The sequence below is a fragment of the Durio zibethinus genome, chromosome 9 (genome assembly GCF_047325235.1).
Source record: "Durio zibethinus cultivar Kanyao isolate XHJ-2024 chromosome 9, ASM4732523v1, whole genome shotgun sequence".
In the NCBI taxonomy this organism is placed as follows: domain Eukaryota; kingdom Viridiplantae; phylum Streptophyta; class Magnoliopsida; order Malvales; family Malvaceae; genus Durio; species Durio zibethinus.
Window position 1 is genome coordinate 27,090,107 of NC_143170.1, and position 142,743 is coordinate 27,232,849.

General features: G+C 32.6%; 13 protein-coding genes and 2 pseudogenes across 30 annotated transcripts; 7 read left to right on the forward strand and 8 right to left on the reverse strand.

The window, feature by feature from the left end:
• Nucleotides 1-3,226: 3,226 nt before the first annotated feature.
• On the reverse strand, nt 3,227-14,429 carry LOC149516920 (CBBY-like protein; annotated as a pseudogene). The gene is made up of 9 exons (XR_016345272.1): nt 14,066-14,429; nt 13,613-13,685; nt 13,363-13,520; nt 12,848-12,914; nt 12,346-12,442; nt 11,797-11,843; nt 11,551-11,631; nt 4,391-4,468; nt 3,227-4,019 (listed from the first exon to the last, which is right to left on the reverse strand). The product of XR_016345272.1 is annotated as a CBBY-like protein (transcript).
• LOC111313522 (pentatricopeptide repeat-containing protein At5g50280, chloroplastic-like) lies at nt 4,481-9,656 on the forward strand (annotated as a pseudogene). The gene is made up of 5 exons (XR_016345369.1): nt 4,481-4,670; nt 4,751-4,923; nt 5,911-6,477; nt 6,736-8,382; nt 9,120-9,656. The product of XR_016345369.1 is annotated as a pentatricopeptide repeat-containing protein At5g50280, chloroplastic-like (transcript).
• A 5,619-nt stretch (nt 14,430-20,048) lies between the features above and the next one.
• On the forward strand, nt 20,049-34,022 carry LOC111313605 (lysine-specific demethylase REF6-like). The gene is made up of 7 exons (XM_022914280.2): nt 20,049-21,161; nt 26,806-26,884; nt 27,204-27,271; nt 27,345-27,495; nt 28,468-29,165; nt 30,057-30,779; nt 31,437-34,022. The coding sequence occupies exons 1-7, from the start codon at nt 20,285-20,287 to the stop codon at nt 33,815-33,817; spliced, it is 4,977 nt and encodes a 1,658-aa protein (XP_022770015.2). The 5' UTR covers nt 20,049-20,284; the 3' UTR covers nt 33,818-34,022.
• Nucleotides 34,023-34,808: 786 nt separating this feature from the next.
• On the reverse strand, nt 34,809-62,948 carry GSL8 (glucan synthase-like 8). 11 transcript variants are annotated; one of them, XR_016345270.1, is made up of 52 exons: nt 62,491-62,948; nt 61,260-61,357; nt 60,310-60,473; nt 59,725-59,836; nt 59,282-59,392; nt 58,917-59,042; nt 57,941-58,030; nt 57,076-57,173; nt 56,854-56,971; nt 56,272-56,397; nt 55,804-55,880; nt 55,615-55,702; nt 54,433-54,525; nt 54,233-54,335; nt 53,952-54,075; nt 53,661-53,847; nt 53,516-53,568; nt 52,994-53,054; nt 52,793-52,874; nt 51,778-51,827; nt 51,389-51,475; nt 51,206-51,291; nt 50,338-50,365; nt 49,514-49,611; nt 49,337-49,418; nt 49,082-49,242; nt 48,846-48,963; nt 48,326-48,420; nt 48,132-48,222; nt 47,878-48,038; nt 47,672-47,781; nt 45,812-45,943; nt 45,602-45,670; nt 45,344-45,515; nt 44,704-44,815; nt 43,598-43,717; nt 42,434-42,549; nt 42,256-42,339; nt 41,194-41,306; nt 40,704-40,756; nt 40,412-40,588; nt 40,269-40,316; nt 39,414-39,572; nt 39,077-39,190; nt 38,890-38,978; nt 38,586-38,744; nt 38,321-38,423; nt 37,755-37,874; nt 37,129-37,170; nt 36,120-36,170; nt 35,805-35,987; nt 34,809-35,172 (listed from the first exon to the last, which is right to left on the reverse strand). XR_016345270.1 is itself a non-coding variant. In XM_022914236.2 (51 exons), exons 1-51 carry the CDS (start codon nt 62,702-62,704, stop codon nt 34,936-34,938), a joined length of 5,703 nt encoding a protein of 1,900 aa, XP_022769971.2. In that variant the 5' UTR covers nt 62,705-62,948; the 3' UTR covers nt 34,809-34,935. The 11 variants fall into 11 exon arrangements, 9 of the variants coding, with proteins under 9 accessions (XP_022769971.2, XP_089622186.1, XP_089622187.1 ...); XR_016345271.1 differs by lacking the exon at nt 37,129-37,170 and having other exon boundaries at nt 38,890-38,973; XM_022914236.2 differs by lacking the exon at nt 37,129-37,170.
• Nucleotides 62,949-66,129: 3,181 nt separating this feature from the next.
• LOC111317853 (E3 ubiquitin-protein ligase AIRP2-like) lies at nt 66,130-69,113 on the reverse strand. 2 transcript variants are annotated; one of them, XM_022920332.2, is made up of 5 exons: nt 68,733-69,113; nt 67,818-67,980; nt 67,572-67,638; nt 66,697-66,931; nt 66,130-66,572 (listed from the first exon to the last, which is right to left on the reverse strand). In XM_022920332.2, the coding sequence occupies exons 1-5, from the start codon at nt 68,816-68,818 to the stop codon at nt 66,362-66,364; spliced, it is 762 nt and encodes a 253-aa protein (XP_022776067.2). In that variant the 5' UTR covers nt 68,819-69,113; the 3' UTR covers nt 66,130-66,361. The 2 variants fall into 2 exon arrangements, with proteins under 2 accessions (XP_022776067.2, XP_022776074.2); XM_022920339.2 differs by having other exon boundaries at nt 68,612-68,745.
• Nucleotides 69,114-73,252: 4,139 nt separating this feature from the next.
• LOC111313646 (elongator complex protein 3) lies at nt 73,253-77,133 on the reverse strand. Its single transcript, XM_022914319.2, has 9 exons — nt 76,589-77,133; nt 75,949-76,018; nt 75,680-75,852; nt 75,120-75,294; nt 74,612-74,778; nt 74,276-74,495; nt 74,076-74,180; nt 73,681-73,833; nt 73,253-73,522 (listed from the first exon to the last, which is right to left on the reverse strand). The coding sequence occupies exons 1-9, from the start codon at nt 77,059-77,061 to the stop codon at nt 73,364-73,366; spliced, it is 1,695 nt and encodes a 564-aa protein (XP_022770054.1). The 5' UTR covers nt 77,062-77,133; the 3' UTR covers nt 73,253-73,363.
• Nucleotides 77,134-77,277: 144 nt separating this feature from the next.
• On the forward strand, nt 77,278-84,190 carry EMB2423 (telomere length regulation TEL2 family protein). Its single transcript, XM_022914303.2, has 13 exons — nt 77,278-77,463; nt 77,638-77,666; nt 77,743-77,845; nt 77,940-78,111; nt 78,365-78,550; nt 78,759-78,898; nt 79,692-79,968; nt 80,520-80,737; nt 81,028-81,126; nt 81,218-81,741; nt 82,134-82,903; nt 83,200-83,398; nt 83,768-84,190. Exons 1-13 carry the CDS (start codon nt 77,298-77,300, stop codon nt 83,924-83,926), a joined length of 3,042 nt encoding a protein of 1,013 aa, XP_022770038.2. The 5' UTR covers nt 77,278-77,297; the 3' UTR covers nt 83,927-84,190.
• A 661-nt stretch (nt 84,191-84,851) lies between these two features.
• LOC111303749 (Cysteine proteinases superfamily protein) lies at nt 84,852-87,379 on the reverse strand. 3 transcript variants are annotated; one of them, XM_089766065.1, is made up of 8 exons: nt 87,184-87,379; nt 86,983-87,086; nt 86,053-86,299; nt 85,805-85,972; nt 85,585-85,716; nt 85,417-85,498; nt 85,235-85,345; nt 84,852-85,143 (listed from the first exon to the last, which is right to left on the reverse strand). In XM_089766065.1, the coding sequence occupies exons 2-8, from the start codon at nt 87,044-87,046 to the stop codon at nt 85,072-85,074; spliced, it is 876 nt and encodes a 291-aa protein (XP_089622191.1). In that variant the 5' UTR covers nt 87,047-87,086; nt 87,184-87,379; the 3' UTR covers nt 84,852-85,071. The 3 variants fall into 3 exon arrangements, with proteins under 3 accessions (XP_089622191.1, XP_089622192.1, XP_089622190.1); XM_089766066.1 differs by lacking the exon at nt 87,184-87,379 and having other exon boundaries at nt 85,805-85,957; nt 86,983-87,176; XM_089766064.1 differs by lacking the exon at nt 87,184-87,379 and having other exon boundaries at nt 86,983-87,176.
• Nucleotides 87,380-88,536: 1,157 nt separating this feature from the next.
• LOC111313657 (26S proteasome non-ATPase regulatory subunit 6 homolog) lies at nt 88,537-91,092 on the forward strand. The gene is made up of 8 exons (XM_022914326.2): nt 88,537-88,756; nt 88,856-88,970; nt 89,340-89,430; nt 89,534-89,679; nt 89,779-89,998; nt 90,091-90,199; nt 90,385-90,553; nt 90,726-91,092. The coding sequence occupies exons 1-8, from the start codon at nt 88,618-88,620 to the stop codon at nt 90,898-90,900; spliced, it is 1,164 nt and encodes a 387-aa protein (XP_022770061.2). The 5' UTR covers nt 88,537-88,617; the 3' UTR covers nt 90,901-91,092.
• A 10,761-nt stretch (nt 91,093-101,853) lies between these two features.
• LOC111313668 (uncharacterized) lies at nt 101,854-113,572 on the forward strand. 3 transcript variants are annotated; one of them, XM_089766067.1, is made up of 14 exons: nt 101,854-102,387; nt 102,466-102,594; nt 103,045-103,239; nt 103,632-103,679; nt 103,750-103,878; nt 107,037-107,120; nt 109,317-109,441; nt 110,427-110,537; nt 110,968-111,076; nt 111,281-111,399; nt 111,683-111,836; nt 112,069-112,213; nt 112,878-112,958; nt 113,116-113,572. In XM_089766067.1, exons 1-13 carry the CDS (start codon nt 102,262-102,264, stop codon nt 112,940-112,942), a joined length of 1,539 nt encoding a protein of 512 aa, XP_089622193.1. In that variant the 5' UTR covers nt 101,854-102,261; the 3' UTR covers nt 112,943-112,958; nt 113,116-113,572. The 3 variants fall into 3 exon arrangements, with proteins under 3 accessions (XP_089622193.1, XP_022770070.1, XP_089622194.1); XM_089766068.1 differs by having other exon boundaries at nt 102,250-102,387; nt 102,466-102,577; XM_022914335.2 differs by lacking the exon at nt 107,037-107,120 and having other exon boundaries at nt 101,866-102,387.
• Nucleotides 113,573-114,233: 661 nt separating this feature from the next.
• LOC111317871 (uncharacterized) lies at nt 114,234-115,453 on the forward strand. Its single transcript, XM_089766069.1, has 3 exons — nt 114,234-114,380; nt 114,506-114,652; nt 114,730-115,453. The coding sequence occupies exons 1-3, from the start codon at nt 114,287-114,289 to the stop codon at nt 115,080-115,082; spliced, it is 594 nt and encodes a 197-aa protein (XP_089622195.1). The 5' UTR covers nt 114,234-114,286; the 3' UTR covers nt 115,083-115,453.
• A 281-nt stretch (nt 115,454-115,734) lies between these two features.
• Nucleotides 115,735-118,132, reverse strand: LOC111317863 (uncharacterized). The gene is made up of 7 exons (XM_022920351.2): nt 117,823-118,132; nt 117,648-117,704; nt 117,336-117,422; nt 116,744-116,824; nt 116,543-116,655; nt 116,402-116,451; nt 115,735-115,992 (listed from the first exon to the last, which is right to left on the reverse strand). The coding sequence occupies exons 1-7, from the start codon at nt 118,078-118,080 to the stop codon at nt 115,925-115,927; spliced, it is 714 nt and encodes a 237-aa protein (XP_022776086.2). The 5' UTR covers nt 118,081-118,132; the 3' UTR covers nt 115,735-115,924.
• A 4,070-nt stretch (nt 118,133-122,202) lies between these two features.
• Nucleotides 122,203-124,017, reverse strand: LOC111317880 (GRAS family protein RAD1-like). The gene has a single exon (XM_022920385.2). The coding sequence runs from the start codon at nt 123,982-123,984 to the stop codon at nt 122,419-122,421; it is 1,566 nt and encodes a 521-aa protein (XP_022776120.2). The 5' UTR covers nt 123,985-124,017; the 3' UTR covers nt 122,203-122,418.
• Nucleotides 124,018-128,725: 4,708 nt separating this feature from the next.
• On the forward strand, nt 128,726-129,381 carry LOC111303755 (limonoid 1-O-acetyltransferse-like). The gene is made up of 2 exons (XM_089765234.1): nt 128,726-128,755; nt 128,842-129,381. Exons 1-2 carry the CDS (start codon nt 128,726-128,728, stop codon nt 129,379-129,381), a joined length of 570 nt encoding a protein of 189 aa, XP_089621360.1.
• Nucleotides 129,382-139,034: 9,653 nt separating this feature from the next.
• Nucleotides 139,035-139,770, reverse strand: LOC111317889 (uncharacterized). Its single transcript, XM_022920397.2, has one exon. The coding sequence runs from the start codon at nt 139,458-139,460 to the stop codon at nt 139,242-139,244; it is 219 nt and encodes a 72-aa protein (XP_022776132.1). The 5' UTR covers nt 139,461-139,770; the 3' UTR covers nt 139,035-139,241.
• Nucleotides 139,771-142,743: the final 2,973 nt, after the last annotated feature.

Sequence of the window (142,743 nt, forward strand, 5' to 3'; positions counted from 1 at the left end):
TATAGGGAGACCTAGCGCCAGCATAAAAAAAAGTAACAAAATAAAAAAAAATTTGGCTGAAACTTTCAGTCTCGATCTACAGTGATTGAAATTGTTTTCCAAGGAAGGGAGGTTAGATCTAAGAAGAGAGGGGTGGAAGGATTTTTTTTTAATGTATTTTGGAAGTTTTTCGGTGCCGATAATGACAGACAGTGACTAACAGCAATGGCAGCACAACAACGATGGTGATTGGCTGGCCCTTGGGATTTTTTTTTAGTTCAGAAAAAAAAAAAGATCTTTTTTTAGGAGAGATTGGAGAAATGAAGTAAAAAAAATTTAGTCTTTTATATAAACTGTCAAAAGCCAAAACGATATCATTTCAATAAGGATTAAAACAATATTGTTTTAAGGAGTGAAACGACGTTGTTTTGACCTTAAAAGGATTTGCGTGTCTGCCTTGACTTGACTCGGGGTCTGTGCATCCGACTTAGTGATTTGCTTTCCTTTTAGCTTAAATCAATCATGTTGAATCTGTCTTGAACTACCAAAAGCTTAGTTTGAACCATTAAACTAACCGGTCGACCAAAATTAGTGTTGATCGAATCATTGATCGGTCCAATTCAAATAAAAAAATTTTTTTTTGAATTATTTTTGTTATGTTAAATTATATTAATTTTATGTATATTAAAATGTTGATATTTGTTATAATAAAATTTTGTTGAAATAACTAAAAATAAATAATAAGTATATAGTTAAAATTTTTGATAATTTTGTTAATTTTAAAATAAATCTTATAAAATAAAAAATAATAATAAAAATGTAAGAGAAGAAAATTTTTATCTGAAGATGATATTTAAAGATATTCTGAGTAGTGATACCTACAAAATTTCTAAATGAGAAGATTTTTTAAAATACTACTAGTATATTAGAGTATTTATAAAAAGTTTTCAATATAATAAAAATTTTATTTTTTTGTTATAAAATAGTAAATAAAAATTAACTAATAAAAAAATAAAGTGATAAAAAATAAGGAAAAAGAAAATTTTATCCGACGACGGGATTCTAAAAGTATTTTGAGTAAAGATGCTCTACAAAATCCTTAGGTGATGAGATTTTTTGAAAATATTATCAGTATATTAGAATATTTATAAAAAATCTTCAATATGATAAAAAAAATTTTCTTAAAATAATAAAAAATAATAATAATAATTTAATAAACAAAGCCAATAAAATTTCTACAAGAAAAAAATTAAAAAATATGCATCAATATATTATCATTTGCATTACATGCGCGATAGTTTTTTTTTACGAAAAGTAAATTCGAGTCTCCGAGAATGAAATTCTAAGATATTCCAAGAAGCGATGTCTAAAGAAATCTCTAAGTGAAAAAAAATTCTTTTAATGTTACCAACTTACTTGAACATTTTAAAAATTATTTCAATAAAAGAGTTCTAATTTATTTTTCTCGAATAAAATAGAATGACACAAAAATGAATAATAAAAGGTAATAAGTAATAATAAAAACACTAAAATTTCAATAAACAAAAGAAGTTAAAGAAATTATTTTTCAAACACTGAACCTAAAATTGTTTTTATTAAAATCAATGAATAACACATAATTAATTAGTATTGTTTTAAATATGCACTATATGGGTGCTAAATCTTTTTCACGCATAACTGATTCTCAGACCCAGACTATTTCATAGATTCTAAAATTATCTTTTCAATAAATTTTAATTAATTTTAAAATTTCATTAAGAAGATATATTTTAATAAGTAATCAATCGTATTTAATTTTTAAAAAAATTAATGGTGACTCCGTTTTTCATTTCCAAATTTGTTGGCCAGCTCCAAAACCATTACAACAATAAGTTCTACAATTTCCTGCTTTTGCAAAGGCCTAACATGGTTTAGTTTTCTGTTAATATTAGTTAAAACAAAGGAAACAATTGCGAATTAGCCTTGAGAAAAGACAATAATTTTAAGAGAATAGTGAATGAAGTAACTATCTACAGTAGAATTTTTTTAGTTTGCCACACTTTTTGAGTTTAAATTATGCAGTGGTCATACAATTTAGGAATGTCAATCTTACCATATCAATTTGATTTTATATCCGAATAGGTCATATATAAAAGGATAGAGAGAAGGATGTCGATGGATGCAATTTTAAATTTTTATTTAATATTGAGATGGAAATGAATAATATAACATCCATCTCGTACTTTACATATATATTTTTATATATTCAATAGATAGATTTTTTATTAAATAATTAAATAATTATTATTATATTTTTTATTTAAAAATATATTAATATATATTAAAAAATTATAAAAATATACGAGATAAAAATTAAATATTTTAATTTTAATTTTTTTAAAAGCTATAAGTGAAAGAATTATTCATATTTATTAAATATATGGGAAAATTGGGATAGATTTGAAATACCTTTGAGTATGGATTAGGGATGAATATAATCCATTGACATCCTTAATACAATTGATTTCATGAGGAGATGCTTTTCTTCACTTGATTAATTATTTGAGACAGCTGAATAATAACCGCAACTTATTGGTTTTCATCGATTCTTACAGCTGATTAAAATGCAGTTTCTTGGAATTAGGTTTTTAACTCAATTAATTTATGCCAATATTTTTTATAGACGGTATCAAGCAGGTTAGAAGGTTAAATTTTTAACACTTGTAATTTTTTTTTTCTATTATCAAGCTGAAGAAGAAACATAAACCACTTGGTGGTAATCAACAATATAAATAAATATATATATATATATATTATATAATTTTGTTGGAGTTATTCCATTATTATCCTTCATTGCTTACATTATTCTGAGATAAAATTATCTTGTTTATCAAGAACACTTTTTCATTAACACAACTACTCCATCTTACTTCATCCCAAATCTCTGTCTTCCACAAATGCCTTCATGGCTCAGATAGTTACTTTCTATAAGTAGTTTTACACTTAGAAGTCACTTCCAATCTGGCTTCTGGATTATGGTTTTTTATCTCTTTAGACCTATATTAAGAAATGCGTTGTTTGCTAGAAGACTGTGGCCTCACTCAAGTGTGGTGGTTATTATCAATAGTCTTACTTTACTTTTAGAGAAAATTTAACTTGACATTCCTTTTACGCTATTTTGCTTTTCATACAAAATTATATTACACATATATACAGTTGAATTTCTTTAATTTTATAAGTCGTATATAGAGATTGTTCGAGTCTAAAATTTTCGTTGTCCAATTAATGTGATAATTTCTCTTATTACTAAATAAAAATTTTCAAACCAATAAATTCAAATTGATTTTAGATTAGAATTTGAAGTGAAATATCTAATGGTTTCAAATCTAAATAGTAATCCACTCATAAAGTATATATTCTCAATATTTCTCCTTTGAAAAACCGCTTCTGTGTTCTCCTTGAGAAGTTGGGAGATGGCAACCTCCAACATCTTCGTTATTGTCGTACTACTTGTTTGGATGACCTGGATCAACACTTGCAGCGCCATCAAGCCACCGCCAAAGTTCCCAGCCATTATCATCTTAGGTGATTCAACTGTGGATACCGGTAATAACAACTATATCAGCACATTGTTTAAAGCCAATGAACCCCCATATGGAAAAAACTATCCAGGCCACATTCCTACAGGGAGGTTTTCAGATGGGAAACTTGTGCCTGACTTTGTGGCCTCTTCTCTGGGAATCAAAGAGGCTGTCCCTCCTTTCCTGAAACCAAATCTGTCAGACAATGAGCTCCGCACTGGTGTGAGCTTTGCCTCTGCTGGATCAGGATACGATGATTTAACCACTGTGTTATCCAATGTCATCCCGGTTTCAAAGCAAGTTGAGCTCTTTAAAAGTTACATGGAGAAGCTGAAGGGAGTTGTAGGAGAAGAGAAGACCAAGAACATCATTGGTGAGGCTCTGGTGATAATCAGTGCAGGAACTAATGACCTTATTTTAAATTTCTTTGATATACCAACAAGACGATTGGAGTTTGACAGCAGCGGGTACCATTGTTTTCTGCTTCAAAGGCTACAAAATTTCGTCAAGGTAGAAACAACTCAAATCTGTTTAATATTTAGTTTCTTGTCAGACTTATATTCAAGTTATTCCATTGCCGATTGATTTTAAGTTAGATGTTTAACAACCAATGTTCTATTCTATTGTTCTTGCCTATTATTCTTGCTTGCTACCCTTCATGTTTATCTCAGCTTCTGTTTTCGTCTACACGTGATGAGAAACTGTATTTTTTTTGGGGGGTTTTATATTGGGTGCTTAAAACTCATAATTCAAATTATTACAAGTTTGCTAATGTCTTGCTTTACTAGCTCTGAGACTCAAAGCAACAAAAAGAAAACAGATTTGAACTGCAGTATTCATATATGCGGTACCTGTGCTTGAGTTTATAGGAATTATATGATCTGGGATGCCGAAAAATGGTTGTAGCTGGCCTACCTCCAATTGGTTGTCTACCAATTCAAATGACAGTCAGATTTGAGATTCCAACAAATCGAAAATGCTTGGAGGATCAGAACTCAGATGCTCAATCTTACAACAAGAAGCTTGTGAAACTGTTGCCTGAAATACAAGCAACGCTGCCATGCAGCAAGATTGTGTATGCAGACGTTTATGAGCCATTGGCTGACATGATAAATCATCCTCAACAATATGGTAATAATCTAACTGTGTTCTTCGAGTCATAATACTTACGTTATTATGCCAAATTTTAACTGTTTTGCATGGCAAAACAGGGTTTGTAGAAACAAAGAAAGGTTGCTGTGGCACTGGACTCCTGGAGGTTTCATTCCTGTGTAATCCATTGACTCCAATATGCAGAAAACCTTCACAGTTTTTGTTTTGGGATAGTGTTCATCCCACCCAAGAAGTCTATCGATACCTTGCCAAACTATTTGTGAAGGAAGTTGTTTCTCAATTTTAATTATGAACATTGTAATTTCGAATTGATTGAAAATATTATTATGTATTTTTAATTTTGTTATTGATTATTTAAATTATAACTTAAGAATTTTTAATTGTTTGTTAAAATGTTGAAATTTTAATTTTAGTAATAAAAATCAAATGGCAAAGTGTGAATTTTTAACTCTTAATACGTAATAATTTAATCCTATAAGAAATATATGAAATTAATGATTATAAGGAGTTGATTCTATTATTTTAGATAATATATAATATTATAAATTTTAAAATTTAATCTGAATTTAAATTGATTTTTTTTTTGAATTTATTTAAATTGACTTTTATTAGTTTTGTTCAATTTATTAAATTTTAAATTAAACTTTTTTATTTTTATATATTATTTTAATTGAACTTTTTTATATATTTTAATAGATTTATAAAAAATAATTAGTTTATTTTATAAAAATTTTAAAAATATATAAAACCTAAAATATATATAATTCGATTTTTTTCGATTTTTTATATTTTAATATGAAATTCAATTTAATATATATTTTAATATTTAAATTTAATCTCAACTAAATAAAAAATTAATTTAAATCAAATCAAATACTATAACTTCAAATCAATTTTAATTTTTTCGATTTTTTTCTCACCTTCCTCGAAATTACAGACTCGTCGCATCACATAAAACGAACGGCTCAATATTGTTTCTTTGTCAACCACCTAAACGCTGCGTTTTGCCAAGCCGGAGCCCGCTGTTTCACTAAGAGCACATCGCTAAGATGAGCAAAGTATAGTGCACTGAACTGAAATATCTATACGTAAAACCTTTAACCATGTCCCTGATTTAGCAAACCTTGTGTGGTTCATTCACCTTCATGTTTCGCACTCACTTCCCAAATAATCCTTCTTCGAAACCTCTTCTCTTTCAGGAACCCCAACAACAAGAACTAGAAACAGATAACCCTAAGTCCCAGAACTTGAAAAAGAGGAAGATGAAGAAGAAGGTGACAGAAAAGAACCATTTATCAGATTATTCAAGTCACGCCTATCAACTCCTGACCCACCACGCCAAGGCAAATTGTCCCTCCAAAAGAACCGCCTCTCTTCTTGGCACTTCGCACCTGATATTCGATCCTTACCTGACCCTGAATTTGACTCCGGAACTGAGCCTGATGGAAAAGATATTTTGTCAGAAGCAAAACAACAAACAGATTCTATGCATGGGGACTTAAACGAACTATCTGAAGGCTTCGTGGGAGAAATTGTACGAATTGCGAAGTTGAGTGAAAAAGAGTGCTTGGAAGTGTTGGTATTGATGGGAAAGGAAGGTGTTCTTTTGGGGTGCTTGTACTTTTTTGAATGGATGGGGTTGCAGGAGCCTTGTCTTGTTTCACCTCGAGCTTGTTCGGTTATGTTTCCGTCGTTGGAGATTTTGTTTAGGAATTTGCCACAGAGTCAGGCGTTTAGCGATGTTCAGGTTTTTAAAGCTGCCATTTCAGGGCTTTGTGCTCTAAAAGGTAAGTTTTTGGGAGGTTCATATAAATGTGGTTGCTTGGTGATAACAGTTTACTATTTATTAAAGGGTTAATGGCATTAATGACTCATGAATTATACAGTTTTTAATGTGATTCATGAATTATGATTTTGTTAATTAATGTTATATTCACTCCTAATATAAATCGTTTCAAATGAGATACGTAATTAATAAATTCAAATAGCACATTAAAAATTTTTAAAATTTTACTATAATTCAGAGACATTCAAGTCATCTCTTTATTAAACTAGTAGGAGTGACATTTTCTTATTTCTTTAGAACTTATATAGGCATGATGACGCTTGGAAAGTCTATGAGGCAATGGAAGCAAACAATGTTCTACCAGATCATGTTACATGCTCCATAATTATTACAATTATGAGGAAAACAAGGCGTTGCAAAAGATTCATGGGAGTTCTTTTGAAAGAATGAACAGAAAAGGAGTAAATGGAGTGCTGAAGTTTTGGGGGTGATAATAACGTCCTTCTGTGATGAAGGGCTGAAGAATGAAGCCTTTATAATCCAATCAGAAATGGAGAAGAAAGGGGTTGCTTCCAATACCGTAGTGTACAACACTTAGATGGACGCTTATAGTAAGTCAAACCAAATTGAGGAAGTGGATGCCTTCTTTGCTGAGATGAAAGCAAAAGGCCTTACACTCACATCTGCTTCCTTTAACATAGTTATGGATACATACAGCCGAATTGTTGAGAAGCTGCTGTCAGACATGTAGGACATGCGCTTGAAGCTGAATGCTAAATCATATACTTGCCTGCTTAGCGCCTATGGGAGACAGAAGAAGATGAGTGACAGGGCTGCAGACGCATACTCGAGGATGAAAAAAGTTGGGCAAAAACCCACTTCACATTCTTATACATCCCTTAACCATGCTTATTCCATCAGTGGTTTGCATGGAAAGGTGCAGCGAGAAGGAACTAAGCCCTCCATCTAAATTGGATGCATTAGGCGTGTAGGTGATACTCAAACATTGATGAAAGTTTTGGAAGTTGATGATCAGTAAAAAAATTGAAGGTACATGAGTTATTTAACAGTCTTCTTGACGGATTTGCTAAACAAGGTCAGTATGCATAAGCAAGGGATTTATTTTCTGAATTGGGGAAGATTGGCTTGCGACCTATTGTAATGACAGATAATATGCTGATGAATGCATATGCAAGTGGAGGGAACACCAAAAATTGCCGCAACTGTTGAAAGAGATGGCAACTCTCAATCCAAAACCCGATTCTTTCACTTATTCAATCATGATCTATGGCTTTGTTCAGGTTCGTGACTTTAGGAGGGCATTCTATTATCGCAAACAGATGGTAAAAAGTGGGCAAGTTCCTGATATAAAGTCCTATGAAAAGCTTAGGACAATATTGGATGTAAAAGCTGCAACACAGAACAAGAGGGACAGGAGTGCTATACTTGGTATAATTAATAGCAAAATGGGCATGGTCAAAGGAAAGAGGAAGACGAAGAAAGATGAATTCTGGAAGTACAAGAAAAAGCATCGTAAAACTCCTGATGTTGCTCATGGTGGTCAGCAATGATGCCTGTTCTGCATTATATGACAGCTCAGTTAGTCACTCTTGATTTTTCTTTGGAGACTTGTCTATCCTGTCTACTAGTGCCCTTTGGTTTGAAAAGTTGAGATTGCATGAGATCTTCATCTATTCCAAGATATGGTGTCAGATGGCAATGATCAAGTGTTAGCACTTGGATGGTTTTGCTTTTGCGGTGGAAGGTGACAAATTTTGCTCTAATCCTTAACCCCACCAAAATATGATCTTAGCATTCTGTGACCAATAAGCCTATCCTTTTGTAATGAAAGCCTTCAAAATATTGCTCTGATCCCTTAACCAGCTAGTAGATCGGCCACAGCTTATCTGTGAATGTGATCTGGCATCAACACAACGCTAGGAGGTAATTGTCTAAATTCAGATTAAATTTGCATGAATATACTTTGGATGTCTGAGTTATCTGCCTTATAGAATCAAATGATTAGTGTTGTTCTTGATAAGCAAGACAGTATAGCTTAGGTCTATTTTAGCTGGTAGGTCAGTGTTTTATGAACTTTCTGGATGCCCATTCCCGCTTTAGGCCTGGTAACCTGCCAAGTATAAATCATTCCTTGACCTTTCTCCATACTAGCCAACCCCATCATAGAGTTGAGAAAACTACTTTATAGATATTAAGGATATCAACCAATCATATCCATGCTGTACAATTCATGGTTATTAACAGGAAAAAAATCATAATATTTTATAAGGAACAGTCAGTGTGATGGCCTGATGGGTAAATAGCATTTGAAGAAAAATAAAGGACAAATGAATGGTCTGTTGAGTCAGAGTTGGATCAATAGATCAGAAAGATATTACTCATGATCAGTAGTTTATAGCAAAGAATGCAAAACATTCCAAGTATATGAAGTTGATTCCAGTTATAGGCAGTACAAAGATGAGAAGATGGCCAAAACTCTGGTTGAATTGATGTTATGGTTCAGGTTCTCATGGTATATCCATTGAAGCAATAATAATTCTTCCCTAGCAAGAGAAAGAATCAAAAACTGAATTCAGGGGAAACAATTTTAACTTAATAAGTATGTTTTATTTTTTTTCTATTTGTTTTTGACTTGCTATGTAATGCTGGTTTCTTTGCAGATGACATTGAAGCATATTCATTTCAGGAATCTTGATGGATGTCACATAGCCAGAATCTAATCGACCAACATCCCAATATAATGTTGGGCTACAAAAATCTGTGGGTAATCTTCTCCTTTTAAACTTCTAGTAAAGGCGGGATATATATACAATAGCCAAAGGAATTTTGGCAGGCACCTACATGAATTATTGAGCATTGAACCATCAACTTACAATCTAAGCCATGCCCCCGTTAGACTAATTGTCATGTAGCAACTGGAATTAGGTATACTGGTCCTTTCAAGAATTTCGGCATCTAGATTATATGGATGATCACTAGGTTCAACTCTGACTATTCTCAATGCCTGTAGCTCTCTAGGCAAGGCTGTGGTGCGTTAATGACTACTTTTTGCTCAGCCTCTAATGTTTTCATCTTTTGCTAGGCTACCTTTTGCAAATCCTCTGTAAAGCAGCATCAGCTGAAGTTGAACATTGGTCACTAGGACTAAAAGCTAACATTCTACCAATAAATCATACCACTGTTAAGATAAGCAATTTACAATCAATCCCTTTATCTGTATCTTATACCCATCATCATATTTTCCTCTGGTTTGTAGCAAATTTCTAATGGCAGTGAGAGCTACCGACGTATCAAGAGAAGAGGAGAGCATAATATATCCTAGACCTGATAATTTTATACACGACATGATGACACAACAAGAAAATGATACGGAAAAAATTGTATGTGAATTTAATGTAATTGTGTTTCGTGTCTTAATTATGTCGACATGATTAAGACACAACATTATTTGTATGGTGTTCGTGTCAAATAGTAATGACACACTTAAAACATGATACTATTCATAACATAAAAAAATTTAAAAAATTATTTTAATTTATTTAAAAAATAAATTAATAATCATATTTATCATATTATTTTAGTGTTTAAATATATTAGATATTTAATTTTTAAAATTTTTTTATTTAAATACTGATTTAAATGATATTTTTTATTTAAATAAATGAATTAGTTGTATATAATCGTGTTATTTGTATATAATCGTGTTAATTATGTTGTGTCGTGTCATATTATTTGAGTAATTAATCGTGTCTAATCTTGTTATTCGTATAGAATTATATTAATCATATTATATCATGTTGTGTTAGTTAGATATAAATTAATTTCAAAAGTATTAATTATATCGTGTTACATGTAACAATATAATAAACGTGTCATGTTTTTATTTAAGTTATTCATGTCATTCATGTATTCATATTATGTTTATTTCAAAATTATTCATATTATATTTAAAATCGTATTTGATATGAAATACAATATGAGGACTCGAATTGTCAAGTTTAATAAATCCTCCCAAGGTTTAGGGTGTGGAAGGAATCACTCATTTTGGAAGCATTAAGGTCCATTCTGATGCAGTTTCGCTCTCATGATATGAACCCATGCTTGTCTTTCATATCAGTACATTGAATTTCCTCTCAAGCTAGTCTTCTTTGGTGCTTTTAAATTGGTTTGGCAGTCTATTTCTAGTATTTATTAACCTTATTCTGATCCTTCCATTATCTTATTTTGTCTTTGTTTGAACTTTGAATAGAATCTTTTATCTTCAAACCGCCCTTTTTTTTTCATTGTTTTGTCTTTTTTCCCATATTGCTTTTCACAAGCAGCTTTTCGGCTTGACTAATCATCAAAAAATGCAAAGAAATCCTTGTAACCATATAATTTGTTTTTATTTGACGAAAACTTATGACAAATTATATATGTTCATAGTAGTTTTTAAAGTATTTGAGATCGTAAGAATTTAAATTTTAATCTAGAATTAATAATTCAGTATTACACGTACAGATCATGTGATTATTAGTATAATTCACATTTAAACGTTTTTATTTGAAACTAAAAGTTAAATATTATATTAATAGATTACATGATTTAGACATAATTCACCTTTAAATGTGTTTATGGGTTAAATATTTATACGAATTTGGATAATTATGGTTAAGTATTTGATTACATTCATATTGGATTTGAGCATATTTTTAAGATTTGAAGGTCTTTGAAATATTATTATCCTAATAAATAATTATTAATTTAGTTCTAAAATTAAAATACATTTTTAAACATTAAAATCTCGATAAAAAGAAAACAAAGAAAGGGAAGTATGGGCAATTCAAGTTGGATTCCCCCAAACCCTAACCCAAATCGGTTGTTGTTGGCCCGCACCGGGTGTAACATGAATTGTTAATGCATGGCATGATTGGAAGATTCAGGACACTTTTCATAGTCTTACTGTCTTATAGGATGATAAAGACCTAGAAATTGGTTTCAAGGAAAAGGATGAAAGGGGGAAAGGGCTGGGATATGGTAAGAGAACTTTTCATGTATGGGCAATAAGCACAGTACTTAAGCAGCTTGAAAGAAGCCTGCAGAAATAGTTACCTGCTCCTTGTCACTATGCAAGTCATTCCAGCAGCTTTGGCAACAGTTAGTCCTATGGCACTGTCTTCTACAACAACACAGCTGAGGAACAAATTGGGAAAAGAAATCAACGTTTATAAACATTTTTTTCTCATAAAACAAATGCATGTTAACAATAGAAAATATAAGCATTTGAATAGGAACTTTCATAAAATTGCCAGCAGGTTGAGGAGTCAGTAATTTGAAAGCATTGGAAGCATTCTATGCCTCGGAGGATCAACACCAAAAGTGTTTGCTGCTAATGTATAGATGGCCTGCCAGAAAGAATATGTAGTCTTTAGCAGCAGATAATACATCTTCATGTAGACAAACATATGAACGCAAATTGTAATGGGTCACTTGTTAACCATATTAATAAACCTGATGATTTAAAATACGATACAGTGATATAATCAAAAAAATATAATATAGTGATAAAATTCAAAAGTTTAGCAAAAAACCGTATATGAGTTGGGTAAAAACCAAATAACTTGTTTGTGTTTGGCATATGAACATAAATTATGACATACTAATTTTCGGGTTTTACATATATTAGACATGAAATAAACTGACAAATACATAAATTGCCACGTCTAAAAATAAAGCATGCTTGATTAAGCATTGAATTTAGAAGCCTCTTCTGTATTTATAATGATTACTCATGACTGAAGTTATATTTCTGTTTTGAAGGTTCTGAGAGCAAAACTAAATGATATTTACATCCATTTGTTTCCATTGCCTTTCTACAATTAACTTTAACAGTAATGAAATACTCACTGGATCAGGTTTTTTACAAGAAACTACATCACCAGCAAATATCTTGATTTTTTTCTGCTCGCTCTGGTCCCAGTAAACATGAAACCACTGCAGAGACCTAAAAGTAGCATATATAGTTCAGCTATTTGATACAATAAAATTCAATAAGAAGATCTCAAAACTCTTTATATCAATCCTAACATACAATAACCAAGCTTCAATGTGTAATGGATTTGACTAAAGCTTCATTAGGGAGCCTGATTGGAGGATTCCCATTGCACCAAAAACACCTATAGTGGGGGGGAAGCAGCCTTCTAATCAGACTCCCAAATGGACTGTAGGAAGATTAGACTTGAGAATTCAATAAGAACCCTCCATATAAGTGCCAGGTTTATTTGAGACTTTAAAAAATGCGTCATGATGGAATTAGCATAACTGCAATTTTCAGATTTACTGCAAATCATCCTTGGCCAAACTAAAGCAATCATACAGTAATCATAGTTGTAGAACCTGATTAGCATACCACCTTCTCATTGGACGTGTTGCACACAGCAACTTTTACTCCTTTCTCCAAAGCTTTATCAATCAACCTGTTTAATATGATATTAATAACTCAAAAGGCTAGAATCTGGGAATCTAAAATATCTCAAAATCAGATTAATTATATTGTATCAAACGACAATCATAAGAACTCGGAACTTAACCCAATTCATGCAGCCACCTTTAAAAGGTGACATCCATACGTTTAGAATTCAAATCCCAACACTTACAACCCTTTCTCCTATCCCCATGCTACAGTTTCTTTTGTGTGAAAAGAGAGACAATCATAAGCAATAAAATGGTTGCATTCAGAGGAAGCTCCAAGCAAACTTTGGAAACACATCTCTTCACTACATATGTGATTGAATTCTTCATTTTTCTTGCTATTCTTCATGAATATGCTAAACAATCACATTTATGATGAACTTGAATCCTCTAAACACAAACATTTGATTAATAAAGAGTGCATAGATTGACAGAAGTAAGAGAGTAACTAACTTTGCTACACCAGGACGAAGAGGGAGCAATCTATTTTCAATAAGGGCCATGAACAACTCAGTTGTTCTCTTATGAAGTGAAGCAATGAATTCATTTCTTTCTTCTTCACTCTTTGGAGCTTTCTCTAGCCACCAGTCTTGTTGAAGTAAGCTGTCATCCTATAAACACAGAATTAACTGAAAACTGCTTCAATTTTTATTAATTTGAAAAGCAAAAAGAAAAAAGAAAGAAAATTACTAAGAGTGATTACCTTTCTTTTCCACCGCCAATTTTGAGTAACTCCCCGTACAAATCCACATCCCATATAACGCCCAATTCTTTCAGTTTGTATCATGTAAATTTCAATGACAATTTAAAACATCACACGAAAATATGATACAAAGGTTACAAATATGTACATGTTAGTAATAACTATATATGAGTTTAATAAAATTATAAAAATATATTTCATATTTTTGTACACATAAAGATTACACGATTCAAAATTTTAATAATAATTTTATATATAAATTTTAACAAAACTAAAAATATATATACTTTTTATGTTTTCGTGTTTATATGGATTGTGAAGATAATAAAAATACATTAATTTTAATATTTTATATGATATAAATACATGAATTATCAAGTCTACCTTCAATCAAACCATTTCCAAAAATTTACAAAAGAGGGAAAAAGGGAAGGGAAGAACTTGGGGTTACATCTTTGAAAGTGTTATTGAAGGAAATCCTGTGACCATCCTTCTCAGTATCAACGAGCACACCATCACAGTCAAAAAGAAGAGCTGATGGAAGAGCAGAAGAAGAAGATGATGATGAAGAAGCTGAGCATTTGATTCTGAAAGAGGTACTAATCATTCTTGTTGCTGTTTTGTTGTAAAAGAATGTTGTTGAATTAAAGAGTGAAGATGGCAAGTTCTTTGTAGCCAGTAGATGGTAGCTGAATATGGAGGGTTTGGTATGACTGTAGCGAGAAGAAGAAGAAGAAGAAGAATAAGATGTTGGCATGGAATGAGAGATGGTGTTGAAGCCATTTCTTGGGCTGTCTTTTGGTTTTACCCCTTACCTCAAAAATATATATATATATATATATATATATATCCCAACAAATAATCATTAATAAAATTTAAATTTAAAATTTTTTAACCGATAAAAAAAATTGATATTAACCGATTAAATCAATTACTTATTTATAAAAATTAATTCCGTTCATTTTACGATTGCTGCCTTTTCAACTGTCTCTTCTCCCAACTTATCCGCCACAATTTCCGCAAATAGCTATGGGTCGGATCCATTTTAGAATCTGGGCCCTGTTAATAAAATATGGACACAATTATCATGCTTAGATCCATCCGCCACATTTATCAAACCCACAAGCTACGTTGTTGCGTTCTTTTTTCTATTTGAAATTGTCATATCTAATCATTAAAATTAAAATTTTATTATTTTATCAACAAGTTACAAAATTATATTATATTTACATATAAATTTAAATTTATGAGATATTTTTTATGAAATAAAATTATAAAATATTTGAATCAAAGTAAATAATATTTTATATATTAAATGTGAGTGATCACCAATTAATGAAAATTAAATATCATATCGTAGGAGTTCTTAAGTAATATACAATGGGGAGTCATTTTCAAAATCTTAACATTTAGTTTGATCTTGATCTTGATCTTGATATTGTTGTTGGATTTGACTTGACAGGATAGTCAAAATTTAAATATGAAGAGATTGTGATGCTTTCAATTTTATATTAAAAAAATATGTGCATATGATATGATTGTATATATATATATATATATATATACACATACGTAAAGATTTAAATTAAAATATGTGAGATACCTTTTGTAAAATAAAATTATAAGATTTTTAGATTAAAATAGACAATACATTATAAATTATGTGCGAATCTCCATACTTACAAAGACAAATGAATTTTTGTAACTTCAATAAGAATAAGGTAGTATTTGATATAAAATAATTATTCAAAAAAAATCATCATAATTTACATATGATGATTAAATCATTGTGTTTGATAAAATGTTTAATGATCTTACATAGCATTAATTTTGAATCATCAAGAATTATCAGGTCATTGTCTTTAAGAGTTATATAATTATCATCCAAAATAATGAGAAACTTTTATTATCGAGGTGAGTATTATGTAAAATTAATAATAATTAATGTTATCTATTTAATATGTGAATTAAAATTTTGATTTTTTTAAATTATAATTATTTTATATTATAAAATTTTTTATATTTTTAAATTAATATTCATTGTAACAAATTCAAAAAATTTTTTTTTTTTTACTTTTTCTAATATTTTATATATAATATAATGTATTTTTTATTGTGATTTAAATAGATTACTTTTGTTTTCTAATTTGAATTTTTTTATATAATTTATTTTATCAAAATTATTTCACTTAATAAATAAATATGTTTAATAATTTGATTGTATTTATTATAAAATAAATAAAATATTTTTATGTTTTATGAATTATTATCTTTAAATAACATTTAAATTATTAATTTGTGTAATTATTATAATAAAAATAATTATTTTCATACTTTTAAATAAAATAATATTTAATTTTTAATAATATCAAATACAATGATGTTTAATTTATATAAATTAATAATTGTTAACTAAATAAAATTATTTCAAATCATAAATAATAAAATTATTTTTGAAATTATATTATTACAATAATTTTGAAAATTATATAAATTATTTATGGTATATAAAATTAATAATAATCAAGAGATGAAGTGCCTTATTTTAATGCGTTTTACTCGTCTGTTTCTGCCATTGACCATGAAATTTTGCAGGTTTTTACCCAGTTTCCCTGCACCTTCCACTTTCAGAAGAATGCAAGGAGGCAAATATAAATGGTGATGATGTGATGGTACTAATTGTCATAGGAAACAATAAACTGATATGTATTCAATTCAATCTATATTTTCATTTGAATTTTAGAATTTTGATAATTAATTTATATAAAAAATATTTTTTTAATGTGAATTTTTTATGATTTAATTAAGATCGTTGAAATTAAAATTTTAATATTTTATTAATAATTTAAGCCACGATAAATAAAATTGGTCACTTTCAGTACTATTATAATTCATAAATTATAAATGAAAAATTGCCCAGTTTATTATATTTGTTTTTGTACATTGCAACTTACAAGTCAAAGCAAATATGGAAAGCACACCAATTTGAGCTCATGGACAATCATTGATAAGGAAATGTTATGGTATTCAACAGTTTCAACCACACGGTGACCTGTTAAATCTTCACCAACGGTCAATCAATGTGATTTTTTTTTTTTTCATTTGCTACACTCAATACAATACTCTCAATGATTTTGTGATTAGTTTTCACTAATAAGGAAACTAATTATTTCTTTTTGTTTTTTTTAATTTGTTGTGTTTTTAATTTGATAAATTTTATAATAAAATGAATTGATTGATAAAAATAATAAAATTTTACCGTAAAACAATTGATTTTCGATGAATTTCTTGCATCTCAATTTGATATGAATATTTTTGTAAAAATTTGATATCAAATCAAGTCAAGATCGCTTTTTATTTAAAAAAGTAAATACAAATAAAAATGGATTTAGAATATTTTTTTCCAATCCACTTATAATATACATATAAATATATTTTTTATTATTTATTTAATTTTATATATTTATATAATAAAATTATTATTTTATATTTTAATTTAAGACATTAACATTTTAAATTCAGTTTAAATGTTCACATAAAAAGTCGATGATCTATCTTTTCCTTTTTTTTTTCTTTGTTTATATTTTCTCTTTTTTTATTTTTTATTAATAAAATTATTATTTAATACTTTAATTTAATATATTAATATTTTAAATTCAATTGAGATTTTATGTTGTACCACAACAGTTTGCTTTTTATTTTTCTATGCTTTTTTAAATTATATTAATTTTGTGAAAAAATAAGATTAATGAAAATGTTCACGTGTCACTCTCATTTGACTTTTTTTTTATATTTTTATTTTTTTAATTAGATAAATTTTATAATAAATGCATCAATTGATAGAGATGTTAAAATAATTTGTGTTAGTTGGATTTTGATCCATTCTAATATAGTAAGTACTAACTTTTTAAAATTGATATCGAATTAAGATGGTTTGAATTTTTTTTTTTTTAATAAATGAGATTAGAACAAAAATATATTTAAAGTGTTTTACTTCAATTCATTTGGAGTATATATAAAATATATATGTTTTATTATTAATTTTATTATATATTATATTAATAAAATTATTATTTGATGTATAAATTTAAAAAATTAATATTTTTAACTTAATGGGGTGTGTACGTCGCACTTTTTATGATTTTTTTTCCTTCTTCCATTTTTGTTCTTTTCACTTTTTTTCTGGTTTTTATTTTTTTATATTTTTTTAATTAGATAAAATTTATAAAAAATGGTCAATTGAAATATTCACATATTATTTTAATTTTACTTTTTAAACCTTTTCACATTTTTTAATTTTTTAATTAAATAAATTTTATGATAAAAAATCTGATATATAAAAATAAAAAAATTTATGACTCACATCAATGCTGGAGTTTTACTCGTCTGTTTCAGCCACCAAGACATCGGCATTGATCATGAAATTTTGCAGGTATTGTACGGGAGCAACCATTGCCCAGTTTCCCTGCACCTCTCACTTTCTGAAGACTACAAATATAAACGGTGATGATACGATCGATAAGTAATTAATTTAATTGATTAAAATTTTATTTTTATTATAATTATTTTAAATATATTATTTATATTTATTTATTTTAAATTATCGAATATGATATATTTAATTTAAAAATTAAATAATTTATTTATTTTTAAATTTTTTGTTAAAAAAAAAAGGTGATGATGTGATAGTATTAATTGTCATATGCAAGAATAATATGTTAGGTATTTAATTAAATCTATACTTTCATTTGCAATTTAGAATTTTGTTAATTAATTTCTGCAAGAGATCAATCACCTTTTTGGTATTTGAATTTTTTATAATTTAAATCAGGATCGTTAAAATTAAATATTTAATATTTTATCGGACCGTTGACAAAATCCATCACGTTTCACTATAATTATGAATCTATAAATTATAAGTAAAAAAATACCCAGCTTGTCATATTTGTTTTTGTACATTGCAACCGACAAGTCAAAGCAAATATAGAAAGCACACCAATTTGAGCTCACGCACGATCATTGATAAGGAAATGTTATGGGATTCAAGAGTTTCAACCACACACTGGCCTGTTAAATCTTCACCAACAGTTAATCAATGAGATTCTTTTTTTTTTTTTTTTCATTTGCCACACTCAAAACAATACCCTTAATGATTTGGTGATTAGTTTCCCCTAATAAGTAAATCAGAGATCTAAAACGAAATATGATCAATTCGTGTCTCGACATATTTTGATACGATTCAATTTTTAAATTTTTTTTTTAAATCAAATTTGGAATTGAATTGAGTTGAATAATTGTAAAATAAAATAAAGATTAAATTTTAAGTAAATTCATTTTAATCATATTATATATATAATTATTTATTTAATTTTATATTTATAAATTTTTTTAGATTTTATATTTATATTAAAAAATAATATTTTATTAATTTCGAGTAAAATCATATGTAATTTTATATAATATCAAATTGAGTATTATGAATATAAAATTAAATCAAATTCGAAGATAAGTAAAAATCTATCTCGTTTCTATCCGTTGCCATCTCTATATATATAGTCTTAAATTTTTGAGATATGTTTAGTGTAAAATATTATAATAGGATAAAATAAAATAATATTATGAATAGAATTATATTAAATAATATTATTTTATTTTGTGTTTGATATATACAAAAATTAAGAGAGTATAATTTATTTATTGATCAAAATTATTCTCTCTCAAAATTTATACAAATAAAATTATTGATATAATTTTTAAAATATAATAAGACATAAATTTAATCTCATAAATTAAAAATAATAATTTACAATGATTAAATTATTTTATACTAAAAAGATAATTAAACTTTCTTATAATTTTATTTATTTTTTAATTACAAATCAAATATAATATAAAATAATTAATATTATATTATTTTTATATCTTATATACTAAATATGACTTTAAGATATAATCCCTTTCCTTTTATTTTTATTTAACGGCAAAGTTTTTGGAGTTTGGTAGTATAATTTTTTTAAATAGATTTAAATAAATTTATTTATATTTATCAAATAAAAACTCATACCTATTTTATAAGGTAAAAAAATGTACTTTTATGATCATTTAGTGTAATTTTTTAAATTTTATAAATAGAGTTAAGACATTGTTACACATATATATTTTTAATTAAATTTAAAAAAAATTTAATATATTTTAAAAAATTTATGTGTCATCTTTTTTTTTAAATCTAAAAATTTTATTTGTAATAAATAAAATAATTTTTTAAAAAATGCTTATTAATAAAAATATTAAAAGGTCACAAGCCCCTTAAAAAAATGAAAAAAAAAAAAGTGGCAAGAAGGTAAATAATAAGAAAGTGACTGTCATTTCCTCGAAACCCAGAATGAAACCCCACTACTCACATGACATGACTACTACTCTTCCCATAGTTTGCCCTGCTCTGCCTCTGCTTATGCATCTGCCTTCATAAAAATTTTCACCATTTCCTCTTTATACTATACAAAAGAAAGAAATAAAGGAAAAAAAAAAGGAAACCCATTTCTCAGATTATGAAAACAAAGAAAATGGAAGCTCAGAAGAATTTGAAAACTTTCTTCTCTGTTTTTTTTCTTTCATAAAATGAGCTTTCAATGATTACCCAAGTCTTACAAAGGAAAATATACTCCTTTTTTCATGGCTGCTTCAAACCTTTCACCGGAGCCAAGTCAAGAGGTGTTTTCGTGGCTGAAATCTCTGCCTTTAGCTCCAGAGTACAGGCCTAGTTTGGCAGAGTTCCAAGATCCAATAGCCTACATTTTCAAGATCGAAAAAGAGGCTTCCCAGTATGGAATCTGCAAAATCATACCACCAGTGCCACCTGCTCCTAAAAGAACAGCTATTGGGAACCTCAATCGCTCCCTTGTGGCTCGTGCCGCTGCTAATGCTAGCTCAGATTCGAAGCCGGCACCCACATTCACTACACGCCAACAGCAGATCGGGTTTTGCCCCAGAAAACAACGGCCCGTTCAGAAACCTGTTTGGCAGAGTGGGGAGTACTACACTTTCCAAGAATTCGAAGCAAAAGCCAAGAGTTTCGAAAGGAATTACTTGAAAAGATACAGCAAAAAGGGTTCCCTTTCAGCTTTAGAAGTCGAAACCCTTTTTTGGAAAGCAACGGTTGATAAGCCCTTTTCCGTTGAGTATGCTAACGACATGCCTGGTTCTGCTTTTGTGCCGTTGGACTCAAAGAAGAGCAGTGTGGGAGGGAGGGAAGCAGGGGAAGGGGTTACAGTGGGGGAGACACCGTGGAATATGAGGGCGGTTTCGAGGGCAAAAGGGTCATTGTTAAGGTTCATGAAAGAGGAGATTCCGGGAGTTACTTCCCCTATGGTGTACATTGCAATGTTGTTCAGTTGGTTCGCTTGGCACGTAGAGGATCATGACTTGCATAGCTTGAACTATTTGCATATGGGGGCAGCAAAGACATGGTACGGTGTTCCCAGGGATGCTGCTGTTGCTTTCGAGGAGGTGGTCAGGGTTGATGGCTATGCAGGAGAGTTCAATCCTCTCGGTGAGTTCACTGAACTATAAATTGTGTCTCCTCTGTTTCACAGTTAGCTACTGGATTACATGTGAAATGCTTTCTGTTGACTTTGCATAAGTAGTAGTTCATATGGGATAGGATTGGTGAGATTGACTGGTTTGAGCTAAAGAAGAACAAACTGCATATACTAGGTGCTCGAATTTGACTTTTTTTAATGGTGTCAATCCAGCTTTTTAAGGGATGTTAGCATTTTCGTTAGTGTGCCTACTCTGTTCGTCATGTATACTATTTTGTTTGGTTGAATTATGTTGGAAGTGGCAACAAGTTAATGTTAATGATATGAAGTTTAATCACAAGTTATCATTTACTCTTCAGTGCTCTGTTGATTTATGTGTTGGGTTTGAAGGATTTTAGATTTTGAGTTTCAAGTGACTGGAGTATTATCTTTCAGTTTCCTCCATCTTCATCTAATCAGACAACTCCATCTTCTATGTTCTTTCTAGGAGCTGTGTGTATGGAGTAGTTATTAGATTTTGTGGTTGCTTGTCTCATGTATATTTGCCATGAAATATTTTCTTAGAAAGTATTTTGGTTGAAATATTTTCTTTGCCACTTATTAAGAATTATACAAGCACCTTAGGTTTATATACAACTAACTAGTGGGTAAACTAGGAAACTAAATCTTCCTAAAACTGATCCTCTAATTGAGGGATTGTCTATCCTAATTTTCTGTCCTTAATTCTAGGGATACAAATACTTAATTCTAGAGATACAAATATAAATATGCGGATTATAATATTACAACCAGTTGTAAATAAGTGTTTTCCCACACTTCCCCTCAAGTTGGTGAATAGGTGTTTTCCATTCCAAGCTTGGAAATAGTTTCTTGAAATGTTGCAGTGTTGAGACCTTTAGTCAACACATCTGCAAGTTGACCATTGGTTGATACATATGGTGTACAAATCAACCCACTGTCTAGTTTCTCCTTTATGAAATGCCGGTGTACTTCAATGTGTTTTATTCTGTCATGTTACATAGGATTGTGTGCAATGCTTATTGCAGACTTATTATCACAGTAGAGTCTCATTGGTCCATCCCACTTGATCTTCAAGTCTTCTAAGATAATCTTTAACCATAGTAGTTCACAAATTCCTTGAGCCATTGCTCTAAACTCTGCTTTAGCACTTGATCTTGCTACCGCATTCTGTTTTTAACTCCTTCAAGTCACAAGATTACCACCTAGGAAAGTGCAGTAGCCTGAGGTGAATCTTCTATTAGTTACTGAACTTGTGTAATCCGCATCTGTATATGCCTTTAGAACCAGCCTCGAATTTCTTTTGAATAAGATACCTCTCATAGGATTGGCTTTTAAATAGTGCAATACACGGTAGATAGCCTGTAGGCACACTTCTTTAGGACTATGCTTAAATTGACTTATCACACTCACAATATATGCTATATCAAGTCTAGTATGTAAAAGATAAATGAGTCTTCCAACTAATCTCTGGTACATCTCTCTATACACAACAACATCTTCATTAGCATCTCCAAGTTTATAATTAGGATCTATAGGGGTATTTGCAGGTTTACATGCGAGCTTCCTAGTTTCCTTCAAAAGATTCATCACATATTTTTGTTGTGAGATGAAAATTCCATGCCGTGAGTGAGCTACTTGGATTTCTAGGAAGTACTTCAATATTCCTAGCTCTTTTATCTCAAATTCTCTAGCCAACCATTATTTTAGAGATTCTCTCTCTTTATCATCATCTCCGGTTACAATTATATCATCAACATACACTAGTAGAACTATGACTCTCCTTGAATCAGAGTGCTTGATAAATAATGTGTGATCCCCTTGACTCTGCTTATATCCCATTGCTAGCATCACTTTGGCAAATCTCCCAAACCAAGCCCTAGGAAACTGTTTAAGGCCATATAAAGCCTTTTTCAGCTTGCATACTTTGTTTGCTTCTAGATGACCTCCAAATCCCGGCGGAAGCTTCATATGTATTTCTTCTTTCAAATCACCATGTAGAAAAGCATTTTTTACATCAAATTGTTGAAGGTGCCAATTGTAATTTGCAGCCAATGATAACAAAATCTTACTGTATTCACCTTGGCAACTGGAGCAAAAGTTTCCTGATAATCCACTCCATAAGTTTGAGTGTAACCCTTAGCCACCAACCTGGCTTTATACCTTTCAACAGTACCATCCGCCTTGTATTTTACAGTGAAAATTCATTTACACCAAACTGGATTTTTTCCTTTAGGCAACTCTACCAGTTCCTATGTGTTATTTTTCTCTAAGGCCTCCATTTCTATTTTCATGGCTTGCCTCCATTTCTCATTGGATAATGCCTTGAATAATGTAGTTGTAATAGAAATAGTGTTTAGGCTCACAAGAAAATTTTTGTGGGATGATGAGAATTTTACGAATGAAACAAAATGAGAGTATAGGTATGGTGGATGCTTAGTACATTCTCTGGTTCTTTTCCTAATGGCAATAAGCAAATCATAATTACTAGTCATAGTTTTAGGAGATTCATGCTCATTTTGAGAGTTAGAGTCAAAGACTGTAGTTACCTCATTTCCAGAGTTAGGATCAGGTTCTTAGACTTGCACTGGTTCAAGATCTGAAACTTTCCTTCTTGAGTACACTTGTAATTCCTTCATAGAATCAAGAACAATATTATCTTTTGTCACATCTTCTGTGTTTGGAATGAGTTCAGACTCAAATTCAGTGTTTGACTTGGACTCAAAAGAAATAGGTTTAGACTCAAAAGAATTAATGGGTAAAAATGTTGAAGAGGACAAATCAAGCAAAAAGAAGTTTTTATCCTTATCTTCCATGAATAAAGTCTCTCTCTGAAGATAAGGTTGAGTAAAAGTGACATTTGCAGACACATAGAATTTTTTGGTAGGAGGATGATAACACTTATACCATTTCTGAGTTGATGAATACCCCACAAAATGCACTTAATTGCTCTAGAATCCAACTTCCCCTTATTATGACTATGAACATGAACAAATGATGTACAACCAAGTATCCTAGATGTGAGGTTGTTTGTGGTATTAAAGTTGGGATAAAATTGTGAGAGTAGTTCCATAGGAGTTTTGAATCCCAAAAACTTCGAAGGTAACCTATTTATGATATGTGTTGCAGTGAGAATAGCTTTCCCCCAGTAGAATTTGGGTACGTTTGATTGAAAAAGTAAAGCTAGGGTTGTGGCTAGTAAATGATTGTTTTTCCTATTTGCCACTTCGTTCTGCTGTGGAGTATTAACACAACATGACTCATAGATAATCCCTTCCTTTTGGAAATTGGTAGATAAACTCTGGTTGAAATAGTCTCTTGCATTATCAAACCTAAATCTCTTGATTTTTACTCCAAATTGATTTTGGATCATGTTTTGGAAGCTTAAAAACACATTATTCACATATGATTTGGATTTGCGTAAAAATATCCACGAGACCCTAGAACAATCATCTATGAAAGAAACAAACTACCTTGCACCAAAAATATTAGGAATTCTAAAGAGACCCAAAATGTCATTATGAATCAAGTAAAAAAGAGTAAAACTTCTCTTATTGCTAACTGGAAAAGACACACATCTATGCTTTGCAAGTTCACAAACATCACAATGAAAATTTTCAGCATTTTATCCTTTGAACAAAGAAGGAAACATGTTTTTCAAAGTTCCAAAAGAATGATGTCCAAGATGAAAATGATAAAGCTAGATTTTGTCTTTATTGAGAGATTTTCAGAAAGGAATGACAAAGGTAAACTATTATTGATATTACTTGTGTTGTTTGATGTGTCAAGATAGTCTAATCCATCCTTCTTCTTAGCAAGTCCAATCCTCTTCTTCGAATTTTGGTCCTAAAATTCACAATAAGAGGGATAAAAAGTCTCTGTGCAATTCATGTCTCTAGTAAGTTTTTGTATAGATATAAGATTGGTAGACAATCCAGGAACATGAAGAACATTTTTAAGAACAAACGAGGGATTAATTTGAACATCTTGTAATTCTGCCATTGTAGTAAGTAAATTATTTGCAATAACAATTTTCTTATTATTAGGACACAGGGCATATGTACTAAATTTCTGTGAGAAATGTGTCATATGGTCTGTGGCTCCCGAGTTAATGAGCCAAGAATTTTTAATAGGCTTAACTGAGATATTTAATCCATGAGAACTAGAAGCTTTACTTAAACTAGAGACCTTAACAGAGAACATATCCCAGTAGGCTTTTCAAAAGCTTTCAATAGGCTTCTTAATTTCTCAATCTCTTCTCTGTCCAACCTTCTTTGTTCCCGAGATTGCTATAGTACTTCGATGGTTTTACCAGTTGACACTTCCTCAAATTGGGTAGTAGTGGCAGATTCTGCAATCTCTGGCATGGTTATCTTTCTCAGAATTGAAACGGGTTTTTATAGTATAAGTTTAACCAAAGACGATTCTACGCAATGAAGGCCAAAGAAGGAAAAAATAAGAATGAAAGATTTAATGAGATTTGGCTATGAATGCCTGAAATAGAATTCAGCAATGAAGGCTGAAAAAATTTTCTTCCCAAGAAAAGCCTAAAGCTCTGATATTATGTGAAAAAAATGAGAAATAAAACTGTATGAAAAACTGAATGTATATTGAAAAAATGCTCATTAAGAATCATACAAGCACCTTAGGTTTATATACAACTAACTAGTGGGTAAATTAAGAAACTAAATCTTCTTAAAACTAATCCTCTAATTGAGGGACTGTCTATCCTAATTTTTTGTCCTTAATTCTAGGGATACAAATACTTAATTCTAGAGATACAAATGTAAATATACAAATTACAATATTACAATCAACTATAAATAAATGTTTTCCCACAGTGAAGAACAAAGGATATGGCACATAGTTCTTTTAGATTTATAAGTAAATTCATATCATTGTGCTTATGCATTTTGTGTATTATAACGTGGCCCTTTGTATGACTTAATACTCAAATATACCCTCAAACTTTAGTAAAAAATGGAATTAAGCCCCTGAACTTTTATTATGTGTATATAAGGCTATAATCTTATTTTTTTCTGTAAGTTAATAATAAACATTTAAAATCAATTGAAAAGTCCAATTAGAATAACTTTTAAGTTATTCTTTAAAAAAACCTAATTGGAATAACTTAAGACTAATTATGACTTGTCATGTTTACCAACAATGCTAGATAACAAATGTTAGTTGTCCGTTTTTCCGATTGGATTTTTTTTTGTTGATTTTAAAAGTTTGTGGTTATAATTACAAACAAATAAAAAATTATAGCGTTATTTACATACAATAAAAGGTTAGGTCCATAATTCCATTTTTTACTAAAGGTTGATGGTATATTTGGGTATTAAGCTCCCCTTGTGCAATGTGTTGTATCCTTTTGAAGCTGTAGCACCTGCAAAGCAATTTAGTTAAAGACTTGAGAGTGTGGCTCATGATTGAAATATTTGACTTTCTAGTGTATCAATGGTTTTTGACTGGCCATTTTGGATCAGGTCAATTTTATTCCATGGAGTTTCTATGCCTTGATTTTATTTTGCTTAACAAGAAAAGCAATTGAATCTCTCATAATTTAAGTGATGGTACTGATATTACACCTTTTCCCAAACATGCTAACTGAGCAAATTTTACTTCGTGTATTAGTTACCTTTTCTACACTTGGTGAGAAGACCACAGTGATGTCCCCTGAAGTATTTATTTGTGCTGGAGTTCCATGCTGCAGGTGATTTTACTCATCTATTATTTTGCACTCTTGAGTGTTCTTTAGCTTTGTAAAAAGTTTCTTAGGTTCTTAAATTATTACTTATGAGCTTTACAGCTTTGTTTTGCATGCATTTCACTTTTCTCTCATTCTGTAAGAAAGCGTTTCAACTCCATTTTTGTTCTTTTAATTAAATTTAGGGCCTGTCCTTTTCTCTTTATCGCAGCAAAGATAATATACTTTTATAATGAATATATTCTCTTAAAGTCTTATAACTTGATTGTCTTGGTGAGGGATGGTTATCTGTCTCTTTCTTACATAATCATTATTCTGAAATCAGGTTAGTGCAAAATGCTGGGGAGTTTGTTGTCACTTTCCCAAGAGCCTATCATTCAGGGTTCAGTCATGGTGAGACCTTTGAATTTCTATTAGTTACTATCAGAGGAGGCAGCTTATTTAAGTCATATGTATTTGTAATTAGGATTTAATTTTGGAGAGGCAGCTAATATTGCAACTCCAGAATGGTTGAGAGTGGCCAGAGATGCTGCTATTCGCAGAGCTTCAATTAATTACCCTCCAATGGTCTCTCATTTCCAGTTACTTTATGATCTTGCACTTGAGTTATGTTCAAGGTATGACTCATGGCTATGCAGCATGATTCCATCCAACACCTCTGTTCCTTAATTTCCTAGTGCATTGTGCCTTCTGTACCAAATATAGCTGAACTCTTGAGTCACTGCAATTTTTTGTTATAGTTTGCTCTTCTTACTGTAAAATATTATTGCAATCCATTTGAATTTGCATATGGAATTTAATTGATTAGTTTCCACACTGCTTGGGAAATTTCTGTTGATAGGTAAATGGCTTAGAAAAAAATTTTACATTTGCTTATCACTTGCTTTTACTTGTGATTGGAATACTTTCTTGCTTTTTCCTGTTCCTTTGTTGCTCTGACTTGGGTTTAATTGCTGGAGATGGGTTGATGTAGAACAAATAACCAGAATATACTCAAGAATTGTCTGAAATCTCAATTGTATAAACTCAGAATTCTCAATATAAAAAATGTCAATAATCAAAACCTAACCTCCAAACATAATAAAACCTATCTATATAAGCTTCATAAATCCAGGTTTTAAGTAAAGCCACCTAAGCCAAATAAAGACTCATAAAATAAACCAAACAAACAAGTCTACTAACAAATTAAATCCTTTTTTCCTAAATTTACGTCTAGAATAGACATTCTTCCAAAACTTAGAAGAATGTTCTCCATCATGGGTATCTTTTTCTTTTTGCAAGTTTTTCCTATTAATATTTAGAGGGCCATATCATCATGCCATTTTTTACTTTGAAATGTCTTATATGTGGTCAACTTTGGTACATTAGAATGTTGAAGAGTCTAAGTAACATTCTTCCCTTAGTTTAGTTTCTCATTATTACTAAGTTAATATCCAGATGATTTGAAGGACAAATATGTGTATTATTTATTGGCATGCTCAAAATGTATGCCTAAAGTTGTTTTATAGGATGCTGAACTACAATTAATTGAAGAGCAGTAACTTATATTATGCATATTTTCCTCATTTTTCTTAGGTTTCTCCTTGCAGGGTACCTATGAGCATCGGTGCTAAACCAAAGAGTTCTCGACTAAAAGACAAGAATAAAAGTGAAGGAGAAACCTTGGTTAAAAAATTGTTTGTGCAGAATCTAATACAGAACAACGACCTACTTCATATTCTTGGAAAAGGATCTTCAGTGGTACTACTCCCCAAATGTTCTTCTGACAGTTCTCTTTGTTCAGAATTACGTGTTGCATCCCAACTAAGAACAAACCCTAGGATATCTCTTGGTTTATGTAACTACAAGGAAGTGAGGGAATCATCTGAAACATTGGCTTCTGATGAGATCATGCTAGGCAGGAGTGAAGAAATCAAGGCAGTAAAAGGTTTCTATTCAGTGAAAGGAAAATTTGTTACTATTTATGAAGGTAACCGAGATTCTTCTTTTAGGGGAACTGATTATACGTGTAGACTGCCAACTCAGACCTTGAACACAAACATTGAAAGAGAGAGTGCTGTTCAAGCTGATGCACTGTCAGATCAGAGACTGTTTTCATGCGTCACATGTGGAATATTGTGCTTTGATTGTATTGCTGTTCTTCAACCCACTGAACAAGCAGCTAGATACCTCATGTCAGCTGATTGTAGCTTTTTTAATGATTGGACTGTTGGTTCTGGATTAACACACGATGGGTTCACTGCTGCTCATGGGGATGCAATCACTTCTGAGCAAAATCCTTGTACAAGTAGGTTATATAGGAAATTTTCTTTTATTAGCTGATCTTCATGTGATTTAAATGCTAGTCAAAGTGAATGTTTTCTTGGTTTCATTACTGTTTAATGTATTCCTTTTGCTTGTGGGGCTATAGCTTTTGTCTTTATGATACATGTAGTGTTTGTAAAGGTCAGTCGACTAAAATAGAAGCAGCCCTATGAATGATACGGTTAAGCGATCCTCTTCGGACACTTCGTCCAACCTAAGGATAGCTATAATGTCCTGAAGTTCTTTGTAACGTTGTAAGGTTTGCTTAACCCTTTGTGCAGTTTCATAATGTTCCTTTCCAACGATTCGAGGTTGGAGCATAGTTGACGTTGAGTCTAAAGGATCTACCGCTGGATAGATACCTTTGGCAGCTAATCCTCTTGATAGGACAGTAGTAGCATCTAAATGCGCAAATGTTGTGGCAGGGGCAGGGTCGGTCAAATCATCCGCGGGTACATAAACTGCTTGAATAGAAGTAGAATAGTCTGGAATTTGGCTGGAGGTCATTCAGTTCCTAGGAATTCATATTTCCAGAGTGTAATAGAGAGAGGATAATTTAAATAAGGTAATGGGTATTGATGCCCCGTTTAATATCAAGTCTCATGGCAATTTGCTTTTGTTTGGGCTCACATACTTGCATCTAAATAGGATGTGATGGTTGTCATGTTTGAGTTAAACTACTTATGCTGCATGATGCCTTCGATAATATGCTTGTCTATAGATCAGCATGCTTATCCGAGCTTCTGTTAGTAATATTTTATCTGAATAGTGTTCTGCTATTTCTTTTGCTGAAGATTTACTCTTTGATCCGGTTTTCCTTCAAATTCCTTTATTTGTTCTGAACCAATCATGAGCTTTTTTCCCCTTGATACAGGGAGGATAAATAGAAGTGCCCCAAATGCTTTATATGATGTCCCTGTTCAGTCTGTTGAGTACAAGTTTCAGATGGTAGATCAAACTAACCAAGTGGTGGAAGATACTAAAGAAGGGGGAGATACTTCTGCTCTTGGTCTATTAGCTTCAGCATATGGAAATTCATCTGATTCTGAAGATCATGTTGAACCAAATGCTACTGTCTTTGGTGATGAGACAAGTTCAGCAAACACTTCACCAGGAAGGAAATTTCAGTATAATGGTTCCGGTTTCTCTCCTGGCAATGCAAATCGGAGTCACACTTCCTCATTATCAAGGCTTGATTCTGAGGAGGAAGCTCCCATCCATGTTACTGATTCCTGTTCAGAACCTGGATCTAGAAGAGTTGACATCAAGTATAGGAGCCCCCAAACAGTTGACAGAGCAGTTGAGTTTGAAACTGATAATCTTGCTTCAGGAAGATCAAATAGTTTGGAGGATAAATTTAGAGATCCAATCACTGTATCACATGCTAATCCAAGTTGCTCCCCAGCCACTCATGGCACAGAGAAAATGAGGTGTAGCAAGGCCATTGCCCCAATGGAGAATGCAGATATTCCATATGCTCCTAGATCTGATGAAGATTCGTCTCGAATGCATGTCTTCTGTCTTGAGCATGCTGTAGAAGCAGAACAGCAACTTCGTCAAATAGGAGGAGTGCATGTATTTCTTCTTTGTCATCCAGGTAGATTTTGGCATACATTATACACAATTGAATATTTTGACATAAATTTACATTCCTCGTCCTCACCCTTTCCCAAAAGAAAAAAATCGGGATATACTGTTTTCTGTAAATTAATGTGCATTCCCTTATGTTTCCATTATTTTATGCAACTTTTTTGGATGACCTCTTCCTCACCCTTCCCCAAAAGAAAAAAAAAATGGGGAGATAGTATTTCTGTAAAGTAATGTGCATTCCCTTATGTTTCCGTTATCTTATGCAACTTTTTTTGGATGATACTGCATGTAAGCATGTGAATAAAAAAGTCAACTAGGGTGAAATGCCCAAGTATTTCCTGTATTTTAACCTTCCTATGCTCTACCTTTTTGTGTTGAGATTATTGATACACATGGAAGGGGAATATTGCCCTGCAGGTGAATTCAGAGAGTAAAGTTTGATCACTATTTTTATAATAAATGACAGGCACCATGCACCAGCGAACTTGTCCCTTGATATGTTTCTTCTAATTGCAACAATTTTTTCTCTGGGAAACGTCTCCAGCTACTTCTTATTATTATTTGCATGTTTTGCATCTTCTAGAAAACTAATCAGTAGTTCTACCAGATAACTGTTTTCAGTTCTTTCTCTCTAGTCGTTAACGATTATCTATAAACAATGCAGAATATCCCAAGATAGAAGCAGAAGCGAAGCTGGTGGCTGAAGAATTAGAAATTGATTATCAGTGGAATGACATCTTGTTTGGGGATGCCACCAAGGATGATGAGGAGAGGATCCATTCAGCTCTTGATAGTGAGGATGCTCTACATGGAAATGGGGACTGGGCAGTAAAGCTGGGTATTAACCTATTTTATAGTGCCAATCTCAGCCGCTCTACACTATACAGTAAACAGATGCCATACAACTGTGTTATATACAGTGCATTTGGCCGTAAATCTCCTGCGAGCTCACCCACAAAGTTGAACAGGTATGGGAGGAGGTCTAGCAAACAGAAAAAAGTAGTGGCTGGAAAATGGTGTGGTAAAGTTTGGATGTCGAATCAGGTTCATCCATTTTTGGCACAAAGGGATCCTGATGAACAAGAACAAGAAAGATGCTTCCATGCTTGGGCAACTTCCGATGAAAATCTTGAGAGAAAACGAGAAAATGTTCAGAAAGCTGAAACAACCAAGGTGGCTAAAGTGTTTAATAGAAAGAGAAAAATGAGGGCTGAGATTGCACCAAGCAAGAAAGTGACATGCATCGAGCCACAGGGTGCAGTTTCAGATGATTCATTGGATGGTAGTTCTCTTAGGCAGCAACAGAGATTTTTTAGAGGCAAGCAGCCTAGACTAATTGAGAAAGAAGAGGCAATTTCATATGATTCGCTTGAGGATGATTCTCTTCTGCTGTGTAGAAATCTCTCTAGACGAAAACAGGCAAAATTTCTTGAAAGAGAAGCTGCTGAATCAGAGGATGAAGAAGAGGATTTTAATGCTCAGCAGCATTGGAGGAATCTCAGAGGCAAGCAAGGGAAATATTTTGAAGAAGATGATGTAGTTTCAGGTGATTCACTTGATGAAAGCTCTCTTAAGCAGTATAGGAGGATTCGTAGAAGCCGGCAGACCAAATTTATGGAGGTAGAAGATGCTGTATCAGACGATGAACAAGAGGAAATTTCTCATCAGCTGCAAAGGAGGATTCCTAGAGGCAGGCAAATCAAGTCATTTGAAAGGAATGATGCTATTTCAGATTATTCACGAGCAGATAATGCCCTTAAACAGTATAGAAGAATTTCTAAAGGCAAGCATCCAAAATTTTTTGAGAGAGATTATGCAATGTCAGATGATGCATCAGATGATGATTCTCAACGTCATCTTAGGAGGATTCCTAGAGGCAAGCACATGAAGCGCATGGAAAGAGATTATGCATTTTCAGATGATTCACTAGAGGATAATCCTCAACAGCAGCATAGGAGGAGAAGCAAAGTGGCCAAATATACCGATAGAGAAGTTGTAGTTTCTTTTGGTCCATTGAAGGGTAATTCTCATCAACAGCATAGGAAGGTTCCTAGAAGTAAGCGAACCAAGTATATTGAGAGGGAAGATGCAGTTTTATCTGATTCTCCAGGTGATAGTTCTCTTCAGCAGCTTAGGAGGATTGCGAGAAGTAAGCATACCAAAATTCTTAAGAGGGAAGATGCAGTTTCAGATGATTCACTGGATGATACTTCTCCAAAGCAGCTCAGAAAGACTCCTAGAAGCAGGCAAGGGAAATTTATTGAAAGGGAGAATGCAGTTTCATATGATTCATTGGAAGAGAATTATCATCAACCAAATAGGAATCTTAGAAGCAGAAAAAAGAAAGCCCAGACACCAAGACAAATCCAACAAGAAACTCCTCAGAATGTGAAACAAGGGAAACGTCGGACAACAAAGCAAGTAGTCTCTCAGCAAATGAAACTAGAGACTCCTCGGAATCGGAACACCAAAATTGAGCAAAGTGCTAGACAGTGCAATTCATATGGTGAAGATGAGATAGAAGGTGGACCCAGCACGCGCCTTAGGAAAAGAGTCCGAAAGCCTTTGAAAGAGTCAGAAGCAAAACCAAAAGAGAAGAAGCAAGCTAGTAAGAAGAAAGTGAAGAATGCTTCAAATGTGAAAACTCTAGCTGGTCACAACACTGCAAAAGTAAAAGATGAGGAAGCAGAATATCAGTGTGACATGGAAGGCTGCACCATGAGTTTTGGCTTGAAACAAGAGCTGGTCCTGCACAAAAGAAACATTTGTCCAGTCAAAGGGTGTGGAAAGAAGTTCTTCTCACACAAATATCTGGTGCAGCATCGTCGAGTTCATATCGATGACCGACCTCTTAAATGCCCTTGGAAGGGCTGCAAGATGACATTCAAGTGGGCATGGGCTCGAACCGAACACATTAGGGTTCACACAGGTGCTCGTCCTTATGTGTGCGCTGAGGAAGGTTGTGGGCAGACATTTCGTTTTGTGTCAGATTTCAGTCGTCACAAACGGAAGACTGGTCATTCAACAAAGAAAGCTAGGGGATGATTTGAAGGACGGTAAATGTAACTTTTAACTTTTCTAATGAACCTGTTGTTCAATTGGTAGGGTAGGCTTTAGGTTCAATGAAAGGGTTAGGATTTCCCCATTATTGTCATTCAGAAAACTGTTGAATTATGTTTTGTCCTGGGGTTTCATTTATGCCCCATTCATTTACTCGCAATCAGAGCTATTGCTTGGATCTTGAACCACATTCCAGCCTTACCATGTTCACCACTAGGGTGTTCTGATGCTTGCTGATTGGACTGCATTTTGGTGGTTAATCTACCTACTTTCATACATGAAAAAGGCAAAATCTGAGACCATCCTACTTTGTCCTTAGAGTTCTTTCCATCAAATTAGCCCTGCTGGCCTGGTATTCCGGGCGGCAGTATCTTGATGTCCTTTTGTCTAAATTATACAGGTAAGCTTAATTTTGAAAAAGTATCATAACTCACTCAAAAGTCTGAAATGTTTAAAATCTTTATCTAAATTTTAGATCACCATTAACCCTTGAGCCGAGTGCCAGTGGCGGTTTTTGCCCACCATTTTCTCTCTTTGAAGTTCTCAATTGTTCCATAAGCTCGCTAATAATGTACACCTTTGGGCCTACCCTGAATTTAAACACTATTCTCTCAAGACTATTACAATCTGAGTAATAACTGTGTTACAAATTTGGATCTTTTCCTAAATTTTCTTCTATGTTGCAACTAGGGCAAACCCAAGTTATTAGGTATGATAAAGTACTGGCAGGTTTCTTAATTTTGTAGATTTTAGCATTGCTTTTCTTTTTTAACATTTGAAATTGTCAAACACTAAACCTTAATTTAGGACGTTAATATATATATATATATATTTTTTGATACACTGGCAAAAATTAAAAACCCATTTTCTATTTCTTTTCTAATTTGTTTTCGTCTTTAACCATATCAGAATGTTCTAGTTTAAATTTGTGATGCTTTGGACATTCCATGGCCGAAGTTAGTGAAACGATTCCTCGTGAAAAAAATTGTGCATACTTTCTACAATTATATGTACATTACAGCAGCAAACCTCAGCAAAGAGACAATAATAAATATAGGTTGTACATAAGCCGTGTATAATTCAAGAGAGATCAGATCGGGCACTCATTTCTCGACATTGGCTTTGTTTCCAGCGAGGATTAGAGAAATCTCCAGCCCACGGCTAAATGCTTGGTTAAAGAGAAGGCGAGACTGGAAGGTTGAAACGAATGGAAACCATGATAATACTGCTACTGGTGCAAATATGATCGCTCCCATTCCAGCATCATACAATCTGGCAATTTCCCGCACTGAATCCCACAAACCCACACTCCTAACTATCTTCTTCCATGTCACAGCCAGCTATATCGACAGAAACAAAAATGGATTAAACAATGTTAGAAATATACAAAATAGAACCACAGACTGGTCTGAACTTAATCCAAAATGAATAGTTAGGCTAATAAAACCAACTTCCTACTGTAATGATACCAAAAAAAAAAAAAAAAAGGAAAGCAACGTTTTAAAATTGACAAAAACCATATATAAATTTAACAAAAAAAAAAAAAACTGTTTCATATTTGACATGTCAGACAAAAATTGTGACAAGATAATTTTTATGTTTTTCACGTGTTTTTGACACATGAAACAGATATGACACAAATGGTCGGGTCATGCATCTAGAGAACTACCACTAAAAATACAGCAGCCCAAGAAATATTAGACTAGCAAGACCAAGGCCTCAACAGTCTGTATCAGAACAAAATAATAACATGATAATAAAAACTACTTTCCGATTAAGGAAAAAGTAGACAACAACTAAACCCGTTAGTGTCTACCGACAAAGATAAATCAAAAGTTCAGTTACGAGGAATGTGTAAATTCCCAACTGAGGTGGCTTTTACACAAGTGCCTTAGTCGACAAGAATTGCTTTCACAAGTTCAATCAAGAGAAAGGTATCCAAAGCGGAAAATAAGAGCGAATTATAACTTACACATAATATGGTCCATCCAGTAGCAATTAAACCAAGGATGCATGCAAATAAGTCTGCAACTGATAATTTAGTAAAGGCAACAACAAGGCAAAGGGCAGCAACAAGGGCTATGGATATAACCCCTTGAATAAATCGCATCACCAATTGGAAGTCATGGGACTTCTTAGGGCTGTAGGTAAATATCTGCGAGCCAATAGACAATCAATCATTAAGACACCTTAACCAAAAATCCGGTACATTGAAGATTATTTTTTTCCAGGGAAAGGGTGTGTTTGGAAAGTGGTGAAGGGTCCTCAAATGATAATCGATACTAACCTTGAACAACACGACAAATCCAACCAGAACAACCCAGGAAAATCCATAAACCTTGACAGCAAAAGAGACCATCAAGATCAAGTGGTAATAAGAGCTTTTAGCCCAATAATGTATCATCTAAATCCGACAGGACATAATTTAAAGTGGCACTAAAATTTCAATAACCAGGATCACTGGCATATGAATGTTCTTGGATAATGGTCCATATATTAATATCCATATACATAAATATATACACACACAATTCATCAACATATTAAACTGTTTCACCATATTTAATTTCTACAAACCGTCAGTAGGCACTCTATCAAATTCCAACAGCATTCATAGATTATAATTTATATCCATTCCATTGGTTGAACAAATATTCACATACAGAAAAGCATAATCTGCAAACAGTCACCTATGCTTTCACTGTGCTAATATACAAAATATCGGTACTGAGAATACCAAAAACATTTAGCTTTCGTTATAGCAGTGCCCCAACAGACACCTTGAAAAAGAGAAACTATGTGAAACAACATACAAGCTATTGATAAACGTACTCAACGTTCCTATGCACTCCATTAAATTTTTATAACTAACGTCATTCTAATGAATGTGTTTAAAATACTTAACACCTTTTCCTCCTTTCAGTCCAAATAAACCTTTTACTTAAAAATGAGGTAGAGACTCTAACATTATAAAGTAGCATCAACATTTACACTAGGAGACCATGTAGCACTAATCAAGAAAGAACATATAATAACCTTAAAAAATCATAATTCTTCCAGCAATATTTTCAAGTGGTTCGAGCTCTAGCCATGCTTATCCCGAGGAGCACAAAGTGAAAACTAAGTTTGAGAAACCATGGCAAAAATGATCTAAGTATTTATTTCAGTAAAAGTCCTAACTTCGCAAATAGGACATCATGGAGAATTGTAGATGATGTGCAGTAAGCCTTCAACTATTAATAGATATGCATGGAAAGATTTTTACGGTTATTCAGCTACCAGTGCAAAGTTCTCACTTTTTAAAAAGTCGGAACCGGAAATGCATTGAAGAATAATATCTGTATGTGAATCCAAAAGAATCCATTAAACCTCTACTTCATAATTGATAATGCAAGTGCATGCAAATGTTCTTTCTAATGGCGTTCAAGAATCGTTAAATCTTTACATAGGCTCTTCTTGATAGAAGAGATGAAAAAATTGGAAGTATAAAAACGTTCATTTCCTAATTGATGTGCATTCTAGGAGAAAAAAAACAAATAGATGTCACTTCTTACATGCCTAACAGGTGATGGAGGCAATTTCGTAGTGTTGGAAACTCAACTCAACATTCTCCCAACATTTTTGCCTCGCTAATTCATCTAGTGTAGCTCAATTATAATTCATGGATGCATGTGAAAAAGTATTCCTAACAACTTCCATCCTCAACTTCTATGCCATGTTACTATCCTTTCCCACCCTACTAAGCACAGTTTTGTATCTTCCAGCATTTGCTAGAAATGGTTTGCTAAATGATGACATGACAAGGAAAATATTCCAAATAGCAGAAAAGCTAAGGAAATGAGTTTCAATAACATGCTTCATTAAATTTGAGAAACAAAGCCAACAAATATGAACCAGAAAATTAGTAGGGCAAGAGGCACACCGCAAGTGATGTATTGTTTCCTGTAAGATGGAGTTTGTACACAATGCCATACTGAAACATTAGGAATCTCAAGCTTAATATTGTCTCCAATATGCGGCCTCTCAGTGTATGGATATGCATCTGCACAAGAAATGTAATACTTTCCACAATAAGAAAAAAAAAAAAAGAAAAGCAGTTATCAGGAAGCAAGCCATCCCTACCAACACATAAAGCTTGTTTCTAAATAACATATTATACCTATTTGATTGGACAATCGCGGAAAAAGGAGACTTGGCCAACAAATGTAAGGCAAGAGAAATGGAATAATTATTTAGAATTGAAAATGAAAATGTAAATATGAAAACAGAGAAAGCAGTGAAGCAACTTTTAAGGTCCCTAATTATATGATTGAGGGCACAAAAGAATCTAGCACAGAAAAGCTCCATCTGAAAATCATTGTTATACACCGTCAAAAGAAAGAAAAAGTAAATTCACATCAGGATTCAGGCGATGAAGAAAAAAATCTCAAATGCATTGACAAAAAATAAATGAGAAATAAAGAACTAATTAGCATCACAACAACAAACCTGTTCTTCATCCCACCAAGACTCCCAGCTATCATCTCCCTTCACCCCAACTCCACCTTTGTAAAGAAGCCAACTGGTCCAATCATCAAAATCTGCCACAGTCCTGTTCATCAAACCAAAAAAGTATAACTACAAGATGGTAACCTATGGAAGCAGTAAAGCTGCAGACTTGCAGTAATTATACTCTAATGGCATCTTAGAATCAATTCCAAAAAGTTTGAAGTTAAAAGCTACAGTAGTAAAATCCAAGTGCTGTGGAACTTACTTTTGCCATTCAAAGCCTGATGGATTAAATATATAAGGGGCAAACAGCCATGAGATGACAAGGAACCAGCTGCTAAGAGTAAGCAAAACAAAAGAAACAGCACCCCCATCCGTGTAACCATATGCAATGTATACAATCAGAAGCAATGCCACTTCAAGCCTGAAAAATATTATGCATGAAAGCTTCAAAACAAAAGCAATTGCACTTTTTCATACAAATAACATCAAGCCAGCTCAGTTCCCTGTGCTTCAGCTTTTCCTTGTAAAAATGAAATTAACTGATTTCAACAGAAAGTATCACTTACGCCTTAACAAAATGGCTTCTTGAATAAAGCCTGTAATTTTCAGCAAACTTGATGTGACGCACTACAAAGCCTCTACCAGTTGCTCTATACTGTCTCAATTGCAAAAGATGAAAGTACATCAATTAAATTGGCAAAGAAGAACTAAAAATCTTAGAATATGTAAGATCAACCAAAAGCAAACCCATACTTTTGCACCACCATGGAGGATAGTACGTCCAAAATAATGAGTTCTAGTTCCTAAGGAGAATGTGAAGAAGACAGAACATAACTGAAGTTGCATTGTAATAAAACTGATTACAGCCTGCATATCAACCAACCAAAAGATGATTAGAATGAAAAAACCTAAAACGTGCCAAGCAATAAGCTTATTAGAACAAAAACAAAAATAAAAACATAAAAAAAAATAGTAAGACTAGAATATGACAAAGTTTTAATGCATAACTTTCCCAAGCTGAGCCAATCAAACTTTGTAATTTACAGAACAAAAGAATATTATGATACTAATGAAAATCAGAATGACAAACCTTCAGCAATCCCAATTCAAGTATAAAACCCATTATCATAGGGACTGCAGTAAATACTCCAATCTGGACCAAGAATTGGGCATTCAGAGCTGCATCCAATGCTGTATTACCAGATATTCTTGCTTGTCTAGCAATTGCCTCGTCAAGTCCAGAGAAAGCCTGATTGAATTCGTAACAAGTTGACAAAATTATTGTTACTCACAGGAAAAGCTGGATCAGTATCATGTAAACAACAAATTAAGCCCAAGTTATAGTTGAAAGACAAACTCACGCCTCTATTGATGTGGCCTTGTACTAAAATACTATGCCCAAATAAAGTTACAAACAAATTTATATGAAGCAGTAGCTGGCAAAATAAAAGGAGATAAAAATGAAGAAAAAAGGTTACATACATGCTTAAACATGTTCAAGTACACTCATTTCAATTCAAAAACATACGTTTCCGCACTTATGGATATTATTTTTTGATCCTGTATGGTGGCTTTCGTTGGATAAAATATTATACAATGTCCCATGGATCTCCAGAAAGTTAAAAATGGATGCAAGAGCACCAAGTAGATGCAATACAACCGAGGTTTTCAAGAAATTGACATAATGCCCTTCAATGGGATAGTTTTTTATGAACCTAGCCAAAATTTCATTTTCAAATAAATGCATTAAAATGGAATTAATTGGCCACCAAGCTTTTATTTATTTTTAAAATTTTCATGACATAGAAGATTAAAAGAAACTCAATGAACAGTCTCATCTTAATTACTAATTAACTAATTTGCTTTCTTTCAGAAGAAAAAGTTAAAAGAGAAATAAATGATATATATTAAAAGAACTGAAAGGGAAAAGAAAAAATTTGTTTACCAGATAAACTCTTCCATATAAGAATATATAAACTGTCAGGACAGTCATCTGCGATAATGAAAATTAATATCAGACAAATCTGAAGACTGGCAACATAATCCAAATTTAGAATGACATGCAGAAAATATCACGAGTAGTCATACCATTGTGCAGACATAATAACCAACGGTTGTGAAGTAGAATGATAGCATTCTAAAGAAATCAAAAAGTTGTCCAAGTCGGTATACATCCCTACTTAGGACTTGCTCTCCATTTCCTCCAGCAACTTTCCCCTCAAACAAAGCAATCTGGTTCAATCCAACATCTCTTCCCTTACCAACCTGCCGTGAAAAGCAGAATCTCAAGAAAATAGATAAAGATGGGTCCAAGAGACAAATATGATGACTAGCCCCCCGGAAAAAAATAAAAGATAAAGAAAAGAAAAGAAAAGCAAACCTGAATGTATTCATGGTGGGTGATGTTACCCTGCCTCAACGTGGAGTTGAACCCTGTGATAAATTTTATCTCATTAAGAATGCAGGTCTAAGAACTTTCATTTCATACTTAATAGTTACAAAAACTAGGTTTTTATTGTATGATTAGCTTGCATGACTCCAGTTACAGTGGTTAATTCTCAAACACCTGAAGAGAAAATTCTGACAGAAATAGAAAGGAAATATAGGGATGGTCTACATCCAGTACCAGTTACTGGCAACAGGGAATGGAATCACATACTTTGATTTCCAATTAATTACAAGAATCTTCTCTAAGTTCCTATAATGCCTTTTTCAGATGGTTTTAGGTGTGTACTTCTATACATACAGAAGTATCAGGTCAGCTTGGCCTTCAAAACTAATTGCAAAAAGAAACCAGCTCATGTAGCTGAGTTGAGAAAAACAATACACTTTAAAAACAGAAACCAAAAATTTCCATCCTCAAAGTTTACCTGCATATATGTCTTCACTAATATTGATAACACGTGATGCCTTACTAATCCCTCCTCTAGTTATATGAAAAATTCGATCAAATACGTCAGGATGCCCATAATGCATACGAACTCTGCATTTTTTTTCCACATGAAAATGTACGTAAGTAAAGCACTACAAAATCCCTTATAAGGACAGCAGATAAGGACAGGCTGGCAAACAAGCTAGATATCATAGCATAATGCTTCATAAGAAAGCTCAATAAATCAACAGAAACTAAAAATTTCTTACAACCACAATAAAACCCTCTGCCCCAGCAATCAACTAAGATATCACACTCAAATTTTGAAGTAATAATATAAACAAATGTAAAAGACACTTTTGCTCGAAGAAGAACAATATGAAGACGGAATAAACCGTGTAAGATACTATTTCCTTGAAGAATATCAAAATAAAGAAGACCAGATTAAAAAAAAAAAAAGCTAAACTCTAGGCGAGACACAAAGACCATATATCTGGGTGACAATGAGTATATTTTCTCAATTCCAAATCAAAAAAGGGGAACAAACAAATAACAAATCGGTAAAAAATCAGTAAAACTAGATATCGCATATTTTAAAAAATTCTAACAGTGAATGTTTACTTCTTCTATTACCAGATAAAAGAAGCAGCATATACCACATATCAGTGCAGAATTTCACTCCTTGGCAGTTATTCTTTTAAGCTCTCCAGTGTCATCTACTCTCTTGATATTAAACACTCTACACTTGCAGCTCATATAAAAATACCGTCTAAAAGTAAAGCCTATAGATAGTGAGAACACAGTGGAGGAAACAAAAAACATTTAAACTAAATTCTAGCTAGCAAAGAGGGTTTCATTGACTATAAAATATAAGAAAAATACTCTTGAGAACTCAAATCCCTGCTAAGCAACAAGACATTTTAACAATAAATTCACTGTTTAGTGTCAACACGATTCTTTTTTATACTTGCAGTGTGTTTTGGTAAATAAATACAATTGACAAGGTCAAGAAAGAAATATAAACATAATCAGGATAGCCTTTTGCAGTAAATACACTCACTTGAGAGGACTTGCTAACACACGCTGGCCCAAAGTGACAAAGCTAGTCTCCTGATTAGACATGAACCATGCTAGAGATGAGACACTGCATGTACACATCCACACCCATGATGCATTAGGATGATAAACAAAGAAATAAAACTACAGGATGATCATTTCAACGAAAAGGCAACACAAACCTTCCGGTAAAAACATGCTCTCTAACGCCAAGAATGGTTGGACGTCGAATGCCATGATTTCCTCGAAATTCCTCAAGAAGATTTCTCATTTTCATTGCCTCCTCAAGGTAGTTGTCCTACAGAACAAGACAAGGGCAGGTCAGCAAAATATTATTTCTAAATCATTCAACATTGCCACAAGATGGATATATAACACTTGCGTAAAAGCAACATGAAAACCAAGTGTTACAAGGTATCCATTAAATGCAACACCTAATAGGAAGGACTGATGCATGCTAGAAACAAGTAATGAAACCATGACATAGATATCTGAAAAGCTAGACATCCAATAAAAATAGAAATCCAGAAGTTGTCTTAACTCAGCCACAGCCTTACATTAATAATAGCCAGTAGCTTATCAGCATAGCTTCCATGTAATATAAACATGTACAAGAATAAAGCATGTTCCTGATGCCACCAGAAAAATTCCAAGATCCTAATTCTACAAGGTAGCCATGGGAATCAAACCAACCATATGGAGCACAATATAGTATCACATTTAGAGAAAAATTTGTGTTGCGTTCATACTTCTCTGGGCCACATATGACTATATCATCAAGAAGCACCTCAAATAAAACGAAGTTTTTTACAAGGTTTATTTTACGCATGTAGAGTCAAATCTAACAGCACTCCCACAATCTAAAAGTTACAGCAGTGTTTCATATTAGAATCCAACATTCCTAGCCATCACTGAGCATTGATAATCGTGAACAACCAAAATAACAGACAAGGGTGCAAATTCTACAATAATGCATACTAATCAATTAACCAAAAATCTCAATCAAGCTAGTAAAATGGACCAGTCATGTCAGCAGGCCTTAACAATTCAGCAACCAAAAGACCTCGTCACCATTCATTTGTGCCTCTTTTTTGACATATCTTATCATATTAAAAATATATAGAAAAATAATGAAGAAGTAGAATTAGTCCTCACTAGATATAACAGAACTATAGAAAACTTCTTGTTTTTTGAACTAAAATCACACTGAAAACCAATAATATAAAACAGAAAAAAGCATATAAGACAGCTTCCAAGGTGACACACAAATATGAATTATTACATTATATCTTTTTAATTACAAATAAAATCTGGGACTTGGAACAATGCATATAATATTAAATTACCTGATTCATGTCAATAGTTTGAATAGCTTCCCCGCGTGTGAAAATTATAGCATGGTTCTGGTTTTCAGGTTTCCCTTCTCCAAGCTTTGGATCTCCAGGAAGTTTAATTGAATATACTTCCTGAATAAATAAAACAAGGAGGTGAGCTAGTTCATTTACCAAAGCTACAAGAGGCAATGAAGAAAAAATCTCAATAAAATTTAAGGATAGAAAACAGACACCTAAAAAATTGGACAATTAATAGAAAAATAAAAAAAGCATACTATAAGCACCAGCAACCAAATTTATAGCAATAAACTGGCAGGAGGATTAAATCCAAGAAAGTATATCCACCATAACTCCTAGAATAGGCACAACAAAGACCTCGTGAAACAACCTATAGTTGCTAGTGCGGGGAAAATAAAACACAATATATTAAGAAAGTTTATTATTCTCACATGTGTATCAACTCTATGGCAGAAGCAGTTCAACACATGAAGGTGTAAAAAGTGCAGAAACATTCACAAAACAAAAGAGCACTGAGAAAAAAGGAAACCATCATGCCCATTCATTACAAGGATAAAAGCCATCATTAGCAAAGTAACACAATAAAGTTGAAACAGACTCAAGTTTTCAACACGCATATACAATGTCAAATTTAAATGAAGATAAGAGAAATAGCCCACTGACTTCTAAGGCCAAGACATGACAAAGCACAAAGGCAACCTTTCAGGGGCTAAAAAAAAAAAAAAGAATGAAACAAGCTCCCATCCTAACAAATGGCTATTTTGAATATCCTCAACACATTAAGAAAGAATATTGTTGCATTTGCACCATGCTTAATGTCTTTCCACCATCATTTGAAATTAGAATTCGAATAAAGGATTTATTTTAAGTCTGCTGATGTGCAAATAATGAATGAATAATCCACATCATTAAAAGTTAGAGCAAAAGGACATCAACCATACACAGATATTGCACCTTGAAATACTTTCATCTCCCCCATTCAATCAGGTTATCCACTATTTTGTCTCTAAATATTCACTTAGAAGTGTGTGTAACCATCAATCCATGCCACATAATAACGATTTTGAACAAATACAAACCAAAAGAAGTCATAGTCGAACCTGATCTTTTCCATTTATATCAGCTTTGACAAGCTTTGAATAAAATTCCCTTTTCCCTTCAGGTTCAACATTCTCCTCCATATGTATGAAAGCAACACGAAGGGCTTCATTCCTAATAAAAAAAAAAACCAAAATACCAATGTCATAAAGGCCATAACATGGTACAATTAATCAAGGATCATGAGTACATTAAACATGTTAATATCCAGGCAGACAGAAAAATGCTTCATTCCTAATTAATAAAAAAAAAAAAAAAAACCAATGTCATAAAAGCCATAACATGGCACAATTAATCAAGGATCGTGAGTACATTATACAATTCAATATCCATGCAAACAGGAGCAAAGAATTTACTAATAGAATGAAGACAATAAGGTATTTAAGAAATGGCATTATAGTAATACTAACAGCAACACATCTCTTTTAATATCTGAAAGACAAGCAAGCCTCACATTTTGCACCCAAGCTTGAAAGAACCTAACATGGTTTGCTAATTGCCAACTGAATTTTAGTTGCAGATAGGTGGGCACCAGAATCAACCTTATATTAATTTAAATTAGGAACTATAATTCTGTTTCCAACTAACAAAGTTAACAAGGTTCCCGAAGATTGAACTAAATATATTATAAGACATTGATACCTCTGCAACAAAAGAGCAATATCAACAGCCTCGGCCTTTTTGTTCTGCTTTTGTTGACCATAAATTTGACATGAAACAACATAAGTGAACTTTATATCTGCTTGTGCTCGAGCTTCACGAGACAATTCAAAGCCTTCAGTTGTCAGGGACTCAGTTTGAGAATATTCATCCACTATTAAACAAGATGAAATGGTATGAGCATATCCATGCCTTACCCTTAAATAGTACAGGTCATCATAAAAGGTTTGAAGAGAATACCTCCCAAAGATCTACTTTCTAGGTAACTTTGCAGCATTAATGCCCTTCTATAATACATCATACCACGAACTGCATTTCAATGTCACTCAACATTATAAGATAGATATTATATTAAAAAATCAAACAGCCTTCTGACAATCTCACATATCAGAAAACTAGAGATCTAAGAAAATTCGTAAGGCATTTCATAAGAAAGAAATGCAGGCTAACCAGTCCTAGCTAGAGTCTGCCCTCGATACGATGCCCAAAACCGAAGCTCCAATTCACTCTTACTTTGTTGATCTTCAGCATTCCCAATAGACTTTCCTTCATTAACCCGCTCTAAATAATTCTCCCATTCATCTAAAGTCAAAAGGAGACAGGCAGTTATCATATAAAGACATCACCAAATATAAAATAAGCCCTCAACTACAGGCAAAAGATGTGTAGCAAGAAAACCTCATAACTCCACAACTATAACTAGAACCACAGCCAGGGAGAGCAATGAGGCATGTTAGAGGGAGGGATTAAAATGCTCCCTTATTTATGGCCCCACTCAGCCCCTGGCTGCATTGTCACTCAGGAAACAATTTGCTTCTCAAAATCCAACTATGATTCCCGTAAGAGTGCAAGGAATTTCAATTTTTAAATGTTTTTCCAATTTTTTAATAGACTTTCTTACTATTTGCTGTCAAAATTAATATCAAATCACAAACTTTTCTCCAAAAATTTCAAGTGCAGAGAATCATCTATCTTAGAAAATAAGTTCATCAGACCACAATGATTATGCATGGTGATCTTTAAAGTTCATTAAAAAAATTATATTCCTATCTTATACAACATAACAAAATATATTCTTGCAAATAATTCCATCCAACATGGCTTGCTAAGAAACTAGACTGGAAATTGAGAAAGATATGGAGTACCATTCAACAGTCTGTTTGGATGCAAATAAAGACCTTTGTATTTATTTGAAACACATTCAAAATAAGAGATAAAGCCCTTCATGTGTGGCATCAAGCAACCGACCAAAATGAACCATTAGATAGGTAACATCATAGTTTTGCCAAAATGCCTTGATCACTGTAATAATTTCCAACTTATATAACCAGAAAACAAGAAGCTAACCCCATGTTCATATAGGGATGAGTACAGGAAATGGAGCGATTTTAAAGAAAAGGAAAGGATTTGAGATAGTCTTGTTCAGATAAGGTAAGAAGAGGAAGGAAAAGAAATGAAATGAAAATGATATGTTATGTCTAGAAAAGGCGAGGAAATGAAATTAAGAATACATAAACTCATACTCTTACAACCATGCCCTTTTAGTGCATAAAGTATTTAGAAAGGAGTGAATGAATAAGAGTATAAATGCCATTCACATCAAAAATTTGGCACCCTTCCCCCAATTAGGGGGAACAAGAAAAATGAGGTCTTGAGACAAAGGGAGTAACAATTGTATTGCTTCCTTTTATGAAGCATAACCAAATAAGGAAAAGGAAAGGGTGTTTCCATTCCTTTCCCCGCTCCCCTTAATCCAAAATACAGTTAAGATAGAGCCCATAAGAAGGCAACAAAATCAAGAGTTTTAGGTATTCAACATCAATAATATGATAACCATCACTCGTACCATACATTCCAAAATGTTTCTCTCAACCAGTCACCGAGTCCCATTATGTCAGCCATACTGATACCAGGACATACTCATTAACAGTTCAATATGTAACAAAGGAACCATATAAGTCACATGACATGGAATTGAAATTCTGAAAAACATCTATAGCAACAAATGTGACATGCAACAGGAAATTTTTTAAAAGAAATGTATGTTCTTTGGTGATGCAGGAAAAATAGTTGAAAATTCATTTCCCAAAACAATAAAAGAGGGATGGAAGTGGAAGGAGTCTGACTTATTTTAAACATTCAAAATTTGACAACGTGATGTAGTAGAACCAGTTGAAAATTCATTCGCAAAACAATAAAAGGGGGTGGAAGTGAAAGGAGTCTGACTTAAACATTCAAATATTGACAAGCAACAGATTATGATAGAGGAAGAGATAACCCCTTTTAAGATGATGATGAAATGAAATATACCTGGAAAGATTTTCTGAAGATAGAAAAGAGTTGATATTCCATCCTCATTTTCCTCCCGCAAATCTTTGGAGCTATAAAGCACAGTCTCACTGTAGTATGGGGTGAAGACACTATTCTCAATCAACAAATAAATAATTAATTAGTTCAATGGATAGATAATCCTGCAGAATTAAATGGCATTTTTCTAACAATTAGTATCTACAAACCTAAACGGGATCATTTCACAAACTGGCCTTGCTAAAGGCATATCCATAAATAATGAATTAGTGAAAAACTCTAATCTTCTCCTTGCTTCCAGATTCTTAGGAATGTTAGCTGCAGACTCCTTCACAGTGAGAAGAAGATACAGTCTCTTCACCTGCTCCCGCTGTAAAGGAAACCATGGACAAGTTAAGGAATGCAACAAGTATAAGATAGAAAAAGGTGGAGAGTAGCAGTATCAAATTTGAAGAAAGCTTACAATTTCTGGATCCTTGGGCCATTCTATTCTAGAAAACAGACGACCTTCATTTCTTGCTCTTGCCAAAATGTTCCATGTATCAAGCTGCTCCCTGATATATCACAGCAAAAGCCAAAAGTTTAAAAAACGAAGCTATAATTGAACCATTACTTTATGTATACTATCAAAAACTTGTGTAATCAGACAATTTATACCTCAAATCAGGTGATAACAGATCATGTGTGACAACCTCATATAGTTGATACACAGCATTCGCGGCACCTTTTTCTTCAGGTTTTTCATTTCTTAGCTAAATAAAATGGCATATCATCAGAATATGTTAAGCTAAAAAAAGAGCATGATGTTCATCTTTACAGACTTCACAACATGATAGTACCAAGCACATTGAAAATCAATTGATTATGCACAATATCTGATTATGATTATGAAGAGTCATCAACATTATAATATTGCCCTGTGACTGGTATATCAATAGATAAAGTAAAAGAGCAATCAAACAAATTATGCTGCAATACCAAGAAAACTGCAAGTCTATTCATAGAATTTCAAAAATAAAAAACAATAAACCAAAATACCACTTCAATGGTGGTAATCAAAAATAAAGAAAAAGGGGAAAACTAAAAGAATAAAAAAGCAGAAGAAACAAAGATGCCTTATAAATTGTACCATAAATTTTAGCAGCAGTGATTGGAACAAAATAATTTTTAATATTACCAGCCCAAGCAATGCAGTCAATTTTTGAAGAACCACAGGAAGCTTCCCCAGATTCAAGGTTATGACAAGTGAACCCTCTGATATACTGTTATTGATCTCACGGTAAATTCTTTCAACCCTATCACAAACAAGCATGCAGGTAAAGGGCAAGCTTAAGTAATTGTGGGTGATCTCTTAATGATAATAACTTATAAGATAAGATATATAAAAGGAAACATGGACCTACAAACACATACCAGAGTCTACCTTCACCATCAACCAGAGAATGTAAAATTTTTTCAATACTGTAGTAGAACTCCTGAACCGCGTATTCCATATATTCATCCTTGCATATTCTATTCCAAAGATCAGCCTGTGTATCTTTGCAGTCAATAGCCAGATCAATGGCCAGTAAGATCTGAAAATTGGTTGACCATGAACATGATAGAAATTAGTATAAAACCAAAGTCTTTCAGGAATTATTTGATTCAGCAAAATTTAACAGGCCCCACCTTACTGCTAAGAAGAAACAAAGGCCACTGAACTAATCTTAGACTTCCTCTGTTGCTGGGAATTAAAAGCAAGTCCTTCTCCCTTGAAATATAAAAAGTTGTGGGGTGATCATGAGCACCAATCTCAAAAGGATCATTAGCACCACGATAATAATAAAGCCTGACTTAGTACTTTACCTGTTGCTGATATAGTCTTCTTCACGCAAGCCCTTGATTATCTCATTCCAAAATGGAGAAAATAGAGCTGCATATGTCTTGTTCATTTCCTGAGAAACCTGCTCAACAGAAAAGCACAAAGCCAACAATAATTATACATGCTCATAAAAAAAATCAATTATAAAAAGGGAGTAGCACTTTTAAACAGCAAAACCCTAAGAAGTAATAGTATAGCAGTCAAAATTACTTTAAAAAAAATCGCAATAGACAGTGTGAACAAGCAAGAATATTTTTGGTTGATTTATTGTGAAAAACCACCATCTTTCAAGCATGTGAAGACAAACAAATCACTTGAACACCTAAGAACTGTAGAAACTCATAGTTGACTGGAAGTGTAAAGAAAAGGCTGGTGCCACACTTCACTTAAGCAAGATTTTCAGGTGAAGGGATGGACAATCAAAAGATAAATTCAAGAATTTTTTGTGTTGGCCAGAGATGAGGAGGTCTTGGTTAGCAAGTGATTGTCCAGCTCCAATGAAGGTTAAAATGAAGTATGCAAGATAAGCAAATTCACAATATTGAGAGCTTATGGAGTGAAAATATCTTTGAATGTTTTACATGGATTAAACAACACAAAAGTTACAAAGCCTTGGACCAATTAATTTGTTCTAAGTTATCATTCATGGGTCAACCATCCTTAACTCAACTTAAAAGATTTACTTGCACATAAAGGCAGTCTAACAATTAAAATTCTGCCCACTCTAAAAATTTGCAAAGATACAATCACATTAATGAGTTTTAGATAATTAGAACTAGACGTGAAGAAATGTGAATACATCACCCACCTCAGGTGCTTGTCTGTCAAATGGCATCCTGCAAGAGCAAAAACAGGAAAAAAAAAAAAAAAGAAGGGGGGGTGGTTAAAGGATATTTACGGGGAAAAACACAAATATAACACACAAAAACATTTGAAATCGAACATAGTCAGAAAACATTCTCTCATTGTCAATTAAGAAGTTAGTTAAGCACTCCAGAGTGTAATAAATACTAGTTCTTTTTTTTTTTTGGGGGGGGGGGGGGGGGCAGCGGAGGGGTGGTGCCTGGAGGCTGGAAGCCTAGAGATGACATCTATCATCTATATTAGTAATTTTGCAGCCATGCCAGATGAGGACCAAGTTAACAAGCAAGAGTGACAAAGAGAAGAGGTTAAGAAGAGAGAGATAGTATAAATTCAAGTTAGTGCCCTTTTTTCCTTTTTTATTTTACGTCCCTTCATTTCTTAGCAAGTAAATTCCGGTTGATTAACTTGGGCAAGTAGTCTCAAAATCCATTAAGGCCAGGAAAGACCTAACCCACATAATTCTGCAATATTTCATATATCATTATGTCTATTCCCCATTCTGTTTTTGAACAAGCCAATATGACTTCTGCTGCCTACTTTTCTGTGTCCATCCATAGTCTATAAAATTGCAATAAAAATAATAGAGATTCATATCTCTATAGTCTATACATATTTGTCACAGGAAATTAGTATCAATAAATATCAATATCTATCTCGGAAAAAATATTTAAGGAAGAAAAATGAAAGAAAAACAAGCAACAGAATATTCAAAAGGGATGACTGATGAGACTTAATAAAAGGGTCATCAAATCTGGCATTCCTACATTTGTCCCAAAGCCTTATATTTAAAATGCCAAGATGAAAACAATTACCTCCTGGTTTCTTGGTAAACAAGGTTCTTGGCAAAGGCTTCTGGGAAGCTCTCAAAACGTTTATGCACCATTTCAGTTGACCGTATCTTTGATAAAAGCAAACATTTAGCAATAGAAGGAATCATAAGAAAGGAGAAAGACTTTGGAATATTCTTAAGAACAGAGAAATTGCCATTGTAATACCTCGCCTAACCGAGCCCTTGCCCCCATTACACCACCAATAATTGCCGACAATACAGTGTACCATATATGAATGTCCATGACATAAATCTGGGAAAAGGGGGAGAAAAAAATATGGTTGACAAGTTAAACACATATATTCATCAAAACTTTTTCATAAGTAAGGATTTTTGACAATAATCAGCTGAAATAGGAGAAAGCCCATTTACTGGGACAAGCAAGAAAACTCAGGCACAGGCCATAGAACAAAGCATTTGAGATGAACCATTGACCTACTTGTTTTCAACAATTTTCCACATTCAATTAGGCTTATGTATAGAATGAACTTAGTCAGAAAGCTAATGCCAAGTTCAAATGGCAGGTGCATAAGTTTAAAACAGATATGCACTCACAGCGATAACAGGAGCCCACAGGCTAGCAATAGTCAAGGCATTGTGATTATCTGTGGAAAAATATTACAAGAATGGATTAATAATTCATATAAATTTTAACTTGAACGAGGGACACTTCAATGAAACATGAGGAGTAGCTTGAACTTTAAATAGAATAAACAATCATAGAAGAACCAATATATGAATTTGACATATAACCTGAATGGTCAAGGAGAACATAGGGTACCATAAAATATACTAAGACTATGTCACCATGCGGCCATACCTAGATAAGTTATGATCCAAACATATAATAAAAAGCTTTTGGATGGGCAAAAATCAACATAAGCACAAAAGAAACTAATTGCCCAAAAGACAAGCAATATTCATATTCCTTTCATTGGCACCCTATATTTCTCAATTCTGTGCTGGGATCCCCTCCGTTACCTTTTTGTCCAATACGTTGATCATCAATTAACATTACTAAGACCCACAATATGAAAAGTGATGATGATTGATAAGTATTTTGGAAAGTAACAGAGGAAGCCAAACCCTTCAACTCCAAACTTCTAAACTTTCAACTAAAACATTTCTTTAGCATTCTCATGTACAACAGAAGTAACAAACTCAGACCGCAACATGCACCTACTCCAAATATAAAGGTTGAATGTATGAGACACACAGCTTGAGGACATTAAATGGAAATTTTATCTTTTCACAGTAGCTGGGACCAAATCTAAGCTAAAATTTTGAGGGATATAGTCAATTTTTCCATTTCAATACTAGCTGGACAAAAAAATTAACATTCTCAATCTCAATTGCCATGAAATTTAACCCTTGTTCACCAATTTTGACTCTCCCATTTATACAATTGGGCAATTAAGTTGGCGAGATAATTTAATTTTCATCTTCCTGACCCTGTAATACCATAACTTTTACCTACTACAAGACAATGAGAAATACAAATCAACCAATCTAAAGTTGTTGCTTTAGGAAACCAGGCCACCAAAAAAATACAAATGGATGGTGAACATACTCTTTGAGAAAAAATCATGCCAAGAGTATACCAAATTTGGAAGATTGAGAATGGTATTCGTAGGTGAGACAAGTGGTCTAATCTGTAATTCAGTAAAGACCAAACATAAATGGTGTCAGATATTCAATCTACAGAATGAAAGGCGTCTACCATCACAAACTCTATAGCAAAAGAAGGTGAGATAGCGACTTGATGGCTTGCCTGGAGAAAGTAAGCAAATGTGAATTTACAAAGAAATATGACCAACCAGAATAGGACATATCTGCAGCAATGAAGAACCAAATTAAGAGGGTAGAAAGCACTTGCACAGATAATTATTAGAGGCCTTCTTTATTTCATCAAAGCAAGATAAACAATGACAAATAAACACGACCAACATCATACATTGCAAAAATATATATATATAGATTAAAGAAAAAATTGTTGACCAACAATTTATTAAGAACATCTATGAGTATATGGTTATGAATATAAGAAAGAACTGCAACTGAACAGGGCAAACAAAATCATTGCATCATTTTTAGCCAAAGTGATGATAAATTAGATATTAGAGCCTCAGAGGACCCGCAGAAAAAAAAAAGTAAAACTCTACTGAAAAATTAAGAAAAGAATCTGGATAAAAGCTTCAACCCAACAATTTAATAGATAAAATCAACAGAGTAAACATGTCAAACGATCACATTAAGTATTAAATTCCAAATTCAATAAAGCATAAAAATAAACCTGATATAGTCAGTCATCCTCTCATAAAGACCACGCCCAACATAATATCGCTCCTGAAATGTGCAAATTATTGTACGAAAATTACTAATACATCCATTCCAAAACCAATTGGTCATCTAAAGTAGCTAAGAAAAAGTGAACAAACCTGATAAATCCATTTAAAAAACTGGAAAAATGATTGATCTGACATTTCAGACAAGGTATGACATGCAGGAAACTTCAGTAACAAGCCAAGGATTACACGCAAGGCAAAGTAAACACCCAATACAAGTATATATATCCGAAAATAGAACGAATTGGAGTTCTGATCATTTCTTTCCTCTAAAACCTTCCTGCATGTATACATATAAAAGAAGATATGAATAGGACACGAACATATAACTGATAACTCTCAACAACATCATTTCAATCATAAGAAAGAATACCAGAGACTTACACATAAACATAGGCTACAAATACAGAGGTCAAGCCACACCAAAAAAATCGTATAACCAGCCTGGAAATGGCCATGCCTCTTGCAGTGGTGTAAGCCCCGAACATAAGCAGGACATCTAAACAACCTAACTCAGCAGAAAAATAACCAAATGTACACATTGTTAAGCCCAAACATAAGCAGGTCACGCACAATCCAAATTAAAAGAAAATAGAAATATATATGTATACAAGAGATATTAAAGTAATAATTGCAGATGCACAACAATAAAGCCGACAACTTACTCTCTATGAAGTTCATAATAGCAAACGTTGGTCCAATACTAAGTAATATCTTAAAGGTATCCAAATTAATGCGCCCTCTTCTGAATGCTATAATTGTCAATGCCTGCAGTCAATACACAATCAATAAAATTTTTTACTCAAAGATGAACAAACTACATGCAACATCAATAAGAAGTGATATATGGACACAGAAAACCTACCTGGAACATCAAAACCAGAAAGATCCAAAGACGATGGAAACTTCGATACAAGTGAAGGAATGTTCGATGCTCTACAAAGGTGCTTTTACCAGTCTGTAAAATCAAAGAAAGATAAACAATGATATAAAGAGATAAATAGATGAAACAATGATATAAATATCTCTTTAAATAGTTATTGGTAATAAAAGCATATTAACTATCTGATTGCAATTGTATCTAAATTGATAAAATATGCATTGTTCACCATATATTAGAATGAACCACATGTACAATGAATAGATATATATATATATATATATAAAGTAAATTTAGTCTGATAACTCACCAAAAACAATGTAAAAAGGAAAAAAACATAAACATATACCATTCAGCAAGCAAGATTTATAGAGCCATTAAAGAGCATTTATGTAACCAATATTCTTTTATTGCCTATTTCATATAAGAAGGTAAAGGGAAAAAAAACTGCCAAATGAAATAATAATCCAGTAAATAAAAAACCCTTAAGATCAGAAAATAAAAAAGTGTTTCTGGCAATTTTTTTCTTCACCTTTTGTTTGCAAGGGGAGGGGATCCAACACCAAAATAGAATAACAGGCAAAAGTGTATGAGTCGGTATTCACAATAAAGGATGGTAATAAGACATCCATAATAAATTAGTAAAGCAGCAGCAGAAGCAGAAAAGATTACATGCTAAGGATTATCAGAATAACTACAACAAAAAGATTTGCATCCCTTACTAAAAACCAACTGACATAATTAAGAAAGTTGAATTTAATAATTCAATATGAAGAGAACAACAACTTTCACAAATCTGTCCACTTAATACATAAACTCAATACAGATATTTGACCATTCATATGAATAGCAAACAACAAACAACGCCTTTCCTTACTAGATGGGGTATGCTACATTGATCATATTTCACGATTATACTCCATTCAGAACCATACACTAAGTAATATTACTAAGCCGCTTAAACTTGTAAGCCAGAAATACAACTATAATTTCCATATAACTCATCTCCAAGTCTCTCAAAATCTCTTGGTTCATTTTGATCCATAAGCATTTAAGATTTAAAATCCCAGTAGGTTGACCAACAAAAGATTTAAAGGAAAATAAGAGGTTTAAAAGAACAAAACAAATATGGGGAAGTTTTGGTCAGAAACCATCAGCAGAACTTACCCTTTTCCCCCTTTTCCCCTTTATAGGCTGCAACATAAATGGTGAATCCCTCCTCATAGGCCAGCTCAATTCAAAGCAAGCAGGTGACCTATATATATAAATTATGGATGAGAAAAGAATTATAAAACTGCACATAAATGTGCCAAACTTCATAGAAATCAATATCCTTAAAGAGACATAATAACAAACCAAAAGTATTCATTGAAATCATCATAATTACGCCATGATGAATGTGCAGCCTTCCCATTATTGTTTCTAGCAGCCTCCTGAACAACTAACAATAAAATCATATTGACAACAATTGCCAAGAACATTTAGAGCATATATATCATAAGAAAAATCAGACTGTTATCAGGATTAGTGTTAAGATTAACCTTATCATGTTAATCATTCTAATCAAGCAAAAATCCTAGAATGATCCATGGAAATGGACAGCACTGATTCCAAAATAAAAGACGCAAAATACACACACAAACATCCACATAATTGAAAAACAAAATAGCAAAAAGGAAAGAGCATAGGCAAATCAGAGAGTAGGCAAATCTCAATAGAAGCACTAAAGACAACTATCATTATCAGGCTAGTAGTTATGCACCACAAACATGAATATGACCACTAAAGAAAAGGGGATGGATATGAAGTACAGAAAGAACTGACCGCTGCCATTGTATCATATATAGGACATATGATTTGCTCAAGGAAGGACACAGAATTGTCGGTTTTGCAGCTTGGAGAAGGATTAGCTTCTCCATGATCTATTACTGCATCCAAATCTTTTGCCATCTGGAAAACCAAAATAATAACATTACCACAAAAGCAACCAGAAAGTAAAATTGAATAAAAAATAAATATTTACTTCAAAAATTTTCGCAAACTCTCTTCGCTTTCTCTAATATCATTTGAACTGAGAGAGAAAGCAAAGCATTCTTCTAGCTTTTTCAAACTGAAATTCAAATCCACACAATATTCAGAAAGTAGATGGAATCACAAACAGATGCATGAGATGTTCCACTCCAGATCCCACAATGGAAACAGCAATTTAGTACAGTTACAAACAATAGTATAAATAGCTGCATATCAAATTAAAACTTCCTTAATAAAATGACAACATAAGTTTATCATGCAGAGATAAAATCTTTTTCCTGTATTATGGCCGATCAGAGCACATAATAGATGGTGAAGAATAAATAGCATCAATGAAGTGAAAATTTGACCCAAAAAAGGAGAGAACAAACTCACATGGTGGAATATATAGCAAATACACTCAGGAAGAAAACGGACATTTGCAGCTTCACCCCATATGAGAAAGTACAATGAAACCAAAAACAGCTTCCTGTCCCTATTAATTGCTTCCAAACTGCCAGACACAAAATTTAGATTCAATCTAGTAAAACAAATTAAAAAGTACTTCAGTGCATCAGGACACAAAAAATTGAACTGTTTCAAGGTTGCAGCAGCAACCTATTCCAAGCCAGCCGTATCCGCAAGTATTTGCACCATTTGATGTAGTTATCCAGCACTTTCAAGAATACATCATTGATTGCTTTCTCATCAATTTTCTGGAAAAATTGGAACATAATTGATACAAAAAGGATTTCATCAGCCAACTCCAAGTTATTAATGATGCCCAACTAGAAACAATAAGCAAGAGCACAATATCAAACAAGATTAGTAGTTCCAAACTAAGAATGGTACCTAACCCAACATACCATTTGAACCAGTTCATCCAATCCCTTGTTTAAGATGCTTTTGATAAATCTGGGTGAGTTTAAGTACTTCAAAGGCACTCAACCCACAAAAATAAGATTTAACATATTCTATAACTCATTAAAAAGAAACATCAACGGTAATAAATTTAAAAGCGAAATAGCCATCCTAAAAATCTAGCTATCTAGATTAACAAAGAAAACCTTGGCAATGCATAAAAATTAGCATGCTTGCACGTAACTGCTCAACAATCTCCAATAAATAGGCAGTAAAACCATTTACATAGAAAGTCAAACTGTTAAGGTTCAGTTTTCAAGGATTTGAAAAGCTAAGCATCCCCTTCCGCATAACATGTAAACAGAATTTGATGTTTTAGAGCAAAGGCAGTTACATTGAGAACTCCCCTTCAAGAATCCAGCAACTACCCTTTTGAAGTGTGCTAATAAGGCAATGCTATTCTGATTACACGAATTAATGTTTGAAAAAGAGATACGACTAACAGAAAAAGAAAAACACAGAATCAAAAGCCTCTATAATTCTTTTGAAACAAAAAGGGTAATGAAAAAGGGAACGAAAAGATACCTATAAAATAATGAGATAGATTATCAAAAGAACTTACTGGATCAGCTTGGACAGGTATGCTAAGTCGAGATTGTGCATTTGCTATTGTAAGAACAACATTCTCACGCTGGTTCCTTACATTATCTTTCTGTAGGAAAAAAATTTTAATCTAATTATCAAAGAAGAAATAGAAAGAGGGTGATGGACTATGGTGGAATAAAAGAAATATTAAAAACTTTCTTAAACTCATTGCATAGATAAATATGAATGATTCAATAATTAAGTACTTCTTTAACAGTCCAGATTATAATGGACATAAATGTTCTTGTACAAAAGATGCAATAAGTTTGTACCTCATTCTACCAATCCAACAATAAATCATAAAGCTGATTCAGGTATCAACTTCATCACCATGATTTGTCATACAAATATAATAGGTTGAAATTCGTATCAAAAGAAGAACATAATAAGTAGGAATAGTTCACTTAAAGTACAAGGTAAAAAGGATAAAATATAGTAGCATATGTGAAAAAATGCACGGCATTATTGCATCAAGTAATAACATTATCAGACAGATAATCATGTTAGCCTTCTCCCTACTCTTCAGAAATGTGTGGCCCTAACAGTGCCTACAAATGAACAGTCATATCCAAGGTCATCCCACCAGCTAATTCCACAATAGCAATCAGAATTCAGAAATAAGCTTCCAAACAATTGAGAAAAAGCCCAGGAAATGAAGAATAACATAGTCCAAAAAAAATTTACAACTCATGGTTCATGAGAGTTTCACAATAACATGAAAATTAGCATATAAACAAGATTTTCTATGAAACAGTAAATTCACATTTGAGGAGGGAAGATTACACAAAAGAGACAAGTGAAAACAATATATAACATGCCAATGAGCCCCAGAGAAAATAAAAATAATAGAAATGGTAAGAATAATTCTACACATATTGCAATTTTACCCCCACATTTCAATTTGCATCGAAATACATGATGTGTTCACTGTTCAGTACAAAAAAGTCACAAACCTGAAAACCAAACACATACTCCAGAAGATCAAACATATCTGGATCCCGTTGTCCAGAAATCTCAAAATCTGAAGGAAGCCTAGGAAAATTTTCAGTGTATCTGATTGCAGATATTGCACCTCTAACCTGGTAAAATTAGCATAAGGAAAACTTTATGAGCCACACAGATTTAACCAAACAAAGCACACAGTAGACTATAGAACATGCCGGAAACGTCAAATTTCAATGTAAAACATAGTTCAAACCATAACCAAAAGCAACAACATATTTGTAACTATAAATCTTTTAAATAACCAATTTAATATAAGGTTCTAACGAACATTGTAGGGAAGGATGTAACTTGACTAATTAAAGATTAGACTTACTTCGGGGAAAACTCCAATCACATTTGTGAATGACGGCGCTTCTAAGGGGACAATATTGTAGGGCGTGAGTTCACCAGATATAGCTGCATCAGCATTTTTAACTCTTCGCAACTGAGAAAAAACAGAAAAAATATATACTTTTCAACCAAATAGAGATAGAATGTGCCTTATTCTAAGACATAAATTTGTTTAGTAAAGTTTCTTGGTGAACAAAGCAATGTTATTTGTAAAGTTTCATGGTGAACATCATATAAACAAAAAATCAAATAGCCTAGGAACTTCCATTGGACATGCTATAAGCTGCATGCAGAGAGTCTTAGAAGCATAAAGTAAAAAGTACAATGTGAAAATGAATAATATAGTTGCGAGGCATAATGACAAATAATGAAAATATCCAAGATGCTCACTAAAGCCCACATTCAGTGGTCGTTGATCATATGTACCTCCTCATTAATAAGCCTTCCAACTCCATCAGGATCTGCATCTTTACTAAGTGCCTCCATGACCTCAACTAAGGCCCTCAAAGTAGCAAGGACCTTCCTCATTCCTAAAGCACTAGAGATTTCACGACAGGAAATTAAAATTAATAAAAATCATGAAACAAAAAAATTCAACCAAAAAGGCAGAAAACTAGCCATGATGAAGATTTAATGGACGTATAGATGTTACATCTAAATCCAACTTTAATGTGGAAGCTGAGCTTCCATACTACATTTAAATAGGATGTAAGTATTTGATGTCCAATGTTGAATTACCAACTTCAGAGTTTATAAACCTTCCCTCAAACCTCATTTAAATATTAATTGATGATAATTTGCATAGACTGAACTTTGAGATCATTCATCAAATCTGATAAATAAATCAAATAATAGTATTAATTACCCCAAAGATATTCTAATTCATGACCAATGGTTTGAAAAATGAGAATCATGTAACAATTCTAGTATTTAAATATTGCTAGAAACATATACACACACAAGGAAATTAAATCACGAGGAAATCAATAGAGTAGCATAAGATATCCATACTCTCCCAAGCTAGTAGAGAAGGTTCCAGATTCCCGAAATCTTTTTTCTTCTCTTTGGATATCATCCACTCGGTGCCGCCTTTTATAGGTCTGGTAGAACTCCCAAAAATGTTCAATATCATATTTACGGTCTATTCGGCCAGCATCCCTTTTGGCAAGTTTTTGCTGCAGGAAAAACAAACCAAAATTAAGAATTTAGAAGTAAATATCAGAAAATACACCAGGTTCAGATATGTAGAGCATTTGTTAGATTAGAGATGAAGAAAACGTATATCAACATCAAACTTGAATCACTGATGAAACTCTATTAAAATTTGAAATTATACATTATGCACAGACATACAGATGCAATCATATTTAATCAGAGCCCAAACAGAATAGGCAATAATTAGTTTACAAGAACCAAGGATAGAGCACGTTGCTTTTAACATAAGTGGAAGACAAATAGCAAATTACCCTGGTAAGAATATTAGAGAATATAATATAAGAAGGTTTACCATCAATTCCAAAAGAAGAAAGACACTAGACACAGGAATTGTACACCTGAAAGCACTTTAAAAGAAAGTACAAAATATGACCCCTTACAAATTTTAAAAGCAACTAAAAAGTACAAGTAACTTTGATGGCACATTAAATTACCATACACAGATTATTAGAAATAGAATTATGGGAATGAATTAAAACAACTTGGCAAAAATACCATACTTTTTTTATAAGGTGTAAAACTAAGGTTACATGGGAGGGCCGGGGTGCAGAACACCAATGAAGTCAATATATTGACAAATTACAATGGCGTGATATCTGAGTAGGAACTTAAACTGATAAGTACTAAATGTAACTCATACCAACACACAACAATAGCACAAATATGGACCCTAGATGTATTAAGCATAAACACAACTCAAAATCTATGTGAAAATCACAAAACAACCAAAGCTTACATGATAGTACCTTAATTAAAGACATCAATCCAGTCTTGAACTGAAGTACACCTCTGCCTTCACTGTTTGGGTCCAAATTTTGGGCCATACCATATGCCTGCTCACAAACTGGAATTGAAAGAATATAATATATCAACAATGCGTAAATAAATTTGGATTCAGAAATTTAATAAAACAAATGTACAGAGTAACATTGACACTCACTTACTTCTCATGAGTCTACCACCATAAAGTAATTCAGATTCAACATATATCCCAGACCAACAAATTTATATAGAAACATATTCAAAAACACAATCTAGCAAATTGCATCCAAATGCTTATGACTGAACAACAATGCTACTGTAGTGAAGTTGTATTTAACAATGAATCCAAAATAGGCGGATTATCTAAAATCTTTGTCCAGGTGCATGGCATATTTATAGATCTAAATAAGAACCTCTAAAATCATCCTTGAGTTAAATATATCTTGGGTAACATCAAAATCAATATGATCTGATACTTTGAATTTAATCATTCAATCAAATCTGACATCTGCATTAAGAATTCAAAACAATTGCTGTTTTGATTTAATTCAAGTTCTCAATGACCTGAATTTCCAAACGCCTTAAATACACATGGAGAAATATCACATTGCCACATCTATGTAACATGTCTCCTAGGCCCAAAGATCATTCAGTTCGAACCATATTCCCCCTTAATGTCCATTTCTATGAGTTTCTACTGCTTTTGTTCTATAGCACTACCAGTACTGCTGATTCTAAATTTGAAATATGTAATCATGCATGGTTTTTCCTTTTGATCCTGCAATACATTCATCACAAATTCCCATAAGGATAGTTCAGCTAGGCATAGTCTATGCTGACTGCTATTTTACAAACCAAACACTCAAAGCAAGAGACAACACAAAAGCTAAAGAAACCCAAGTAGACTTTTGTACTGTGTCCAAATTCCAACCTCTCCTCCAGTAGGTGCACAATCAGAAGAGAAGAATTTAACTCCTATAATTTTTTGAATAGTTGAAATAAATCTATCCTAACAAATCAGCACTACAAGCAAATATGATGAACCATATATGGCAGTCAACATAATCAAACACCAAAAATCTTACTCTCAAAGGCAGCTTTCAAGCCACTTCACTCAACAAGTCCACAACTTAAACTACCATCAGATCATATGATTAAGTAGCCTCAATGATGCAGTAAGACAAAGAAAATAAGGGTAAAAAGAAAATGACATACGTATCCTAGCAACTTGGGGGTCCTCCAATTGAATCTCATCGGCAGCCTGAAGGATGGCGTCGATGTTAGACGCGCGACCAAGCGAGGGTGGGAGTGGGACAGCACCTGCGATTCTACTCGGAGTCCTCTCATGACCTTGATCCGCAATTCTGAGCTGCTCTCTCTCCAAGGTAGCTCGCACCAGCCTCTCCCAGTTTCTATTAGCCCTAGCCATGGAATCTCAAGAAACTTCCAAACCAACAGAGAAATTCAAATTAAAAAAAAAAAAAAACCCTAGATTTTTTCATATAATAGTGAAGATTTGAGAAAGAAAACCGGAACAGGGGAAAAAAGAAACGGAGACGCCAACTCAGGACGAGTTGAATGGCTCGACTCGGTGGTGTTGAGTTGGATGTACAACGAATCTATGGAGAAATTTTCAAGAGAGGACTTCGGAATGAGGTGTTAAGAAGAAAAGCAAAATGTGAACGCGGAGGCCACGGGCAAAGGAAAATAGAAAGGTGGTGGATTGAATTACTGATCAACCCTCAGTTTTGAACCGTCTGATGAAATCAACGTTCGACGAATTTTCAATTCTTGGAGTGATGAACGGATAGGATTTGTTACGACAGCTATGCTCGGACAATATTTTGATGCGAGTGGCTTAGACCTACTTTACAAAAGCGGGACGCGTTTGCTTTCGGAAACGGCAGTATCATTTTATAATCCTTAAGCCCTAAGAATATAAATATAATTATGTAAAAAAATAGATTATATTAATGTAAAATTCTTTAACTATTAATTTTAATAAATTTAATAGATAAAATAAATTTTTTATTTATTAAAATTAATAATTAAAAAATATAAACTAAAAAATTTTACACTATTATAAATTTATCTCTCTTTATATAAATAATTTAAAGAAAGTATAATTTTTTTAACAAAATATATTTTTTATTGATTTAAGTGAATTTTTTATATATTTATTAATTAAATAAATAGTATAATATTTTTTTAACAAAATATATCTTTGATGCATGGTTTTTTAGAAATAACATTGCAGCGATATTAAATTTTCGTTTTGGAGTATTGTGGAATTCTTACACGTGGCCTTTACCTTGTCTTGTAAACGGTCTAGCAAAAAATTCAATTAATTATTGCAGTATTGGCCGGTTTCCTAAAGCAATTTACCAATTCATGTTGACCAGTTTCGAATTGTCGCCAATTAAGTACTGTTTCCATTGCAATGGGAAATATTTTGATATATATTAGATTTTAAGTTCTACAAATGTGAATTTGAATTTTGTATAATTGAATGTTGATTTGATTAGTTTATTGTTTTTAATGTATATTTAAAATTATTTTATTATAATTTTAATTTCAATTGAAATATGTAATTTTATTAAAAAAATTTTAAATAAACATGTCATTTATATCATATATGTTACGTAAAAAAAATTATATATCAAATTTAATATTTAATTTAATTAATTCGTCTTATAATCAATGTGTCAAGTAAGCCTCTTTATTAGGGGTGTAATCGAGTCGAGCACAGTCGAGTCGAATAGTGAGGAGCTCGACTCACAACTTTTGGGTTTGATAATCGGCTCGAGCTCGATCGAATTTTATTTTTCAAGTTCGAGGTCGATTCGTGATCAAATTCGAGCTACTTGAGCTCGTTCGATTAATATGTAAAAATAAACTCGATTCGTATACTCGACAATAGTTCGATTATTTATGCTCGAACTCGAACTCGAATTCAAGTTCGATTATTCATGCTCGAACTTGAACTCGAATTCATACTCGAAATATTTTATTAATTAAAATAATAAATATATATTTAAATATAAAAACTCGATTAGACTCGTGAGCTACTCGAGTCGGATATAAGAATATTCGAATTCGGTTCGATTGATAAATCAAACTACTCGAACTCGAGCTTAACTCGATAATAATCGAACCGAATTCTAATTTTCTTCGAACCGAATTCGAATTTTCTTCGAATCGAATCCGAATAACTTACGAATATTAATGTATCATTTACACCCTTACTCCCTACGGCACCAACTTTCATCACCCTACGAACCTTTACTCCGATGAACGGCCAGTGATTGAATTTGTGGCTCTATCATTGTCTTTGCCATTCTTGCCACTCTACCATAAGATCCAAGGCAACACTATCGAGGTGAAATTTACGCTAGTTAAAGGTGAATTCGCATCATTATTGTTAAAATAAGTAATAACGATTCAAATCATATTCGATTTTATTATTTTAATTAATATATAATATTATAAAATTTAAAATTTTAATTCAGATTTAAATTAATATTTGTAGGTTTTTTAACTGATACTTAACAGAGATTTTCATCTAAGCAAAACATGTTCAGAGTGGTTATAACAATAATGTACTTGTGATTAATCACGAAAAGCCAATGCAAATCTCAGTAGAATGAATCTGTTAACCATTTAAGCAGAAACTTAGCATCAAGATTACTACTGGATTTCATTAGCAATGGCAAGTGTGGTATGTTCACTGACATTTCCCCTTTCTGTGATCAGCCAGAAATCATGAAGGACCGGTTCTTCTTGTTTTGCAACTAAGTGACTAGCTAGCAACTTGCAGCCACCTATTGTGAAGCAAATTATGAGTGTTTATTTGCCAGTTTAGTAAATTTTAAATTGAATTAATTGAATTATATTATTTTATTTTTATTAATCAAATCAAATTTTTTAATTTCAACAAATCAAAATGATTAATTCAATTAATTTTGTTATTAACTGAATAATCAAATACATTAAATTAAATTAAATTTTTAATTTTTAATTTCTCATATGTAAAATTAATGAAATAAAATTACCAACAAAAATATTCAAACGCTAGAGTATCAAATTAAAAACTTTAATCACTTGAAATGAAATGGGCAAATTCATATATTTTTAGTTTTATATATAAATTTTATTATATTTGAGTAAAAATTTCCATTAATTCAATTAACTCAAATTTTTAATTGAATTGACTAAAAATTGAAAAATTTTTAAAATCATTTTTAATAACTGACTGAAATTAATTTGATAACTAATCGATTAATTAAATTAAATAAATTCAATCGGTTAATTTGGTTAAAACCGAATTATAAACACCACAAATATATAAGTAAAAGTAGAGCTTTGATCTAGTCACTTTTCTATTAAAATTTAAGGAACTGCCATTTTTATGAAGTATATTAAAGAAGAAACTCAGTTGTGGGTCTAATGTTGGTAGTTGTTTACTGCACCATTTTTCTTGCTCCTTGGCATTTCAAAATACACATTCAAGCAATGCTGGTTTTCTTCATCCTCCTTAAATTTGGAACTGCCACCAACTTGCAGCATATGACATTAACTTTCCCTATTATTATCAATATGAAATTGCAAACAAAGCTATAAGGCTTCAATAAACTGTCATCCTCAGACTTGAAGCTCTCCAAAGTCTAATGCTCATAAGCAAGAAGTTAACTATTAATGGAAACTCAGGCTTAAAAATGTTAACCATCTCAGGGCATCCAACAATTTTCCAGTTAAGTGATGATCCTAATATATATAAGACATCCTCTGGATACTTCAAATCGAAGCAATTGGATGTTCGACTCAGGCCTATATGACATGACAGATAAATAGAAATACTCCAACACTCCATCTTTGATTAACAAAAATAAATTTTAAGGCTGGGAGATGCTACAGACTTAATTAATATGTTAATAATTGCGGATCTTACATGATCATATACATTATTTTGCTAAAAACATATTGTGGAATTGAAATTCTCAATGTGAAATCAGAATCTCACCAGAATATATGTACATCCAGCTGTTGGCAATTTTCTCTCTGTACATCAGAATTTTCTCCTAGCGGATTAGATTAAATACTCGTAATACATTAAGAACAGGGCATCAGGCAAATCCTTAGGCAGCCGGTTTATAAACAAATGGAAGCGCAACATATCCTCCTTTACCACAGTTTGAGTTTCAACCACATCAGTACTGCGTGTAAGAACCCACAAGTCCCCAGAAGTTACTCTTTTTAGACTTCCACGACAAAATGGGCAAGATTCTGATCTTAAGCTCCTGAAAGGCAAGAAAAAACAAAGGAAGAAAGAGTGATTCAGAGTTAAGGATAAGGATTTTCTCAATTATAGTATATTAACGGAGGGCCAAGGTCCACGACCAGGAAAAATGAGGCATAACATACCAGTCACGGTAACAATTGATACACATTGCGTGGCAGCAATTTGGCAAAACTATTTTGCTGCATGGTTCCAGACAGATTCCACATTCATCTTCTCTTTCCAACTCCACATCTGATACTTTCCTCTTATCATCTAATTTCTTCTTTACAACCATCTCAAAGCAGTGATCTTCCTCTGCAGTTGCATCAAGCTCCGAAAGATCATCATGAAGATGCTGAAGAGATGGTAATATGACAGCTGCAATTTTACATCAGTAACTCTATGAATTCTGATAATATGAATGCCTTCCTGTTCTATTCCAAATTTAAAGCATAAATTCTAAAGAAGACAATTCAATCTTTTAAGACAAATGGTTTAGGCTTCCAGGAGGATTGGATTGTGGTCCAGACCAGACGAGATTAATGTATATAAACTCAATTACAGGATTCCTGAATTAAGAATACAGACCAAAGAGACCTGCTACAATGTTGTGCATGATGAAGATGTAATTCTTTACAAACAGACTATTGGCATTTACCAGTTTATTTAGATTTAGAAACGTGAATAGTTCAATTCTTCCTCTTGTTTGGATAGTCAAGGGAACAGAGACGCGAAAAACAAGAGAAATATGAACCTGAGACTTAGTCCAGTTGGTTCATACAACTACCCTTAAGAGGTGAGATCTAGCAAGTTTGGGATTCAAATCCTAACACCTACAATCACTTCCCCTATCCCTAGGCTACGGCCTCATTTATGCCAACAAAAAAACAAGAGAAATAATATCTTACTTAAATTCTTTCTTTTGTTATTCTCACTTCTTTTCTACTCTTAAATCACCAAATATAGAATAAATTAAGAGCAAAACAATATGAGAGAGATGTTAGTCCACTTCACATACAGTAGAATTCCCTTACGGTCGCTTTCCTTCTACATGAAGAGATACTTGGCCTGCCATCTGAGCATACCTATAAACATAAATCAACAAGCAAACAAGTTTCATTAACAATAATTGCTTTCATCTTCTTAATGAAAATTGTAAGAAGAGGCAAGCAAAACAACAACAATGACAAGATGAAATGGAGTAAAACTAAATCATAGAATTCAAAATAGAAACCCGTAAATAATTTAGTACAAGTTAACTGACCTGATACACAACAATGTGAAATAGGTTTAGATAACTTGAAAGTAGACATGAACATGAGCAATTCAACCATTGAAGAAAAAACAGGACAATGGGTGCCAAATGATTGTAAACCAGCTTCATTTGAAGACGTGCATCCCCCTTAGCTCTTGGAATAGAAGCCGCTCTAACAACAGTTTATAAAAATATAAAAATATAGTCAAAAACAGAAAAAGGAGTAGAATTGAAATATTACCGTGCAAATTGAGAAGTAATGTTACAAAAATTATGAATTATTACTGTATAACCTGGCAATTTTATATTCGTATTATGTAAAATATTAAAATTCATGTATTCATACTGTGTTTTACATAAAAATTACGTGTTACAATTTGTGTCGACTCAAAATCATAAAATACATTTTTTTAATTTTGTTAAACCTACATATAGTTATTGCTAAAATTTAAGCCGTGTCATCTTTGTGTCCTATTTTTATATCATATTCATGCCATATTTTAGATTGTCTGGTCAAAAGCAAAGGACATGATCATACAAATTGCAGATTTTCTAAAAATAAAAGCTTGATCCCTGAAACTCTGTAAAAACCCAATCAAATATTTTGCTTGGAAATTTTTTTTTTCCATGAATCTGTCAACGACTGTTTATATATATATATATATTTTTACGATAGAAAACATCAAGCAATTCTTAACAGAAATGCAAAGGAGGCCTTTTCAGCACATGAATAAAAATAAAGCTTCAATCTTTTCCAGATGGTTGTATGATAACTCATAACAGACAGCAAACCCAGTACTAACCATGATCAAAACTAGATTCCCAAAGAATCCCATCAAATTTCAAGTACCATTCAACTTCAAGCAAGTCCAATTTCCTACAACAACAACAACAAAAAAAAGGAGAAAAAGAGAGTGAACTCACAGCATATTGGCATGTTGAATGTCAGCTTCAAGAACCTTAATGTAATCCTGGTAAGAGGAACTTGCATAAAGCTCAAAATAATCCATGATTTCCCTTTGCTTAGGCCAAATTCAACACACTAACAACAATAATGTAAAACAAGGAGAAAAAACAGTGGAATTTAAACTCTGGGTTTTGTTTTTTTTCTTAATAGTCAATCAACGTTTGATGTTCATTGAACAAAGAAAGGTCTTTCGACTGAAGACGACGCAGACAGGAAGGTCTCGTGGAAACCTAATATCCATCAAACACTTATTAAAAAAGAAGAAAAATACAAAAGGAGAAGGGAGAATTTGCCAGCGGATTTGTGTTTTGATTTGAATTCAAAAATAATTTATTTTCGACTTTCTCTGGGACATGATTATTTTTATATTTTTAGGGTGTAAAATATTAATATTTTGTATATTAATATTATATTTTATACAAAAATTAAAATATATATTTTAATTTTTATTAAATTATATGTTATAATTTACATGAATATTAAAATATAAAAAATATATTTATAATTTTATTAAAATTTTAAATTGTATAATATATTTTTTATATTATTTTAATATTATATCATCTTATTATATTTTAAATTATTATTTCTATATTTGAGCAGTTAAGATTACGGGCATTGGGTTTTGGGTGGGGTAGTTGCTTGCTTGTTGGCTTGCATCTGCCAGTTTCGAAACGGTTTTTAAAGTCAACTGGCTATTATTGCCTGTTAGACTGTTGAATTATATTTTTATACGTATTTTAATTGTTACTATAATTAATTAAAAATTTTAAGAGTTTATTTTAATAAAATAATATAGGTTGTCCCCGTTACGTCGTGGAGTTGTATTATTTTTTTTTATTAGAGTAACGTATTACTGTAACAACAATCATCACAGTCATAATCAACTTATATATTAATAAATAGCTTGTAATTTATTTTTAATAAATTATAGTTAGTCTTATAGTATTATAATTCATAAATAATAAATAATAAATATTATAATCAATAATAAATAAACTTATAAAGACATCAATTAAAAGAAAAAAAATTCACCTTTTCTTTGTTATCAATGCTATCATATCTATACATGGTTTTACATACCATTACAGCCACAAATAAATTAGTTGTAGGCTTTGGCCCTATATGAGCTCTTGCAAGTCTAATGATGATGGAAATATTAAAACACATCATAACCAACTTACCATAATAGCATGTTTATAGGAAAGAAAAAGGGAATGAAAGCCTTTTGTTAACCTGGGTAATCACATTGTAACAAATGATTTATAAATGTAGTTATCTTAGTTGAATATTGACCCAGAAGCATAATCATAAGTTTAGCATCAAAGTCACTGTTTGCTTGCATGCAAGAAATTACAGGTCAATTCATTGCATTAATTAAAGCCTTTGTGCGAAAGTGTATAGTACATGCCACAAGGACTAACATAAAACCTTTCAGTTCAGGTTTAATAGCTTATTGATAAATCAAAGCACAATCCACTTACCAATATCAATAAGAATCCTGAGGCAGATTTTGAATTCTTGGTGACAGAAGTAAATAAATTCCAACAACCGTTATAATTATAAATTTGTAATGCCTTTCCATAGAATTTTGTAAATAATTCAAAGAAATTTCACATAAAAGGAAAGCAGAACAATAAAAATTACCAACACAAAATTCAAATGACATCGAAACTTCCAGTAATGGCAAAGATTCATACACTATGACAATTCTTTTGCTTATTGAGTTGCATTATCAACCCTCTTCAAATACTTACTTTCACACAATATCTAATCAATTAAAAAAGGAATTCCTTATAACTAGATCTCTATGTTAAAACTTCAAGCCTGCAGTTTTATTTGCGATAGTAAAATACAATTGTGTATTAGTTTAAATATTAAAAAATATATAATAAAAAAATAATTGTATAAATGTTTTTTTGTGCATTTCATTAGCTTAAACTGTGGATCGTCTGAAAGTTAAAATCATAATGCAATCACAACATGCATAAATTATATCTAAGACGAGCCGTATATCCCAATTGGTATAAGCAACAGACTACTTAGATTTAATTTAGGCATGTAAGAACAAATTTAGAGCATTTTAAAAGTTTTATAGAAAGAAATCATAACTGTTACATGTTAAACCCCACAAAGTGTTTATTTTATAAGGAAATCAAAACTACAAAATAAACATTATAGAGGTGAACCATGAAAAAAAAAACCATAAAAAGAAAAAATTTTGCTTGAATCAATAAAATACAAAAATATAAAGTTAATAATGAGGATGTAATGCTTTGCCTCAATCCCATATTCCTGGTAAAGACCTAGCCTTGACCTCAACTAATCATAATTTCAAATAATATTGATAAAAATACTTGTTTTTTTCATTTTTTTTTCAAATTCAATAAGTTGCAACCCATCAAATTACGTAAACATAAAGCTACAGCTAAAACAATTTAAAAACCACATTTTCCAAAATTATAACTGAAATTAATTTGTGGATGTTTTGAAACCAACATGCATTACTATTTAGAATAAAAAATATTCTAGAAATTGACAATATGCAATCAAGTACAAAATGTTCTTTAAGGAAAACATTAAAAAACATATATATGTTTGCACAACCAAATGTATGTTAACATGTCAGTATATATGTTCAATGACTGGTTTATAGTTACAAAAGATTATTTTATGGCTATTGGTATTAGTCACAACTTTACGAAGATCATCTTTGCTAAGGAATGTTACAAATGTAAATCAAGTAAGGGTAAAAATAATAAGATTGTTTTGAAAAGGCTGTTAAATATGAGTCATAAAACAGAAACACGTACACTTTCTAACTAAGACATAGTTTTCACTTTTGTCAACTTCAGTACATGAAATATTATCAGAGTCACATATATTCTACATTTTTAAGGCATCAAAATCTTATAGTTAGGTTTTGGAAAAGATATATTTTTTTAAATTAAAAAAGTGAAATGAGTAAAAAAAAATTTAGCTTTTATAATGTTATATTGGCATGTGGAATAAATACATGCAAAAATTTTTCACAAATTTGTTCTTAATTTTTTTCTTAATTTTAACCATCAAATTTTTTTTAGGAGAGGTGGCACAATAAATTGGCGCTGGAGATAACTTTTGTTATAAGGTATAAATTTAAAATAAAAAATTAATATTTAAATTATTTTATTTAATGCTAAATAAATGTTTGTTATTATAAATATTAATGTTAATCTCCATCTTTCTAGCATTGTATTAAAAAATAAAATTAAGTATGAATATAATAATTTCATGCATTATATCATTTGTCAAACAATAAGTATATTATGCATAAAATACGTAAATATTTTAAATGTATTATTTAATTTAATTTAATTTATTTTGTTTTTCAAATTATAAAACCTTAGCGTATATAGCATATATAATTTATTGAAATGATAAATAAAATTTAAAATTTAAATTATAATAAATCAATATGATTATATTGTTTATTCTTTATTATCATAATTAATAATAATTGTAAATGACTAAATGTGTATATCTATTAGTATATTTTTAGTTTTGATTTGATAGAAAATTTTTATTTTATTTTGTTAATGTGAATTTTAATTTATTTTTAAATTGATATTTGATGATACTTTTTTATTATTTTTATGATTTTTAGAGATTTTTGTGAAATTTTTTACATATATTTTTGTGATAAAAAAAAAATCAGGGAAACCTTAATAGGTTGCTGGCATCAATTGTTTTCAATTAGTATATATGGGCTTAAGACCGGTGGAGAAACAATGAAATGGGCCTGGAAACGAACACCTTCTTATTGCTTCAAGCCGAAAATTTCAAAAAAATGTTTTCACATTCTTGCATGTCATTGAAATTTCTGAATACACATATGCTAATTTATATATTTATATTGTATAAAATATTGATAATTTATATATTTAAATTACATTTGATATAAAAATTATAAAAATTAAAATAATATTTTGTGTCAATACGAAAATATAAAATATAAAATTTTATTAAATTTATTTATAATTTTTATTAAAATTTTAAATCATGTCATATTTATATTTTTTTATTCATATCATTTTCATGTCATTGTATTTGAAATTGTCTTGACAAATTTGCCAATGCATAGCAACATTAGTTTTTGACTTCATGGAGACAAAAAATAGAACAGGCTCACTTTGCTATCACAAATTAATGATTTACGTCTAATTAATTTATATATTTATGCTGTATAAAATATTAATAATTCATATCATATTTTATACGACAATTACAAAAATTATATATCATAATTTATATCGATATGAAAATATAAAAATATATAATTTTGATTTTATTAAACTTATTTATAATTTTTACTAAAATTTTAATTCATATCATTTTTATATATTTTATTCATATTATTTTCGTGTCATATTATTGTATTATGTTTGAAATCGCCGTGAATAGCAACATCAGTTTTTGACTTCATGGAGACAAAAAATAGAACAAGCTCACTCTGCTATCACAAATTAATGATTTATGTGCTACTAAAATTTGACAAATCCTCCATATATGAGCATACAAAATTGTGTTACATCCAAAACTAGCTTAGTCAAACAAGATATTTCACCATGTAAGGCCCTTCAAGCTCATACCCCAATTTCCTATAATAATGGCGTGTTCCTACACCAGAGATTACAGCTATTTTTGTTGATCTATGCTCTCTGCGAGCAATTCGCTCTGCTTCTTCCATCAAAAGCGTACCGTAACCCTGCAATGAAGGGAAAAATACGAGCAGTTAGCCAAAAGGTTACTTGATGACCTGGCTAAAGACAAGTTCCAGACATTGCTCAAAAAAGAAATAGGGCAACTTCTATTTAACTCTGTTCTTTCTAGGTTATGTTTTATTACCAAAAATTTAATCATTACCTGGTGTTGCAGTTTGTCAGCATCCCTGCCGTGAACTGGAACAGCAGTTCCATACACATGAAGTTCACGGACAATAGAACATTTCCCCATTAGTTCAGGGCATGTAGTGTTCCGGCCACATTTTCGCAGTCGCAACAACCCAACAAGAATATCCTGCATCCAAAACAATAAGGCAAATTATGTTTTAGCACAGACAAGCTGCAATGTAAAAGACATTGTATCAAGAAATACAAGCATTTTTCATTTTTCAAATTAGGTATGATATAATATTTATACACTAATACAGTAAAGACCATGCAATTGGGCCAGTTAACAAGAGATATGAAATAGATATTCGTGTCTGACGCACCACCCCCCCCCCCCCCCCCAATAGAAAGAGAGGGTCCTTGCAGTACCTGGCGTGTATCTTCATAGGACAGAAATGTTTCCCAACCTTCATTTGCTGTGTAATCACGTCGAACAAGCTCAACCTCTTCTGGTTTAATTTTGTGGTGAATGTCCTGAATCCAATAATAAACATGTTATTACATTCTCAAAATATTATATTGCTTTTCAGCATGAACAGATTCCTCAGGAGCAACATTGTTCTCCTTACCTGGATTCCTGCTTCACGTGTTCGAACGTCCCGACACTTCAAGCCCAAGTCATCCATACGAGCTAAAGCTAGTTCACGAAGGTTTCCTTTCTCAACCCCTGAAGTAACAAGAGGCATAGGAATATCCCGCTGGACCCTATAAACACGTGTCCAAGGAGGTACCATGGCCAAGATCCTTGCCACAATGTCAACAAGCTGCTCAGGTGGGTAATTTCTATACCTGCAAAATTAAATAATTATAATAAATACTTCCTCTTAAACCAGAAATGAACCAGAAATCCAAAGAAAACTAATGACCCATGGAATCTCTAACAAAGGAATTACAGATAACTATACCTGCCAGTTTTCCAAAGCTCATAGAGGCCAGTTCCACGAATTACAAGGGTGGGGTAAATTTTAAGTCCATCAGACCGGAATAAAGGGCTCTCAAAAAACTCCTTAAAACTTTCCAAGTCTCTCTCAACACCAACATTAGGAAGATCAGGCATCATATGAGCAACAACCTCCAGAAAAGCAATGACAAAGTTCAGCAAATAGAGGATAAAATTGAAAGAACCTAAATGCATAAAATGCAAACACTGATAATTAAGACACATACGCATCACAATGAAAGTTGATTTTAGTCAATTTGATATATGGTTTGTGATAGACAATGCCGTTTGCAGTTCAAAAGATTCTTTGATTTGTTCAATGGCTGTGCTACATGCGAAAGGGAAAAGACAGGAGGTTGGGCAATGAAGAAGAAGAGGAGAAAGGGGGATTCTTTTTGCTATGTAAAGATAACTAGAGGAAATATAACTTTCTCACCCTAGAGAATAGCATGTATGGCAGGGTAATGAGATACCTTGAAGCCAGCATCCTTTGCCAAGCAAAAGCAATCCGCTACTGCAGCAACCGTGTGTCCTCTGTTAGTGTCACGAGCGACATCCTCATATGTGCTTTGAACTCCAATCTCCAGTCGTGTACAACCATAAGAAAGCATTTGACGCAAATGAGGGCCAAGGCAGTAGTCTGGCCTACTATAGATTAGAACCAAAAGAAGTCAACATTTTATTAATTATGCGGTGTATGAGATGATCAACAAGATAATTCAAAATCAAACAAATTTTTATTACATATTTCTCATACAGAAAACTGCAAGAAAAGCATATTTTCAACTCTAAACACTATTGTTACAAAAATACTGACACTACTGCTTAGTTTTATGCAACAGCATAACAAATGCCAGCATACCTAGTAACCTCTTTTTTGAAAATTAAAAAACCATTAATACTGATAAATGTCTACAAAACTACTAATTATACCAGTTTTGCGTCCCAATAACTAGAAATTAAACTAAGCCTGACAATTCTCAAAAGACTAAAAAGTAGAGAACATATCTCAAAATGCTACATCATAACTCACGTTTCGATTGTCATTCCAATGCACTTTACTGCACTATGCTCGGAGTAGGCAACTGCCTCTTCAACATTGGCAGAAGAGTGTCCTGATAAAGCATCGTGAAGGTTCCTAATAAAATAATCTCGGTAATCTGCGGGCAGTGACATGAAAGTACCACCCATCAAGATGAATTCAACCTGCAAATCCCAAAAACATACCGTTAAGAATGCCATATAATAGAACTCAATGCAATAAAACAAAAGCAAATACTTAATGTGGAAAATAATTCAAACCTTATCTACACTGTGACCCAATCGCTTCAGCTGATCTATCCTGCTTCTCGCCTGGACATATGGGTTATACCTGGGATCATCATACATCAAGTTTTCCTCAGACTTTAGTCTGAAAGAACCGAACAAATGCAAAACTAAATCTCTCTCCCTCTCTCTCTCTCATTCTCAACAATCATGAAACATCACTGCCTTCAAATTTTACATGACAGTTGGGTTCTCAAAAGCTGCTGATATGAGCAGCAACCAAAATGCCAAACTAACTCGAGTAAACCAAAATGCCAGCTTCAACAGACAGGATACAGCTCCCATTGAATTCAATGAACAAAAAAACCTAGTATATTAGTTTCAAAATTTAAGTAAATGTTCAAAATAGAAAAGTTTCCTCATATCATAACTAGACCTGACAATCTAAAACATGATACAAGCACAATAAAAAAAATACAAAGTTGACACGATATAAAATTTTAGCAATTACGAATTATGATTCGTAATTTTTGTATAAAACATGTATAAAATTATGAATTTTAGTATTTTTAATCGCATTGCTAGATCTAATCATAACAGAAAATCAACGAGCACAAACTAAGCTAATAATTACTCCCAAAAAAAAAAGCAAGGAAAAAGAACAGAAAAAGCTTACCTGGCTCGAATTGCTCGCATGCTAGTTGGCTCATATCCAGTATACGACTGCGTACTATACTCAAAATCCGAGTCCGGTCCACCGGGGCAATAGACACAAATATTCCCCGTAGTCGCAATATGCGGGCAGCGATGCGGCTTCGACATAACCGCCACGACAGCTATTCCGGAGGCCGTTCGGACCGGTTTGGCTCGTAGCTTAGGGAGAAGGGACTCACGGTCTGACTCGGGAAGAGCCGCGATCATCTCCACCAGCTTCGGGGCTCGTGCAAGTCCGTATTTTCGACATGCGGCGGATTTGATCGCGTTTAGGTCAACTGTTTGGTTCTTCCGTGAGAGTTCCACCATGGAATTGACGATTTCGGCGATGGCTCGAACTCGAGCCTCTTCTTCTGTAAGGCCGTGGGCTTGAAACCCGCCCCGGCCGGGACGAGGGAGCTTTTTCGGCTCCGGAGCTATGACGGCAGTCGCCATTATGTGAAGAGAGAAGATATTAGAAAAGCGTAACCGAAATATGCTCAACGCGACGCAAAGAAAGGGGTTATGGTACCAATACAACTTAAAACGACATCGTTTACTAAATCCACCGACTTAAACTTAATCCGATGTAACTCTCTTTAAACGACGCCGTTTTTATAAATTTGAAAATTTTATTATTTTTGGCCTTGGGAGACAGCGAAACAGAGAACTGAGAAGTGCTGGCGGCGGAGATGGAGGAGGAGACGGAGAGGAGGAGAGCGGTGGAGAGCAGAGTACTTGAGAAGGTTGGCGAAGTGATAAGGGAAATAGAAAGAGCAAAGCACGCGGAGCAAGTGATTTGCGCTCTTCACTCTTTAGCTGTTCTTCTTTTCCCTATCGATTCCTCTCTTATCTCAGGTCACTCCTCCTCGCTTTCCTCTTTAACCATTCAATTATTATAAATTTCCTCATTTTTTTCATTTTTTTAACTTCAATAAAAGGAAAGTTAGAATTTTTTATTTTTACTAAAAGCTTTTTTTTTTTTTTATAATTTTTCTGATTATTATTTTTATTTCTATTATGGAATTGCAGGGAGCATTGACGAGCATTGCAAAGACCAGGTTTTTTTTTCTTACACTTGTATCCTTTTTATTTTTTCTTTATTTTTTTGAATTTTTATTATTTTCTTTTGTTAAGATTGTTAATGCCAAGGTTCATTCGCCAAATGAGAGGGAGGATTGGTGGAAGGCATTTTATCAAGGAGCTGGATTTCCAACATTGGCTCGTGTTTTGTTACTTAGTAATATTTTTTTCTCCATTTTTGTTCCAATTTATCAATGTTTTTGGCAAGACTCATATCTGGTATTTTCTTTCATGGAATTTGTTGTATGCAGATATTGCTCCCAATTGGCTCACTTGTTTCCCTCTTTCAGCAAAGAAACATGTCTATGATGTTTTCTTTGTCAATGGACTTTCAACTGAAGTTGTTCAGATTTTAGTTCCTTGTCTACAGCATTGCAGCAGGGATTTACTTGATGTTAATGCAGTTCAGTCCAATGTAGAAAGGTATGCTGGGATATTTTCTGTTTAAATTAATGGTTATTGAAATCTAAGTTCAATTTCTCCATTTAAACTTGATTTTTAGCGATCACTGCTTTCTAAGTAGGAGTTGATCAACATGTGTAATTATTCGGATACGGTATAAGCATCGGAAGTGTAATAATTTCACTGTACCAAAATGGTATAGTTCTTATGAAAGATTTTGAGATATGATAGCAAACTCATAGCCCACCTGAGGACATGGTTTGAATTGATGCAGGTTACTTGTACTTTGCCTTCTTGACAATGGTGGGGTGCTGAAAATGGCTATAGAATTTGCTGTTTCCCACCAATCAGAAGATATTATAAATGAAAGGCTCACGTCAGCTGTGTCTAGGGTAGCACAAATTGTAACATCTATTCCTGACAAAGCACGATTGAAAGCCCCGCCTTTACTTTCATCACAGTATCCTTTACTTCTGCTGCAGGAATTTTTCTGTTTGTTTATAAATATCTATCCATTTGTTTATGCTTTGACTGTCAGAGATGCTGAACATGTTTTGCCAATCTTTCAGGGGAGCATGGAATTAAATTTTTGATAGCTTATTTATGCGGGAAGTTTTTCTTTAGAAATGCCTTTTAGTAATGATTTTTCCTTTACAAGAGTATTACAGTTTGTTTTTCAAGCAGATCAGTGTTCAACTTCTTACTGGCAAGGTAGAAAGACTAGCGATGTCTAATAAAAGTGACATGGATGTAAACTTTTCATTTGTTGGTGAAATATTTTCCCGCATCTGTCGACGTGGATCTTCAGGTGGCTGAGATACATTAAGCACTAGATTCAGATTTTATTTCTCTTATTTTGCTCATACATCTCCAATAAGTGGACTTGTGCTCCATTTTGAGTTATATATTTATTTTTTTAAATTAAAAACAATTTGTATGAGGTGACTGTCTTCTCCCACCCTTTCTTTACTCCTTGCTCTTCCAGATAGTTCAAAGCAATATGCCACTAGGTAATTCTCAGCCAAACAGATTAGTCTCATTTGCAGTCACCTTAGTTTCTGATTTATAAATGCAAAATATTTGTTCATCTATGCACAAGATGAAGAGAATCTGGTATTTCATGTCATATAAGGTGATCTCATTACATATTAGTGTTTTGTGTGTTTCATGGTGCTAAATGTTTATTATGCATCCAAAATGCTGCTAGCAATTATGAAAATTTGAGGTGAGTTGTAGCTGGAGAAGCCGAGCTCAACCTCAAGATTGCACATGGTGATATTAGGATCCTAATCGAAGAGGCAAGAGGGATGTTTTATTTAATCCAAAGATTGTAGTGTAAGGTTAAATTACTAAAAGAACATTCATCACTATTAGTCTGACAAAGATGGTAAACAGGAATAAGAGCCCTTCCTGCTCTGTCGTGAATTTTCATGTTCCGTTCAAATGTTCTTTTAAAGACAAATATAATATTCAAATGTTCTGTTCATTCCAGCACATACAGCCGAAGAGAATTGCTTTGTTTTTTTTTTTTTTTTTTCCACTTTAGGCAAGCATGATGGTAGTGAAATTGACACTGAAGTTATGACATTCATTGCTTGCAGATGTGCTGTTAAGTGAAGTAACTCCCCAGATTATTAGACATGTTCGAAGTCGCTTATCTCCTAAAACTGATGTAGATGACACAGATGTATTTGATTCAAACACTGAATCCCAATTTTGGTTAAAGATAATGGAATCAATTACAGACCCCTACACTGTTGAAAGAATTTCTGAACAGCTTTTGCGTCAGCTTGCAACGCAACATGCAAGTGATATTGAAGCTTATTGGGTTCTTTGGATATTGTTTCATCATCTACTAAAACGTCAGTCATCAATCAGGTCAGTGAACATTTGTTGTGTTGATTTCTTTGACCAAGTATAGCTGACAATGTGCTTATTCAATTGGAATGTTCCCTTTATTGCATCTAGGCCATTCAGGAGCAGACAAAATGACAATCAAATAGTCATAAGTTGTTATAATTAGTTGTATTAACTATGATAATTTGCATGCAACTAGATGGTCTCAATAAATTGCAGGAAAGAAACCCCTTTCTTTTTTTTTTTTTCCTTATTTGGTTTTATATTTATCCATAAAGAAATTGAAATTTGGATGTCCCACTATAATCAGTTTCTTCTTGTTTTCTCTATGTGAACTGTGCTATATGCAAATTGCTGTGTAATACAGAAGTCTTTCATAATCGATAGATAAATGAATATTTCTCATCATATTACTTTATTATAAATCCATGCAATTTAGGAATTCACTTTATTTGGCATCAATAAACAAAAAGACATATGTATGTATATACATATATATATTTGTATGCTGAATTGTACTTCCTTGTTTCTGTTTATAGCTGATGTCCTTATTCATACTTTTTCTCTCTCAGGTCCATGTTTGTTGACAAATTTTTACTATGGAAAGTGTTTCCTGTTTGTTGCCTGCGGTGGATCTTGCAATTTGCTGTTCTTGAATGTCCACCCATTACCAATTCACAAACAAAAGGTCATGAAACCACCAATGGTCTTTTAGACACAGTGCAACGCCTGACTGCAGTATGGTCAAAAAGAGACTTTGTACGATCAGCCCCAGTGGAGCAGCAAGCTTGTATCCTTCTACTTCCACATGCTAAATTGAAAGTTCTTAACTTGGTTAACAATTATTGAACATGCAAGTAGTAGAATCTTCAATTTTACTGTTGGGAATCAAAGTTTCATATATCATAGAATTAGTTCATCTTAGTCAAGGGTTCCATTTTACTTTCATGGAAATGTCATACCTTGTAGTTACTTTCTTCTAAACGTTCTAGACACCTCCAACCCTGCCTCCCCTTCCCTTTTCATTCCTTTTCTTGCCTTTCACTTTCCATGCTCCCTTTCCCCTTAACTAAAATACAGATATAACTGCAGCTGTAGGCCTTTGCCTGGAGAAGATGTCCAAAGAGGAACTAGATAAGACAAAGGATACGATGCACTCAATTCTTGAAGGAGTCAGCTGTAACTTCTTGTAACTTTTGCTACCGGATTATCTTGGATTTTAGCTGGTGGCTTAATTTTGCACAAAAAATCTTGTCTTTATTGTTGACAGGTAGACTGGAGAGCCCTGCAGACCTAGTACGAAAAATGGCTAGCACTATTGCTTTAGTATTCTCTAAAGTAGTTGACCCAAAAAACCCTCTATATCTTGATGATAGCTGCAATGGGGAGAGCATTGACTGGGAGTTTGGATTAACCACCACTGAGAAAGGGACCTTGTCAATCTCAAATGCAGAAAAGCAAGTTGATGAAACGGGGACATCAACCACCCTCACATTAACCAAGGACTTCACTTACCCAGTTGATGGTGGGAAAGGCAGTAATGTGAAGAGTAAAAGCAAGAAATCCTCTGAATTCAGTTTGGTTGATCCAGATGAGATTATTGATCCATCTACTCTAAATTATGAATCGACCTCTGATGAAAATGATGATGAGGATGCAAGTGAAAATTCTGATTCAAGTGACTCCTCTTTGCAGCCATATGACTTGACTGATGATGATACAGATTTGAAAAGAAAAATTTCACAGCTGGTTGATGTAGTTGGAGCCTTAAGGAAATCTGATGATGCTGATGGGGTGAGTTGTTTGAGTTCACTGTTCATTCTTTTCAGTTGTTATTCTAAGATTAGTGATCAAACTATTCAGGTTGTGGTATCTATGAGGTTTAAATTTTGATACTCATTATAAGGACTCTTCCAGTAAAAACTGTTAAAAATTTTGATATCAGCTACTTTATTGGGTTTTTTCTTTTCCTTTTACCCTTTGGGCAGCACAATTGACTTGCTTATAGCTTAAACCAATTTTAGAAACCATTTCAACTCCCTGGTTGTCGATTTTGTTGTGAAATTTTCCCTTGTTGGAATTTACATGACAGATATAGATTATTAGAGAAGGCGGTCAACTGATTTCTGGAGAATTTAACAAAAGAAACATAGACTTAATCAATTCTCTATGTTTTTACACTGCAGGTGGAGAGGGCACTTGATGTTGCTGAAAGTCTTATACGAGCATCACCAGATGAACTAACACATGTAGCAGGTGATCTTGGTCGAACTCTTGTACAGGTTCGTTGCTCTGATGTGACAGTAGAAGGTGAGGAAGAGTCAGCTGAAGAGAAGCGGCAAAGAGCTCTGATAGCATTGGTTGTCACACGTCCATTTGAATCTCTTGAAACTCTAAACAAATTATTATATTCACCTAATGTAGATGTTAGTCAACGCATAATGATACTTGATGTCATGACTCAGGCAGCTGAGGAGCTTGCCAATGCTAAAATTATGAAACCTAAACATCAAATAGGGCCTCTCATATCAACCATTTCAGAACCTCAACCCTGGTTCTTGCCTAGCAATGCGGGACCTCCGGGAGCTGGATCCTGGAGAGAGATCTCAGGTACAGGAACCCTTCTGAACTGGTCAAACCGATATGAGAGAGAACTTCCACTAAAGCCTGGTCAGTTAAAAAGAGGAAAGACACGCCGATGGAGCCTTAGATTGGGAAATATACAAGAAAACCAAATTGAATGGTCTCAGAATAAGTTTCCTCTATACGCAGCGGCATTTATGCTTCCAGCTATGCAGGGATTTGATAAGAAAAGGCATGGTGTTGATTTGCTTGGTAGAGACTTTATTGTCCTTGGAAAACTCATCTACATGCTTGGTGTTTGTATGAAATGTGCATCCTTGCATCCAGAAGCATCTGCATTGGCTCCCCCTCTTCTTGATATGTTAAGATCCAGGTACATCACTCATTATCAAAATTTAAATATTCTGTCACCATTCCAGATCCTGGAGGTAGCATTTATGAGATTAGCCAGCTAGTCTCTAGTGATACATATATATTGGCAAGCTAGTTGATCTCTTTAACATGGTCCTGATGGATGTATGTGTGTGCACACGCTTGTCTACATAAAAGAGGTGTCATGTTTTGGTCATTCAGTGGTGGTTTATGCTTATTATCCATAGTATTTCAAATCTTCAAATTTACATAATTTGCTAATCTGCCATTTACCCTGATTTTGTTAACTTAACTCAGGGATGTAAGTCATCACAAAGAAGGATATGTCAGAAGAGCTGTCCTTTTTGCAGCTTCATGTGTGCTTGTGGCTCTTCATCCCTCTTATATTGCATCTTCCTTGGCTGAAGGAAATCTTGAAATTTCTGAAGGGCTTGAATGGATCCGTACAAGAGCCCTTCAAGCGGCTGATTCGGATACGGATAGAGAGTGCTACACGGTAAGCAAAAATCCTATTGCATTTCTCATCTTCATATGTAATTTTGGGGTGCATTTAACTTGCAATTTTTTTTGCTACAATCCTACAATGTTCCAATCATAATAAATAATTATATAAGAGTCCACCACTTATAAATGTGGATTTCATATAAAATTTTGATAGGCCTCAAACAATTCTGATTTTGATTGGATTATTGTAATGCAATAATTGTAGATGATATGCTTCATAATTTTAGAAGTTGGTTACAGGAGTTACGTCTCTCTGACTTACGTCGTTTAAGAACATTCTGACTACCATATTTTATTTATTTACTTGATTTATTTGAATCATTAAATTATTGTTGTAATGCAAATGCTTTTTCCATCACAGATGGCTGTATCATGTCTCCAACTACATTCAGAGATGGCCCTCCTGGCTTCCCGAGCGCTAGAGTCAGCAGAAAGTACATTCAAGGCCAAGAGTATTAGCTTGTCATCCAGTCAGTCCAAGGGAACAATCAAAATCCCCCACTTGAATGTTAAACACTAGATTCCTGTACAGTTGATATCATCAATAATCATAGTTATTTATGTGTCCATTTTACAGATGAAGAGTTTCATCATAATCATCATAACAAGTGAAACCCAGTTTTTCAGTTTTACAAAAAATTTTAATTTTAAAGAAGTTCCATGTATCCCCACTGGTTTTTTTGCTAAGGGGTTTTCATGTGCATGTTAAATGCATAGAATACTGTGAATTGTGATTGGTTCATTGGATGGCTATTAAAATCTTTGATAGTTGTATGGCTTTCTACACTGCATGGTTAGGTCAATGCAAGAGCGGCAATTCTTAATATTGCCTTGGTCCACGGTTGCATTTGCTTGAAAGATACCTTCAAACACATAATCCACCAAAGATGGCAAGAAGGAGAAAGAACCATTGACTGTGATGCAGATGCTTCGTCTGAGATAATACAGGTTTATCAAGCCTCAAGAGTCCATTTCCACATCACTGTGATTGAAAATTGTAACTATTATTTTGGCATGCTTTATGAAGTGCAAGCTTGATGATCTTTAACCTCTAAAAGCCAAACATTTCATTTCCTAGCTTTCTCTCGCAACAAATAATGTGTCAAAATTGGCCAAATGCACAGCGTGACTGGATTCTTAGTTCCAGTGACTAGGATCAAATCATGACAGTCTCAAATAAAAAAAAAATGTGTCGAAAGTTATCAGCACTGCAAACTTGTAATATTCCAACTGGTATTTTACCTTGACAAATGCTTAAGTACGGAAATTTTGACTAACTAATAATTTATGTTAGTCGATCCCTTCCAAGAAAACCATCAAAAGAGAAAAGGGGAAACCTCTGGATTTCCAAACAAAGCAATCACAGCAAGACGGAAAGAAATTATGGTACAGAAGAGTTCAGAACATTTGAGTTGTTTCTATACAACAAAGAAACGAGTGCAAAATGGATTAGCAAAGAATGTTTTTCACAGTGCTATTTGGCGTCATGACAATATTTATTTCATCGACATATTTTCCCACATCTAAGCTAATGTTTCTTTCATCTGACATATGCTGATATACACCCACATCTAAGCTAATCTATCACATAAATAAAGGTTCATTGGCACAATGTATCATTTTTAAAACGAAAATGATAGATCAATCTGGTAAAGCTAACAGAAATCACTTGCCAAAAGAATCAAGCCTCTCGCAAAAGCGTTCCACTCCTTCAGCATTGAACCAGTCTTTTCTCATCTGCAATGTAACAATGAAAAGTAGTACCTCATCACCACGCTTATAATCCACATTTGATAGAATATACAAGGAAGCAAAAGGAAAAACATACGAAGTAAGGGTAGCCTTCAATGCTAAAGTTCTCCGGAGCTCCTTCTACAAACAAATTTATGAAGTAGAGAACAAAATTTCCACATTCTTTACCATCTCTTTGCTGTGGCACCTGAAATGATCAAGGGTAAAACAGATGTTAAGGATGATCACAACATCACCAACAGCTTGTACTATAATCACCTTTGGCACCAGAAGAGGAATTCGATAAATCATCTGCTTATTCTCGGGCCTGCCTTCTGCTCTATAAATGTCGAACACGAACCTGGTAGCAAGAAATACATCTTGGACTTTAGAAATTGTGCTATTTTACTCAACTAGGAATGCAAGTGTAGCAAATGAGTAACATACTTTCTTATATCTGGTTCAAGACGCCTTGGGTTTGCCATCAGTAGTGAATCCAGCAACAGCATACACGGTGTTCTGGTTTTTGACTGCAAACTTTCACCAAAATGGCAGAAGATCAAGAGGCTCCAATGACTCCTAAAGAGATACAGTTTCAAAATGATAAAATTCCATTCACTGCCAACCGAACAAGGCGTTTGATCACCATGATATTGACAATACTGACCAGCAAACTATTGGAACAAGAACGTATTTCTTTGAAAAGATCTGTTTCCTCTTAATCCAAGATAGAACCTTTTCTCGAAAAGATGCTTTCATGTACCATGCAAACCATTGACAGTCAAAGTATGCAAAGGAATTCCGCTTGTCCTCAGGGAAGCTGCTCCACAAATTCCTGAACATTTCAAAAATATATACAGAAAACTTCAAAAATGTTGAAAACAATGAAAATTATTACTAAGCTATATAGCTTACTCCATGTAGCACTCAAATGCTCCAGAGTCTAGCCTCCTTTTTTGTTTAGATATCAAACTCTGGCACCTGACTCTTCCCTTTGATCGTGCACGACATGGAATGTTACCTAAAAAACATGGAGCAGTTAACCGAAAACCCCTTATTTTTTGAGCTTCCTGTTTACTTATCTTCCTCTTGCAAGCCCTCAAAGAACATATAATATGTACCCAACACGAACGGTGTTTTGAAATCGGATACCGATTATACTCTGCCAGAACACAATGAACTTGGTATCAAACTTTCTATTTATCAATCAGCTCAGCCTTCCATCAATTCATGTTAGAAATAAGTAGTCAAATGTTGGCCAAGGGTAATTTGATGTTCTATGAAATTGTCATGGAAGTGGACCTGAAGAAATCAAATTACTTCATTCTCTTTCTTGCATTTCTTAAGATGATAACATAAATAGCAGAGTTAACAGGTAAAAACAAAAGCATTTGCTTTCTGCTTTCAAATAGTTGCTACAAACAAAAGTAAATTGATTAAAATAAAAAAAACCACCAAAATGCAAAACCAATTTTAAGAAGATTATTTCATATAAAAGTCAGATCATACATTTTGTTCTCAAAATTTCAAAAATAAAAAATTACTACTATTTTTTTAGTATATCTGATAATTTTAACAGGATACGAAAGCCGAAAAAACAATACCACTTAAAATTTTAACAAAAATCGTATATGAATTTTAAAAAAAAATGATGTTTAAATTTTGGTCATTAATTCTTTAAAAATATTTTTAATTTTTATCCTAATTTTCATATCCAAACACATTGTTTGCCTTTCCTTTTTTCCTAAAAAAAAAAATAACAAAACACCAACCAAAAAGAGCAGAGAAAATAAACCAATAAACAAAGGAAAGAAAAGGCAGAGAATTGAGCAGAGATACTAATACCAGGATCTGAAGAGGCGACGTCGATTGGTTTAGTGGGACCATCACCATGTTTTTTCTTTCCCATTGTTCGATTTTTCTATCAAACACAAGTGAAAAAGTACAACCTTAAAAAAAAAAGAAAAACTCTTTAGATTCTGCATCACAGTGTCAGTGTTCAACATGACAAGAAAAAGAGTGAGCCCAAGGGTTCAGGTTCCCAACTTCGGTGCGTTTCTACTGTCTTGGACTGTACTTTTTTTCTACCAGCTTATCAGGACCGTTGATGCTGTCAAACCTGGGACTAGAATTTCCTGTAAACGGCCGGTCCAGATATTCTGTCTATTTTTGGCCAAATCAGAATATATTTGAAAGATCATTTTTTTCTTCAAATGGGCTACCCGATAAGTGCTTTTGGAGCAAATTTTAAGTCTTCGTAATCGGTTTAGTTAATCGAATAGGATATGAACGAAAGAAACTGTAATTTGTTTATTTATTTTTAAAAATATTTGAATTTATTGGTATTTAATAAAAAAATTATTTTATTTATATTTATTTATTTAAATAATAAATTATTTGTGTTCAATTTATATTCAATTTAATTAAATTAAATAAGATTATTTATAAGTATTAAACGAATATATTTATCAATACATATAAATAAATATGTTCATAAATATATATAAATAAATATATTTAAGAATAATAAATAAATTATAACTAAATAAATTTAAATAAATAATCACAAGTGAATATAAACAAACTTAAATAAATATAAATAAATTTTAAAATAAGATTAGAATAAATAATAAAAATATAATTTTATTAGTATTGTTATAAATAAATAGTAAACAAATAATAAACAAATAAATTTTAATCTAATTTATTTTATTTAGCTCATTTAATAAACAAACATTAAAATATTATTTAAAATTATTTGTTAAATTTAATAAATGAATAAAAATTGAATATATTTAAATAAAATTAGTTGAAAACTCTATTCATTTATATAACTAATTTAATTTGATTAAATTATATTTCAAAGACAAAAAGTAAAAAAAACTCTAAATTAAATTTAATAATTATTTAAAATTTTATTTTTATCAACAATTAAAATTTTGAATATTTATTTTCATCAATTGAATTTTTATTAAAAAAATTTAATTGTTTTTGTTCAATGAGAACTTAATTAAGTCAAAATAAATATTTAAGAATTTAATTAATTTAAAATAAAAAATTTAAGATTTGATTAATTATAATAAAATAAAAAAATTAAATAATTATTAAAATTTAGCTTATAGATCTTTTTTATCCATTTACCTATTTAAATATATATATATATATATATATGTATTTATCGGACAACAAATTTCACCCATTGAAAAAATGAAAATATTTTTGCATAGTTTTAATTTTTTTTATTTAATAAATAAAATAATATTATATACATATATGTAATTATTTTATTTTAAATAATTACTATAGTTTTTTAATTTATCAAAGAGAAAAGAAAAGAAAAAAAGAGTAGCGCGTGGTGTTTCAATCCGGTATTTAGGTCCCCGAGGAGGCCTCTTTTCTGATTTCTCGTTTGCCAAGCAAAGTCAGAAAAGAAGCAGAACTCGTTTCGCTCCAACTCAGTGCCCACTCAATCGACTAACCATGGACGCACAAGAAGGAACTCAGCAGTCACAGCAACTCATCCTTGCCCACAACGTCTTCCTCCTCAAGCACCCAGACGTCCCTGACATCGAGAAGGTACGGCTCAAGGACGAGGTCCTCAATTCGGTCAAATCCAATGGTAACTCCCCCGATTCAACTCTTCTTTGCCGATTTTATTATTCCGATTCAACTCTAACACGAATGCTTTATGTGTTTTTCGTGGTTGTGGCGGTTTTAGATATGACTCCATATTATGAAACCCTAGTTGCTGATAAAGTGGTGGAGCTGGATCAGAGCGTCTTTGACTCGATGCGTGCCAAGAATGAGGACGAGATTAAGAAGCTCGACGAGAAGTGAGTTTTTCCTTTTTTTTTTTTTCCTTTACATTTCTTCCCCATTTTGTTTACTGATTGATTAAGTGTGATCGAAACTTTATCGTAGATTTTAGGTTTTCTGGTTTAATTGTTGATGGAAGTATAAGATTTTAGGCTTTTGGTTCACATTGTTAGTTAGGGTTTATTTAATGGCTAAAATACTAAAAGAGCCCTTAAACTATACCACTTTACTCATATAATTAATGAGAATATAATGTGGAATTTTTAGTCTAAAGTGAATTGACTGAACCCATTTCAAAAAAATAGGAAAGAAATGCATCTTGATGTTAGATGAATTGTGTTTTATTGAATTATGTTTAACCCAAACCTGCCTTTTTGGCATTGTAGGATTGCTGATGCTGAAGAAAACTTGGGTGAAAGCGAAGTTCGAGAAGCACATTTAGCTAAATCCTTATATTACATTCGGATAGGTGAAAAGGTATTTATAATAGTGGCTTATTGCTCTTCTATTTATGTTTTAATGCCATATTTATGTTTTAATGCTATATTTTTCATCTTGACTTATGCCCTTCTCGATCTAGGAGAAAGCATTGGAGCAACTAAAGGTGACAGAAAGCAAGACGGTTGCTGTTGGGCAAAAGATGGACTTGGTGTTCTATACATTGCAGATTGGCTTTTTCTACATGGATTTTGATCTTATTTCCAAGAGCATTGATAAAGCAAAAAAGTACATAATCATATGGATTAACAATATCCATTAATTTTGACTTTTGCATAACTTGATATGTATGCCTTTCACTTATTGCTGCTCCTACTTTGATGCCAGTTTGTTTGAAGAAGGAGGTGATTGGGAGAGGAAGAACCGTTTGAAGGTGTATGAAGGCTTGTATTGCATGTCCACTCGAAACTTTAAGAAGGCTGCCAATCTATTTTTGGGTTCCATTTCGACCTTCACAACATATGAACTTTTCCCTTATGACACATTCATATTTTACACTGTGCTTACAAGCATCATATCATTGGATAGAGTTTCCCTAAAACAAAAGGTATTGTGGAGTTTGCCTCAATATTGTTGTACTATGTCTTGTATTACTTATTATTTGGGCCAGTTAAAGTTACTGAATGGATAATGTTGTAGGTGGTTGATGCTCCCGAGATCTTGACTGTTATCGGAAAAATTCCATATCTTTCGGAATTTTTGAACTCTCTTTACGATTGTCAGTACAAATCATTCTTCTTAGCATTTGGTACGTATAGGTCTAATAATTTTTTTATAACTTGATATAGAATTGTCACTTTGTCCCGATATCTATCCCTTCCTATCTAGTCCCACTGTTTTCCTAACATTTATGAGTTATGTCACATTTGATAAAAGCTAAAATTTCTTTCACTGATGAATCAATTCGTTCAATTTGTTTGAATTATATATCAGCTGGCCTGCTGGAGCCGATAAAATTGGACCGCTATTTGCATCCACATTTCCGGTTCTACATGAGGGAGGTCAGAACTGTTGTTTACTCTCAATTTCTGGAATCCTACAAGAGTGTTACAATTGAAGCCATGGCAAAGGCTTTTGGGGTGACAGTGGAGTTCATTGATCTGTAAGTGATTACATCCAATGACCTCCCTATTTGGTTGTAGACCTTTTTCCCCTATTTCTCATCATTGCTGTTAAAATTGCTTGAGTTTGTTTAAGGCAACTTCTCATTTGATTTTAATATGGGAGTATTAAATATCCTGCCCTGGTATGATTGTTTCTCTTCATGATTCCAGGGAGCTATCACGTTTTATTGCGGCAGGGAAGCTTCATTGCAAGATTGACAAGGTTGCCGGTGTTCTTGAAACTAATCGCCCTGATGCGAAGAATGCTCTCTACCAGGCTACCATTAAACAAGGAGACTTCTTATTAAACCGGATCCAGAAGTTGTCTCGCGTCATTGATCTATGAAGTAGTTATGCACATCTTCTGATTTAGAATCGAATAACCAACTTTTTCAAGTTTCAAAGAAATATGGAAAACATAGAGTAATGCTTTTGGATGTTTTCTCATTTCATGATTGTGATACTCCATTCCTTTGTTTCCTTTCTTTTTTCCTCTTTAGGCCAATGAATGTGATGCTACTGAGCTTCCAAAGTTTAATTTGTAGCGTTGTCTGTTGTGTTCTTATTGTGTCTGTGTCTGATGATTGGGGCGTGGAACTGTGGTTTTTCAAAACCACTGATTTGCAGACGCTTTTAGCAGAACTTGGTCCTGTTTAAGTTGGTTACTTTACTTTTTCCAGCATTCATGAGATTTGTGGGTGAAGTTGCAGAAGCTGAATCTCAAATGGACCCACCTTATCTAAGCCTTGGGTTTGAGTTTGGTGACCACTAGCAGGGGCCAGGACTGTAGACGCCCAACCTCGCTAGCCCTAGCCCTGGTTTACCATTTTTTTAAATGGTTCAGCAAAAAATTTTCTTTAGAAAGTGTCCAACCTATCATTAGGGCCTAAAACAAACAGCGTAGGTATCGGTTTATTATATAATATCATTCGAACATTTATATCATATAAAATATTAAAATTTATATATTTATATTATATTTTATGTAAAAATTATATATTATAATTTAAGTTGATATAAAATTATTAAATTTATATTTTTAATTTTGTTAAATATATGTATAATTATTGTCAAAATTTTGAATGATGTCATTTTTATGTTTAATATTCATATTATATTTGTATTATATCATTATGTCATATTTAAATTTATTTCGAATAAAATGTATTTAGTTAGTTTATATATATAAGTTTGTTTATAAATTTATTTATAAATTGATTAAAAATTTATTACAATTTGATAATAATAAAATATTATATTTTTTATTATTTTATTTTTTATTGATATATTTATTTACATAATTAATTATTTTAAAGATAGTAATTGAAAATTGATTAACTTGTTTAAATTATTTGTTTGTTTGCATATTTTTTACTGTTTACAAACTTTTTTAATTATTTATAAACATATTTAATTATTTATTTATAAATATATTCTTTTAATATTTACAAATAAATTAATTTAATTTAAACAAACATAAACCGATCAAATATTATATAAATTATTTTTAACGAAAATAAATTAAACAAATAATCTTCAAAATAAATAAAACGATCATGAACGTAACTAATCGGGAGAATGTGAGCCCTAAATTCAACAGGTAAAAGCCAAAAATAAAGATAGAAAATGAAAAGGTCCCACATTTATTATAGTTATTGCATGCAATGGGTATTATTTAAAAAGAAAAGTTTAGATAAAGTTTTTAAGGTGAAATGTATAAAATTTTTTATTAAAAATGATTAAATAAAAATAAAAATTGATAATTGAAAATTAAAAATTAAAAATTGAAAATTTTCATTATATAAATTAAGTGTGTAAAATTTGGTATATATTTTAATAAATCTTGATATAATCTTTTAGATAGTTATTTTGAATAAAAATAGTGAGAGAATTTTTATCGTTGAATAATTATTGATCAAATTTAAATTATAAATAATATTAATAATATATTTTGTATATATTATCGATTTTTATATTAAAATTTTATCAATTAATGAATTTAATTTTTTTATTAAAATTTTTATTAAATCATTTTTTAAAAAAATTTCATAAATTTTATCTAAAAAAATTGATTTAAGTTTTTAAATCCTATAAAAATCATTAACAACTTTTAATCTTGAACAAAAGTACAAAATCTCTTAATCACAACAGAAAAATTTCAACATCTAGATTTGAAAACTAACTCTGAGTGTCACAGTCCACACCAACTTAACTAACTCTGAGTATCATGGTCTACATTAACTTGTGAGATATTATCTGCTTAAGCCTATTAGATCTTACGATTTTATTCTACAAAAGAGTGTGAACACTGACATCCCAAAACCAGCTTTAGTACACAGGTTGGAGTGCCATAGAAAAATTTTAGAACTGTCCCTGCACTAGGAAAATTTCAACATCCAAATTTGAAAACTGACCCTGAATGTTACAATCCACACTAACTTGTGAGGTATTGTCTGCTTTGATTTATTAGGCCTCACGATTTTGTCCAAAAAAAGGGTTTCAGGTGGTACGAACACTTATATCCTAACACCAGCTTTAGTATACAGTCGATGTGGGATTCATAGCTCTTTACCAAAACTATGACAACCGATCCAATGAAGGCCCACAATCTATAGTGGCACATTGCTAATACCCCACTCTAGTATACAGTCGATCCAATGAAGGCCCATCATCTTCGGTGGCACATTGCTAGTACCCTATTCTAATACACAATCGATGTGGGATTCATGGCTCCTTACTAGGACTATGATAGATTCCCTCACTCCAACGAAGGCCTACCATCAATAACTCTTCACCAGGACTATGACATATTTCCCACTCCAATGAAGACCCACCATCCTAAATGACACATCGCTAGTGCCCCATTTTAGTACACAAGTGATGTGGGATTCATGGTTCCTCACCAGGACTATGACATTTGCCTCACTCCAATGAAGGCCTACCATCCCTAGTGGCACATCGCTAGTGCCCCACTCTAGTACACAACTGATCTAACAAAAGCCCATCCTTGGTGGCACATTGTTAGTACCCCACTCTAGTATACATACCATCCCTTGTCGGTGGTACATTGCTAGTACCTTACTTCAGTACACAACTGATGTAAGATTTATGGCTCTTTACCAGGACTATGATATCTTCCCTCACTTCAATGAAGGCTTACCATCTTTAGTGACATCATTAGTGTCTCACTCTAGTACATACCCGATCTAACGAAAGTTTATTATTTTTAATGGTAAATTATTAGTACCCTATTCTAGTACACAGCTGATGTGGGATTCATGGCTCCTCACTAGGACTATGAGATCTTTCCCTACTCCAACAAAGGCCCATATTGTTATTACTTCACTCTAGTATATAGCTAATGTGAAAATTTTTCCCCACTCTAATGAAAGCCTACATTGTTAGTACCCTACTCTAGTACACAACTGATGTGAGATTCATGGCTTTTTACCTGGCTCCTTACCAAGACTATAACTTCTTCCTCCATTCTAGCGAAGGCCTACCATTCTTGATGGTATATTGCTAGTACTCCACTTTAGTGCACAGTCGATCCAACGAACACCCACCATTCTCGATGGGTGGCACATCACTAATACTCCATCTAGTATACAGTTGATGTGGGATTCATGGCTATTCATCAAGACTATGACATTTTTTTTCACTTTAACGAAGGCCCATCGGTACCTTTAGTACACAGTCGATATAAGATTCATGGCTCTTCATTAAGACTATGACATATTTCCCATTCTAACGAAGACCCACCATCCTTGGTAGCACATCACTAGTACCCCACTCTATACCACACCATCTTTTATTGCATATCACTAGTACCTTATTCTAGTACACAGTCGATGTAAAATTTATGGCTCCTCACTAGGACTACGACATCTTTTCTCACTTTAAGGCCTACCATCCTCGGTGGTACATCACTGGTATGAACACTTATATCTTCATTCTAGTACACTTACCATCTTTGGTGACACATTACTAGTATGCCATTTTAGTACACAGTCGATGTAACGTTCATAACTATTTATCAAGACTATGACATGGTACATCACTAGTGTGAATGCTTATATCTCCACTCTAGTACACATGTCACGGATCTAAGGAAGAGTCCTGAATCCCACATCGAACATAATAGGAGGATCACTGGGGTATAAAAAGGTTCACTCTATCTCTTTCTTGTGAAACACCTTTTGTAAGATAAAATCATGAGGCCAGGGGGTCAGAGCGGATAATACCTCACAAGGGTATGAACCGTGACAGGTAGGTTAATCTGGGACATCGAAAGGGTGAATGCCCAGATCTCGAAGCCACGCGGGTTCAGAGTTTAAGTCTCGACCTGTGACAAGTGGTATCAGAGTCAGTCTTAAATCGTTCAATCCACGTCAAACACCTCAAGGGAGGTAGGCAGGGTGATCAGCCTCCGTGACGAGGACGTTACGAGGTTGGGTGATAGAGAATGTCATGGACCTAAGGAGGAGTCTTGAATCCCACATCGAACATAATAGGAGGGTCACTGGGGTATAAAAGGGTTCACACTATCTTTTTCTTGTAAGGTACCTTTTGTAAGATAAAACCGTGAGGTCAGGGGGCCAGAGCGGACAATACCTCACAAGAGTGTGAACCGTGACAGGTAGGCTGATTTAAGATACTGAAAGGATAAATGTCCGGGTCTTAAAATCGCTTGGATTCAAAGTTTAAATCTCGACCCGTGACACACACACCATCCTCAGTGGCACATCGTTAGTATCCCACTATAATACACAATTATGATACATCGTTAGTGCGAACACTTATTCCCTACTCTAGTACACTCACCATCCCTGGTAGTATATTAGTAGTACCTCACTCTAGTACATAGTCGATATGAGATTCATAACTTTTCACTAGGACTATGACATGGTACATCGCTAATGTGAACATTTATATCCCTACTTTAGTATACACACCATCCTCGGTGGTACATCACTAGTGTGAACACTTATATTTTTACTTTAGTATACACACCATTATCGGTGATATATCGTTAGTATCTCACTCTAGTACATAGTCGATGTGAGATTTATGACTCCTCACCAAGATTATGACATGATACATCGTTAGTGTAAACACTTATATCCCTATTTTAATACACATACCATCCCTGGTGGCACATCACTAGTACCCTACTTTAATACATAGTCAATGTGAGATTCATAATTCTTTATTAAGACTATGACATCTTCTTCTCGATGGTACATTGCTAGTGTGAACACTTATATTTCAAGATTAAATTTATTTCACAGTTAATGTGAGATTCATCACTCCAAGACCTACCATGAAATATATCTAGTGTGATCATTTATATCCCCACTTTAGTACACATACCATCCCCGATGGCAAATTGCTAGTACTCCACTTTAATACATAGTTGATGTAAGATTCATGACTCCTCACTAAGACTAAAACTATGACATCTTTCTTCTCAATGGTACATCGCTAATGTGAACACTTATATCTCAAGATTAACTCTAGTATACAGTTAATATGATATTCATCTTCCCTTACTCTAAGGCTCATTATCCCAGGTAGTACATCGCTAGTGTGAATAATTATATCCTAAAATCAATTATAGTATACAGTTAATGTGAAATTCATTTTTTCTTACTTAAAGACCCAGTATCCCCGAGGTACATCATTAGTGTAAACACTTATATCTTAAGATAAATTTTAATACACAGCCAATATGAGTATGGTATATAACTCATCTTCTCTCACTCTAAAGCCCACGATTCTCGATGGTACATTGCTAGTATGAACACTTATATTTCAAGATCAACTCTAGTATATATTTTAAGGCCTATTATCTTTAAGATTTATTTTTTCTCACTTTAAAGCCTACAATTTCTGCTGGTACATTGCTAGTATGAACATATATATTTTAAAACCAACTCTAATACACACTTCAAGGCCTATCATCCTTAAGATTCATTTTTTTTCACTCCAACACCCACTATCCCTGATGGTACATCACTAATGCGAACATTTATATTTCAAGATCAATTTTAATACACAGCCAATATGAGTATAGTACATAGCTCATCTTTTCTCACTCTAAAGCCTATCGTTCTTGATGGTACATCGTTAGTGTAAATATTTATATTTTAAGATCAACTCTAGTATACATTTTAAGGCCTACCATTCTTGGTGGTACATTGTTAGTGTGAATACTTATATCTCAAAATCAACTATAGTACACATTCTAAAGCCCATCATTCCTGTGATTTATCTTTTTTTCTCTCTAGAGCCCATTATCTCTGGTGGTACATCATTAGTGTGAACACTTATATCTTAAGATCAATTTTAGTACACAGTCAATATGAGTCTAGTACATATCTCATCTTCTTTTACTTTAAGGCTTATCATCTCTGGTGGTACATCACTAGTGTGAACATTTATATCTCAAGACCAATTTTAATACACAACCAATATGAGTATAGTACATAGCTAATGTGAGATGGTTTCTCACCAAGACTATGATATCTTTTCTTACTTCAAAGCCCGATAATACATTACTAGTATGAATACTTATATCTCAAGACCAACTCTAATATACAGTTAATATGAATTCATGACTCTTCTTTAAGATTATGACATCTTTTCTCATTTCAAGGCCTGATGTTATATCATTAGTACACAATTAATGTGAGATTCATGGCTCATCACTAAGGCTATCACATCTTTTTTACTCTAACAAAGGCCTAGAGACCAAGATTAATACCTATTTACCAAGACCTACCATCCTCAATGGTACATCATTAGTGTGAATACTTATATCTTAAGACTAACTTTAGTATACAGTCAATGTGAGATTCCTGACTCATCACTAAGACTATGACAATGACATATTTTCTTATTTTAACAAAGACTCAGGAACTAGGACTATGATTTTCTCATCAGGACTATAACATCTTTTTTCACTCCAATAAAGGCTCATCACCAAGATTATGACATCTTTTTTCGCTTTAATGAAGGCTCGAGGACTAGGACTATGACCTCTTCATCAGGACTATGATATCTTTTTTCACTCCAACGAAGGTTCACCATCTCTGATGGTACATCTTTAATATGGCATCTTTTATTACTTTAATGAAAGCCTGTGACTAGTGTCACGGGTCAAGACTTAAGCTTCGAACCCTAGCATTCACCCTTTCGACGTCTCGGATCAACCTGACCGCCACAGTTCACACCCTTGTGAGGTATTGTCTACTCTGGTCCTCCTGACCTCACAATTTTATCCTACAAAAGGCGTCTCACAAGAGAGAGGTAGTGTGAACCCTTTTATACCCAGTGACCTTCCTATTATATTTGATGTGAGATTCAAGACTCTTTCTTATATCCGTGACACTAAGACTATGACCTTTTTATTAAGACTATGATATCTTTTTTTACTTTAACGAAAGAGAACTATGCCATCTTTCTTTACTTTAATAAAAGTTCGTTATCTCTAATGGTATATTACTAGTATGACATCTTTTTCCACTTTAATGAAGGCCTAAACCCATCATTTTTATGGTACATCTCTAGTATAATATCTTTTCCCACTTCAATGAAAGCTCAAACCTATAATTCCTGATGGTACATCGTTAGTATAACATTTTTTTTCACTTTAATGAAGGTTTGAAACTAACACTATGACCTTTTCACTAGGACTATGATATCTTTTCTAACTATAACGAAAGTTTACCATCCTCAGTGGTATATCACTATTACGACAAGTGGTGTTAACACTTATATCTTAAGATTAACCTAGTACACAGTCAATACACTCATCACCAAAACTATGACATCTTTTCTCACTCTAATGAAAGTCAGAGGACCAAGACCATGACCTCTTCACTAGGATTATAACATAGACTATAACATTTTTTCTCATCCTAACAAAAGCTCACCATCTTCGATGGTACATTATTAGTATGACAGGTGATGTAAACACTTATATCTCATGACTAACTCTAGTACATAGTCAATGTACTTATCATTAGAACTATGACATTTTTTTCTACTTTAACGAAGGTTTGAGGACAGGATTATGACCTTTTCACTAGGACTATAATATCTTATTACACTTTAATGAAAGCCTACCATCTCTGATGGTACATAGCTAGTATGATATCTACTTTCATTTCGATGAAAGCCTGAGACTAAGACTATAACCTCTTCACTATGACTATGATATCTTTTCTGACTCTAACGAAGGTCCATTATCTTCGATGGTACATCACTAGTATGACAGGTGGTGTGAACACTTATATACTTATATTTCAAGATCAACTTTAGTACATAGCTAATATGAGATTCATGTCTCCTTACCAAAATTATGATATTTTCATCCATTTTAACAAAAACCCAAAAACCATCAAGACTATGACATCTTTTTTTACTATAATGAAGGCCTAGAGATCAAAACTATGACCCCTTCACTAGGATTATAACATGGACTATGACATAGACTAGACATATTTTCTTACTCTAATGAAAGCCCATTATCACGATAGTATATTATTAGTATGATAAGTGGTGTGAATATTTATATCTCAAGATCAATTTTAGTATACAACCAATGTACTTATCACCAAGACTATGATATCTTCTTCTACTCTAATGAAGGTTCGAATACTAAAACTATGACCTTTTTCACCAGGACTATGATATATTCTCTCACTCTAATAAAAGCTCACTATCTTCATACATAGTATGATATTTTTTCTCATTCTAACAAAGGCCTGAGATAAGGACTATGACTTTTTCACCAAGATTATGACATTGTTTCTCACTTTAATGAAGGCTTACCATCTTTGATGGTACATTACTAGTATGATATCTTTTTTCACTCTAATGAAGGCTGAGACTAATACTATGACCTTCTTACTAGAACTATAACATCTTTTTTCACTCTAACAAAGGTCAATCATCTTCGATAGCGGTGTAATCGATCGAGTTCAAGTCGATATAGTATTAAACTCAAGCTTGAGCTTGATTCAAAATTTGAAGCTCAAAATTCAGCTTGAACTCGATCGAATTTTATTTTATTTAGCAAGAGCTTGACTCGAGATAAAAAATAAGCTACTTAAGCTCACTCGATTAGGCTTGATTAACATGTAAAAATAAGTTTAATTTTTATATTTGATAAAAGCTTGATTATTTATGCTCGATTTTGAGTTTAAGATATTTTATTAATTAAAATAATAAAAATATATTTAAATATAAAAGCTCAATTAAGCTTGTGAGCTACTTGAGTTGGATATAAAAGTATTTGAACTTGGCTTGATTGATTTGTCAAGCTACTCGAGCTCGAGCTTAACTCAATAATAATCGAGTTGAATTTGAGTTTTATTCGAATCAAACCTGAATAATTTATGAGTACTAATGTATCATTTATACTTATAATATTTGATGGTACATTACTAGTACGATAGGTGGTGTGAACATTTATGTACTTATATCTTAAGATCAACTCTAGTATACAACCAATGTGGGATTCATGTTTTCTTACTAGGACTATGATATATTTTTTTACTTCAACGAAAGCCTAGAGACCAATACTATGACATATTTTCCACTCTAACGCTAATGAAAGCCCGAAAACCAGTACTTTAACATTTTTTCCACTCTAACAAAAGCTCAAAGATGATACTAGCGATGTATCACAGGTGGTGTGAATACTTATATCTCAAGACCAACTCTAGTACACAGCTAATGTAGGATTTATGGCTCTTTACAAAGACTATGACATCTTTTTCCACTACAACGAAAGCTCGTAGACCTTTTCCTCCACTCTAATGAAAGCTTAGAGACCAGTGCTATGACATCTTCCCTCATTCCAATGAAAGCCCACCATCTTCACTGGTACATCATTAGTATCCCACTCTAGTATACAATTGATATGAGATTTATGGCTCTTCAACAATATTTTTTCCCATTCCAACGAAAGCCCATCATCCCTATTGCTAGTACTCCACTTTAGTACATAATTGATCCAACGAACGCCTACTATTCCCAGTCCTCGATGACATATCGCTGGTGCCCCACTCTAGTACACAGTCGATCTAACGAAGGCCCACTATCATTGATGGCACATCGCTAATACCCCACTCTAGTATGCAGTCGATGTCCACTATAGTACATAACTGATCCAACAAAGGCCTACCATCTCCGGTGGCACATTGCTAGTACCTCACTTTAGTAAACAACTAATGTAAGATTCATAGTTCCCTAATGGTATATCGCTAGTATCGCACTCTAGTACACAATCGATCCAACTAAGGTTTACTATTTTCATGGCACATTGTTAGTACCCTACTCTAGTACACCATCGATGTGAGATTCATCGCTCCTTACTATGACTATGACATATTTTCCACTCCAACAAAGGCTCACTATCTTCGATGACACATTGTTAGTATCTTAGAGCCGACCTGGTACCAAATGTGACGGTTTATATTAACTTATGAGATATTCTCCACTTCGACTCATTATACCTCATAATTTTATTTTATACAAAATGCCTCACAACTTGAAAGTGGTGTGAACCTTTATATTTTAAGATCAACTCTAATACACAATCAATGTAAGATTTATGACTTTTTATCAAGATCATAACATTCTCCTTAGGGCCACATTTTCCGATGGCACATTATTAGTATCCTAGACCATATGTCATAACCTACACCAACTTACAAGGTATTATCTATTTTGACTCATTGGATCTCATGATTTTATCTTATAAAAGTTACTTCATAAGTTAGTGTGGACTATAACATTTGGTATCAAAGCTGGCTTTAGGGTATTAGTGATGTGACATAGGTAATAGTGGGCTTTTATTGGAGTGAGGATGATTTTATGATCTTGATGAGTAATCATAAATTTTATATTAATTGTGTATTAAAATTAATTTTAAGATATAAATATTTATATTACTTTTAACTTGTGAGATATTTTTATGAAATAAAATTATAAAATTAAATAAATTAAAATAAATAATACTTTATAAGTTAATGTAAATTATGATACTTAAATTGATTTTGAACATAGTGTAAAAGGGAAAATCTGTAAAGGGGAAAAACTGAAAAAACAAACGAAAAAAAAACTACATGGCCATCTTCCTGTTATTCGAAATTCGAGAAAAAGAAAAAAAACACTATCCCTAAAGTCAACTAGGCAGAGGAAATAGGCCAGGCTAGGCGTCACATTCACGAAAGGCCTAAAGCTTCAAGCTAATCGTAACCACAAGCCCAGAAGCCAACTAGGCAGAGGAAGGAATGTCAGGCTAGGCGTCAGCCGCGTCACATTCACGAAAGGTACAAAAGCTACAAGCTAATGGTAACCATCCAGTTCCTTGCAAGCGATGGTTGTTTCTCTTCACCATTTGCATTGCATTTCGACACCCAAATCTCACCTTATTCGGCTTCTCAGCCACAATATTTCTTCATAATACTACTTTATTTTTATCTTTATAAAATGGGTTTCCCTTCCCATAATACTACTTTAATTTTATCTCTATAAAAAGGGTTTCTCTTCTCTCAAGTCTCAGCTCTGTTCTGCTCTCTGTTTCAGCGTTTTCACGGTCCAAGAATGCGAAACGAAAGACACAGCTGAATTCTTCTCTTTTTTTTTTTTTTTAAATTTGTTTATTACATTATACAATTATTAAATAAAAAAAATGAATGGTATTACTTCTCGTTTTGATTTCAAAGAGATTCAAGAGAAGGTGTCTTTTCACTTGAGACCTTGGCATCGCTCATTTCAATTCTGGGTGCGAGCTGCTGATATTTATACGGGCTACAAGGTTCCTCTCTCTCTCTGGCCTCTGCTGTCCTGTTTGTCTTAATCTGACAGAATTTGGTTGTTGGATAATTTTTGATAGGTGTTTCAAGTTAGAGTGAGTTTTGTGAAGGATGTGCAAAAGCAAGAGGCAATGTGGGAAAGACAGCATGAACTTGCTGCTGACAAGATTTATGCTATGTGTTCTGACCTTGGTGGGTTCTTCCTCAAGGTAGTTTGATTTGAGCCATCAATTTTCATTTCTTTTAATCTCAATTGGTTTTTCTTTCCCTTGTATCTTACCATGAGTTTTGCTGTGAAAACGGTTCAAATCAAATGGGTTTCTGTCTGTTTTTATTTTCTTTACTGTTTGATTTCTTATTTGTTGCTTGTTTTGTTGATTTTGGCTCTTCTTAGCTCTTGGTATGCTACAAAGTCTTTGCTTTTATGTTCTTTCAGTTCAGTCAAAGAATGGTTTACCTGTTTGATTGTGTTCCTTTTTCCTCTTGAATCCCAGTTTTGCTCATCGACATTTTTCTTTTCACTTTGTATTGAGCTTTTTTTTTTTTGTTTCCCAATGATAGAGTGATTGGTGATGTTCATTGGATTTAGGGTATCTCTATATTTTATTAAAGACTGTTATAATTGCTTGTTGTACACTCTGCTACTTGGATTAAATTAGGTTGCTCAAATTATTGGGAAGCCAGACCTAGCCCCCGCGGCATGGGTGAAAAAACTTGTTACTTTGTGTGATCAAGCTCCAGCGACACCATTTGATGCTGTTCAACTTGTTTTAGAGAAGGAGTTGGGTCGAAGCATTGGTGAGACTTTTGAAAAGTTTGATGTAAATCCTCTTGGTTCAGCTTCAATTGCTCAGGTACCATTTTCCATTTCTTTACCTAGCTTAAAGTTCTGATACGAGCAGGCTGGGAAGGGTAACTGTTGAAACATTTAAATAATTAAATCAGAAAAGAATGAGCATTTTCATTAAATAAGCTTCATGTTTGCCAACATACAACAGGATACTGCACATTTCCAGTTTTAATGTTACCATTTCAATAATTTGGTTTCTTATTTTCTTTTTTAAAATAGTCATTGGCTTGACTCTGAATTCCTACTGGTTTTAACTTTCTGACAAGTTTTGAATATGTTTCTGCCTGAAAGTTTAACAGTTTAGTAAGGGTCTGGGGGAAAATATTGTGCTGGAAATAGGATATTGCTAATAAGAATCTTATGGATATACCTTCAATGTGTTCATCTCTGAATTAGGTTCATCGAGCAAGACTCAGAGGTGAAAAGAATGATATTGTTGTTAAGGTAAGTACTGTTGAAGATGATTTTAAAGCCTCACATGTCCATGAAATTCTGACTATTAAGTTTATGACAGGTGCAACATCCAGGAGTCCAAGAACTGATGATGACAGACATCTGTAACTTGCAAGCATTTGCATTGTACATGCAAAGGACAGATATCAAATTTGATCTGTATTCTGTTACCAAGGAAATGGAAAAACAGGTGTTTATATTCACACTGATATTCCTTGCAAAGCACATCTATCCTTGTTTTCCAATTTCTTCTGTTTTCATGTCTTCTTAACTTATTTTTTGGTTTTGAATGATTAATAATAATGGCTAGGAGAAAAATTGAAGAATGATGGATCTGATTCATAGTAATAAGGAAGCATCATACTCAAGAGAAAAACTAATAGTCATCGCTGAAGGCTTTTATAGTTCTTGAATCTCATTAATCAATCAATTTGTAATAAATCATTTCCAGTCACCAAAATCTAATTCTATCCTCATGGCATAGCTTATTCAGCTAGGCCATTTAAAAAACTGTTCAAGCAAGACTCATCTTCTTTGTTTTCCCAAATTTGTTAAACTAATCATTTTTCTCATCTTGGATGAAACTATTATGAGGTGTAATATCAAGTTCTTACATGTGGTCCATTTGTATATTCTGAATGGTAGAGAAACTTGATTTAGTGAATATCAGTGCTTATATTCAGTATTGCTTTGTACTATATTAACTATGATTGTTATGTTGAGAACTACTCCCTGATAAAAATTTGCAACTTATGCATGTTTTAAAGCTTTTAATGGAATTTATAATCATGCTCATTTAGATGGTTGATCTCAAGCCTTTAAGTTATGGTAATGAGGCTATCTTCTAGATATCGATTCTCAGCAGTAACACTCACATACTGAATTTTGCCTGTACTTATGATTTGAATTTTATGAGCTGCACCTTTGATACCTAAGCCAGAGAAAGATATCTTCCTCTTCTCGTTATTCTTCTTCTTTTAACTACTGATATATGTTTTTCGGTTTCTCTGTCCAAGGGAACTTTTTCTTGTAAGATGTTTTAATCTATTTGTTGATTGGACTTATGCTTTATATACTTTTCAGATAATGTAAATTGAAAGTATCCTTCCACATTGATTTGAATTTCATTGTTCTTCTCGATGTTGTTATTTATTTATCCTTTGTGCTATTCAAGATGGGGCATTGTGGGAAAATACTTATTTACAACTGGTTGTAATCTTGTAATCTGTATATTTATATTTATATATCTAGAATTAAGTATTTGTATCCTTAGAATTAAAAACAAAAAATTAGGATCGACAATCCCTCAATTATAGGATCAGTTTTAGGAAGATTTAGATTCCTAGTTTACTCATTAGTTAGTTGTATATAAACCTAAGGTGCTTGTATAATTCTTTAAGAGCAGTTTTACTCTTAGTTTTTCACACAATTTTATTTTTTTAGTTTTTTTCACATGGTATCAAAGCTTTAGGCTCTTCTTGGGAAGAAACTTTTTTCAGCCTCCGTTGCTGAATTTTATTTCAGGCCTTCATAGCTAAATCTTGTTAAATCTTTTAGTTATATTTTTTCCTTCTTTGGCATTCATTGCCTAGAATCGTCTCTGGTTAAATCTTTATTATCAATACTCATTTCAGTCTCGAGAAAGATAATCATGCCAGAGATGGTAGAATTTGCCACTACTACCCGATTTGAAAAAGTGACAATTGATAAAACCATCGAAGTACTTCAGAAGTCTTGAGAACAAAAAGAGTTAGACAGAGAAGAGATTGAGAAACTAAGAAGCCCTACTAGGGTATGTTCTTTGGGTAAGGTCTCTAGTTCAGGTAAAACTTTTGGTTCTCATGTATTAAATGTGTCGGTTAAGCCTATTATGAGTTATTAGGTCATTGACTTAGGAATCGCATATCATATGACGCATTCCTCATTTAAGTTTAGTACATATAACCTGTGTCCTAATGATAAGAAAATTGTTGTTGTAGTTGGTTCACTTACTATAGTGGCAAGATTAGAAGATGTTCAAATTAATCCCTCGTTTGTTCTTAAAAATGTTCATGTTATTGGATTGTCTACTAATATGATATCTATACAAAAACTTACTGGGGAGATGAACTGCAAAGTGATTTTTTATCCCTCCTATTGTGAATTTCAGGACGAGAGTTCAGGGAAGAGGATTAGACTTGCTAAGAAGAAAGATGGATTATACTATCTTGAGACATCAAATAACACAAGAAATATCAAGAATAGTTTATCTTTGTCATTTCTTTCTGAAAAATCTCCTAAATAAGGCAAAATCTAGCTTTATCATTTTCGTCTTAGACATCCTTCTTTTGCAACTTTGAAAAACATGTTTCTTTCTTTGTTTAAAGGATTTAATGCCAAAAATTTTATTGTGATGTTTGTGAACTTGCAAAGCATAGACGTGTCTTTTCCAGTTAGCAATAAAAGAAGTTTTACTCTTTTTTACTTGATTCATAGTGACATATGGGGTTCTTCTACAACTTCTAATATTTTTGGTGTAAGGTGGTTTGTTTTTTTCATAAATGATTGTACCCGATTCTCTTGGATAATTTTATTTAAATCTAAATTAGATGCGAATAGTGTGTTTTTAAGCTTCCAAAACATGATTCAAAATTAATTTGGAGTAAAAATCAAGAGATTTAGGTCTGATAATGCAAGAGATTATTTCAATTAGAGTTTATGTACCTATTTCCAAAAGGATGAGATTATAATCTTGTGTTAATACTCCACAGCAGGATGGAGTGGCAGAGAGAAAAAACAGCCATGTACAAGCCATAACTTGAGCTTTACTTTTTCAAGCAAACGTACCCAAATCTTACTGGGGCAAGCTATTTTCACTGTCACACATTATAAATAGGTTACTTTCAAGGGTTTTGAGATTTAAAACTCCTATGGAATTACTCTTACAATTCTATCCCAACTTTACTACCACAAACCTCACACCTAGAATATTTGGTTGTAAATCATTTGTTCATGTTCATAGTCATAGTAGGAGGAAGTTGGATCTTATAGCAATTAAGTGCATTTTTGTGGGGTATTCATCAACTCAGAAAGGGTATAAGTGCTATCATCCTCATAAAAATTTTTTTTGTATCTACAGATGTCACTTTTGAAGAAAGTAAACCATTTTTTACTCAACCTTATCTTTAGAGGGAGACTTTATTCATGGAAGATAAGGATAAAGATTTTTTTTTGCTTGACTTGTCCTCCTCTTCAACATTTTCATCCGTTAATTCTTCTGAATCCAAGTCAAACATTGTATTTCAATTTGAACCCATTCCAAACATAGAAGATGTGACAAATGATGATATTGTTTTTGATTCTATGAAGGAATTACATGTGTACTCAAGAAGGAAAGTTCCAAATCCTAAACTAGTGCAAGTCCAAGAACTTGATTCTAACTTTGGAATTGAGGTAACTATAGTCTTTTACTTTGTTTCTCAAAATGAGCATGAATCTCCTAAAACTATAACTAGTGATTATGATCTACTTATTGCCATTAGAAAAGGAACCACGGAATGTACTAAGCATCCACTATACCCAATCTCTAATTTTGTGTCATTTGAAAAATTTCACCATCCCACAAAAATTTTCTTGTGAGCTTAAATACTATTTTTATTCAAACTACGTTATCCGACGCATTGTTCAATGAAAAATTGAGCCAAGCCATCAAAATAGAAATGGAAGTCTTAGAGAAAAAAAAGACATGGGAATTGGTAGAATTGCCTAAAGGAAAAAATTCAGTTGGGTGTAAATGGGTTTTCATTGTAAAATACAAGGCGGATGGTATTGTTGAAAGGCATAAAGCTAAGTTGGTGGCCAAGGGCTACACTCAAACTTATGGAATAGATTATCAGGAAACTTTTGGGCAATTGCCAAGATGAATAAAGTTAGGATTTTGTTATTATTGACTGCAAATTACAATTGGTAGCTTCAACAATTTGAGCTAAAGAATGTTTTTCTACATGGTGATTTGGAAGAAGAATATATATGAAGGTTTCACCGAGATTTGGAGGTCATCTAGAAGAAAACAAAGTATGCAAGCTGAAAAAAGCTTTATATGGCCTTAAACAATCTCCTAGGGCTTGGTTTGGGATATTTGCCAAAGTGATGCTAGCAATGGGATATAAGCAGAGGTAAAGAGGTCACACATTGTTTATCAAGCATTCTGATTCAGGGAGAGTCACCGTTTTATTAGCGTATGTTGATGATATAATTGTAATCGTAGATGATGAAAAAGAGAGAGAATCTCTAAAATAGTGTTTGGTTAGAGAATTTGAGATAAAAGAGCTAGGGAGATTGAAGTGCTTCCTAGGAATTGAAGTAGCTCACTCACGGCATGGTATTTTCATCTCACAACAGAAAAATGTGATGAATCTTTTGAAGGAAACTGGGAAGCTCGTATGTAAACTTACAAATACCACTATAGATCCTAATTATAAATTTGGAGAAGCTAATGAAGATGCTGCTGTAGATAGAGAGATATGCTAGAGATTAGTTGGAAGACTCATTTATCTCTCACATACTAGACTTAATATAGCATATGTTGTGAGTGTGATAAGTCTATTTATGCATAGTTTTAAAAAAGTGCACCTACAGGCTATCTACCGTGTATTGCACTACTTGAAGGCCAATCTTGGAAGAGGCATCTTATTTAAAAGAAATTTGGGATTAGTTCTAGAGGCATATACAAATGCAAATTATGCAAGTTCAGCAACTGATAGAAGATTCACCTCAGGCTACTACACATTCTTAGGTGGTAATCTTGTGACTTGGAGGAGTAAAAAACAGAATATGGTGGTAAGATTAAGTGCTGAAGTAGAGTTTAGAGCAATGACTCAAAGAATTTGTGAATTACTATGGTTAAAGATTATCTTAAAAGACTTGAAGTTCAAGTGGGATGGACCAGTGTGACTCTACTATGATAACAAGTCTACAATAACAATTGCACACAATCCCGTGCAACATGATAGAACAAAAAACATTGAATTAGACTGGCATTTCATAAAGGAAAAACTAGATTGTGGGTTGATTTGTACATCGTATGTATCAACCAAAGGTCAACTTGCAGATGTGTTGACTAAAGGTCTCAGCAGTGCAACATTTCAAGAAATTATTTCCAAGCTAGGGATGGAAAACCCTTATTCACCAGCCTGAGGGGGAGTGTGGGAAAATACTTATTTAAAGTTGGTTGTAATCTTGTAATCTATATATTTATATTTGTATTTCTAGAATTAAATATTTATATTCCTAGAATTAAGGACAAAAAATTAGCATAGACAATCCTCAATTATAGGATCAATTTTAGGAAGATTTAGTTTCCTAGTTTACCCACTAGTTAGTTGTATATAAACTTAAGGTGCTTGTATAATTCTTTAAGAGTAGTTTTTCAATATACATTCAGTTTTACTTTTAATTTTTCACACAGTTTTATTTTTTAGTTTTTTTCCACAAGCATAGATTGTGTAAGATGTTTTAATCTATTTGTTGATTGGACTTATGCTTTATATACTTTCCGGATTATGTAAGTTGAGAGTATCCTTCCACATTGTTTTGAATTTCATTGTTCTTCTGGATGTCGTTATTTATTTATCCTTTCTGCTATTCAAGATTGGGTATGAATTCGACTTTGTAAGAGAAGCCAATGCTATGGAGAGAATTAGCCATTTCTTATATGAGAACAACAAAAAGACCCCAGTTCTGGTTCCAAGAGTGCTACAGGATTTCATCACAAGGCAAGTCTGTGTTGTTGTCTTATCGTATAATGACATCTTTGAACAGATAAATCAGTAATTCTGCCCATTGCTTGTAGAGGTTTGTCCTAGAACCATCCAAGGATATGTGTTTGAATATGCATCTGCCATTCCATTTGGGTCTACTGTTTTTACTTTAGGAGTGTTGTTTTTATCAGTTAGATTGACCAGCATAAAGGCTGTGGAATGCACTTTCATTTATTTTGTCTTTTTAAATTTTGTGTGCTTAGCAGCAAGTTAGCTATGAATTTTGTTATCCTTGTTACTGTTGCATTGTTGACCCCTAAAATATTTGTTAGTTTTTGAGATAAAACATGTAAGTTGTTGCCTATTTAGTTGAAGGTAAATAGTTGGCAGGAAAGATAAATGCACTTTGACACAAAAGGAATTGCATATCTTAGCTCATTTCATCTATCCTTTTTTTTTTCTTTTATTGAGTCCAACCCAAAAAGTTAGAACAAGACTTTCTATGACTGTCAGGATTCAGTTGCTAACGAGGGAAAAGATTGATTGGGGATTGTTAGTCCTTGTTCTTTCTAATTATATCACCTCGACATTTGGTATGTGCACACCACACATTAGAATGGTTGCAGTGATATTTCCTGTTATAAGTTGCTCCTAGTTCTTATGCATGCATTTAACTGTCATCATTTTTTTTTTCTTGGAAAAGCCATTTGGCTATTCATCATGATTGTACCATATCTTACCAACACAAAGATAAAGATCAGGCCATTGCTTCCCTTTAACCCTCTATTAAATTTCTCTGCTAAAACAGTATCATAATTCAATTCGTGTTCTATTTTTGACATGGACAGCAGATGCTATTTTATTCTGTCATTATATTGAGTTTCCTTGATGTTTTCTAGATGGTGGATGCATTTTATGTTATTTCTCTTCATGAACTTCTTCTACTGCTTCATTACTGATGCTGGCATTTCAGTAATGCGATGTTTATCTGTTTAAATAGGAGGGTCTTAGTGATGGAATATATTGATGGAATCCCTATCTTGAATCTTGGTGATGAAATGGCTAAAAGAGGAATAAATCCTGGTGGTAGGATGGCAGCAGCCGCAAAGCAGTAAGCATCTAGATTGCCCAGGGTTCTTCTTGTCTTATTCTTTCTTATTTTAAGAGCTATTACTCTCCTGCTATAGATTCTTTTTCGTTTGAACTTGAAATAAAGTAATAAGTTTCCAGTTTGCTGATATTACATTTTCTCCAAAATCTTGTAGTGGATCTGTCATGCATTTTTTTATTCCATTCAGATGTTCTTATCGCTTAATGTTTTTCTTCTCCTTGATGTTCTTTAGGTTATCTATGAAGGCTATGAGTCTTATCACTTCTGGTTTCCTAAGTTGTTTTTTCTTCCTCCTCAAAAGAGAAAATAAGAAAATTTCTGTGCCTATTGAGAAATGGCTCCTATTCTCCTTCTTCCGTCATCTTGGCCTTTTTTTTTTTTTTTCAGAATTTCTAATAAGGCCTTAAAATAATGCTTGTTGTGAATGCAGGAACATACTTAAGAGTTTGACACTAGCATATGGACAGATGATACTAAAGAGTGGTTTCTTCCATGCGGATCCCCATCCTGGGAATATATTGATCTGTAAAGGATCAGAGGCAAGGTTTTTTCTGGCCAATATTCAAACGCAAGTTGGCTGTCATGATTTTTTTTTTTTTAAATTATGATATAAGCCTTCTTTCCATTTCTTATTCTTATATAATCTTCCATATAGCATACTGATGATTGACTGGAATATTGAACTCTCCATGCCAATGGTGCAATCATTTGTTTAATCAGTTTGTTTTTTCTCCTTAAGCCAGGTTGCCTTACTGGACTATGGGCAAGCGAAGGATCTGCCTGACCAGTTGAGGCTAGGATATGCTAAGTTGGTTCTTGCCATGGCTGATAATGATCCTGTAAAAGCAACAGAAAGCTATAGGTAAACTTGTGGGTTTCAATTTGTGCTTTCAGTAACCTTTCAATACAAAATTCAGTTGTTTGACAGGACAAGAAGGGAACTTAAGTCCTAACTGCTGCATTTTGTGTCCAAGTGCATACGATAATCATTTGTGTTCGAATAAAGTAAGAATAATAGGCAATTTGTGGAGAGATCCACATGAATCTAGTGAAAGGTTAAATAATTGCATCGGTTCCACATTGCTATCCTAACATTTTTCAATCTCTAATTGGGGTGGATTATGTTGTTTTGTCCTTGATTTTAGGGAACTTGGCATAGATACTGTAAGCAATTGTGAGAATGAACAACAGGAACTGCTTCGCTTGGCACAGACAATGTTCGATACGAAACTACCTCCTGGAGTGGTGATGCTGCAACCATTCTCAGAAGATTCTTCAATAAAAAAAGTTGGTGTACGGGTAAGGGCTAATATAAAACAGTTTAATCACCACAGTCCCCCAGCCCCAACCCCTAAAAAACCCCTGATCTTTGTTCTTGCTCAGTTTGGTGTAATTGTCTGAACTCTGAAGCACTCACTATTCTTACAAGATTTGTCTCTTTATCTGGCATTGATGTTTATTTGTTTCTCAGTCAGAAGTTAGATAATAATTTCCAGTGATTATAACAAATTCTTTTTCTTGGCTATGGCAGTCTTTTCCAGAGGAACTTTTTTCTATTCTTCGTACAGTACATCTTCTGAGAGGACTTAGTGTTGGTCTTGGAATCAACTACTCGTGTGCAGAACAGTGGAGGCCTATTGCAGAAGAGGCTTTGTATAAGGCTGGAAGGTTAAAAGGTATCCTTTTCGAACCATAAGCTAAATTTAGTGTTGCAATTAAACCACACTTAGTGAAGCCTTTCAAAATTTGATTGATTTTTTTTCCTTTTCTGCATATGGAATAGGAAAACTTGCATTTAGAAAACAATCAGCCCAACATCACTTTTCCTCTTTTTCTTCTTCATGATAGATTAGCTAAACTCTGAAAAAAGAAATAGCACCAAGCTATATTTTTATTGACCATTTAGAATTGCATCCCTGGATTGATAATTGTCTAAAATGTCCAATATACAGAATTATTGGATGTACCGGATTCAAACCTGTTTCATGGGGACGCCCATCCTCCATATCTTATCACTAGGCTCAACGGCTCATGGCCAAATTACATTTACCAGTCTCCACCTTTTTGTTATTTTAAATATGATGAGCCTATTGATATTGTTTTAAGTCAGATTCATGTCACAAATCAAAATGGCAAGAATCATCTTGCCACATTTTTTTGTCAGATTTGGTAATTCAACCTTTTGATTCTTTTCCGCCTACTGTTGAGCAATTGTAACGTCTGAATTCCTCCACATGCAGTATAGATGTGTAAAATTCCATTAAAACTTACCTTTAATCCTGGAATTTGCATATTGAACTGTCTTCCATGTAATTTTCACTTTCTTTGGTCCGATTTTAGGTGCGAATCAAAAGACTAAAGTTCATAAGCGGGGTTTGTTTAGAAGATTTTTCTGGAGAGATTGATTGGCTTGAAGAAGAGGTAGGCTTAAATCAGTCTATAACTGTTTGCTGTATGTATACTTCAAGCTTGTTTGTAGACTGATCAACAATTTCCTCTTTTGATGTGGAAATTTGATTCATTCATAGAAGATACATTTGTGATTTTTACAAGCTCCTTAGTGGTAATTTGTATGCAGCAAGCAAATTGCTTTGACATACAACAATTCTCCAACAATTCAGAACCCATTTCCTCTCTTCAACAAGTAGGGAAGTGGATAAAGCAGCAGCAACATACATATGTACCTTCAAAGCATGTAAATTGGGAAAGATTTTACTCTTCCCCATAGTTAGATATCCCAGTCCTTAAAGCAAACCAATCCTCAGCCCCATTTAACTAAACAATCAGCCGAACCAGAATCGGAAGCAATCGGCCGAACTGGAATCGGAATCTTAGGAAGAAATAGGGTATTCATTGGTTGCAGATGCATTGAAAATGATCTTCTTTATTGTCAGCCATTTGGGTAGAATTTTAACTTTTTTTTTTTTTACTAAAAGCAAAAGCTTAAGGAGTGATTTAAGGACCCATGTTCGCATTTAGGGTTGTATTGTATACAAATTAATTCATTGAAATTAGTGGATGATACAAACTAAAAACGGCATGAAAATTTTCCACGCTCCACCGGTCACAGACTTTAAGAGAGTCCAAGTTTGATGGGTTTTTATGTCATTTGCTGATGGGAGTAAAATCATTTGCCAGTAATTGTTTTTCACATAAGAACGAGTTCATGACCTTTCTTTTGGATACAATTATGAGTGCTACTGCTAAATGCACTCCAGTATTTTCGTTTTATACTTCATCATTTTTTTTTTTATAAAATTTTTATAAGTAAAATTATTTAAATATCTTTTTACTTTTAACATCTACACCAAAACCAATTCATTTTTATTCACCAGAAACACTGGTTAAAAATTATTTTATTTCCGATAATTATAATTTTTTTAAAATATAGTAAAGGACATTATTTTAGTTTTGTTTAAGTTTAATTTTTTTCTAGGACAATATTTAAGAATAATTAAGAGTACCTTTCAAATTTTGTCTGGATTAATATTTTTTCATACGATCTTAAAAAAAAAAAACCATTTTCTAAGATTAATTTGATTATTCAAAAATTTACTTTTAAATATTTTTTTACTAAACACAATTTGAAAAATAAAATAAAAAATATCACGAAAGGGAAAAATACCAATAAATTATACAAGTATTAAGTTTTTTTGTAATTTCAAAAAAAAATGTTTTTTGTCAGTCAAGATTAACCAAAAAAAAAAAGAAAAAGAAAAATATTAAGCTCCTACACAAAATGGCCCAGCATGACCCGCCAATATTCAAAGTACGATAAAAGATTTGGGCGGGTCTGGTCAGTGATGAAAAAAGCTACAAGCCCAGAATCAGAGAGAGTGCTCGGTACGCTTCCCGCTTCTTCAATCCATGGCGGCAAACAAAATCCAAATCACAAGCTGCTCTTTTTTTCATTCATTTGTTCTTGTTTCCACCATTTCAAATACCCAGATCTGTCTTTTGAACTGTAGGCTGGAAAGTGGAGAAGGAAGCAGTTATTAGGGAAATACAATCAGAGAGAGAGATGTTCGGAAGAGTAAGAGCGTCGCCGTCGCCACTTGACAGCTTGGAGACTCCCCCTTCCAAGATCATCAAGGGGGATTCTCTCTCCATCTACGGTATTTCTTAAATGTCAATCCCTTTTTTATTTTAAGTTTATGAATCCATTATGATTATTATTCAACTTCTCATACAGAGGCTACGCTGATGAAGCTTAAATTGGGTTCCTATCTTCAAGACATATCATCCGATGAGGAGGCAATGGTGGTCGATACGGATTGTTCTTCTGCAAGTGTTTCAAACGGTTCAAGTGATTGTCAATCAACAGGTAATTCGCAGCAACGGAGCGAGGGTGTCTCGATTCTTTATCTGTTTTCCAAATTTAAGGCATATCAACGCACTCCAACAACTAGTCATGAAGCAATGATGATAGAGAATGATGGTTCTGCAAGTTTTTCGAGTTCTAGTGAGTGTCAACCCTTGAGCAGCGCAAAAGAGCAGGGGAACCAGGAATCTAGCAATGGTAGTTCTTTTCCTCTGTTGTGTTGATGAAAGGTTACAAACAATGGTACTATTACCTGATTGAGTGCCTGGATTTATTCTCAACTTTGTCTCTAGGAGCTTGGATTGAAAATAAGAGGAGCTTTACCGTTCTAGTTTCCTAAACATTGTACTCTAGAAAAACCCAAGCATTCATTTTGATGGATATCAAACAACGTAGAAAATTTATAACGATAGATATTCTTGCATATCAGTTGAATTTCAAGGGGTGCTTCTGGTTCTGGTTCTGGGTTTCCTTGTTTGTTGCATGACAAGGTCCTTTCCATCTTCCCGCACGGGTTCTCAAATCTGTGTATGTTTTGGATTTTCTGTTTGAATTGCCTCAAGCTACAATAAATGGTTCAATTATTAATGTCTAACTCATCATTGTGCCTTATTCTTTGTTCAAAGAGAGATGTATTAGATTTGTTAATACAAATGCTTCCAGGATGCCTTTAAAACATTAGGTGAATCAACTCAGGAGGCTTGATGAGCCATAGCTTGTGCTGGTATGTTCACAAACTTCAAAGAACAAAGGTTGCTGCTTATTCTATTTTTAACCAGCAGGAAGGATCATTAATTGTTTCTCACAAGAAAATATCAATGTCTCCTCAATTACAGAATTCAAAGTGTACTTATAAAGTTATCGGAAACAGGGACCAGAAAGGAAAAGGCATGAATTTCTTCCATTACTCTTACAAAACTGCAGGTCCAACATGACAATTACATCAATCTTCAATGAATTGTTTAAATCACAGATGAATGTTTTGACATTGAAATACAGGTGGTCAGGAGAGACTTAAAGAGTGCCTCCTCAACAATGATTTAAGCATATGCTGAAAGATCACTCATTACTCCCTTAACCATGATGCTTGAGCAGGTGTCCACTGGCATAATTCACCTTCTTTGAACCAAAGAGCTGGACAAGAAAACAAATTAAGAGAGAGAGAGAAAGTGAGAAGAACGGAGGGGGTGCCATTAAGGGAAGCCGCTACTGTGCATTCCCCTAATCTTTAAAACAGGCAAAAGGGAACAATCAAAAAGGATTCCCAGCTGATCTACTTTTGTAATTGTTCCTAGTCTAAATTAAAATTTCTTCTATTGAATCTTAGAATTAATCAGTGGCTAAATGCATAAAGCCATAAATTGTTAATTTTGAATATTAACCATATTTCAGTTAGTGCTCAATCTGTTGGAGCATGGCAGAAATTTTCTGCAGGCCAAGTGCAGAAGCTGAAACTATCTACATTCATTTGAATTCAAATTGAGAAACATACAAAAGCATTCGAGAGGAAACCATTTCGGGGACAATATACTTGATTACTCACCTGTTTCACGCCTGCCATTCTCAGGGCTGTCACTACCATGGACCACATTCCTGGCACATGTTCATTATCAGAATGTCTGCTGTCAAAGCAAATCGAAGTCAAGAAATTAGAGGCACTGGAATAGGGTAAACAGAGGCTAACCTTCCTGTTTGAACAGCAAGATCTCCTCTTATAGTGCCAGTTTCAGCCTGAAGAGGATCTGTAGACCCTATCAGCTTACGTGCAGATGCCACAACACCAACACCCTCCCAGGCCTTAAAAACATAAAATCATTATCAGTTTTCTCAATCAATAACTCATACTGGAAACTTATGATATGGGAACAAATTAGGAGAATCATACCATCGACACAACCGGTCCTGAAGTAATGTAGTCTATCAGTTTAGGGTAGAATGGCTTGGCCCTGAGATCTTTGTAGTGCTCCTGTAACCATCATAATGCTGCTTATGAATATTATTATGTAAGCTCCCAAAACATATTACAATACTCAGAAAGAGCATCCATAGTAAAGATTCCAAGTTAACATAATATATACTATGTAAGAAAAATAATGATAGTACAGGAGAACTTAAATGCTTTAACATGTTACTAATGATGTGTACCACAGCAAAAAATCATTATTAATTTTCATTGATTTCGATGACTTTTATAAAAGCAGAGCACAACACCCGTTAATCATCCTTTTTTTTTTTGTATTTGAGGTTGTTAGGATTTGAACCTTGATCACTGAAACTAAGATTTTAGCATTCTAACAACAGATTAGACGGCTGTTGCAAATCATCCAATTTACAGGGCAGATAATTTTGTGTCTTAAAATCAACCCAGAAAGCATTAACAAACATAAAACACCAAAAATTTCATGAAACACATTGGGTTTCTTAATGTACAAGAACACTGCAAACAGAAATATCAGCCCAACAACAAACTTACAAACCTCAGCCAATTCTTTGGGGCATTGAAAGAGCTTCAAGCCAGTCAGTTTAAACCCTTTCCTCTCAAACCTTGAAATAATTTCTCCAACCTAGAAAAAAAAAAAAAAAAAAAAACCCATTCACCAAAATTTACAAAAAAAAAAAAAATCAGAGTCAAACAATCCCCTTTTTGGCCACTGAAAATGCCTGCACATAAACGAATAGATATCAAACAATTCAAGACTCAAAACGTGTAATTCTTTCCCTTCCGCTTTTCAGCAATCAAAAATGGATTACGAAGCATAAGATTTGAACAAAATTGGAGCAAATCTTACAAGGCCACGTTGTACACCGTCAGGTTTGACCATAATGTAAGTTTGTTCAACTTGTTCCTGAACCAAAAAGTAAAGAACAAGGAAAAAAAAAACAACACAAGCTTCAAATACTAAAACATGGGCATTTCAATTATGACAAGAAAAAGAAAAAAAAACAGAAGGGTAAGAAGCAGACCAAGGAAGCGACCAAGTTGGGAAGGAAGTTGCCATTGGTGGATTTACGGGCATGGGATTTGGTGTAAGCAAAAGGACGTGTAAGGAATTTTGTGAAAGGATGGGATTGTTTGTGGAATGCTGCTAGGTGGCGCACGTTAAGGTTGTTGTAAGAGGCATAGGATAAGCAGTTGGTGCTGCCTCGCTTACTGGTTGCTGTTTTTGCTGAGGTACCGAAGGATGAAGTGGCTAGGCTAGGGGACAATGATGCTGCTTCCATCTGTTCTTTCTTCTCTATCCACCTTTCTCTTTCCCCATGCGAGGCTAAGATGCACATTTTACAATGCTAAAGTTACGGAACTGCCCTTCTCTACTTCTTAACGTCAAACCCAAATTTAATATTTGATGCATAAAATTATGATCAGATATGAAAAGATAATATTATAAATATTATTAAATTAAATAATATTATTTTATTTTATATTTGATGTGAATAATAATTAAGATAAAATAATTTTATTTAATAATTAAAGTTATATTTCTTCAAATTTTATATAATTTAAATTATTAATATTGTTTTTAAAAATATAAAAATATATGTAAATTTAATTTCATAAATTAAAAATAATTTTTTATAATTTGAAAAGATTGAACATTCAATACTAAGACGATAATTAATTTTTTTTACAATCTTATTACCTTTTTTATATATAAATTAAATATAATAGAATATAATTATTATTATATTTTACTATTATCATAGAGTCTTAAAGGTTTTGTGTTCATTCAATGAATTTAGAAATGAAATAAAAAATAATGCGAAGTCGTCATTAATCTTTTTTTTTATTAGGTGCGATTGGTCACCTATTAAAATATATTTTTGAAATTTTAAAATTAATTAAAATTTATTAAAAGAATAATTTTAAGGTCTGCACAACAGTCTGGGTTCAGAAGTCGGTTACGTGTGGGGGAGGATTAGCACCCCCACAATACCCGTTTAAAAACGGTACCAATTAACTACGTGTTATCCTTTGATTTTTGATAAAAAAAACAGTCTCATTTTCGGTGTTTAAAAAAATAATTTTCTTGATTTTTTATTTATTGAAATTTTGATTTTTTCTTATTCCTTTTATTATTTGTTGTTTCATATTTGTTGGAGAAAATTAAATTAAAACTCTTTTATCGAAATAATTCTTAAAATATTTTAGTACGTTACTAACATTAGAATAACCTTTTTCACCTAAAGATTTCTCAGACATTGCTTCTCGGAATACCTTAGAATCTCATACTCGGATATTCAAATTTATTTTTCATAAAAATCATGTTGTGATTGCAATGCAAAAATGCAAATATGTTAATGCACACATTTTATTTTTTTATTTAAAATTTTTTATTAATTTTTATTAATATTTTCGTTTTAAAAAAATGAAGAAAAGAGTAATTTTTATTATATTGAAGATTTTCTATAAATATCTCAATACACTGCTAATATTTTAAAAAATATCTTTTCACATAAGAATTTCTTAAAGCATCTTTACTCGGAATACATTTAAAATCACATCATTGGATAAAATTTTTTTTTTATTTTTTATTACTTATTCTTAATTTATTAGTTAATTTTTATTTACTAATTTTCATAAAAAGAAAATTTTTATTGTATCAAAATTTTTTTATAAATACTCAAATATATTGGTAGTATTTAAAAAAATCTTCTTGCCTAGAGATTTCGTAGGTATCACTACTCGAAGTACCTTTAAATCTCATCATCGGATAAAAATTTCCTTTTTTTACATTTTTTATTAATTTTTTATATTTTTATTTAATTATATAATAATTAAAAACTTTTATTATCTATTTATTTATTTATATTAATTATTATTATAAAACGATAAATTTTTTTTGGTAAATTTAAACATTTTTATATGCATAAATATTAATAATAAAATTTAAAATAATATTAAAAATTCAAAAAAAAAAATTTTACCTGAACTGGACCGGTCAACAATCTGGTCAATCCCCGGTCTGTTAGGCAGTTCGACAGCGATCTGATCCAGTCTAGGCTAATTCAACTAGACCGATCGAGGGTCAAAGTGAGAACAGGTCGTCGGGTCGGGTGCGCGAATCTTTTGGGGTCGAAACGATGTCGTTTTGAATGCTTATTTAAAGGTTGAATTAATTTTTTTTTTCAGTTTCCTTTTTTTTTCTCAGACACTCTCCCTCTCTCTTTAAAACTCAGTATTCGATGATTGCACCATCACGTCGACCATTGTCTGTCGGTCATCAAAAAAACTTAAAATTTTTTAGATGAATGCTTTCAGCCTCTTAAGTTCAGATCCAAATCTGTTTTCGTGAAAAGGGCTCTAAATGGTATAGATCTGGCCTGAAAGATTCAGCCAATATTTTTTTTTATGTCTGTAGTTTTGTTTGGAGCTGTGGCCCTTGTTTCCAGAAGCTGTTGTTTCTGTGCTTGTATGTGTTCAATTTTCTTTGGATTTTTGTTTGACAGAAAGGTTTTTTTTTAATCTAGTTGATTTTTTTTTGCAGGGTTTCAGGCTTTTTTTCTTTTTTTTTCACCGGTTTCATTGCTCTATTTATAGAGTAAAAGAAAGACCAAAATCTTAGAAAATCTAAGATTTTGGTGGCCTAGTTTTAAGAAGGCCACCAGCTATCAGAACAGTTGCCGATGGCTTGCAAGTGATTGCTAGAGTCGTTGGCAGTGTGACTACCGACGACCGACAAAAAAACTGTCAAAAAGAAGAAAAAATAAAAAAAATAAAAAAAATGGTGTCAACACTATGCACCAAAATTTTTTTATTTTTTATTTATAAATATAGGCATTTTTTCTTTTAAAATTTGGATTCATATGTAATTTGATTTATGAATTATATTACTTTCAATGATTTGATATTTATAGAAAAAAATCATTAAGTGTTCTAACTTTGTTTTCATCAACTCAGATCTATTACTCACCAATTCATCAGACAAGAAAATAGTGCTAATGGGTGGTTTGTCTCTAGCAATGATCTAAAATGAGATAAGATTTAAGTAAAAGAAGATTGCATGACATTAATTAATTTGATTTCAATATCATATTACAAAATACACAATGATTGCGAGGATGACTATAAGCTTTGAACAAAAGATTGGGTAAGAAATTAGGGAATGAAATCTATGTCAACATAGAAGGGAATCCATAAATCATTTTTTTTTCAAGTGAATACGGAAGAATGGTGTGACAAAAAATATTGCAGTCATGCAGGGTTAATAAAAAACTTGGAGAGTGGGTTGATGAATTGAAATAGGCCGTGGCAAGGATGAAATGCAAGGCATTGATATTAGTCATATTATACATTGCTTGGAATGTTTATATATATGTATCATATATAAAAAGAAAGACATTGTAAATTATTCAAAAATGAAGAAACAATAGAAAAGTGAATGAATGATTGGGTTAAGAAAGCTATCAAAACTCGTTTACTTGAATTGTATTCGATTAATATTGCTGACTCAATTAATAAGAACTTGTGTAATGTTTAGAATATAAATACAACTATATTGCATAATACTTAAAATATGATTTAATTGTTAATAAGCAATATGCTTGGTAAGAAGATTTGAAGATTGTACAATGAGAATATAATATAGCAGTTTGCTTTTTTAAAAAAATAAATAAAATATAATTTATTCAAAAAATTTTATTTTCGTAAGTACTTTGCATGACTAATATTAATTATTGATGTGACAAATATTAACTAATAAAAATGTGTCACGTAATATTATTAATTATTTATTAACTGTATCAATTTATCATTAATAGAATTAGTGTATGGATAAAATATTTGATAAAAATCAAATTCGAATATTTAAATATAATTTTTTAAAAATAAATACTTAATCGTAAAAAGTAATATAATTTAAAGATAAAATCTAACATTAAAACTTCATAAGGATGTGGGAATTATGCTATTGACAGCTATAAAAGCCAGAGTTACTTGTGTTAATTTCGAATTATTAGTCAACTTCTTTTATAATTTGTTTATCCAAATCATACCTTTTGTCTCGTATTATTAAAAAAAGATCAAACAAGGTAAAAATAATTTTATCTAATAAGAGTCATGATTTAACAATTTAATAGTTTAAGCCAAGTATTGTTCATATAGAACAAAAAAAATTCATTGATCATATCGAAAACTCAAACTCCAGTAATCAAACTTGTGATTTGCCGGCCTTGATTTTGAGCCATGGTGATTGAAAATGGGCTGAGATATTTTTTTGAAACTTTAAAGAAACCTGCAAGAAATTGGAAGAAAATTGAACAAGTTAAAGTCAGTTTAGTCATTGAAAGAATGAATTGAATGCTAATCACATTAATTTGGGGAATCCAGTACTCCATGTACACACACCAAAAACAAATTTTCTTTATTTCATGTGCTCAATCACCAGAACAGTTCAAGTTCAAGCCCAATGCCCGCAGCCATTGGAGCTGTTTATTACAACAACAAAGTTTTTAAGCAGGAAATCACAAAGATAACTGGATTACATGGCCACCCATTTCCACTACAGGGAATTGTCTTATTGGTGTTGAATTTGAACAAAGTTTTGGCAGCTATGATTTTTTTTAGCATTTCCAGCAAGAAGCTGCAACAATTGGCTTGGATTTCCAGCCAAGAACCAAGCATGCCTTATCTTCCACAACAGTGTAACCTTCACAAACATTATTCTTCCCAAGCCATTGCTTGGCCTGGCTTATCATCCTGAGTGGTGCAGCCTGAAATCCTGCTCGGCTCATTCTCCTACGCCACTGATCCACCCTCTCATGCCGCTCAACCCTATCGGGTCCCTCACGACTCACAATGTTCTTTATCTCCTCTGCAAAGTAGAACTGTTCCATCTTGGCACGCCTGGTGTCATACTTGGGTAACACGGCATCCAGGGAGTCAAAAATTGCTGAGTAATAATGCAGTGCTTCCATAAATCTCCCTAGAAAGAACGGTCCATTGTGGCTTGAGTCTTGCTCAACCAGCACCAAAACCTTCGGTGCGAGCTCATGAATCATCTGAAGAACGGAATTTAGAGCTCCCCTACTTTCTTTAACAACACAATGCAGCTGAAGAATGCTATTCACAACAAGTACTTCTCCATCAAATACTTTGATGTCTTCAGGCCTCAGGTTTTCTAAGTTGCTTTCCACAATGGAGAACTCCAAATTCATTCCCAATTCTTTTGCATAGGCCTTAAGCTCTTGACCAATGATGTTGAACCTACCTACACACAGGCCAACGGCGGTTATCCGCAGGCGGCAGGGTCGTTTGCCAGCCCGGTTGGCAAGGCTTTGGATGAGATGGCGCCATTGGTAACCATGTGGTAAACCAAGGGTCATCCCCAAGTCCACTACGTGGACAAAACTCTCTCCCTCAAAGGCTTCCAATATTGATAAATTAGCTACGAAATGACCAAACTGTATATGTGGGCAAATTTCATAAACAAGGCGGAAAGCTTCTTCTTCCTTGTCTGAGGCAATGTCCATTATGTTCATCACAGGTGCTACACGGCCAACCGGCCCAAATGGTAGAACCAAAGCGAGACGATCAGCAAGACCTTGAACAAAACAAGAAGCTACCCGCTGGAATGAAGAGCCAAAGACCAGCGCATTCGCACGAAGCTCGGATAACAAAGCTGAGGCATGTGATTTGTCACGACAAGCCACAGCTTCAGCACAAGCAATGAGACGCTGAAGAAGCCTCATCCCATCGGCTGTTTCTTCTTCTTCGGCTCCACTTTCCTCAGAATTGATCATGGCTGCCGCTGCCTCTTCTACAGCCTCAGCAGCAAGGTATCTTTGATTGTAAGTCAATATATGATCTCTGAATTGCAGCCTTGATAAGCTATTCAAGCTACTAGTGCTGCTGCTACGGCTCAGGCTGTCATCGCTGTTTCCACCACTGGAAAGATTACAGTTACTTCCAATTGATTCAGGAATGCTAACAGTTCGTCTGAACCTCTTAGTATCTCTGGTTTCTTCTGATAAGTGGAGGCTCCAGCCAGCAGCATTATTCCCCATTAGAGGCTTAAAAGGGTAAGAACTGAAGGCCATGGCGGAAAGCTTGAGATCAAGACCAATCACTTCATCAATCCTTTCTGTATCCTGGATCTGGAACTCATTTGGTAAATAACCATGAGCCATTCCTCCCCAATTCACTCTCACTCTCTCCCCTTTTCTCTCTTTTCTAGAATATATTCAACAAAGCTCTGAAAGACCCTACTACCAAGCAAGGATACATTATGTAGGAAAAAAAAGCAGGTTTTCTTGTAAATCGTTATCCTCAAAGATTTCTAGCTTTCTAGAATATTAAAAAACAATGAGAATTATTGGCTTTCATGGCTGCATCCTTAAACTTAGAAATACAAGAACAACATGCATGGAGCAATCACTAACATACCTATCTCCTTGTCTTTCCTAACACTTCGGATCTACAACTTGTCTGTAACTTCCTACCTAGGTTGTAAATATGGATTTACACGTTGTACTTGCAAAAACTTTAATAAGGTAAATGTCATTTTCTGCAGTCCCATGTATTCTCTTTGATTTTTACAGTTTTTGACCTTAAAAAATCTGCACACAATGTAATGGATAAGATTTCCTTGTCATGTCCTTGTTCTCAATTTCAATCTGATCTAGCCCCTTGATTGATTGATTGAAACAGGCAGCTTGGGAAACTACTGAAAAGTAATGTTGAATTATTAGTTTCATTATGGAAGTGTAACAATGAAGTTGGCAAGCAACAAGTTAAGAAGTGCATCCACAATTAATTAGACAGAGCCGTTTAAGCCAGATTGAAAATTATTTTTCATCTGCCAAATAGATTTATTAATAGAATGTTGTACTCGTAATTTTAATAATTAGAGTTTAAATGAAAATGTTTTTCGATAATACCTTTGAGGTGGAAGGATATTGGTTGTTGGAAGGATATTGGTTGTTTACATATCGTTTACAACTCCCATTTTATGGGAATTCACCAATATTTTACTGATTTGATGTAAGACATTCTGTTTACACCTAATATCAGGAAAATGTTAGGTGGCAGTCCGACACCCAAAATCATTGCCAATTTCTGCAGCAATTATACATTATTATTGTTTATGTCGAACTTCAATCTAAGGATATTTTTGAGAGAACAAGATAAGGAAGAGAGCCGATAAAAGTAAAGGTAAGGAGTGTTTTTTGCATTTGCACCTCCACACGCAAGTCAGATATCAGAAAGATCAAAATGAGAGAAATGTGAAGAGTTAGAATAAAATGTAACTTGAAATGATAATACTTGAATGTCTATATTTATAAGTGAGGGGTAGGAAACCAATGGGGAACAACAATAACGTGGTTGAACTGATGTGATACTAAACATATCAAGTCAACTCGAATATCTAAAATACTCTTAAAAGTCAAAGATCAGAATAAGAGAGATCAAAATGAGAGAAATATAAAGAGTTAGAGCAAGATGGAACCTGAAATGATAATATCTAGATGTAGGTGAGAGGCAAGAAAGTAATGGAGAACAACAACGACATGGTTGAGCTGATGTGATACTGAACATATCAGATCGACTCAAATATCTTAAATGCTCTTAATTGCCTATTGACAGCCTCTAATAAAAAAAAAAGATCATAATACTATTTTGATCATTAAATGCCTCCAATAATTATGTTACAAAAAAAAAGTCTTTTTTTGTCAACTAGATTGATTAAATTTGTAAAAATATAATATTTCGTTTATAAAATTTAATTAGGTTCGATTTTATACTAACATTTAAATGATTTATATATTTAATGTAAGTTCTTGTTGAAATTTATTGTATACTCCAATTTGGGATAGTCCCCTCTCACCTAGATTTCTATTAAACAAAACAAATAATGTGATATTTTTTTGTTTAAAAACGGTTGGCCCGGCCGGCTCAAATGAGAACATAAAGACGAAAATACCAAAAATCATATTATCATATGTGATTTTAGGTAGCATTGAGACGTCTTAGAGCCCTTCACGCTGCTAAATACCAGTCATTATTATTTGTCTAATATATACATTTTGGTCTAATTTTTGCCATTGGATTGTTGTTTTATTCTAGAATAGTCTTGTTCGATATGATCGGTGCTGGCATATTTCGAGGTCCAAAATACACCAACGAGAAAAACCAAAGCAGAACATTGTTTTTATGTTGAATCAGTCTCGTGAAATTGGACAGTAAAGGAAGAAGCTTTCAATGGTTAGATATCCATTGTCATGTGCCAGCTTTGGACCAATGAATAGCCTTCCAAAGGACTAATAGCTGTACGAAAATGAACAATACTTTTTTTTTTTTGGTTTCAAGGAAAACAGAGCCCTATAACAAGGGGAGGGGAGAAACTGAGGTTGAACCTTAACCCTTTCTCTTTTTAAGGCTTACTTGGTTACTAGGTCAAACAGCTAGAGGCATACCTTTTGAATCTTATGCCGAAATCTCCAAACTACATTGTCATTGGGCTTGGCAGCCCAATAGCTCATGGATTTGGCTTGACTTGAATTGAACTTTGGTCAATAAATTATTTTATTAATAAAATATTTAATTTAATTATAATTTTAAAATATAGACATTTTCTCAGAATAATAGACTTTTCGTATATAAAAATTGGCGTAACTTATTTCCTAATGAGATGATTATATTTTATTCTTCCCGTCATGACTTTTATTCAATGTTATGAAGGTTTTTTTCCCTTTATACATGTTTGAAGTATCCAATTACAATGTCTTTTTTTTTTATAAACTTGCATTAATAGAAAAGACATTTGTCTTTAAATGAGTAAACGAATCAAATATAAATGAATTTAATATATTCGTAATTTATTAATTTAATTAACGAATTTTGAAATGATGTTTATAATCACTTACTAAGTTTAATAAATGAATAAAAACGAATAAAAATTGAACATGTTTACGAATTACTTGTTGAACACTTTTTTTTTTTACACTTCAAGTTATAATCAAATGAAATATGAAGAAATTTTACTGAATTTTTTTAATTAACAAATTTTAAAATATCATTTGCGATAATTTGTTAAATTTAATAAACAAATATAAATTAATAAAAATAAAACTTATTCACGAACTACTTGTTAGATATTTTTTTTGTTTACACTCATATTTATCTTCAATTACGAAGAAATTAAAAAAGCAAGATACTACTCTACATAAACTACTAAGTATTTTTAAATGTGCTACCCCTAAAAAATTTGTTATTTTAAAGTTTATCCTATATTTGTTGAGTTGAGTGGAGAAACATACTTTTGTTTTGTTTTTTTTTTTTAATTATTTTAATAATTTTTTCTACAATCATTGTGTTATTTGTTTTTCCCTTTACCCCATGAAAATATTAAAGAATTAATATTCATTTAAAGTTTGGCATATAAATTTAGTTTTTATTAAAGAATCATTTTTTAAAGGATATTTTGATTAAACTTAACCATTGATGACAGCTTAATATTTAGACATACCAACTAAATTTGACTTGATTTTGTTTATTATTAGATTTTTTATATTCGAGGATGTTAGAATCAATTTTTAAAAGAATAAATTTTTAAAAGGATATTTTAATTAAACTTTGCCATGGATGACAACTTAATATTTAGACAAACCAACTAAATTTGACTTAATTTTGTTTATTGTTAGATTTTTATATTCAAAGATGTTAAAAATGGATTTTTTTTTTTTTTTATCTTTAAAATTAAAGGTTCAACAATTCTATCAACAAATTACAAACAAAAGTGAATTTGAGACCTGAGATGAATTTTTAAAATTTTTTTTTTTTAAATTTAATAGTTCGTGTATTCATATTATATAAAACATTAATAATTTGTATATTCATATTATGTTTTATATTAAAATTGTATATTGTAATTTATGTTAACACAAAAATATGAAATATATTATTTTAATTTTTATTAAATCTATATATAATTTTTATTAAAATATTAAATTATATCACTTTTTTTCATATTATATTCATATCATACTATTATATCAGAGAAAACTTATATGAAGTTTCATAAATAAAATTCGTGAAGTTTGTTATTAAAAATAAGTAAATAAAAATTTTAATAAAAAATTTAAATTGATAAAATTTAATGTGAAAATTAATAATATGTAAAAAAAATTATTAAAAATATTATTTATAATTCAAATTTAATCAATACTTACTCAACAATAAAAATTCTATAACTATTTTTACTAAAAATATCTATTTAATAAATATATTAAAATTTTTTAAATTTTACACGCTTGATTTATGTGATGAAATCTTTTAATTTATCATTTTTTTTTATTTTAATTTTTATTTACTCATTTCTAATAAAATATTTCATGAATTTCATTTATAAAATTTCATATATCTCTTTTCATTATTATATCATAATCTACCTGTCGTCGTTGGTAGCAATATCTATAGCTAAGTTCTCTTCCTAGTAAAGAATCAATTAAAAAAATAAAGGAGAAAACTACATGACAATTTCTCTCAGCATGAACTTGGAGTTCTGACTATAAAAATATATGAATTGGTAAAATAATTGCAGCTATATACCGTAATCAATCAACATCAATAAATAGTGCCCATTGGAGGCTAAAAATTGCTTGTAAGTAGAAATAAAATGATGGAAGTAGAAATTCTGTCTAGAGAAACTGTCAAACCTTGATCTTCAACCCCACAACACTTGAGAACCCATAAACTTTCTCTTCTAGATCGGCTCCATTCGTTCCCTTACCATCGTCTGTTCAACCCCATAATTCTATTCTATTCGTTGTCAATCAGCTGGCGAAAACCCCAGAGCAAAATCTTTTCAGCTTAAAGAGTCCCTCTTGAAAACATTAGCCCCTTTTTATCCATTTGCGGGAAGAGTCAAGGATGGCTTCACTATTGACTGTGATGACGAAGGTGTCATTTATATTGAAGCTCGGGTAGCCTCCGACATGTCCATTGTTCTTGAAGAACCTGGGATTGGTCTGCCTTAACAACTGGAGCCCGGTGTTGATTGTGAAAGTTTACCTGAATCAAGTGCTGGGGATGATGATGATCAGGTAATGCTAGCAATACAGGTGAATTACTTTTCTTGCGGTGGCATGGCAATCTGTGCTTCTGTTAATCATGTCGTAGCTGATGCATCAGCAGCAGCGAGCTTTGTTAAAAGCTGGGCAGCGGTTGCTTCTCGGGCAGATCGAATCCGTGGGGTTGTCCACGATTGCGCCTTTCTCTTACCACCACAAGATTTATCAGATTATTGGGAGGTTGTTAACAAAAATCTACATTTGCCACAACATAAAGGCAACATTGTAACAATGAGGTTCGTGTTCGATGGCTCTAACATAGAAGTAATAAGAAAAGAAATTGGCAAAACTGCACAACCCTTGTATCATCCATCACGCTTTGAGGCTGTGTCTGCGCTCATTTGGTCCGCCATGATAGCTGCTACAACTACAGAAAATAATGATCAAGCTTTTGCCATGACAGTAATTACTGTGAATCTGCGGAAAAGAATGAATCCACCAATGCCACAACAATGAATCGGAAATGTGGCCCACCTGAAAATGTTGGAACCTGCAGTGATTGGAAAGAAAATGCTCCTTAGCTTTCTAGATGTAAAAGTTCATGATTCCATAAAGAAGGTAAATGATGATTGGTGAATACCTCACATGGTGAGAAGTGTTGGACTTAAAGCAACAAACACAACAACGTAGAAGAAATATATCGTAATAAACCCATAACAATAGATAACGATTAATAATCCAAAAAGTAAGAAAAATAAAACACATTAAGATTTACATGAAAAATCTTCTAATATATAAAGAAAAAATTACGAACCACTAAAAAAATATATACTATCAAATAATTGTTATACAAAATTTTTCTCTAGTTAAAACTAGAGCTACTTAGTAACTATAGAGATAATTAGAGAAATATCACCAAATAGGTGACTCAACAAATACACTTTAGATTTGCTCCTATAAAGTTTCAAACCCGATCTCCACCGTTCCGAATGTAAAACTTTGAATAATAAACCTTCTAACAAAATTTCAGTTTAATCGGACCACGAATTAACTTTTTTTCAATCAACTCTCCCTTTTTTTTTTCTTTCTATCTTTTCTTTTCCTTTTTGACTTTCAATGCCATACTCTGATTGCCAAAACAGCCCCATTTTTTTTTTTAATATCTAGGGCTTAAGACTAAGACCTATGGCCTTTAATTGGTCAAATAACACATAGGATGGATCCCACATTCCTAACAATCTCCTCCTTCAACCCCATTAGGAGGAGATTCATCATCATAGCAGTTTCATTTGGAATTTACCTTGGCCAAGGAACCCATTCTAACTAAGATACTGCACAGCTCAAACTTTTTCCTAGGAAGTGTCTTAGTTAATATATTTGTTGCATTCTTCTTACTAAGGACTTTCTTCAACCGCATCTACTGTTCCTCAATAATTGAACATAACTAGTGATATCTAACATCAATGTGCTTTGTTCTAGCATGTTACATGGTATTTTTACTCAAATCTAAAGCATTCTGGCTGTAACAAAACATCATATAATCTTTCTGATTCAACCCCAATTCAAAAAAAAAATATTTTATCAAAAGCCTTTCTTTACCTACCTCGGTTGCTATAATATAGTCAGCCTCTCTAGTTGACAAGGTAACACTTTTGTAAGTTAGACTGCCATGACATAGCTCCTCCAGCAAAAGTGAATAAATACCCTAAAGTAGATTTCTTACCATTACAATCACCTGCTATGTTAGCATTAGTAAACTTTTTTAAAACTAATTGTGAAACTTTATAACTCAAATACATTTTTTAGATGTTCTTTAAATATCTGAAAATCATTTACTATTCCTAATGAACCTTTCTTAGATTAGAAAGAAATCTGCTCACTACACCAATTGCATGAGCAATATTAGGTCATGTGCAAACCATAAGGTACATCAAAGAACCAACTACAAAAGAATAAAAAATATTGGATATATCTAGTTGCTCTTTCTTAGTTACTAGACAAGATTTCTTACTTAAATGAAAACAATTGGCAAGTGAATTGCTAACTGATTTAGCATGTTGCATGTTAAATCTACTAAGTATTCGTTCAACATATTTTTCTTGTGATAATCACAGCTTTTTAACTCTCCTATCCCAGTTAATATCCACATCGAGAATCTCTTTGCTAGACTTAAATCTTTTATTTCAAAAAACTTAAACAATTGTTCTTTCAACTTGTGAACCATACTAGCATTTTGTTCCATAATCAACTTATCATCAACATATAATAAGAGAATAATAAAGTTAATATCAAAAAAAATTTTGACATACACACAAAGATCTGCTGTCGTTCTTTTATAACCATGACTCATCATAAAAGAATCAAATTTTTTATACCATTGTAGAGCTTGTTTCTAGTCATACAAGTTTTTTTTCAATTTACAAACTAAGTGTTCTTTTTGTTTTACTTTAAAACCTTTTAGCTGATCTATATAAATGTCCTTCTACAAGTCATAATGCAAGAATGCAATCCTGACATCAAGTTGCTTAATCTCAAGATTCAAACTAGCCATTAATCATAATACTACTCTAATGAAACTCATCTTCACAATTGTAGAGAATATCTTATCAAAATCGATGCTAGGTCTCTGAGAAAAATCTTTTATCACTATTTAAGCTTTGTACCTCATTAGTTTGTCACCGTTTTTTTTCAACTTGAATACCCATTTATTTTTCAATGGCCTCTTTCTTTTTGAAAGTTTAACAAGATCATATGTACCATTTTTTTGATAATGTCTTTATCTCTTTTTTCATTGCTTTTAACCAGTGCTCTTTATTCAGAGTTGTTTGCACATCTTAAAAGCTTTTTAGCTCATCCTTAATGGTAACTAAAATAAAATCTAAATTTAGATACCTGGTGGATGGCCTGTGCTCTCTGGTAGATCTCTTAAGTTAAGACTCTACATTAACTAATGCTGAAGATAGCTCCTCTACTCAACATTCTCTAGTGAAAAAGACTGTTCACCCCGCTCAACATTTTCAGGTAAAGAGGATTGTTCTCCCTGCTCAAAACTGATTGTATCTGGCTCGTCACTAGCTGTGGCTGGCTCATTTATATCTCCAAGTTCTATCTCTTACTCATTTTCATTATTTTTGGCTCTTTCCAGTGGAACTCCTATCGATGTTCAAACATCACACTCAATAGTAATCTATCTAGTCTTCTCATTTTTTTCAAGGTCTGCTATGGTTTCTTTTTTATGAAAAATCACATCTTTACTTCTCACTATCTCTTTCTTCACTAAATCTTATACCCTGTAGCTAAATTTTTTATCATCATATCATACAAATATACACTGTTTGACTTTACTGTCAATATTTGATTTTTGCTTTTTTGATACATGCATGAATGCTTTACACCTGATAACTTTTAAATGAGAGTATGAAGCATCTTTCTCTGTCCATACTCTTTTTGAAATGTCAAAGCCTAAAGGAACTGATGGTGATCTGTTAAGCAAATAACAAACTGTGTTAACTGTTTCACCCCAAAATGGCTTTGATAATTTTACCATCCTCAACATACTTATGGTTTTTTTCACAATGGTGCAGTTTATCCTTTTAGCTACATCATTATGCTTCAATGTTACAGGTTCTGTCATCTCACGCCTGATCCCATGTTTTGAACAGTATTTTTTAAAATCTTTGAATATGTATTTTCTACCATTTTCAGTCCAAATACACTTCAAGGGTAACTTTGTCATCCTTTCATTATGGCATGAAATTTTTTAAAATACTACAATACCTAGCTTTTATTTTTCAATATATATACCCAAGTCTTATATGAAGCATCATTAATAAAAGTAACAAAATACATGCTACCATCCAATGACTTAACCTTAATAGTATGACATATATAAGAATGAATCAATTTCAATATGTTTTCTTTTCTCTAAGAACACTTACAAAAAAAAATTCTACGATGCTTACCAAACAAACAATGATCATATGAATCGAGAAACATACATTTGGCAATGTAATGAAATATTGCATTGCCAAAACCTTTAACCCCTTTTTTGCTCATGTGTTTTAGCCTTTTTTACCATGTATTTGTTAAAACACTATACTAAATGGTATTTATATGGTTGCCATTCACTTGCATCAATGTCTTACATATTATATAGCATAGTTTTCCTCTTACAACTACCATAAATCCTTTAAAAAACTTTCACTGCCCATTCTTTTACCGACTCGTATATCCCTTCTTATCAAAAACATTAATAGCAAGTAAGTTCATGCTTATATCTGAAATATATCTGACATCCTTCAAAGTTAACATGCAGCTCATACTAGTTTGCATAATAATATCATCAATCCCAACAATCTGTAATACATTCTTATTTTTCATCTTAGTGTAACCAAAGTCTCTTACTTTGTAAATTGTAAATAATTCTTTATTAGGAACACAATGATATGCTATTTTTGTGTCAACTATTTACTTAATATCGGGATCATCAACATGATTACTATCACCATTTGTACAAATCAAAATAACTGAATCACTATTGAATTTACTGTTGTAATATTGCCATAATTTAAACTCTTACCTTTCTTATCTTTTCACTTTTGCTTTAAGATTTTGTAGTATCGGTTATATGACCTACTTTACCATAATGAAAGTACTTCACTTTATCTCTAGACTTGGATCTATAGTTAAACTTATTACAACCTTTTGAGTTCTGACCTCTGTCAATGTTTTTAACCCTATTCTCTGTTGCCAAAGCTTGATTCTCAAGGTTTAAATCTTTTTACCTTGTTTCTTCGTTAAGTATATTGTTCTTTACCATCTCTAATGTCACTTTATAATCAAGAACTGAATTGAAAATAGTCATAACTAGAGTATTTCAACTATCTGGTAATGAACTCAAAAAAAAATAATGCATTCATTTTATCATCCATCTTAAGACTTATAATAGTCATCCGATTAAATATATCTTGAAAATCATTCAAGTGTTCTGTAACCGATTATTCATCCTTTTACTATAAATTTGTAAGCTTTTTAACAAACATAACTTTATTCATACCTATTTTCTTCTCATACAATGCTGTCAATTATTCCAAAATAGTGTGGGTATCTATCTTTTGCGTTACATGATGGAACACAATGATATCAACTCATTTTTTTATTGTAGCTAGTGTCTTTCTACCTAACTTCTTTTAGCTTTCAACTTTCATATATGCTAATTTAGCTGAATCACCTAATACTAGCTCATACAAATCTTTGCAGTATAAATGTTCATCCATTATAGGTTTTCAAATTGAATAATTTGATGCTGTCAATTTTATCATAGAACTTATATCACCATCTATGATCTCAAATAGAATTTACTTTTATCTTGGATTACTTCTGTATCGATGTCTAAAAAATAACCCTCATTCTAATACCATTTATTAGGCTTGCAACAATAAACACAATAATGTAGAAGCAATATATCACAATAAACCCACAGCAATAAATAACAATCAATAATCCAAAATGCAAAAAAAATAAAACACATCAAGATTTATGTGAAAAGCCCTCCAATGAAAGGAAAAAAAATAGACCACTAAAAAAATATTCACTATCAAATAATGGTTATACAAAGTTCTCCTTCAATTAAAACTAAAGCTAATCAACAACTAAAGAGATAATTGAAGAAATATCACCAAATAGGTGACTCAACAAATACATCATGAATTTGTTTCTAGATAACTTCAAATCAAATTTCTATCATTCAAAATGTAGAACTTTGAATCATAAATCTATTGATAAAATTTCAACTCAATCGATCCACGGATCGACTTTCGTTTAACTAACTCTCTCTTCTCATTTTTCTCTCTATCTTTCTGACTTTTCTTGTTGCTTTTCGGCTTATGGTGCCACACTCTAATTGCCAAAGACAACCCCCCTTTCTTTTAATATCTAAGGCTCAATTAAAAGACTAAGGCCTATGGTCTTTAATTGATCAAATAACACATGGGATGGACCCCACATTCCTAACAAGAAGCACATTTGAAGAATTCAATAAGAATCCGATGTTTGGTTTTTCTAGGTGGTGTCGATTCCAATTCTATGACACCTATTTTGGATGGGGAAAGCCATTCTGGTTTGGAACTACTTTTAGATTAAGGAGGGCTACCATTTTCCTGGACACCAGGGATGGTAAGGGAATAGAAGCGTGGATAACACTTACCCAGGAAGAAATGGCCAAACTTGAGCGGGACCTGGCATCCTTGCTTATGCTTCTTTCAATCTAAGCATATGAAAATTCGGCAGTACTAATCAAATGTAATTACATGGAAAAGAATAAAATTTCTACAATAAACTTCTATCTGTTAAATTTTGTCAAAGTAACTTCAGTCAGTCATTTGCATATTTTGAAGTTTTAGTCGTTTACAGTGCATTTTGATTAAATTTCAATTATGATTAATTAGTAATTTGTCCCCTGAACTATAACACTTCTATTGATTTGAATTAGGATTAAAGGGTTGATTATTGCTGCTACAGCTACTACCTTGCGATCCACTTGAAAAGTTACCTGAACCAAGTGCTCAGCTAATCCAAGCTGTTCAGGTCAATTACTTTGATTGTGGTGGAATGGAAATTTGTGCTTGTACAAGGCATGTGGTTGCTGGTTCATCAACCACTAGTTGCCAGCTTTGTTAAAAGCGGGCTGAAGTCGCTAATGGCATCGATTCAGTACTAGACGCTGTAATTTATGATTGCACCAATCTCTTCCCCCACAAGATTTATCAGGCTTATGGAAGACAATTGAAAAAAAAGCCAAACGTTCTAGCGGAAGTTGTAACGAAAAGGGTCCTTTTTGATGGCTGTAAGTTAGATGCTTTAAGAAATGAATTTGGCAATGGACTGTGCCTGTATCGTTCAACTAGTGTTGAGGCTGTGTCCTCGCTCATTTGGAACGCTACATATAATAAATGGTGACGAAATAGTTCCCAAGCATGTGGCAACAACTTCTGTGACTCTGGGAAACAGAATGAATTCGCCATTCTCACAACTGTGTATACCAGTACAGAAAACATCTACTGTGTAGCATGGCTAATTCAGTCATGGCAGATACCACGATCAACGATAAATATGTTAGGCAGTCATATGGAAATGGTGCACACTTGAATGCCATGAAAAACATGGCTGCAGAGCTTGGAAATTAAGAATTCAAAAGCAGCGGTATTTAACTTCAGTAGTTGCAGCAGATTTCCGTTTCATGAAACTCATTTTGGATGGGGAAAGCCTGTTTAGTTTGGAAATTGGAAATGCTCTGAAGCTTAAAAAGATTGCCATTTTCTTAAATAGTAGCGATGGTAAGGCATTGAATCATGGATAGGATTAACAAAGGAAGAAATGACAAAGATCGAACAAGACCCTGGAATTCCTATAACAAATTACCCAAGTTTGTAAAAAGTGGATAACAATGGGAATCCATGATTTTGATAGTATGTGTAGACACCATTTTATTTATTTATTTATTTATTATTTTTTCTTTTTCTCTTTTCCTTTTCTTTTTTTTTTTTCTGACAGCCGCCTACAACTGCGCTGTCAGCAGCCCTGACAGCCACCGGTAGCTATTCTGACAGCCGGTGACCACCCTAATACTAGGCCATCAGGTCTTCTTTTTGCTCTATAAATAGAGCAATGAAACTGGTGATAAATGAAGGGGGAAGAAAAGCCCATAAACCCTACAAAAAAAAAAAAAAGAGGAGACCTTGCAAAAAAAAAGTTTCTAGAATAGAAAAAGTTTTCTTTCTACCAAAAAAAAAAAACTTTGTTAAAAAACAAACCTAAAAAAATACAACTCCTGGTAACGAGGATCATAGCGTCAAAAATACAAAAAAAAATTTTTTTCATTTTGACCAAAATTTTGGGCCTTGATCTATGCCGTTCGAAGTCATTTCTCGTAAAACGGAGATAAAAAAAATTTGAGTTCAGGGGGTCGAAAATAATTTTTTTGGTATTTTTTAAGAATTTTTTCGACATATTCAACAGTAATCGATGGTGACGACCGGCGGTAATAAAACCCATCGAAAACTGGGGAAGGTGAGAGAAAAAAAATTTTGGGAGAGAGGAGAGAAAAAAGAGAGAAGAAAAAAGAAGGAAAAATGAAAGATGTGTTTTGGGGGCTATTTATAGTGAAATCAAAACGATGTCATTTTGATTAAAATGTGACCAAGCCACCAAACTGAGCCAAGAACTAAGCTGAGCCGAATATCTAAGCCAAACCGATCAAGTCGTTGATTGTATGTCCAAGCCAATTGACCAAGCCGTTTAAGCTGTTTTTTAATTTTGATCGTGTTGATTAGGGGCATTTTAGGTATTTTATCATAACTTTTTATTTCTCTTATCTTTTCTACTCAATTTTTTTATATATTTCTATTATTTAATTTATGATTTTTCTATTATTTTTATTTTATTTTTGTATAAATTTTTCATATAAAATAAAATAAATGGTAGAAAATATAAAATAGTTTTAATTTAATTAATTTAAAATAAGTACTAAACATAAACTTATCAAAATTTTAAAGAACAAGAATAAAGAAAAATATACAACAATTGATAAAAATTAATTAATAAAAAATAATAATTTAAAATATAAAAAAAAAATTTATCCGACGATGAGATTTAAAGGTATTTCGAATAGCGATACCTACGAAATCTCTAGGTGATAAGATTTTTTTTAAATACTATCAGTGTATTGGAGTATTTATAAAAAGTTTTTAATGCAATAAAATTTTTTCTTTTTTATTAATAATAGATAAAATTAACAAATTTATAAAAAAAGACTAAAATAAATAGATAAAAATGAAAAAAAAAAAAGAAATTTTATCTAATGATGGGATTTTAAAACTATTCCGAATAGCAATGCTTTACAAAATCCCTAGATAAGAATATTTTTTTAAAATATTACCAGTGTATTAAAATATTTATAAAAAAAACTTCAATAAAATAAATTTTCTTTTTTTTTCTTCAAAAATTTAACTAAAAAGGAAATCAATTAATAAATTTTCTAAACAAAAAATAAAATGTTTGTATTAATGTTACATGCACTGCATTGTTCTTTTGTGAAAAATAAATTTGAGCATCTGAAGATGAGATTTTAAGATATTTCAATAAGCAATGCCTAAGAAATTTTTATGTGAGAAAAAGTTATTCTAATGTTACCAACGTACTGAAACATTTTAAGAATTATTTTAATAAAAAAGTTTTAATTTATTTTTTTCGAATAATATTTGAATATAAAAATCAATTCCCAATAAATGAAAAAATCAAGAAAATTATTTTTCAAACACCGAAAATAAGACTATTTTTTATCAAAATCAACGGATAACACATAATTAATTGGTACCGTTTTAAATGGGCATTGTGGGAATGCTAATTCTTCTCCACACGTAATCGACTTCCGAACCTAGATTGTTGTGCATACCTTAAAATTATCCTTTTAATAAATTTTAATTAATTTTTAAGATTTCATTAAGATGATATATTTTAATAAGTGACCAATCACACCTAACAAAAAAAGATTGATGACGACTCCATTTTTCGTTCTTTTCATTTCGTTTTTAAATTCGTCGGACGGATACAAAACCGTTACAACAGTATGATTTCAAGTTTCCAACTCAATATTGCAGCCGACGAATAGCCAAAAATTCAGATCGACTGGCTTTGCTTTTTGTCAACCATGATATTCAATATTGCAGGGAAAATTAAGCAATTTACCAAGCAAAAAGAAGGGCAATTATTTGCGATGTGCAAAATATACTCCCTTTTGCAAGCATCTGAGTTTCCATGCAGCCGATAGCTGCTTGCAGAAGGGAATATCTTTGTTCTCCCTCCCTACTTTGGAAATAATAATAAAAATTAAAATAGGCAAGTTGGAAATTGAGCCACTTCAATTATGAAAGTAAAATAGAAAAGAACAGTAATTAAGGTTGTGGACTTCAAAATTAGCTTGTCTACTATTGTTGAGGCTCAAAGCCAAATTCACATGATCGTTGTTGTAGTGGAAAAGAATTTCCTTTGCATTAGTGTTGGGAAAACTGACCTCAGTAAGAAAATTTTGTTTGATTTATCCGAAATTAAGCGAATTTTAGCGAGTCCATAACTTGAATTCGAAATAACTCAAATCCAAATATTCTTTAAAATAAAATAAAAGACCCTTTTAATTAAGAAAATTTAAATAGTACTATAATATATAAATTTGGAACTGGATAATACAATGCAAGGAAATAGAGGAGGGGTAAGAAATACTAATATAATAATGTAGAGATTCGAGGCTAATGAACATGACAGAAAAGATAGAGAAAGAGATAAGCAAGAGTCCGAGAGGAAGGTGGAAATTCACATAGTGATCAATATGAAGGAGTGCAGGCAATGCAAGCAAGCAAGAGAATGGCAGAGGAAGCACCATCTTCTTCAAGGTTGGAACTGCTCCTCTTGAACTTCGAATTTTTCCCTTTGTTGCATTGTATGATCTGTTTCTGCTGATGGTTTTGCTGGTTCTGATGGCAGTGATCCCTTCCCTTGTGATTCTGTTGCCTCTTCATTGCTTCTTCCACTTTAGAAACCATGATTTTAGTCTAATTTTATCCTTCAGGAAAACCCTCGGAGCAAAGTGACAATTGAGAGAGAAAATAATTCAAGACGATTAAGCTTTGTGCATGGGGGAAGAGCTACATCGACCTTCTCAATTTATAGCACAAAGTTGTACCAAAATGCCCTTGGTTTCTATTCATTATCCCAATTCACATGCATTTTGCTCCTCAAAAACACCTAGTCCCCACTCTATGATCAGTTTTCAAGAATTAAATAATTTCCATGATCTGAAATATGATATAATACATAAATACAGATGAAATGGTGGGGTGATGCATGGAAATCTTTGCTTCAAACTTTGAATAATTTGTTTTTTGAAGTATGGCCCTCCCTCCCCATTTTAAATGAATTGCTGGATGTTACATTGTAGGAGAGTTATGGTCCTACATGTTTCACCTCACAGCCTTTAGTTTAACTTTCATCTGAAAGATTTATCAATTAATGCTAGATTCTGGACAGAACCCTAATTAGAATTAATAACCCTTTCAACAAAGATTTTGTGTTTTCTTTTAAGAGAGGTAAAGCCAAGATATCGGAAAGATCATTTGTACCTTAATTTGATCGTCAAATTTGACAATCGTTCTTAATAAATACATGCGTATGTATAAAACACACAAATAATTATAAATTCAACAAATTTAACTTCAAATTTTAATCTGTAATCGTTTTCTCTATTTTTAAATTACGTCATTTCTTTTGTAAAAAAAATTTTACAGATAATTACGGAACTCAATCATATGTACGTTAAACATCATCCTTAACACATTAAACCAATCGTCAAGAAATTTTACATGAAACTATTGATCTTTAAGGAAATTACATTTCTGTAACTTCTTTGCACAAAAAAATTTCTCCACATGCAAAAACAAGCCTTATCTACAAAATATCTCAAGTTCAGCTAATACTAAGCACAAATATATTAGACAATTTGTCAATCCAGCTGGAAGTTCTGGCAAAACTGCGCATTGGATTCTTCTTCAAACGGCCAATCATATACAGAATCCAGGAGTAATAATTTTCTTAGCTAGCTGGTGTTACATTAAACAATTGTACCTAATAAACTAATCTCACAGCAGTTAGCATATGCAGAAAAATAAAATATATACCTGAAAAACTAACCATTAATAAGGGACGGATTCAGGGTGAGATCAATAACAATAGCAATGAAATTATTTTGAGTCTTTCAATGATTGGATATGGAATGCTTGAAGAGAGAAATATAATCAGATACAATTATGGAGATAAAAATTTTAAACAAAATTAATTTTGTTGAGCTTCGAGTTTGGAGGTAAAATTCTGAAATCACAAGAGAAAAAAAAAATAGTTAAGAGTAAAAGCAGAAAGTGTTTTATGTATTTGAGAGTAAAATAGAGAGAAAAAAAATTAAGCTGATTAGATAATAACTTAATTGCTTTATTTATATATGGAATGCGAAGGATTTGTGGAATAAACTGTTGACGTGATTGAATTGACATGATACTATACATATTAGATCAACTTGATATATTAAGTCGATCCAAAAGTTAAAAATATTATTGAATGTTTGTTGATAATCTTTAATTAAAAAAAATCATTTTACTGAACCCAAAAATACCTTTAACAAAAATAAATCGGAATAAAAGACAGATTGAAGAGATGAAGAAACCATTAATTACAGAGAGAAATATTTTCGATGGATGAGGTTGGCGCGAGCAGTCATTGTCGTGACTGTAAAGTGGAGTTTCTTCATGTGCAGACCATGTGGGCATGTGTTCATGTTTCCACCCTCTTGAGCCTGACCCGCTTCTACCGGCCCCAGAGCCTAAGGTCGTCCAAAAACATTCGTCATAAGTCTTTTCCTTCATCTTATGATATCTTCCTTTTTCATTTTCATTTACGTTTCTCTTGTCCCACTAATTATTGCCTATTTTTTTACATACATATAACATCTATACATACTTCAATTCAAGACACTGATTTAATGGTTATATTGGGAAGTAACATTAGATTTGGAAAACGAAAACACTTTTTTTTTCTGATTTAAATGCATTTAGAAGTACGACATAAAAATTTCTACGTTGTTGGAGATGAAAAAAATAACATTGGAGCTGTATGAATCCAGTAATAAATGATATTTTAATACATTGAGAATCTCTTTTCATCGCATTTCCAAATGTAGTCTTAAGTAGATTAAATATTTTATTTATCTCAATTGGAATTTAATATGAAGTTTAAAATGCAATAATTATATCCATTAATATTTAGTCTCATTGATTTTTAATAATGTATGTATTAATTTTCACCTCGAATTTCTTTCAATCATCAATTTTCAATTTATAATTACAAAATCAATATCTCAATTCTATGCTAGTTCCTTGTCATGAGAAGTGATAACGACTTGAATCAAATTTGATTCAATTTTTTCAAATAATGTATAGTGTTATAAATTTCTAAAATCTTGTCTTAATTCGAATTGATTTTTTTTTAAACCGATTCGATTCAAATTGAATTTTATTGATTCAGTTCAATTCGATTCATTAGTTTTAAATATTTTATTTTGTATATATTATTTTAATAGGATTTTTAATATATTTAAATAAAATTATATATAAAATAATTATTTTATTTTATAAGAATTTAAAATATATATAAAAACTAATAAAAGTATATAATTTGATTCAATTTGATTTTTTTTAATTTTTTACATTTTAATCCAAAATTTGATCTGAATTTAATATATATATTTAATATTTGAATTTGATCTAAATCAAATAAAATAAAACCGATCCAAATTAAATCAAACATTAGGATTTTCAATCAATTTTTGGTTTTCTAAACTTTTTTTTTCTCACCTCTGCTTGCCACTTGGTAGCTGGAAGACTAGATTTTCTATGTCCAAATGCATGCACGAGTTTTCCTCAGAACAAGTGAGTAGAATTAAGATGCACCAAGCACAAGGAGGAAAGGTTGCGGGATGCACGGCAACCCGTTCGAGTTCCAAGGGATATGAATGAGCCAAGAAATGGGATGAATTCAACGTGGGTTTTTATCAATTATCATTTATCAATGAAGAACAAAGGGGGTCAAGCTCTGGAACTGAGTTTTGTTGTGATCGAAAGAGACAAGGAAGTCGAGGGGTGAGGGTCATGAGATGAGCCCATAATTCTAAAATCGTTGAAGGGGCCATGGTTATAGAAAATGGGATGTTGGCTATTCTCATGACAAGCCATTTTGGTCGGTTTGACCTCTCCCAAGAGATTTCCATAGAGAACTCCATTG

Excerpts from the sequence above, each read along its gene's own strand:
- LOC111313605 (XM_022914280.2), top strand. The coding sequence starts at position 20,285 with ATGGCTGCTTCAAACCTTTCACCGGAGCCAAGTCAAGAGGTGTTTTCG. Across the intron at positions 21,162-26,805 it reads AGGAGAGTTCAATCCTCTCG|TTACCTTTTCTACACTTGGT; the intron begins GTGAGTTCACTG and ends TTCGTGTATTAG. Across the intron at positions 30,780-31,436 it reads ATTTCTTCTTTGTCATCCAG|AATATCCCAAGATAGAAGCA; the intron begins GTAGATTTTGGC and ends TAAACAATGCAG.
- GSL8 (XM_022914236.2), bottom strand. The coding sequence starts at position 62,704 with ATGGCTAGGGCTAATAGAAACTGGGAGAGGCTGGTGCGAGCTACCTTG. Across the intron at positions 60,474-61,259 it reads GATTGATGTCTTTAATTAAG|CAAAAACTTGCCAAAAGGGA; the intron begins GTACTATCATGT and ends TTTTTCCTGCAG. Across the intron at positions 48,964-49,081 it reads GATGGTGAAGGTAGACTCTG|GGTTGAAAGAATTTACCGTG; the intron begins GTATGTGTTTGT and ends TGTTTGTGATAG.
- LOC111317853 (XM_022920332.2), bottom strand. The coding sequence starts at position 68,818 with ATGGATTATTTTGAGCTTTATGCAAGTTCCTCTTACCAGGATTACATT. Across the intron at positions 67,981-68,732 it reads ATTCAACATGCCAATATGCT|AGCGGCTTCTATTCCAAGAG; the intron begins GTGAGTTCACTC and ends AACTGTTGTTAG. Across the intron at positions 67,639-67,817 it reads TTCACATTGTTGTGTATCAG|GTATGCTCAGATGGCAGGCC; the intron begins GTCAGTTAACTT and ends TTATGTTTATAG.
- LOC111313646 (XM_022914319.2), bottom strand. The coding sequence starts at position 77,061 with ATGGCGACTGCCGTCATAGCTCCGGAGCCGAAAAAGCTCCCTCGTCCC. Across the intron at positions 75,295-75,679 it reads ATTGGAATGACAATCGAAAC|TAGGCCAGACTACTGCCTTG; the intron begins GTGAGTTATGAT and ends TCTAATCTATAG. Across the intron at positions 74,779-75,119 it reads CAAAGGATGCTGGCTTCAAG|GTTGTTGCTCATATGATGCC; the intron begins GTATCTCATTAC and ends GCTTTTCTGGAG.
- EMB2423 (XM_022914303.2), top strand. The coding sequence starts at position 77,298 with ATGGAGGAGGAGACGGAGAGGAGGAGAGCGGTGGAGAGCAGAGTACTT. Across the intron at positions 77,464-77,637 it reads CGATTCCTCTCTTATCTCAG|GGAGCATTGACGAGCATTGC; the intron begins GTCACTCCTCCT and ends ATGGAATTGCAG. Across the intron at positions 77,846-77,939 it reads GGCTCGTGTTTTGTTACTTA|ATATTGCTCCCAATTGGCTC; the intron begins GTAATATTTTTT and ends TGTTGTATGCAG.
- LOC111303749 (XM_089766065.1), bottom strand. The coding sequence starts at position 87,046 with ATGGGAAAGAAAAAACATGGTGATGGTCCCACTAAACCAATCGACGTC. Across the intron at positions 86,300-86,982 it reads CGTCGCCTCTTCAGATCCTG|AGTATAATCGGTATCCGATT; the intron begins GTATTAGTATCT and ends GTGTTCTGGCAG. Across the intron at positions 85,499-85,584 it reads CTTGAACCAGATATAAGAAA|GTTCGTGTTCGACATTTATA; the intron begins GTATGTTACTCA and ends TCTTGCTACCAG.
- LOC111313657 (XM_022914326.2), top strand. The coding sequence starts at position 88,618 with ATGGACGCACAAGAAGGAACTCAGCAGTCACAGCAACTCATCCTTGCC. Across the intron at positions 90,200-90,384 it reads ATCATTCTTCTTAGCATTTG|CTGGCCTGCTGGAGCCGATA; the intron begins GTACGTATAGGT and ends ATTATATATCAG. Across the intron at positions 90,554-90,725 it reads ACAGTGGAGTTCATTGATCT|GGAGCTATCACGTTTTATTG; the intron begins GTAAGTGATTAC and ends TCATGATTCCAG.
- LOC111313668 (XM_089766067.1), top strand. The coding sequence starts at position 102,262 with ATGAATGGTATTACTTCTCGTTTTGATTTCAAAGAGATTCAAGAGAAG. Across the intron at positions 102,388-102,465 it reads ATATTTATACGGGCTACAAG|GTGTTTCAAGTTAGAGTGAG; the intron begins GTTCCTCTCTCT and ends AATTTTTGATAG. Across the intron at positions 112,214-112,877 it reads TAAGGCTGGAAGGTTAAAAG|GTGCGAATCAAAAGACTAAA; the intron begins GTATCCTTTTCG and ends GTCCGATTTTAG.
- LOC111317871 (XM_089766069.1), top strand. The coding sequence starts at position 114,287 with ATGACCCGCCAATATTCAAAGTACGATAAAAGATTTGGGCGGGTCTGG. Across the intron at positions 114,381-114,505 it reads AGAATCAGAGAGAGTGCTCG|GCTGGAAAGTGGAGAAGGAA; the intron begins GTACGCTTCCCG and ends TTTGAACTGTAG. Across the intron at positions 114,653-114,729 it reads GGATTCTCTCTCCATCTACG|AGGCTACGCTGATGAAGCTT; the intron begins GTATTTCTTAAA and ends CTTCTCATACAG.
- LOC111317863 (XM_022920351.2), bottom strand. The coding sequence starts at position 118,080 with ATGGAAGCAGCATCATTGTCCCCTAGCCTAGCCACTTCATCCTTCGGT. Across the intron at positions 117,705-117,822 it reads CCAACTTGGTCGCTTCCTTG|GAACAAGTTGAACAAACTTA; the intron begins GTCTGCTTCTTA and ends TTTTTGGTTCAG. Across the intron at positions 117,423-117,647 it reads ACGGTGTACAACGTGGCCTT|GTTGGAGAAATTATTTCAAG; the intron begins GTAAGATTTGCT and ends TTTTTTTTCTAG.
- LOC111317880 (XM_022920385.2), bottom strand. The coding sequence starts at position 123,984 with ATGGCTCATGGTTATTTACCAAATGAGTTCCAGATCCAGGATACAGAA.
- LOC111303755 (XM_089765234.1), top strand. The coding sequence starts at position 128,726 with ATGGCTTCACTATTGACTGTGATGACGAAG. Across the intron at positions 128,756-128,841 it reads TATTGACTGTGATGACGAAG|CCCGGTGTTGATTGTGAAAG; the intron begins GTGTCATTTATA and ends TAACAACTGGAG.
- LOC111317889 (XM_022920397.2), bottom strand. The coding sequence starts at position 139,460 with ATGGTTTCTAAAGTGGAAGAAGCAATGAAGAGGCAACAGAATCACAAG.